This window comes from Myxocyprinus asiaticus, chromosome 29, assembly GCF_019703515.2.
Source record: "Myxocyprinus asiaticus isolate MX2 ecotype Aquarium Trade chromosome 29, UBuf_Myxa_2, whole genome shotgun sequence".
NCBI classification, from domain to species: Eukaryota; Metazoa; Chordata; class Actinopteri; order Cypriniformes; family Catostomidae; genus Myxocyprinus; species Myxocyprinus asiaticus.
This window is the reverse complement of record NC_059372.1, coordinates 15628638-15772816: the sequence shown is the minus strand read 5'-3', so window position 1 is coordinate 15772816 and position 144179 is coordinate 15628638. Positions and strand designations below refer to the sequence as shown.

Here is a 144179-nt window from a genome sequence, read left to right as displayed (position 1 = left end):
CAGCACAAGTTACATGTGCCCTCATATTAATGGATTTAGTGCATGCACAACCCTGAAGCGTGTAAATGGCTTAACAGACAATGCAATATTTTCTGACCCAGAGGAGGTGCAAATAAACTCAGACACACTCAAACACACAAAGGAACACCTATACTTGCCATGACTTGTTTAGTTTGTATCTCTGTTTAATCTTTCTCTCACTCTTTAATCCCCCCCATCACACTCCTTTTCCTTTTTCTGTGTGAGTGTCTGATGAATCTGATGAAATTGTGGGGGGGGTAGGGTTTGGGTTAGGGTTGGTCAAGAATAATTCTAATTAGCTTTATGTAAAAACAATAGAAGTCTATGGAATGTCCTCATTTAGATGGCCAAGTAAACATGGGTGGGTGTGTATAATGCTGCATACACATGTCAGAATAACCATAATTAAGAGATTCCGTCTTGTAAAAATCTTCGGAGAACTTGTAATTACAAGTTTTAAACTTGAAATTCTATAAAAGCTCCAACTTGACAGTTGTGATGTCATGTAAAAAGAACCAATATGGCAGCAACATCAACAGTTAAAGGTAGTGAACACATATTTTTGTTTGATATGCCATTTTATTATGCAATTGTTATCTGGAGCGCTTTCTTTGTTCTTAAACATATAGAGGTGATTTCATTAATTAATGTTTTGATAAATATTTTGCTGTTATCAACAACAAAGCCGTTTTGGCATTATTAGTGTTGCCATAGAAGCGAATAACGTCCGAGGTCCCAGGACATGAACAGGTCAGAATAGAATCTCTGAGTTGCCATCTCGTAATTACAGTAATGCCGACACAACGTGAATGCAGCAGAATTCTAGAATTATGTTAATGAAATATTCTAGAATCAATACTCGGGCAGTGCAACAGTGGCAATGATCTCTCCTGAGCAGCTGGAATGTGTATGTGAGTGTGTGTCTGTAAATTCCATCTGAGGGTCAAATGTCAAATGTCAGGCTCTTACACATATGTCTTCTCAACAGGAGCCTCTCAACATCTCTCAGTTGATCACACACATGCACACAAACAGTCTATTTTCTGTTGGTGAGAGATTTGGTGACAAGGCTAATATGAATTTGAAAATGAACATTTGTATTAGTGATTCATTGGCAGTGTGATTCACATGAATCTTTGTTTAAAGCTGAAGAGTGTAAATGTTTTTATTGTTAAAATACTTTATCCTATCCCAATTTAATGTGCAGAGACAGCTAAAGTAAGCCATAAGTAGGTTGATTTCTTCAAAATGTGTAAACACTGTGGCGCTATAAAAACATTGCTCTCTTTGTCTGAGCATCCCAAAATGCCCAACATAGCAACATTGTCTCAACCAATGGCATGAGTTTGGGGGTGGGACTGTCTATTTTGACTGACCAGTGTTCAGGAAACCTGTTAGAAACAGTCATTATTTTTGCAATTCACACTTCAACTTTAACTTTAGATAGTATTTTATGTGTAACTGAGGTTCAGATGGAGCATGCATGGCAAGCCCTCAGGTGCATTTGTCCTCCTGAAACTTTAATTGGCTGTACGCTCACTGGTTCACACAGACACTGACATTGTGATCTTTCAACCCCTGCAGTACAGAGAAAGGGATCCAAGAAGCATGCAGTGGGTGTGTGTGTGTGTGTGTGTGTTTCTAGGTAGTTATGCGGGTGGTTAGCGGCAAATTGAAATTCCATCCATCCCCTTTACCCCCAGCCCAGTCCAGCACAGCTGAAAGTCAAAATGTGCCCCTCTCTCTCTCTCTCCTTCTTCACTCTTCTTAAAAAGTTTCTTATCCAAACAGGAAGTTGCCTCCTGACCTGCGGGATGTAAGAGAACACCAGTGGAAATTTCATTAGACTGCACTGATCGCTTGTGGACGAATTAACACACCTATTACCTGCCTCACTGCACCTGTAAAACTTTACTATGTGACACTCTGACCAAGCCCGGCCACACCGGCTCTACATGTGAGTGCATGTGTGTTTGTTAGGGACTGCGAGTTGGTGCTCATGTCTGGATGATTAATTTCTGTCAGCATATTTTTGGTTTCTGTAATGTATGCATAAAGTACTTACAACAACAGCTTGAGAATGCATGTTTTTGCATGGTGTGCTTGTGTAAGTGTGAAACTTTTATTAATTATTCATACATGTTTGTAGTGAAATCTAAAATAAGATGAGTGCTCAAGAGAATAATGCCTGAGTAAAGCTAAGGCTGCACTAGATTAACAAGTAACATATAGGCCGCTCTAGAATAATGCTTGAGTAAAGAATAGGACATTGCAGAATAATGCCAGAGTAAAGCATGGTACACTCCAGAATAATGCCAGAGTAAAGCACAGGCTGCTCTAGATTAATGCCTTAATATAAAGCATGGGCCACTCTAGAATAATGCCTCAGTAAAGCACAGGCTGCTCTAGTCTATAATAATGCCTGAGAAAAACATGGGATACTCCAGAATAATGCTACAATATTGCCCAATTAAAGCACGGACCACTCTTGAAAATTGCCAGAGTAAATCATGGGCTGCTCTATATTAATCTTTGAGAAAAGTATGAGCTGCTGTAATAATAATAATGCCAGAGTAAATCATGGTACCCTCATAAACGATGGGCTGCTCTAGATTAATACACAAGAAAAGTGTGAGCTGCTCTAGAATAATGCCTGAGTAAAGCATGAGATGCTCTAGAATAATGCCTGATTAAAGCATGAGCTGCTCTAGAAAAATGTCTGATTAAAGTGTGAGCTGCTCTAGGATAATGTCTGAGTAAAAAGTGAGCCACTCTAGAATAATGCCTGAGTAAAGAGTGAGCTGCTCAAAAAATAATAATGCCTGAGAAAAGCGTTAGCTGCTCTAGAACAATGCCTGATTAAAGCGTGAGCTGCTTTAGAATAATATCCTAGTCAAGCATGAGCCGCTCAAAAATAATGCCTGAGTAAAGCATGGGCTGCTCTAGAATAATGCCTGTGTTAAGCATAGGTTGCGCTAGAATAATTCCTGAGAAAAGCCAGAGCTGCTCTAGGAATAAAAATGCCTGAGCAAAGCTTGAGTTGCTCTAGAATAATACCAGAGTAAAGTGTAAGCTGCTCTAGAATAATGTCTGATTAAAGTGTGAACTGCTCTAGAACAATGCCTGGTTAAAGCATGGGCTGCTCTAGAATAATGCCCAAGAAAAGAGTGAGCTTCTGTAGAATAATACCCGAGTAAATCATGAGCTGCTCTAGAATAATGCATGAGTAAAGCAAGGGGCTGCTCTAGAATAATTCCTGAGTTAAGCATAGGCTGCACTAGAATAATTCCTGAGAAAAGCACAAGCTGCTCTAGGAATAAAAATGCCTGAGCAAAACATGAGCTGTTCTAGAATATTGCCTGATTAAAGCATGAGCTGCTCTAGAAAAATGTCTGAGTAAAGAGTGAGCCACTCTAGAATAATGCCTAAGTAAAGAGTGAGCTGCTCAAAAAATAATAATGCCTGAGAAAAGTGTTAGCTGCTCTAGAACAATGCCTGATTAAAGCATGAGCCGCTCAAGAATAATGCCTGAGTAAAGCATGGGCTGCTCTAAAATAATGCCTGTGTTAAGCATAGGTTGCACTAGAATAATTCCTGAGAAAAGCCAGAGCTGCACTAGGAATAAAAATGTCTGAGCAAAGCTTGAGTTGCTCTAGAATAATACCAGAGTAAAGCATAAGCTGCTCTAGAATAATGTCTGATTAAAGTGTGAACTGCTCTAGAACAATGGCTGGTTAAAGCATGGGCTGCTCTAGAATAATGCCCAAGAAAAGAGTGAGCTGCTATAGAATAATACCCGAGTAAACCATGAGCTGCTCTAGAATAATGCATGAGTAAAGCAAGGGGCTGCTCTAGAATAATTCCTGAGTTAAGTATTGGCTGCAGTAGAATAATTCCTGAGAAAAGCACAAGCTGCTCTAGGAATAAAAATGCCTGAACAAAGTGTGAGCTGCTCTTGAATAATAATAGAGTAAAGCATGAGCTGTCCTAGAACAATGCCTGAGTAAAGCGTGAGCTGAATAGAACAATGCCTAATTAAAGAGTGAGCCTCTCTAGAATAATGCTTAAGTAAAACAAGGGTTGCTTTAGAATACTTTTCAAGGGTATTGATCTGTCCTCAGATCTTGCTGCTTGAGTATATGTTATGTTAAGAGTGTGTGTTTTGTATATATGTGTGTGTGTGTCTGCACTGAAAATAAGCATAGCCTCACTAACTGACTGTTTTGGTCCATTGCCTCTCAAGGTCAGCTAACCATGACAATCATTTAACACTAGCCAGCACAGCACACACATACATACAAACACATACATACACACACACAACTGATTGACAAATATGCTGATTACATCACAAATTTCAGCAAAAAAAAAAAAAAAATCAAATTAAATATTTTAAGGCTTACCTTCAAACTCAGTGCCTCTTTGATTGACATCATGGTAAAATCAAAAGAAATCAGCCAAGACCTCAGAAATAAAATTGTGGACCTCCACATGTCTGGTTCATCCTTGGGAGCAATTTCCAAATGCCTGAAGGTAACACATTCATCTGTACAAACAATAGTACGCAAGTATAATCACCAAGGGACCACACAGCCATCATAATTTATATATATATATATATATATATATATATATATATATATATATATATAAAATACATGACTAAACAGCCCATTTACAAAGCCAAACTTTGGGCATAACACTGGCAGTGGTGACCGCTCAGAATAGAATAAAATCTACTTAGTCTAACAGTATGAAGGATTCACATCATGTCAAAATTAAAAAAATTATGAGTTTCTAATACTTAAAACCCATTCATGTCTTTGACGAACTCTACATAATTACAATAAACATAACATAAACATAAATTTATGAAAGCTCTAAATTCTCCCCCTTTTTGTTACATCATTAACACTTAGTTCAACAGGTAGTTAAGTACCTCTACACATATTTATTTTTGATATGCCATTTTACTTCAGCCAGTTTTACTGGCTGCACTTTCTGTTCTTAAACCTTTTGGATATAGAGGTGAATTTATGTTTATTGTCATAAACAACAAATCCACACATTGTTCCATTAGGGCATTTTGATAGTTGTGCCACAGAAACAAATAATTTCACAGCACAAAGTCATGAACAGCCATGAGTATAATAGAGGAATCTTCGAATTACAGCAATTAGAATTACACCATCTCATAATTACAGCCATTCCAAAACAATATGAGCACAGCATAAATCCACTTAGAGTAAAACCTGCATTCAGCACAATACTGTCCTGAATTGGATAAGAGTTGCATTCAGCAGGTCTGTGATGAATGGCATTGAGTCAGAGGTGAAGTAAAGTGTTGTTCTGTTACACTGCTGGGTCAGCGCTCTCTCTGTGTATGCTTCTTTTCATCTGAACTGTTCCTTTGAAGCTGACTTACTTTACCCAGTTGAAAAGGGCTGATGTGCAAATGGAGACTGATCAGAGGGCCCAAAACTTTAATATTGTTATTGTAGGAGTCCATCAAGGTTTTCAGAATTTCTCACCATTTCTTTCTCATTCTCTTCCTGACTCCATGGAACACACAATTACAAATACACACTAGCACACAAACACAGCACTATTTTTCTCCAAATCTTTTCACTTTGTGGTGATTGTATATAAAATTGAGGTTTGTGTGTGTTCAGCACTCTGGGAGTGTGAATTTGTAATATATTTGTGTTGGTGAAGTGTAGCGTTGTTGTGAAATTACTATAAATACACTCGGGCCATTAGAACCTGCCTCTCTTTAGCGGCTTAGGGCCACAGCCTGTTGGCCAAACAGAAGCGTTGCCCGGGGAGTGAAATCCAAGTCGGAACGAAAGGACTTGCTTATGCTTTTATCCCACCAATGCTCGGAAGTCCAGCAGGAATGTCCCGGAATCCTGCAGTGATTAAATAATCTCAGCATCCTGCTGAGAAACCGCAGATTGCCCATGTGTGCATGTGTGTATAAAACTGAGAGAGAGTGAACATGGCCTAACCCCTCACACTCACTGCTGTTAGTTTCTCATTTGTCTTATCTGTTAGCATGTAGGAATTTTAACATTAGCAATACTAGCATGTTAACAATTAAAAAGTTATGATATATTACAAAAAACTTTGCTAACAATTAGGAATGTGTAATACTACAGTGTATCCGGAAAGTATTCACAGCGCTTCACTTTTTCCACATTTTGTTATGTTACAGCCTTATTCCAAAATGGATTCAATTCATTATTTTCCTCAAAATTCTACAAACAATACCCCATAATGCCAACGTGAAAGAAGCTTGTTTGAAATCTTTGCAAATTTATTAAAAATAAAAAACGAAAAAAAATCACATGTACATAAGTATTCACAGTCTTTGCTCAATACTTTGTTGAAGCACCTTTGGCACCAATTACAGCCTCAAGTCTTTTGGAGTATGATGCTACAAGCTTGGCACACCTATTTTTGGGCAGTTTCTCCCATTCTTCTTTGCAGGACCTCTCAAGCTCCATCAGGTTGGATGGGGAGCGTCGGTGCACAGCCATTTTCAGATCTCTCCAGAGATGTTCAATCGGGTTCAAGTCTGGGCTCTGGCTGGGCCACTCAAGGACATTCACAGAGTTGTCCCGGAGCCACTCCTTTGTTATCTTGGCTGTGTGCTTAGGGTCGTTGTCCTGTTGGAAGATGAACCTTCGCCCCAATCTGAGGTCCAGAACGCTCTGGAGCAGGTTTTCATCAAGGATGTCTCTGTACATTGCTGCATTCATCTTTCCCTTGATCCTGACTAGTCTCCCAGTTCCTGCCGCTGAAAAACATCCCCACAGCGTGATGCTGCCACCACCATGCTTCACTGTAGGGATGGTATTGGCCAGGTGATGAGCGGTGCCTGGTTTCCTCCAGACATGATGCTTGCCATTCAGGCCAAAAAGAGTTCAATCTTTGTTTCTCATGGTCTGAGAGTCCTTCAGGTGCCTTTTGGCAATTTCCAGGCGGGCTGTCATGTGCCTTTTACTGAGGAGTGGCTTCCGTCTGGCCACTCTGCCATACAGGCCTGATTGGTGGAGCGCTGCAGAGATGGTTGCTCTTCTGGAAGGTTCTCCTCTCTCCACAGAGAAACGCTGGAGCTCTGTCAGAGTGACCATCGGGTTCTTGGTCACCTCCCTGACTAAGGCCCTTCTCCCCCGATCGCTCAGTTTGGCCGGGCGGCCAGCTCTAGGAAGAGTCCTGGTGGTTCCAAACTTCTTCCATTTACGGATGATGGAGGCCACTGTGCTCATTGGGACCTCCAATGCTGCAGAAATTTTTTTGTACCCTTCCCCTGATCTGTGCCTCGATACGATCCTGTCTCGGAGGTCTACAGACAATTCCTTGGACTTCATGGCTTGGTTTGTGCTCTGACATGCACTGTTAACTGTGGGACCTTATATAGACAGGTGTGTTCTTTTCCAAATCATGTCCAATCAACTGAATTTATCACAGGTGGACTCCAATTAAGTTGTAGAAACATCTCAAGGATGATCAGTGGAAACAGGATGCACCTGAGCTCAATTTTGAGTGTCATGGCAAAGGCTGTGAATACTTATGTACATGTGATTCTTTTTCATTTTTTATTTTTAATAAATTTGCAAAGATTTCAAACAAACTTCTTTCACGTTGGCATTATGGGGTATTGTTTGTAGAATTTTGAGGAAAATAATGAATTTAATCCATTTTGGAATAAGGCTGTAACATAACAAAATGTGGAAAAAGTGAAGCGCTGTGAATAGTTTCCGGATGCACTGTACATATTTTCAAAATTGACTAGTCAATGGGTTGGCTCAATGACAAGTTGACTAATTGTCTTAAGGAAGCCCTGTATAATTGGGCTGGCTTTGGGTTCACCTGACATAAGATGGAGTGGAACAGAACATAAAAGAATGCAGAACACGTTTTTTGAAAGTGTAACTATTTTTAACATGAAATGGTGTTTTAAAAGCACAACACTTGTCATGAGACACGATGCAACAGCTCAAGACACAACTTTTCGAACAGAATTTAACATTTTAAATGTCTAAAAGCTGAAGCACAGCATGGTGTCATGATAACTAAAGCAGCACTACTACAAAAATTCAGCACTGCAGATTAGTCAAGATACCAGATTCTGTCAGAAAAGTCAGAAATTTAAATACTAATTCATTTCTCATGAAATTCCCTAAGACCAAATTATCTGAGCTATGATATCCACATTAATAACTGTATGCCAACAATGGTTACAATTGTTTGTTTTTACATCTCCTAAGGACTCCTTTTAAGAGAAATGTACATGATGTAAATCTGAGACAAAGGTGATGCTCAAATGAAACATACCTTAGAACTCTATTATGTCTCTTGACCTATAAAAGAGCAACCTCTAAAAAATTGTTTTCCTCTAGGTACTCTCAGGAGTTTTTCCCCTGTAGTGTATTTTAGGCCATGCCCCCACTGGACACCCATATTTTTTCTTCTTTTTTTTCCCACTTATTTTTAAATCAATCAAAAGTTAAAAGTTCAAGTTAAAGTTCTTTTATTTATATAGCACATTTAAAAACAGCATCATCAAAGGTACATGTATTTTATCATTCAATTGGTATGAAGACATAAATTAATCAAAGTATCTGACAGTTTTAGAATGCAATTTTAGAGTGTTTTAAAATGATTCTTGTACAGTTGTTAAAGAGGTTTTGTGTGATGTGAGAGCCAGCAGAGGTCTACCCTGCCCTGAGGAGAGGGTTCCACTCACACATTTTATTTCACATTTTTCCTTATTTTCAACTTCCCTCAATTTCCTCCATATGTCTGAGAGCAGTAACTGCCGCTGGAGGGGTATGAGCAGGGTGGAAGAAAAGAAACAAGGACATAATGTCTGTTAGAAAGAGCAAGAGAAAAGAGTCTAACACAAAGCCTGTCTGAGCCAAATACGGCCCATCAACACTTATCTGGATCTATGCAAAACTGGAGCTTGTGTGAAAAAGTAATTTATTTTTTTGAAAATGTGAAACGCATTAAAGAGCTTGATGCTGAGATGCAGATAAAAGATTACTAGGGTCTGAAAGAAATGGGAAAGTGTAAGATGGGCTCTTTAGAATTTGATTTAAAGGTATGTAATTACTTTGATGTTAAAATACTTTTCTTTAAATCACAGTTTAATATGCAGAGACAATTGTAAGAAAGACATTCAAAGGCTGATTCCCCTAAACATGTAAACATGTGGTGCTATCAAAACATTTTTCAGTTTGTTTGAGAATCTCGACCAGCCTGAAATTGCAACATTGGCTCAACCAATAGCATGAGTTTGGGGGCGGGGCTATCCGTTTATCTGACCAATTGTAGATGAGAGAACAGTTCAAGAAACCTGTTTGATTATTTTTGCTATTCCGTTTGGTGCCACTAGTGGTGCAGAAATGACTTCACATTTAAATGAATACATTATTCACGAAGTGGTTTAAAAGCATACATATTTCCATCAATACTATTTATAGCATTCTGTGTAACAAGTCTTTATTCTCGTAAAAATACTACATTGAATGTCTCGTTCTCATCCCCAGTGCTTTTCATCCATTACTTTCCTCTTCACTCTCTCCTCTGTGTACTTTCCTACAATTTGGTCTGCTGTTCCCACACTCTGTATAGTGAAACTGTCAGTAAGTCTCTCTCTCATAAACTCGTTGGGTATAGGGTGAGTATGTGTGGATTTTGTGTGTTCAGTGGACCATGGCAAACCCTGCACCAGCCAGCCGCTTAATCATCAGGGTGTGCCATACAGTACTCCAAGCCTACTTCTCTTTCGCTCTCTCTCTCTCTCTCCCCCTCTCCAGGTGTTTTAATGGGATTTGATTTTATATCTGTAGCAGCCGTAAACCCATAAAACGGGACCCGCTCTGTCTCTATGACAATCACATGCACACACTGAGGCCACATGTGAAGTTGAAAGAGTGTGCGAGTGTGCACGTGTGCGTGTGCATGTATGTGCATGTGTCCTGCTGTTCTCCGTCTCCATGAAGACAGCGAGGCCCTCTTCTGGCGGGACGTCAAAGCAGACTATCACCACGGGAGCCGTGGGTATGTTTACAGGGAAGTGAGTGAGAGCTCTAAAAACATCCAACAGAATCAGATCAGAGTCGGACTATGAGTGAGTGTGAGTGTGTGTATGTATGTGTGTGTGTGTGTTTGTGAACACTAAGCTTGACTTTACCTCCCTCCGATTTCCCTGGTATAATATATCAAAGCCTCCCTTTATGTGTGTCTGTATGTTCCTCTTTCTCTTCAGATCGGCATTCTCTCTTACACACCTGCCACCGTGTGCACTGAAATATAACTACATGAAACTCAGACTCTCAGCAAAGTCTGAGCAAAGACTGGACACAATACCAAATGTAAGCACATAATTTCAAATATCAAAATCGCCTTAATATCTTAATTGCTACTCCAAGACACTAATGAGATTAAATGAAGAGCAAATAGAAATTTTTGCTTATGACTCCTGCTTCTCAGATCTTTCCCAAGTAATTGCACATGTGTCTCCAGGTTCAGAAGAGCTCTGAACTAAATACGAACTTACATTCTAAACATTTCTCATCAAATTTCCTTCAGTGTCCTTTGTGACAAACTTCAAATGAAACATAACTGAGAACTCCATTACATTTTAAATGTCTAGGGCTAAGAAAGCAATAAAAAGTTCTTCTGGGATATTACGATTGTCCTTATCAATGTCTTCTGCCAAATTATTATAATATATATATATATATATATATATATATATATATATATATATATATTTGAAGTATTTTATAAAATATAATTTTTCAAGAGAGAGTCTGTGTGTGTCCAATTATTGAGACCTCCAGTATACTAGCACCAAATGGTGTGGATGGCTAAGGTCATAGGTCGTCCAAAAGGACCTTGAGGGCACAAAGAAACAAATGGCAGCTCTAGTGGCAAACTATTGAAGAGTGTGTGCCAGTAATGAAACCTTCCTCCTCAGATGCTTTGATGCTTGTTAAATAAGATGTCTGAAGTTATTATGGTTGTTCAACATGGTGCCTTTGAAGTATCTTTTGTTGAAGTATCTTATTTTTTCACAACTGATCCCGATTTAATTTAATACCTTTGGTTGTCCATAAAGCAATATTATTTCTATTGTGTGCCGATTCTCACAGGAAGTGTGTAAGACCTCATTAATGCATGTGTTTGAGTAAGGTTCAGTGTGAAGAGGTGTAATGTGGTGAAAATCAAGAGTGACAGGGCAAGAGGAACCAGGGGGTGAGTCCACTTCCTACACACAATGACAGAACCAATCACCATCTCAGGCCACACACAAACATACAAACAGACAGAAGCCCAAAGACATTGAGAATCCCAATATAGATATATTGTAATTATGTTTTGTAAAGAAAGATTGAGAAATACACATAACTTACTATGACTTAGTGTTTCTAAATGAAACCGATTATAAATTAGTCAACAAGAAAAAAAGGTCTCCAATTTTTCACTACTGTTCACCATCATTTATGAAATACAGTTGGAGACTTAATGTCCTCATTTCTTTCAGTTGACCAGTCTCACTGAGAGAAGCTGAAGGAAACAGATGATTTGAAGCTCAATGTTGAAAACTTGAGTGAGGTGGACCGTAACGAGAAACAGATGCTCGAGTCTCAAAAACTCAGTTTCTCTCTCTTTCCTACTCTACTTTCTCTCTCTGGCTGCACTACATATTCAAATTTATTTTTATCTCAGTGTCTTATTTAACATCTGTAAAGACCGAAATCTTTTATCTGGCTGGACAACTGCTTTAGGTCTCAGAGTAAATTAGAGAGAATAATGGCAGTTGGACATCAGCTAAAATCAGTTATGAGTATTGTATTGAGTGTTGTATCCAAGGACGCAACCAAATATTTCAGATAGGGGAGGACCAAATGTAAAAGTTTAAGAATTAGTCACTGAAAACCCAAGTTGATCAACATCTATTCTGAATATTGGGTACTCCTCATGGTTAAGGCTCTTGTTGTAGCTAACTACTTCTTCCTCTATTAGAAGTACTGATGATTAAGTCTGTCAAATTAAAATTCAAAATTCAAATATTTGTTGAATTGAAGATAAAAATGCACATTCAAATGCAAAAACGATGTATTCTAATTTTAGATGTGTGCCAAGCACTGACGTTGACTTTAGTGGAGGTCTCCGAGTCATCGGTCTTGCTCTCAAGCCGCAAATGCCGCTTCACAACAGAGTTCAAATTAATACCACCACTGTCTGGAAATAATACTACCATGCCTACAACTATAAATAATGAAAAACACTTATGAACACTTGTATTTTGAAGCTAGAGTCCCACAATAGTACCTTGGTACCAGTATATCGTGCAACACTAAATTAAGGAAATAGTTCAACCAAAAATAAAAAGTTTCTCATCATTTACTCATCCTCATGCTACCCCAGATGTTTTTGACTTTCTTTCTTCTGCTGAACACAAATGAAGATTTTTAGAAGAATATCTCAGCTCTGTAGGTCCTCACAATGCCAGTGAATGATGACCAAAATGTTTAAGCTCCGAAAGGACATAAAGGCAGTTTAAAAGTAATCCATGTCTTCTGAACCGAAATGATAGGTGTGGGTGAGAAACAGATCAATATTTAAGACATTTTTAACTATCAATCTCCATTTTCACTTTCACATTCTTTTTATTTTGTACAGTACTTGGCAATTTGCATTCTTCATGCATATCGCCCCCTACTGGGCAGGGAGGAGAGTTTATAGGAAAAAAGGACTTAAATAATGATGTTTCTGGATTACTTTTATGCTGCCTTACTGTGCTTTTTGGAGCTTAAAAATGTAGGTATCCATTCACTTGCGTTGTTTGGACCTACAAAATATTCTTCTAAAAATCTTTGTTTATGTTCACCAGAAGAAAGTCATGCACATTTGATTTGAGAATATGAACTGGTTAAATGTTCTGATTATATAATTCTATGCACTTTAGTTTAAAATGTAAAGCACGTTTGTTAACAGCCAGGTATGTTCTTTGCAGTAAACAATATGAAATACAAATTATTTTTATTTGATGTGCTAATAAATGTGGACTTAAAAATCTGGTTATCACTGATGTCTTGTAGCTTTTGTCCTATAACTGAAACAATTTCTTTAAAATTACAACCTTTTAAAGTTTGAATATAATTTGATTTTTGGTCATATTTAAGTGAAAAAATGTGAAATTAGTTTCTCAGCCTGTTGACAGCCCTACTGCTGATAGTCAGACTTTGTCCCACAGTTTGATGCTTTGCTGGTGCAGCCTAAAACAAGGTGCTATGCAAAAACCTGGTGTATATTCCCTGATATGTAACCAAAGTATACAACGCAGACACAGATGGTACTACTAAGCTTGGACATATCTGCCAAATACTTATCAAATAAAACCAAACTAACAAAATAACAGCACCCATGTCTTGCACACATAATTTCAAACTGCCCTGAGAATTCCACAAATGCTTTTAAAATAAACCTTTGACAAACCAAACACACACGTCCATCTAAGTGAAGGATGTGTTCTGTCAGTAAGGAGTCATGCGGAATATTGTATTAAGACAACCGGAGAAGAAATTGAAAATTGACACAATACTGTCATGAAAGTGACCAAGAGAATGAGTAAGAAAGCAAGGAGACGGACCCCAGGTCTAATCGATTCCATGCTCCCTTGTTAAGACACGCTGCTTTTCTTTTGCTGACACATAAAATAAAGAGAGCTGGTAATGCTATCTCTGAAAACTGAAAAACCAAAATCTCTGTAAAACAGGCACAGCTGTTAAAAGGATTTTCCTCTTAATGTAAAGCCAAAGTAAGACATCACTATAAAAAGAGAGAGAGAAGGAGAGATGATATCATCCATCTTTCAGCCCCATCCCCTTCTTTCCTTCTTCTATCCCTCGTTCGGCTAATTTAATTGTCAAGGTGAAAACGGGAAGTTCTATCGTTTCGCTTCATAAACGTCAACCAGTCATCAGGTGGTGTGTATTAGCACAGGCTTATCTCCGGTGTATTGTGTATGATGATGAATGTGTGTCTCCCTGAGGTCCTGTAGAGAATATGTGTGACAGAGGTGAGAAAAGAGGGGTTAGAGAGAGCGTGTATGTTTTTGTGTATGACGGATGGTGTAACGAGTGTTTATGGAGCATATCGTGTGGTCTTCAGTATTAGGAAAAGATTTTGCAGGAGGTAAGGTCTTCTCCAGAGGGCGATCACCCAGAGGGGGAGAGAGTAGAGCCAGTAAACTGTGTCTGTTCTGGGTACAGAAACTCATGTAAGAAGGTTCACTGGAGAAACAGAACAGACTCAGAGAACAAAGTCTAGAATAGTGATTCACAGCTGGTTTTGCTTCAGGAGGACCAAGATTTTACATATTAAGTGGCGACCCAACAGAGTACCATTGTTTACTTAACAAAAGTAGACAAAAAAGTTTTTAAAGTCAAACACTGAAGTCTATTAATTTTAATAATTTTAATATATTATTAAAGGAATATTCTGAGTTCAATACAAGTTACGCACAATCAACAGCACTTGTGGTGTAATGTTGATTTATCAAAAAACAAAAACAAAAACAAAAATAGCGGTGACAGTAAAGCACAATGGAATTTAATGGGGCCAGTCTATAAATGCTAAAATACACTTCAATTAATTTAAATTAATTTCATTCATTTAAAAGTACAGCCACAAGTCAAAATGATAAGTGATTTTATCACGCTAAAATCATGCTACTAACCTTATCTGTGTAGTTTTATCCAATTAATTTACAATCCAATTGATTACAAACTTTCATTGTCAACAAAATTTTAATATTGGATATAACTTTACACAGAAAAGGTTAGTAAGCGATTTTATCACACTTAAATCATGTTGACATGTATACTGTTTAAATCTTGTGGCTATACTTGACAAACAGTATGTATTTTAGTGTTTAAGGACTGGCCCTATTTACTTCCATTGCCTTCATGTAACCACGATTTTTGCTTTTTTGCTTTTATTTTTTTTTAAATAAAGGAGGGTCGAGTCGAAATTATATTTTGTTGAAATCAGCATTATGCCACAATTGCTGTTAATTGAACTTAACTTGTACTGAACCTGGAATATTCCTTTAAATAAAATTCAATTAAATAACAAAAATATATTTTAATCTCTGCAGCCAATAACGTTTCATGTTTGAACCATGTTTATCCTCATTGTAAGTGAACCCAAACAATATAGGAAGCATTTTCTCCTTCCTTATAAAAGTTGATAAGCCTACTTATTTTGCTATCCTATCTATGCTTGATTATATGGTTGGTTGCATTTTCTTTTTTGTATTTATCATTGGTTTCCCCTGCTTTCCGTATCCCTTTCAGAACTGACCTGCAACCCATATCTGGGGTCTCGAGTTGGAGAACCTCTAGAATATGACTTCACTGTTTAAGAGAGACACATAATTTCAAAGCAATGTAGATTGTTTCAGTGGTAATTAGAAACAACCTAAGACCAGAACACATGACGCCAAAGGCATGACTGTGTAGTTAAGTAATTCATTCTCACTGTGTTTTATGAAAGCAAAGTCCAATTTGAGCATTGTAAAGAGCTGAGGTCTTTAATATGCCAGCCACAGGTGTAATCACACAGTAAAATGTTCAGATAAAACACACAGGGCCTTCTGCAGTCACTTAAAGGGTTTGCAAAGAGGGAACATGTGAAATGTTTTGGTGAGCAGTGCTATTTTTTTCTGTGTTAAAATGCTTTCTCTGGTGCCTGGGTAGCGTGAGTTCAAATCCAAGGCATGCTGAGTGACTCGAGCCAGCTCTCCCAAGCAACCGAATTGGCCTGGTTGCTAGGGAGGGTAGAGTAGGTGGGGCACGTGGTGAGTTGTGCGTGGATGCCGCAGAGAATAGCGTGAAGCCTCCACACGTGCTTAGTCTCCGCGGTAACGCACTCAACAAGCCACATGATAAGATGCGTGGACTGATGGTCTCAGACACAGAGGTAACTGAGATTTCTCCTCTGCCACCTGGATTGAGGCGAGTCACTACACCACCACGAGGACTTAGAGTGCATTGGGAATTCCAAATTGGGGAGAAAAAGGGGAGAGAAAATAAATAAATAAATAAAAAACTTTCTCCAATTCCAGCTTAATACGCAGATACAATTATTAGTAAGCCATTCATAGGTTGATTCCAGCGAAAAGTGTAAAAACTGTGGCACTATTAAAACATTGCATTGTTTGTTTGAGAATCCCTACCGCTTGACAAGGCAACCAATGGCATCAGTTTGGGGGCAGGACTACCTGTTTACCCAACCAATAGCAGAAATGGGGGAGATGAGGAAACCTGTTTGAAAAATCATAATTTTTTCTAATTTTTTTGGTGAGGCTAGTGGTAAAGAAATTGCCCACTTCACCAATAAAAATTACAAAGTCATATCCATCAAATGTTTTAAAACAGTCTATAACATTGTTTGTTCCTCCCTTTGCTGTATTTCATCTTAAAACAGAGATCAAGAGACTGGTTTTGGTACCTTTGATCTACGTTTGTTACTTTACTGTCAATAATAAGGTCTTAAACCACTTGGTTTGTGGTGAAATCTAAACAAAAAGCCATAGTTGACCATGTTTTTTTCCCCTCTTTCTTCTCTTCCCTCTTATTGTTGCTGTAAATCTGAGGGGCCATTTTGCAGTTTTACTGGAACAGAGAGTCATTAAATGGTTGATTTCAGATGGCAGAGTGTGAATGTTTTAAATTAACTTTATTGATCCACTAGTCCGCCAGTCAGCCAAGGAAATACTGACACCCGCTTGACGCATGGGCAGTAGATTTGCACCTCAGCCGTTTAAAACGGCTGCTTAGCAAGCCTGGCCTTGTTCCACAAACTCAAACATTTGAGGATCTCAGATTACATTATTAGATTGCCATCAAATAAAAAAATAAGGTATAGATGTTGTCTTTTCAGGAAACAATGGGTTAAACTGTATTTGCTGATTACTGTCTGATAGCTGAAAAATTGTGTCACCAATTGTGTCACTGTATCACCTATCAAACGTCAATGGTGTGATGTGTAATTCCTGTACCACTAGTGTCACCAAAAAGAGTTTGAAAAATAATGACTGTTTTCAAATAGGTTTCCAGAACACTCCCTTTGTCTGTCATTGCTCACGAAAACAAATAGCCCTACCCCAAACTTGCTTGTTTGTCAGCCCGACAACAGTTAAATACATTTAAATATTGTTTACCATAGTGTCCCTTTTTCAGGATATCTCGCTCTTCCTTTCTGTAAGTTCTGCAACTGCTTTTAATTCAGTCCCAGCATCTAACTGCCAATCATTCTTTTGAGAGGTGGCTTCCAGTCGAGGTCAGCTGATACATTTGGTTTCAAAGCCTGTTGGGCTTACACATAAGGGTTTTAATGGGTAGAGTATTAGGTGTGTATTGGGGGAGAGGGCATTTCAGTCAACACCTGATTCTGTCAACACCCCCACAGTTTATTCAACCTCTCTCTCATACATATTTACATACATTACTTTGCACATGTAAACAGATTCATATATTTTACATACCTCCATGTCTTCAGTACACTTTTACCATCCAGAAACCAACCTGAATACCTCAGCCAACCTCTGTTTAAAATACACCACACACTCACTGCAACCTCACCAGTCAAAAAGTACAAACACTCACACACACACAAGGCCATTTTCCTGTCTACTCGGTCTCCTGTGCATCCTGGATGTGAATTGGTACTTCATTAATTTCATCTGTTCGTTGCTAAAGCCCGGCATACTTGTATGGAGCACTGAGTCCATCATTACACCAATAACTCCACACATTAATCTCTCTCCTAGACTCTGTTATTATACACCACTGCCACGATTTAACCAAACACACACTCCCATTCACCTCCCTTTCAATCTGTGGGCAGAAATATCATGGCTCATCCTCTATATTTCGCCCAAATCCATTACAAAGTACTAGGCCTGTTTAAATGAGACCCCAGTAGAGTCTCGTTTCGACTGCAGGGGCGCCATCTTGGCTTGGGGAGTCTGGCGTAAATCCTAAACTTTTCCCAGTGAGCACCGTGTAGGCTCGGCTCTGCTGTGGCAGTAGAAAGCTGTTCGTGGTGGTCTAGGTTTTAGAAAAGGCATTTGCTGCCCTGCAGATTTAATTGCTCACTCAGGCTAAAGCCCAAGGCATTTAAATGAGATTAAGAGGAGAAGTGCCAGCCGTTTTGGCTGTGCTGAGTTGAGGGAAGGATATTTGGTTGTAAAATGAATGTTAGCATGTGAATGAGCACAGAGGTCATTCTGGAGGGTTTTGCATTCATAATTTTACCTGTGTATGTTTATAGCTAAAAGTCTGGAAACACCACTGGTGTTACTCAGCTAGATACCACCTAAAAATAAACAGAATTCTAAATAGAATGTAGTTTTTGAAAAATGTTGTGAACTTAGATGGCAAGTTTAGGAAAAGTCCTAACCAGACGTGACATAGCAACAAGCAAAAATCAATCTATTCCATTAAAATCTGAGTTTTGTCCAACATAGCCTCACAACAACTTATAATTTGTAGTTAACTTTGAATTTTTTGGGGGGGGGGGGAATATAGCAGAAAAGATCAAGTACATTCTACATAAGTTAAAGCATGAACTTGTAAAGTAAATTCTACATTTCTACTTAAATCAAATGTAAAAATGAATGCTCTAGCTTAAAAAGTAAATATTATTTATGATTGTTTATTATCTTTACAATGTGTCATCATGTATCAGTCCTAAGGTAGAAAACCTTGTCAAATTTATTTGCTAATTGAGTACATTTTACAGGTAAATTAAATTAGTACATTTTACTTAACGTTTTGAAGCTGTTGTTCCCAGCCTGCATCGGGCTTGAAGAATAATGAGCTTTAATTGTTTTACTGTTTGCAAGTTGATTTACACCATTTTTATTGTTGATTTTGTTGTTACGTTTGGTAACTTCTTGTTTTGTGAAGTCTCAAGTTAATTTTCAACTCAAAATTACCCACTCATGATAAAAAGAAAAAGAAAAATCTGTTGATTGTTACCGTCATCGTGTCTTATGTTGAGATCTGTGTGCTCAGCTCTGGATCTTGTTTCTATCACCATTAAAGCAAGGGGATGTTTTCTAATAGACTACATAGCATGTTTTAAGCTTTCCTGTGGAAGGCTTTTGTGTGTCATGTAGTACATGACTTAGGTATGTTAAAAAAAGAAATGAAATGCTAAGCATGGCTTATTTCAGAGCTACATTGCTTGAGTTAAATCAAATGTACAAACAGGGAGTAAAATTAAATTGAAACAGAGTATTGCAAAGAAAATGTTACTTGAGAATTTCTAATTTAAGCCACCAAGAATTGTGTTTCCCTTTACTTGGAAATACTGTCTGTTAAAATTACTAGAAATTTCTATGTGGAAATTGTTTCCTAGTTTTTTTTTTTAAAGTGAAACCCACTCCAAATATTTTTCTGTGTTGTACGAGATGCCGAAATTGTAAGATATTGTGGAACAGAATTCCAAATGAATACAATACAGGCATTACATTTTAGATAGCCTCCTATACAACACTTTATTTTAAAAGAAAACCTGTGCAAATAAATTTGGTTACTCAGTAATTCCATATTTATTTATGCAATAAATATGACTGATGTATGTCAGTAATCTGTACATCTTTTTCTTCAGTGGTACACAAGTTATTTTCCCTGGATAAGAGTTTAGACTTTAAGGTTAGGTTTAGGTTTGTGTTAGAGGTTAAACATTGGAAAAATCGTAATAACATTGTTCGTTGGTTTGTAAATATTTCTCTGTAAAAGTCAAACATTTTTTGTACGAGCCATCTCTTAAGATTTCACGTGCTCTAAGAAAGAGAAAAATTACTGGAGAAAAATAGAGTATAAGAAAAGCATTAGGAGGTCTAAATCAGTATAACCTTTACTGGATCTTTTGCTAGAGTAAAAGTGTACCAAACTCTCCCTATTGGTTTAGGTTTCTTCCTAAAGAGAAGTCCAGAAGACCATTCCTTTCAGCCCAGATGACCTCACGTGTGTTGTATTTTCCTCTCTAACATGTTATTTTTATACTTAATAATCATATAAAAAAGCTTAGTGTGGTGAACCAGTCTTATGAGTTTATGGGGCCGAAGAATCTCGAACCGGCCTCTTTAATTCTATTCCTCACTCAGCGGGACACGCTCAGTTTTTCCTTTTAGAATCATGGCCAGCAAGATCACACGGTTCTCATCATATCTTCCAAGACTGCTGCCAAATAATCAAAGGCCAATTCAAAATGTATTTGTTTGTGACATTTTGGAGATCAGAAGAAGAATCCTCAAAAGACTCAGCAAACAATACTTCACATTCATTATAAATGGGTACTAGAATAATATACTGTAAAAGTATTAATGAAAGTCCTACCACAACACACACTGGATTCTTTCTGTGTTTAAAAAGCATCAAGGGTTTAAATGACAATAAAAGGGTTTCAGAATAAGAGAGACAGGGGAAAGAAAGAGAAGTCCTGCAGAGATTTTCCATTATCACATCGATTTACAGCTTCAGCCTATCAGTAGAACAGAAAAAGGGAGACAATTTAAAGAATGGACGTGATGCAAGTGAAAAAAATAAATGCTTACGAACTATAAAACCTTTTCCTTTATCCACACAATAATGCATCAAAACAGATTCATATACAGAGGGTGTCACAGGCCACGGGGCAGTGGGGAAGGAGGGGTGCAGTTGGCTCTCTCTCATTAGCTGAGTGTTTGGATCAGGAGTAGCTCTTGTTACAGCAGTAAACTGCAGCTTTTAACTTTTAATAGAGCTCTGAAATCCAACAAATACACATAATACACATTTCTGCATAACAGAGCTAGATTGAAAGCAAGACATTGAGAGAGACAGAGAGAGGGAGATTAAGAGAGAGGTGAAGAAAGCATGAGGGAGAACTAAATGTATGAGGAACAGAAAGCTGAGAGCTAACTAAACTAGATTTCGTAGAACTTAAACATCTCAAATACCCAACAGGCAAAAGACCCAACAGCACATAATTGTGCATCAGCGGTCTGACCAGATGTGACTCAGCAGTGGCCCTGACTGTGGGTCAGAACCAAAGGCGAGGCATTAATAAACCAGTCCTAATGAGGAAGAACTGGATAAACAATCATATTTATCATGATTGACAGGTTGACATGATTGACATAATATTGGAAAAGATGCCACAGTATTATGTTTCTTTTGTTTTACATATAATTAAACTGAATGGGATTTTTTTATTATTATTATTTATTATTGCATCCATATGCACTTTTGTGCTATATGCGCACGTGAAACATTTAGAAAGCCACAGATGAGTTTTTATATATATATATATATATATATATATATTCCAGCTTTAGTATTAGCCATGTTACACAAACAGAGTTGAATAGCAAGAATAGCAGTCAAAAACCATGCTTATTTGCTGGGTTTTACACAGGATGGTATAAGGGTAAACAACTGCAAGTGAAACATATTTTTAAGCTTACTGAAGCAAGTTAGCGCATGCTTTTCTATAATTGTGGTGTCTAAACCAACATTATTTTAATGACTTCAGCATTTACACCCTTTATTACAAAACTAACAAATGCTACAGTGTGCGCAGCAAAGTATGACTCTTATCTGAATTTGATATCCTGATCTATTTATGTCTATGGCAATGCTTTAATGTATATTCAGACTTTCATTGACATTTCTCAAGATATAAACAAAAACTGGGGTAATCATGAAATCACATTTAAGTGAAAATTGAGATTTTGTGTATAGAGCTTGACCGAATGACATGCTTCACTGAGCAGAGTGAGAGTTTGTTTATTTTAGTGAATATGTATTTACCGGCCCTGACTCTTATGAGAAAGCCAGACAGTTAAAAAAAATATCATTAGCTCCAAATGTTGGTATCTGCAACCAAGACTTTTAAAAAGTTACCATTTTATTAAAAAGTTACTACTTTGAATTACTAAATCACTTTCACTTGTTTTGAAACGGTCTAAACAAGTTGGATTTTAAGACTCTTCCAATGTCACTGTGACATCTGAGTTAAACTAGAGTGCCGCAGGGCTAACACATGGGAAAATACATATACATTCATGCCCTCAGGCAGACTCAGCACCCCCTCTCCCCTGCTGAAATCTGTAATCATGTCCAGGAACACTACAGAGAAGTCAAAACGCATTTTCTCAGGGTTCACAGCAAGCGGGCACTATTGAGAGCAACCACTGCCAATCAATGAGAGAGAGGTCAGGTGGACAGAGGTATCAGGTGACATCACAGACAGGTGGACTGTGCAGGTGATCTCTGATGAATATTAAATTACTAAAACCATTTATTGGTGATTTTGTGTGGCTTAGTAATCAAAACAATGTATTAAATCTTTCACCAAAAGATAAGCAATGTAATACTACGACATAAAATAAATCTGTTATTAAAAATCCTAAAGGATTCACACAAAAATGAAAATTCTCTCATCATTTACAGATGTGTATGACTTTCTTTCTTCTGCAGAACACAAATGAAGATATTCTTTTAGAAGAATAACTCAGCTCTGAAAGTCCTCAAAATGCAAGTGAATGGATACCAACATTTTGAAGCTCCAAAAGCAAATAAAGGCAGCATAAAAGCAATAAATAAGACTACAGTTGTTAAATACATGTGTTCTGAAGTGATATGATAGGTGTGGGTGAGAAACAGATCAATATTTAAGTCTTTTTTACTATTAGTTCTCCTCCCTGCCCAATAGGTGGCGATATGCACTAAGAATTTGAATTGCCAAAAACAAAAGAATGTGAAAGCGAAAGTGGAGATTGATAGTAAAAAAGGACTTAAATATTAATCTGTTTCTCACCCACACCTATCATTTCACTTCTGAAAATATGATTTATTCACTGGAGTCATATTGATTACTTTTATGCTGCCTTTATGTGCTTTTGGAGTTTTAAAGATCTGGCCACCATTCACTTGCATTGTAAGGACCTACAGAGCTGAGATATCCTTCTAAAATCTTTGTGTTCAGCAGAAGAAAGTAAGTCATACACATCTGGGATGGAATGAGGGTGAGTAAATGATGAGAGAATTTTCATTTTTGGGTGATCTATTCCTTTAAGAATAAAACTGTAAAATAATAATAATAATAATAATAATAATAATAATAATAAAGCAGTTATTAAAAAGGTTACGATTACATCCATGCCCTCTGCCTTCAAAATGGTTATTTTGTAGCTGGGTCATTCCACCAAATCGGTCAAATTTCAGCTTTGAAACGTTTGACAAATGAAACTTATTTTTATAAGTATCTTTATGTTTCATCATAAAAGAAACATGTTTTAGACGTCTCTTTAAAGATTTTATAAAGTCATACCGGTCAAGCTAAATGGGGTGAATGTAGAAATCCAATAATTTTGCAAAAATATTGGTCTAAGATGTTTGACCTGCAGTTCTGGCGACATGATGTAACAGTATAAATAGTCTTTATTCTTTTTACCAAGACTATTAAAATTGTAATAGGGTGAAATTAAACAGTATAAATACCACAACATGAGTTTATCCCCTGGGAGATATTATCAGGAACCATGGAATAAGTTTCCACTGTTATGGCGACAATACCCAACTTTATATTTCTTCTCAACCCAATGAAAATTCACAATTCTCCAAATTAGCAGAGTGTCTCGATGAAATCAAAGATTGTATGGCCAGAAATGTCCTTCTACTCAATTCCAACAAAACAGAGGTGCTAATTATTGGACCAAAAACCTCTAAAAATAAGCTGCTAAAATATAATTTGACTCTCGATGGATGTACTGTTACGTCGTCTTCAACAGCGAAGAACTTAGGTGTTATATTTGATACCAATCTGTCCTTTGAAAATCAAATTACCAATGTTTGTAGAACAGCATTCTTCCACCTCAGAAATATTGCTAAGTTACAATACATGCTCTCTGTTGCTGATACCGAAAAACTAATTCATGCATTCATGACCTCTAGATTATTGTAATACATTACTGGGAGGATGTCCAGCAAGTTCAATAAATAAACTTCAACTGGTTCAAAATACAGCTGCCAGAGTGCTGATTAGAACCAAGAAATATGATGGTATTAGCCCCATTTTATCATCATTACATTGGCTACCTGTTAACTACGTACAAAGCTTTGAATGGTCTAGCTCCTTCTAGTGACCTTCTGACACGCTATATTCCATCACGTTCGTTACGATCATGAAACTCTGGCCTGTTAATAGTTCCTAGAATATCTAAATCCACAAAATTAGGTAGATCCTTTTCCTATTTGGCTCCTAAACTATGGAAAAGTCTCCCTAACACTGTTTGAGATGCAGACACACTCACTCAATTTAAGTCTAGACTAAAGACTCATCTATTTAGCCAGTCATACACCTAATTTATCCATCAACTCACAATTAGGCTGCTTTAGTTAGGTCCGCCGGAACCAGAAACATCTATCATGATCTATAACTCTGAAAACAATTGAATGGCATCTACAATAATATTTTTCTTTTGTTTCCATGGATTCATATCCCGAGGTTACCAGAACCAGCCAGAACCAGCTCCGTTCCTGCTTGGTGTCGGACTCCACTGCTACGTGTCACTGAGTGATGATGACAAACTACAGCCAGTGCTAGCCAGACATCGCTTCAGTCTTTTACTATGGACTTCAGAGGATGAACTGATGACAACTCCAACTGTAAGACATCGGATACTTCATATGCCACTGCCTGAACCTTGGACTTATGATGGACCCCACCGAACCTCAACAAAATGACCTGCCGGTTGAACTGCGATGCACCTCGTTGATCTCTACCTGTTCACCTTTGTCTATTGATGTACTACACTCTTGAAATGGAATACATAGACTATCATTTAATTGCCAACAAAAGCCTTCATCAGCCAACTAACAAAGGACAATGCATCAATGTGAACTTCTGCAGTTAATCCAGGTTGGACTTCAAAGACATCAGTCATTAATCTTACAGTTCATAAAAAATCTGTTTGTTTGTTTTTTTTTACACTGGACCTTAACGCTTACTTAATTTACAAATTTTAAAACATTACTTGAACTGCACACAAATAACTAATATTGGCATAATATTCATGATGTTAGCCAGAGGGGAACTGGCCCCCACAGTGAGTCTGGTTTCCCCCCAAGGTTATTTTTCTCCATTAACCAACATCTTCTGGAGTTTTGTTTTCCTTGCCACAGTCGCCTTCAGCTTGCTCACAGGGGTTCTAAATACAATTATTATATAATTATTTAATTTTTATACACAATTTACAATCATATTTAATCAATCTACACAATGATCACTCAAAGACTTTATAGATATTAGTTTTTGTTTTTTGTTTTTTATGCATGATTTCCTGTAAAGCTGCTTTGAAACGATGTGATGTGAAAAGCGCTATACAAATAAAAATGACGACTTGACAACATGTAGGCCTATTGGGGAATTAAAAGGCACCGATCTGCAGGAATGACCCAGCTACTGATCAGTGCTGGCTGAGGAGGGGATTTATATTAAGGCCTATTTACACTGGCGGCCAAAAGTTTGGAATAATGTACAGATTTTGCTCTTATGGAAAGAAATTGGTACTTTTATTCACCAAAGTGGCATTCAACTGATCACAATGTATAGCACAGGACATTAATAACATGCAAAATTACTATTTATGCATCAAAAAATCCTCCATGTGCAGCAATGACAGTTTTGCAGATCCTTGGCATTCTAGCTGTCAGTTTGTCCAGATACTCAGGTGACATTTCTTGTCGGGCACTTCTCACGCACCTTACAGTCTAGCTGATCCCACAAAAGCTCAATGGGGTTAAGATCCATAACACTCTTTTCCAATTATCTGTTGTCCAATGTCTGTGTTTCTTTGCCCACTCTAACCTTTTCTTTTTGTTTTTCTGTTCCAAAAGTGGCTTTTTCTTTGCAATTCTTCCCATAAGGCCTGCACCCCTGAGTCTTCTCTTTACTGTTGTACATGAAACTGGTGTTGAGCGGGTAGAATTCAGTGAAGCTGTCAGCTGAGGACATGTGAGGTGTCTATTTCTCAAACTAGAGACTCTGATGTACTTATCCTCTTGTTTAGTTGTACATCTGGCCTTCCACATCTATTTCTGTCCTTGTTAGAGCCAGTTGTCATTTGTCTTTGAAGACTGTAGTGTACACCTTTGTATGAAATCTTCAGGTTTTTTATTTTTTATTTTATTTTTTTATTTGTTTTTGCAATTTCAAGTATTGTATAGCCTTCATTCCTCAAAACAATGACTGACTGAAGAGTTTCTAGAGAAAGCTGTTTCTTTTTTGCCATTTTGTTAACCTAATATTGACCTTAAGACATGCCAGTCTATTACATACTGTGGCAACTCAAAAACAAAGATAATGTTATGCTTCATTTAATGGACCAAACAGCTTTCAGCTGTGTTTGATATAATGTCAAGTGACTTTCTAGTACCAAATTAGCAATTTAGCATGATTACTCAAGGATAAGGTGGTGGAGTGATGGCTGCTGGAAATGAGATTTGATCAAAAATGACTTTTTTCAAATAGTGATGGTGCTGTTTTTTACATCAGTAATGTCCTGACTATATTTTATGATCAGTTGAATGCCAATTTGGTGAATTAAAGTACCAATTTCCTTCCGAAACAGCAAAATCTGAACATTATTCCAAACTTTTGGCCACCAGTGTATATAAGCTTTAGCTATAGAAATATTTTGACATTTTGTAGTAGCCTAACTGGACACGAAATGCATGTTTGAATTTTTTTCTCTACAATGACATGGCATTAATGAGGCCTATAGACTCTGCGTTACATAGCGGTAATTTTTTTTTTTATTTATATGTGGGCCATAGTGAGAGAGTGACCAAGTTTCTGTTGTTCTTTATTTCCTGGGAATTGGCATGTGCGCCTTGTTTCCTCAGCTCGACTGCTGTGCTTCCGTACGCAACTTATCGGATCGCTTATCAGTTCAGTTTGTTTGAAAAGATCACACAGTGTCTCCAAATCCCACATCTGCACCCACAATCCCAGCTTGAACATTAAATATTCCTTCCTTCAACAGAATGGCGGAGGTCCAGAGTTAAAGCCAACACGGCTAAGCAAATAAAAGGACCCAGTGCATGTATCTTGGCGAAGACAAGTCATCAGATAAACAGTTTCAAAAAGCCAACATGGAAATATGTGCAACCCGAGACAATATCAACAAATATGTCCTACGCATGTTCACAGTGAGATTACAAAGAGGGCTTCACAGTTTAATGCAAACAAACAGAGATGCCTTCAGTGGCCCTGGACGTTGAGTCTGCCTTTTACTTTCCCTAAAATGTATAACAATCATGATATATGTTATAATAATCACCAAAATAATAGGCCTATTGTGTAATAAATAAAACCACATTTACATCACTCCCAGCAAATTCTGTTATAGCAACTTCGTAGTAAATACTTCTACACAAGGTAACAATATGCGCAAAAATTTATAAAATATGGTGTCAACATTGCGTAATAATACAAACATTTCTTAAATAGCACGTTTTAGATTATTTGGATGAACATTTTAATAAATAGTTTCATAACCTATCTATAGACAGATCGTGCAACCAATTTTAATATTTTAAAATATAACGTGAATGTGAGTCCACTTAAGTAGCAAGCCTAAAACTGAAAATTTAAAAATTAAAATGAAAATTAAATATTTAATAAGTAATAAACAATTATTGTAGGCTATATATATATATATATATATATATATATATATATATATATATATATATATATATATATTAAAGGATTCCTACAGTTTAGGGTGGCAAGAGTTTTATTAAACTTTTTTATTTTATTTATTTATTTTTTCAATGTTGTTAACTTGTTATAACTAACCATGAGGGATGTTTATTTATTAATTTTTTTTACAAATATTTGTGTGCACTAACTGGCCAGTCTACATAATCAAAATACCTTTACCTGAACACTAACGTGACCCTCTTTAAGTTAGATTTTCATTATTGTTTGTTTTTACTATCCTAACACCGACGTCAGTGTTCAACATAATTTATGGTTATTTCTCTGATGTCAGTCAGACCCACTAAGGGTTTTTAAATACTTTTTTGCAGGTTTGTGTTTGTTTTACGTGTCGGACCACCGCTTTAAGATCTGGGCTACTTTTCATTTTTAATCCGTAATTATGTAGATATTATTTTCTGATAATAATCTAATTATTGTCGTATGCTATAATGTAATTACTGACGTAGTCAGAAGCTCAGTGTTCTGGAAAATATGTCCATCTTTGCGGCCCTTGACTCTTTAAACCAGTTTGTTGATCTCTGCTGCCCTCTTCTGTCACGAAGAAATAATTTGGTTTGAATCAAATCAGCTGCCCAAATGGAACTCTGTTTAAAAACAGTTTGATTGGATGTCACCTCACAAATTCTGCCAAAGTCTCTCTAGCAAGTCAGTCCACTGTCGGCCATCACGGGAGACTATATCCAGTCATGCCAGTGCAGCTCCTACTTGAAACTCGAAATCTCAAAAACGGTTGGTCAAGACTACGATCAAAGAACGTATATTAAATCAGCAGTAAAATCTGACTAAACTGGTATCATAAATTGTGCTTCTTTACCTCTTATTACACAACAACAAAAAAACGCAACTTTCCAGGCTTGTATAGCTAATGCGCATGCACGTTCTCGAGTTGATTGACAGGCAATGTCTGTATTTCAAAGATGATTGGCTCTTTTAACTGTAAGGCGGGACTTCCTTTGTACAGCTGTTGACCGTTGGGCGCTAGAGCTTCTTGGTTGGGCGTTCAAATTTCTCCCATTCATTTCAATAGAAGTGGCCCGTCTCTGCTGCATTACGATTAAAGTGAAGGTGGTTTCATTGTCCATCGAGTATACCCGGTTATGACACTTGTGGTGCAGCGTTTTAAAGTTAGTATGGAAGAGAATAGTTTTTTTTATAAAAGTGCCTCTGAGACTATTAATCATTTATTTTGGGAGTGTTCTAATGTGCAAGTCTTTTGAAGAGAGTTAAAAAATTAGATTGCGGTTACATAGGAAAAATGCCTTAATTGAGAAAAAAAATAAATAAATAAATAAATACATTTTTATAATGGTTTAAGTACCAGAAGTATATAAGGTCATTAGAGACCCTAGGTTTATTATTGTGTCAAGGTTTTTATTTTATTGTATTTTTTTTTCGCACTTCCATAAATTCTATTTTTATGATTATTTCATATCTATATAAGTTTACTATCACAGGATATCTATTTCTTTGTTTATTAAAAGAGAAATTAGTACTATATTCATACAAATAAATACTATATCACATAGATTTTCTGTGCAAAAATGGTGAATTGTCTGTATCACATATGCATGTACACATACAAAATATGCATGTTATTTCTTACTCAAGGTGGCGCTGATGTTTCAGTGATTGACTTGATTTACATTTGACATTGCTATTTGATGAAGAAACATCATGGAAGTAAACTATAGCAAGTGTAACACATGAACAGCTATTGTCATTTGGGTGTACTATTGAAATTATGTAAATTATGCATCTATTTAGACTCAATAAGTGCCTGTGAAAATACTTGTGTATCCTATGTGTAGATTAAGTGTTATGTGAAGCTCAATGTGTGTTTGACAGTCAGTTGCGTCTCGTGAAATTTCAGTGTGATTAATCCTATTCTAGATTTTTCCTGATTTGTTGCATTATCTCTTTGATATATAAAAAATAAACATATTTGATTTTATTACTTTCTAATTAAATATTTTCAAAATGTTACACTATCTGGGCATTTTGTAGATCAATTTTTGATAGATATACATCCTGGTATCTGAAGACCCGAATATGTCAGAGTGTTTGATGAAATTCCCATGAATATATGGGTTAAACAAAAATACGCAAAATAAAAAAATAAATTAAAAAAAATTACAAATATTGCTTCTGTCGTTCTGTGACGTATCAAAGGCGGCTACAACAACATTTCCCGACATGCGCTGAACTCGTTGCCATAGCGCCTCTGGTTTACCAACATGGCGCTTAGCCCGTCTCGTGTCTTTGCTACACTTCTACCGACTGCTGCTGATGTTTACGGAGAGGAAAACGAATCAGTATTTAATCGGGTCGCCAAACAGACGTCTTTTCATCCTCAAAGCAACAAAAGAGTGGTTCAGGTCACGGGCTGTGCCGAGTTATCGTGTCCTCCTGATCGGGCCACCGTTACAATCAGCGTCAAAAACAGTAAAGAAAATGTTAACGACGTGACTAATAGCGTGACGCGAAGACTGGAGTACATACTGCAGACTGTGAGACAGCATGATGTCAAGGTGCTCATTACCGTTGTTTGTTCTTTCTCTATTTTTTTTTTATTTAACGGTTTTATAACTTTTCTGCATGACAACATGGCCTTTCTGTCGCAGTTTAGTCCTCTGATGGAACCTTCAGTAAATGTGTGTTGATAAAAATGCATTCGTCAGTGAGAATACACAAATCAAATATTTTTCTTCCAAACAGGTAGACAACATCACTGTAGCCAAACATTTACAAAGAGAGGAGGAGCTCTTCCACATGCAGGCAGAGGTGAAGATGAATGGATCAGACAGGGGGAAAACTTTGTATCATGCTCACTTAAATGGATAGTTCACACAAATATGAAAATTCTCTCATCATTTACTCTCCCTCATGCCATCCCAGATGTGTATGACTTTCTTTCTTCTGAAGAACACAAACAAAGATTTTTAGAAGAATATCTCAGCTCTGTAGGTCCATACAATGCAAGTGAATGTGATCAGACCTTTGAAGCTCCAAAAGCACATAAAAGCAGCATAAAAGTAATCCAGTAGACTCCAGTGGTCAAATCCATATCTTCAGAAGTGATATGATAGGTGTGGGTGAGAAACAGATCAATATTTAAGTCCTTTTTTTAATATGGCTGTGTCCAAAACCAGGAAAATTCTGCCTCTGGACTTCAGAGGCTGTATAGAGGTAGGAAGGGATCAAGGCATGCCCGAATCCAATGTGCGTGTCACATCCTGTCTAGTGACATACCTTCATCTGATAGATTTTTAAAGGCAGCATAGATCCTTCGCTGCCTATGAAATCCCACAATCCTGTGCGCGCAGATCCACAGCGGTTGAGCTGAAGAAAAAAATGGTGGCTGAAGAGTCAGTTGATAGCCAATTTGGTTATAAATTAACTTTTTCCAACTTTTCCATTTCTAGCGAGAAACTTGTAGTTATTAAATATACACTTGGTTATTGCCAAAACTCAATTATTTTGTTCTAGATTATTTGACCATTGTGGTTCAGTTGGACTGAATGAAGCAGATGTGTTACCTTTAGTGGACACCAGATGGCGTTAATCAGATGCTGGTATCCTAGCAACAATGTGATGTTATGCTGCCTCAGTAGCCTGTTCAAAACCAGTTTCTGGAGGTACCTTAGTACGCAAAACGCTGTCTGTTGAGTCATTAACTGATGGGGCAGTGAGGCAACAAGATAGTAACCTTTGGTTTCGGATGCAGCCTATCATTCTTCACTTTCCCATTCTTTTTTTTTTTTTTTTTTTGCAGTTTACCATTATTCATGCATATCGCCACCTACTGGACAGGGAGGAGAATGTATCTGTTTTTCAATCACATCTAAGTCCTTTTTTACTATAAATTCTCCTTTGAACGACATGAAGATGAAAGTATTCAAATTTTTGGGCAAACTATCTCTTTAATATTTATTAGGCACTGTGTCCTATAATTTAACAGGTTATTGAATAATCTGTTTATTTATTTTATTTTTTTGTTTTTCAATATCTGTGTAGGTACAAGTGGTGTTTTTAGACTTTGAAAAGATGCAGCATGTGCGTTCAGTTTTGATTGAGAAACTTGACAAAAGTGTGTGTGTTGGTGACCCCCATTACACTCACAGTGCTGAAAGCCTCAATTTGTTAAGGTAAGCCTTAAACACTTCTTCCCAATCGCCTGCAGCACACACTTTAAATTAATAGCAATATAGCTCTTGTTTCTTCCAGTGTCTCCACTATTTTCTCAAATCAAATGTTTCTGCATAGGTTGAACGATGTTTGTTTTGATGTAGGGCTTCACTTGAATTTAGTCTGAACATAGCTTTGTATACAAGCAAGTTTATAGGCCTGTTTGTAATGATGTTGAGACTTATTTTTGTGGTGTATCCTGCAGACGGCGTGTATGTTTGGTAGCTGTGGACAATGCCCGGCTCAAAGCCAGCGAGGCGTGTGGCATTCTGGGGCAAGCTCTGGGACGCCCCCTGCTTGTACGTGAGGAAGAGTCACGAGAGTGGACAAGCAGCCAAGATGAAGTCACTGGCACTGCTCTAACACTGCATCAGAGGGCTGGGGTTACATTAGTCTCTGCCTCTTCACGAGTATTTGTGACCTTTGAATTACGACCAAAGGACAGAAATAGGAAATTGTGATGTTTTTGTTTATAAATAATAAATTAAAATTACATGTTGACACTTTCATGTGTTTTTTGATTGTTGCTGAAGTAGCCAGCATGTAGGACCAATAAAGTTAATGAGATGTAAAAAAAATTCCATAGATACCACTGTTTTAACTTAATTTCCAATCTAGACCATTCTGAACAGCACAGTAAGTAATGCTAAAAACATGCTCCAAAGCAATCAATCAGTACTCACACATGCTGGTAAATCATCTCTGTTTTTGCATGTTGGTAATAAGAAAATATTCTGCAGTCAAATGAATTTGTTAGGTGAACCTGTATTTGGAATATAATGGAATACAATGCATTTTAACATGATGAATGAAATAATTGTCAGATTGCTACTAGAGCTCACTTAGTTGTGCCATTTATAATGTAATTTCTGGCAGCAACAGCAGATGGCAGAATTGCTAAGAGAACGGCAATAGCTGAACAGCATTTCATTATACATCCATACAGTGACTCAAAACATGGTCATTTGTTTCTTTTGATAAACAGCAAACATTGAGCGCGGCTCAGTCCCGCTTTATGGGGTGTTCAGTCTATGCTAAATTCAGGTTTTCTAAGCATATACTCTAAAAAAAACTATAATGTCAAATAGCCTTTGGTTTCAGAATACATTTCAAGTAAACTTGTGTCTGTAACAGCACAAATCTGCCTTGTTGGGATGCTATACAGCATTTCCCTTTTGGCTGGGAAATAGAAAGATCACATTCACTGCCCCAAACATAATTTGTCTCTAAAGTAACTTGTGCTGGATGTTTAGGGGGGGAAAGAAGGGCTTTAAAGGAATAGTTCGACCAAAAATTAGTTTTACTTGCCCTCATGCCATCCCAGATGTGTATGACTTTCTTTCTTCTGCAGAACACAAATGAAGATTTTTAGAAGAATATCTCAGCTCTGTAGGTCCATACAATGCAAGTGAATGGAGGCCAAAACTTTGAAGCTCCAAAAAGCACATAATGGCAGCATAAAAGTAATCCATACGACTCCAGTTGTTTAATCGATGTCTTCTAAATCGATACAATGGGTTTTCAGTGAGAACAGACCAAAATGTATCTAATTTTTCTATACATATTGACATCAGCAGTATCCTCTGTGATCATGATTTCAAGCTCGATTTCAGGTACTAGGAAGTGTAATGTGCATGAAATCATGATTGTGTCTAGAGGCGTGATACTTTTTCCCCCAAACCACTTAAGCGCAAACCACCCCCACTGTCATGACTAAACCCTCAGAAATGTTTTCATTGGTCATCTCAATCATGCAGTCACCTGTGAATAGTTCAGACTCCAGAAAGATTGTGAATGGATCCGATGCTGACCAACAGTAAGATAAGCCTGCCGGTAGTTTTTAATAAGGGCGTGGCTTGCACTTAAGTGGTTTGTGAGGGGAAGGAATCACACTGCCTAGAGACTGCAATGGCAAAATGTACAGTGAAAAAGGAGTTACATTTTGGTCTGTTCTCACCCAAAACCGATTGGATCGCTTCAATAATCTTGAACATTTTGGATTGCTTGAATAATCTAAAGACCCTCCCCTGAAAATAAAGCAATAAAAAAAAAAAAAAAAGTGAAAAACATGGGCACAGAATCAGCATATCAAGAAGCAAGCAAAAAGTATAACAACACAACAGGCTTGGGTACTCCAAAAGAAAAACTCAAAGACTAAGCAACATGAAGGACAACAAATTCAAGCGGTTTAAATACAACCTAACAAGCCACATGTGAACTCATGTTATTACTTCAAACCAGACAGCTGCTGAAGAAAATTTCTTAAAGGAATAATCCGACTTCAATACAAGTTAAGCTTAATCAATAGCACCCGTGGCATAATATTGATAACCACAAAAATAAATGTTGACTTGCCCCTCCTTTTCTTTATAAAAAAGCAAAAATCTGAGTTCCAGTGAGGCACTTAATGGAAGTGAATGGAGCCAATCTGTAAACGTTAAAATACTCACTATTTCAAAAGTATAGCCACAAGACTTAAACAATATGCATGTTAACATGATTTCAGTGTGATAAAGTCACTTACTAACCTTTTCTGAGTAAAGTTAGAGCCAATTTTACAACTTCTTTGCTATGGTGATGTAATGTCAACAAACCCTAAAACGACTGTAAAAATTGTGATTTCAAAAACTTTACAGCTCAAATAATACACAAGTTTTAACAGGAGAATTAATGTAATGCTTTTATAAAATGATAAGCTTCACGTTTCCACCATTAAACCCTCAAAAAATTGGCCCCATTCACTTCCATTGTAAGTGCCTCACTGGAACCTCGATTTTTGCTTTTTTTTTTTTTTTTTAAACAAAGGAAGGGACGAGTCAAAAAATATTTTTGTGGCAATCAACATTATGCCACAAATGCTGTCGATTGAGCTTAACTTGTATTGAACACAAAATATTCCTTTAAGAGGGAAGTAACAACAGAATCCCAACAGATTCTAACTTCAACATTTTCTAATACTCAGTGACTTTAAAAAGTGCACAATCAAAATCAGATTTTATGGGTCGTCAAAAAAGTGACATATTTCCAAAGGGTTTTATGATGACAAGCCTTTAGGCTAATCTTCAGTAAAAATACGTTTTTAATAATAATAATGTCAGCGTTCTGGGCAATAATTGAACCGGAATATTCTCGCTTTGAATAAAAGCGTCTGCCAAATGAATAAATGTAAAATGTAAATGTTAAATATTCTCAAACACCTGCAGGGTTTGAAAAGTTTGAATGGATGTTGCTGCCAGAGCACATTAACTAACAAACATACCTGCGTCAGAACACTTGACAATCGCATTCGCAATTTACCTGGATCCCATCTTCTTTACATGCGTCCGTATGTTTCACCATATCCGTTACTTTAATGTTCAATGTTGTATTTTATGTGGGAAAACATTTCGGTTACTGTTTTAGCAGTCATGGCTAACCCCACTCTTCTCAATGGCATTTCAATTATCAACCCAACTCAGGCATTATGGGAATGGCACAAGGAAACAGACGCCATTTTTGAGAAATTAAAATAAACTTTAACAGATCATGTTTGTATTCATGGAACACTGTTTATTTCATAGCCTTCTCAATAATGTTGTTTTACAACATAAACACAAACACATAACTCTCAATAAAATTAACTAATTCTGTAAACATTCCTTCATTAATTTACGTCAGGTCAATTAGTCGTTAGTGTTCCCAGCATGCACTGGGCTTGAATAATTAATGAGCTTGCGTGGTTTCACTGTTTGACAGTTTATTTAGACAGTTTTTATTGTTGATTTTGCTGTTAAGTTTGGTAACTTTTTATTTTGTGTAGTCTTAAGTTTATTTTCTACTCAAAATTACCCTTTCATGATAAAAAAAAAAGTAAAAAAAAATATCTTTGAGTCCTACTGTCGTCGTGTTTTGCCCATCAAGTGTTGAGGTCTGTGTGCACAGCCCTTTCCTCTGTTTCTATCACCATTAAAGCAAGGTTATGTTGACTAATAGACTACAAAGCATGCATTAAGCTTTGCTTATGCTTTCGCCTGGCACAGCAGCGCGCGCACCTCCTCACAATCTAAAGCCGTTTATACTTGACGCGCCCGCCGTTGTACTATTTAGTGAAACGATAGGGGGCAGCCCAGAGAAAATATCATCTGAATCAGCAGGAAGTAGTAGTGAGAAGTAGTTTGTCAGTCTGACACAACTACTTCAAACCTTTACAAGAATCTTTGTAATAAAAGCATCAAACTTCAATCTGGTTTTGTTTTTATTCTGTATTAAGGCACTGGACAAATAATTGTACCATGCCTTAAAAATGCTAATAAAATATTTATTGACCTTACTCCTATAAATGTATACATGCATATAGATATGCTACGATATTAAACATTTTTCACACAAACTATTCAAAACAATTTAAATCTAGAGCAATGCTACAGTCTCTACGACATTCAATGTGTAGAAGGCACCTCTAATATTTATTATGCTTATAAAATGTACATTGAAATACTTACATTCATGCTTACATTCACGTAAACTCTTACAGAAATGCTAACATGCAGTGTAGTGATTGAGCAGTAAATTTGCCTAATTCATGAAACATGAGCAAAACAAATGTGTGTAAATGCATGCTTATGTAAAGTGTCCCATGTAAATAAATGCCACAATTTACACAATAATTGTTTTACTAACAATTTGCACACAATTTTGTTCTGCTCGTGTTTCATTAATAAGGCAAATGTACTTAATTTTCATTAACCTGCGTTATTATTATTATTTTATTTTATTATTATTATTATTTTTATGCCCTCAATGTTTTTTGGCAATGTAAATGTCTTAAGATCCTTTGTAATAAAAAGCAACAAACATCTATTTCTATTTATGGAAGATTTGTGATCCATAATTTGAATGTATTTCTGATAGAAGGGCAATGTTATTATAAGATGGTAAAGCTTTGTAAAAAATAATAAAGCAAAAAGGTTTGTTAAAATGTTTGATTTATCTAACTTAACAGATTAATTATCTTTTTCTTTTAAAACCCCTCTTTTATTTATTTTATTACTATTATTAACCTACTTTTATTGTGTTTTTGTCATTGTTGGTTTGTTTTTGTATGTTTGCATTGTATCTAAACATGTTTAACACTATATCCAATGTTGCCTCACACAAGTCGTTAATTTTTAATGCAGTGCCGTGCGCACTGTTTGCTCAGTTACAAAAAATGGTATGCACACCGCCGCACGAATTGGGTTCTAGCGAAGTCAAAGCGCACTTCCGCCAACGCCGTGATGACATCATTTTCATGCAACCTCGCAAACTTGCAGACGCAGCGAATATAAACCAGGGTATATGTCGAACGTCACATGACCAAACCGGAAAACTGGTCTCACTACATCCGCTTGCCGGAAAAGTAACAGGAATCCGCTAACCCTAGCTAGTTCTTACTATTGTTATTATTAAACCAGGCTTCACGCTTTCCTGTGTGGAAGGCATGGAACCATGGAGCTGTAAAATGCCTGGAGAGAGCTATCCATTAGCCTTCCCATTTATCTCTATGACTGTGCTCAGCTAGCGCAGGGTTCCCAGAAAGCTCTCTGTCCTTTTCTGCATATTGCCCACTGGGAAAAGTCCCGGTTCTCCCCATGGCCAGTCCGCCCATGGCTTCCATATCTCATGTGGTACATGACTAAAGGTGTTTATAGGAAAGTTCAAACTGTGAAATGTAAAAACATTTCATTTTAATTTTACAAAATGTACATCAGATTTGTAAGTAAAAGTAATTTTTAACTACATTTAAGTTAAATTTACTCAATATTGTTAAAGTTAGAGAAATTAAGTAGATTTTACTTAATTTTATGCAGTTAAAATTTACTTAAAAAAACTGTGTGTAAAAACGTACAAAATAAAATTAAGCAAATCTTCCTAGTCATTTTTTTCCAGTGTAGGGTACAACGGGGCTAAAGGCACACCTTAAGAAAAATGTGCTTTTTTCTGGTTACAAAATGTATCAAGATCGAAAAAAAATTATTCCTTTTTATTGAATATTGATGAAGCAATATAATTAGTGTGAAAAGAAATAGTACCGAGTTGTTTTAATAATGGTTGTTTTGATTAAAATTTTGATTTTAAAAAAAGGTGAAGGAGCCTTTTTACCCCACACTTGGGGTAAAAGGCCCCCAGGGGTGTTATAGTGATATTGTGTAGACATAGGGGAAACAGTTATAGTGTAAAATTTGTCAACTAATGCAAATCATTTTGAGACAGCAACATGCTTTTTTGAGTAACAAATTAAGATAATGCTTAAAGTAACTACTTCAGAAAAGGGTTATCCATTTCCTGTTAATTTCAAACACATTTGGCATGTTATAACATCTCAAGTATTCTATAAACAAATTAATTTCCCATAGTGATTGGATGAGTCAGTGTGAGCCTTCTTTGAAATTTTTTCATTGAACAAATCTATTCCAACCCTTTTAAGAAAAAGAATGTGTTTTATGGGGGCCTTTAGCAGCTGCAACAGGGGAGCTTTTTACCCCAATTACTATCCTTTCACTTATCGGACAGTTATTAAAAAACATTTGATTAAATGACCTTGAACAAAACTGAAAATTATAAATAAGTATTTTGTCTCAAAATAAACGTTAATTTCAGGGATTCTCATTAGCTACACAGATTTGCAACACTTTATAAATATTAAAAATTAGATCAAATTGCCTCAAAATTAACCTTTAGACACCACACGCAAAGATCTCATGGATCAGGAAAATGTTGCAGTGTATAGTGACAAACAGGTGTTTAGGAAAGTGCTGTAGTAGTTTTTGTTGCTATTTAGTGTTTTTGGAGAAAATCAAATCAAAGGAGCCTTTTACCCAGCGGGGCCTTTAGACCTGTTGTACCCTCTATAAAGTATACTACCAGTAAAAAGTTTGGAGCTGACACAATTTGTATTTCTCATGATCTTAAAAACCTTTAGGTTTAAATGTTTTAGTTTCATAAACAAATATCAGTTGTGCTTACGTATGAATTTGATCATATGAACTATTTGAAAAAATTTCCTTTGTTCCCCTATAAATGGATGAGTTGGACCTTATAGTAAGGAAAAGCCCACAATACATGGGATCTCCTTCAGTGTTGATTAGAGTAAAAAAAAGCATCCCAGGAGGAAACCTCATTAAGTTCAAGGGAATGCCTGGAGTGTGGAGAGCTCTATCTACAGTATAGGCTAAGTGTGGCAATTGTGAAGAAGCTTAAATATAAGAAATCCAACTTGAATTTTGTTTAACGTTTGATGGTCACTAAATAATTGATTTATTAATGATTAATAATTTCAGATTTGATGACTGTACTATTATTCAAAATTGTTGAAACTATTAGCCTTATAATAAAGAATGAGTTGGTGTGTCCAAACATTTGACTGTTAATGTATTTGCACATCACATGACCATTTAAGTGAACTTTGCAGCTAAAAGGTGATTAAAATTAAAATAGTAATAATAAAAAAAAAATAAAAAAAAAAAAAAAGAAAAGAAATAGTGACCAGTTACAGAACCTTAAAATATAGGCCTTTGTAAACTTTAATTTCATATCCTGATGTTGAAAGAAAGTTCATGGACATGTTATTTGTAAACGGCTAATATATGGAGAGTATTTGGATGGCTGAAAGGAACGCCTTGTATATGAGTTTATTAACTCTTCTTGTGTGTGTCTGTGTAGTGATGTGACGTTGTGCTGCCGTCCCACTTGTCCATTTGGAATGAGATATTGCGCAGGTAGAGCTGACAGAAGGAGTCTCAGCTGAATAATGACATCTGAAGTGATTTGAGACATCACTTCATCTAGAAATTTTAAATGACAGAGATTTCACAATGGCAGTATTTGTAGGGAAAAGTTAGGCTTAGTTTTATCCCGCATTTCCAGTGTTAATTCTTAAAGTTTGCGTTTGTTATCATAATTACACGCAGACTTGTAGCCCATACATACTGTACAATGCTACTTATTTTATGTATTAAAAAAAGCTAAAGAATCAATATGCTGTTTCTTTAAGATCGTATATTTCCTTAACTCTAACAAATTAGAAGGGTAAATGTCTGCCAAACATGTTGAGGTCCAAACATCATCTGCAGCCTGAAACTGAACTTTAGGTCGGATGTTAGGAGAGAATGCACTTGGAAAGATATAGGATGCTCCCTTGCTCCCTATTTAATGAATGACTTAACCTCCAGTGTGCTGTCTGTCTGCACTGGTCTCAAAGCAGTTCGAAATGCACCTTATTTTCATCATAACTTCATATAAAGCCTCTGAAAGCATAATTTTTATTTTTCAATGTGATAATGCACAGTAAATATAGGATTTCTTAGGGAAAAATAGCGCTATAGTCCACTATAGTGTACATTGTTTATCAGCGTGGCATTTTGCAATAAATTGCTCAAATTTTAAAAATCGTATATCGGATGAAACTACAGACTCTAATCTTTTGACTCATACAGGTTTCAATGTAAAAACTTAATTAGGTTTCTTACCAGATGTAGTTATGTTGGCGTTTCTCCCAAAGACAAACTACGCTGTGATCGGCGGCATGTTGTATTGTCACATGACTTCTTGCATCAAATGTTTTACCCTTTACTGACAGCACAGTGTGTCCTGAACTGAGATCAGTCAGTTTAAATGAAATGAAATTATGGGTTGTGTATAGCAAAGCCAAAATACAACATCCACGCATGTGGACAAGGTTAATTCATGTGAAGTTCCGCGCAAAAAGAGTGCATTGTTCCCCACAAGAAAGTTTCCTAAAATTAAATAGAGAAAAAGGATAAGGCAGAATGTGGAAAAACAAATGTTTATTTCCTTAAAATATCAGTATGAACTAATGTGACAGCAGGACACCCTAAACAAACATTCTATTTAACGTTTTTTTATTTACAATCTTTCCTTTATAAAAGTATACAAACTAACATAGAAAGAACTCTCAGTCAAAAGATATAAGACCAGAGAGGAAAAAGACCCTGACCCCACAACATGACTGTACCTTCAGAGTTAAATACCCGAGAATATACTAACATGCATCCATCTTTGATCTCCACTCCAAAATCTGTCAATGTCTGTGAGATGTCACTTCCTGTGCAGTATGGTGGTAACAGAGGGGTCAAAAATCAGATATAACACAGTTTTCATGAAGCAACAGATTATAAACACCAGCTCAATAAAACATGGGGCACGTACATAAGGACACAGTCACACACACTCACAGACATGCATTAACTGCATATACAACAGCAACATACACACAAACCCACTATACAGTCTCATATAAACGCCCACACACACACATTCAATAGGCTTTGGTTCATCAAACCAGTTTTAAAGCTTTGGGCAGGATTAGCTCTGTAAACTATCACTATGGATGACCCAGACCACAACTGAAGAGACAATGTAAGAAACTAGAAAATTACATGGCAACAAACCAGGCTTAATGTCATCCAGGCTGACTTCATTTTTTATGTCCAGATTTCAATATCTTTGCTCCCATACATGCACATACACAAAGTCAAGGCACATTCAAAACAGAATACGACATACACACTGCCTCTTGTGTCATTCGCTGCCCTGTGGTATCTACTAAGCCAATGCATCCGATGGAGAATGCAAAATAACCAACAGTGTTTCAATGTGATCAGGCAAAAGCAAAGCTCTCTCTCTACTAATCAAATGTACAGTTCTATAGTAATGATTTGGCCAAAAACAGAGAAATATCTCTCAGTGCAAGAAGAAACTACAGGTAGAGTACTGAAACCACAAGGTAATAAAATTCACTACACGCACACATTAATAACTCTATCAATAGTGTTTTTTATGAGTATACAGTGGCCTCAACAAGTACAGTGCATTCAGAAAGTATTCAGACCCCTTCATTTTTTCACATTTTGTTATGCTGCAGCCTTATGCTAAAATGCTTTAAATTATTTATTTTTATACACTCCATACCCCATAATGACAAAACAAAAAACAGATTTTTGATAACTTAGCAAATTTATTAAAAAGAAAAAACTGAAATATCACATTGACATAAGTATTCAGTCCCTTTGCTATGACACTTGAAATGTAGCTCAGGTGCATCCCATTTCTCTGGATCATCTTTGAGATGTTTCTACACTTTGTCTGGAGTCCACCTGTGGCAAATTCAATTGATTGGACATGATTTGGAAAGACACACCTGTCTAAATAAGGTCTTACAGCTGAAAATGCATATCGGAGCAAAAGCCAAGCCATGAGGTCAAAGGAACTGCCTACAGAGCTCAGAGACAGGAATGTGTCGAGGCACAGATCTGGGGAAGACTACAAAAAAATGTTGGCTGCATTGAAGGTTCCCAAGAGCACAGTGGCCTCCATAATTCTTAAATGGAAGAAGCTTGGAACAACCAGGACTTCCTAGAGCTGGCCGCTTGGCCAAACTGAGCAATCGGGGGAAAAGGGCCTTGGTAAGAGAGGTGACATAGAATCCGATGTTCACTCTGGTTGAGCTCCAGAGATCATGTGTGGAGATGGGAGAAACTTGCAGAAGCTCCAGAGTGGCCAGACGGAAGCCTCTCCTCAGTGCAAGACACATGAAAGCCCACTTGGAATTTGCAAAAAAGCACCTAAATGACTTTCAGACTGTGAGAAACAAGATTATTTGGTCTGATGAAATGAAGATTGAACTGTTTGGCCTGGAGGAAACCAGGCACCGCTCATCACCTGCGCAATACCATCCCAACGGTGAAGCATTGTGGTGGTAGCATCATGCTGTGGGGGTGTTTTTTCAGCGGCAGGGATTGGGGGACTGGTCAAGGTTAAAGGAAAGCTGAATGCAGCAAAATAGAGATATCCTTAATGAAAACCTGGTCATGAGTGCTCAGGATCTCAGACTGGGCCGAAGGTTCACCTTCCAACAGGACAATGACCCTAAGCACACAGCCAAGACAATGCAAGAGTGACTTAGGGACAACTCTGTGAATGCCAGAGCCCGGATTTGAACCCAATCGAACATCTCTGGAGAGACCTAAAAATGGCTATCCACCGACGGTCCGTATCCAACCTGACAGAGACTGAGAGGATCTGCAGGGAGGAATGGCAGAAAATCCCCAAATCCAGGTGTGAAAAGCTTGTCGCATCATACCCAAAAAGACTTGAAGCTGTAATCGCTGCCAAAGGTGATTCAACTAAGTACTGAGTTAAGGGTCTTAAAGGAATAGTTCACCCAAAAATGAAAATTTGCTGATAATTTACTCACCCTCAGGCCATCCAAGATGTATCTGAGTTTCTTTCTTCATCAAAACAGAATTGAAGACTTTTAGGATTTCATTTCAGGCCTCCTCCTTTAAACAATGCAAGTGAATGTACTCCATTTTTTGATTGTCCATAATGCATCAAAATAATCCACACGATTCTAGTCGACAAATAAAGTTCTTCTGAATGCAAACGATTGATTATTTTTAGAAACAAAACAATACTTATATACGTTTTAACTACAAATGTTCGCTTCCATTCATCTCTGTGACCTGTGCTCATGAGAGGGATGATGTAAGCTCGTTGGTAAGATTACGCCAGAGCCATGAGTCACGCGTCACATAGAGGAGTCAGGAAGCGCGTCATTGTTTACAAGAGAACTTGTGCCGTTCACAAACCAAAACAGTCCAAAACAATTTAAAAACTATATATATATATATATATATATATATATAAATCCAAATAATAATAATTAAAAAAACTATGTAAAAAATAACGTGTGACCTTACCAACGAGCTTACGTCATCCCTCTCATGAGAACAGGTCACAGAGATGAACAGAAGCGAACATTTGTAGTTAAAACGTATATAAGTATTGTATTGTTTCTAAAAATAATCAATCGTTTGCATTCAGAAGAACTTTATTTGTCGACTGGAGTCGTGTGGATTATTTTGATTCATTTTGGACAATCAAAAAATGGAGTACATTCACTTGCATTGTTTAAAGGAGGAGGCCTGAAATGAAATCCTAAAAGTCTTCAATTCTGTTTTGATGAAGAAAGAAACTCAGATACATCTTGGATGGCCTGAGGGTGAGTAAATTATCAGCAAATTTTCATTTTTCGGTGAACTATTCCTTTAATACTTATGTCAATGTGATATTTCAGTTTTTTCTTTTTAATAAATTTGCAAAGTTATCAAAAATCTGCTTTTTGCTTCTCCTTTATGGGGTATGAAGTGTAGATTGATGTAAAAAAAAAAATAATAATTATAATTGAGAGCATTTTAGCATAAGGCTGCAACATAACAAAATGTGAAAAAAATGAAGGGGTCTGAAAACTTTCTGAATGCACTGTTTATGGAAACTTGCGATGCAATTAAAATATATGAATTTCACTGCATTAGATAAAAGAAGTGATAACTTTACATTCTTAGGCATTCTTAAGCACCTTTCAACCAGTTAGACTTTTAGTGGATGCAAGTCATAACCACAGTTCATCACATTATCTATGGACATGTTCAAGATTGACAATCAGAAAGTATCTAAATTTGTTTTACAGTATATCTAATCAGAGTTCCCACACCTTTTGACCAATTAATTTCCATTACTTTTCCATGAGTTTTGTGTGATTTTTTTTTATTTTTATACTATTCTAGTTGTTTGTAAATACTTGGTATTTATTTATTTTTTTATAATTTTATAAAGATTACTCACAAAGAGTAATTTCTAAACTAAGAAATATTTTATAGCATAAGTAGAGCATAACTACAAAATGTAAAAACTCATAGAAATTTCCATGAGGTTTTACAATTTTATTAATTTCTTTTAATTTAAATTTGACTTTTAATAAAAATTCCCTGATACAGAGTTTTCAAGTTGTTTGTCATTCCTGTAAGCTTTTTTTTAAAGGGTTTTTATTTATTTATTTTTTTTTTTATAATTGTGGTTCAGACTGATTCTCTAATGAATGAATCACTTTGTGAACCCTGCTGATACTTCCAGGTTTCCATGACTATTTTTTTTATTTTTTATGTTTTTGTGGTATTTTACTTGAAAAGTGTGCTTGTGCTGTTTCTCCACTAAGGTTGATATTTTGCTACCTATGTAGTGACATACAAATATTTTTAAGTGTCTTAAGTGTCCAAAAACTTTGTTGGGCCACTGTATTTGTATGCAGTGATTGTGGATATTCTCTTAGTGGGATCACAGTGCATTCTGAGAGACAAATACATTAAAAATAATGTACTGTCTGCATACTGAGGCGCAGAGTGCCATTATATCATCAATAATAATAATAATCATGAATAATTACACACCTCAAAAACTGCATGAACTCAACTCACAAACAAACACACATGAACACACACACACACACACACACTGGTCATGTAGAGATATACTGCTCACTAATCTCTATCCCAGCAACAGATCAATGACACATGTTTATACTGAATAAATCGATCCAGTAAAGCATCAAAAACACACACATATACACATAATGGGGAGTACAAATGAACCATGATGTATTGAAAGTATGAAAAGGCACAAGGTATTGCTAATTATATAAAAACATGCAAATTACCACTGCTACTGATCTTTTTTGACTTGTAGAGAAAGACATTAAAAGACAAAACTGAAGAAAAAAAATCATGTGGTCCTTCTCTGCACTTGCTCCACTATAGCTTAAAAGCCACCAACACTCTGAATGTTAAAAATAGATTTTTTTTTTTTTAAAGAAGTGTCTGATTTGTTGCCATTAGCAACAACTGTGTAAAAACAATGCATAAAATTAACAGTTAAAGAGAGACAACACAGAGTAAAACTTGCTATTTTCCACACATAAGTGCGTTCGTGAGAGATGAAATCAGATATTTGGATTTTTATAAGACTAAGTAGGCAGGTACCTTTCTTCACTGGCTTTCAAATAGTGCATATGAAATCAATATTAAACTGCATTTGTGATTTTTCTGGGGAAGAAATGTTTAAGATGGGGGCTTTCATAAGGGGCAGTGACTTTTCATGAGACTGCCTTGTTAAATCACCAAAAAAAGTATATTAAAAAAGTGAGAATCAATTTAGAGAGTCAGAATCAAAGATTCATGTGATCGTGACAGTTTGATAGCAGCAGGAATGGTTCCCCTCCCCAGTGTAGTGGGGATAAGGGGTTTTGTCACAGAGGACATGCAAAGTTGGCATCGTTACCAGCCAATGAGGTTGGCTTTGGCCTTTTCAGTGAGCTTGCGGACTCTACCCTTGCTCGACGTGCCAAAAGTGATCGAGGCATCTTCAAACAAAAGTTGTCTTTGCTCTTCCTCAGAGTCTTCCTCATTATAAAAGGCTGTCCTTCGGCCCTGGTTGCGCGTTCTCATTTGCCCTTTAGAGGTCCCGTCCTCGCTCATATACGTTTCTGGCTCCTCCCTCAGGGTGGGGCCTGGATCAGGGGGCGTGGTCTCTTCAATGCCACGTCGACTGCTCCTTCTTAGAGTTTTGGGGCTTGAAAGAGCTGGAGTATGTGCGGTTTGATCTGTTGTCCTGATCTGTCGTGGTCTACCTCGTCTTGGATGTTCTGGAGTCAAGACAGAATCTGAAAGGCTACTGTCCTGGGCTGTAGAAGAAGCCCCGCCCTCATCACTAGTAGACAGAACAAGCTCCTCCTCATGGGTGGAGTTTCTTTGTAGGGCCTCCAGCTCTTTCTTGCTTTTCCTCCCTCTCTTTCTGCTAGAGGGCTGGGGTGAGGGGGTTGGCTCTACTATGGGCGTCCTTATTTGTACGTCTAATCTGGGTCTACCCCGCCCTCTTCTTCCTACTCCCACAGTCGCTTGACTTGTATGGCCATTCAGATGCACACTGTTCTGAGGAGAAGAGTGGTTAACTGGACCTGAGAGAGAAAGACAAAAATATATAACATATTCTATATTTACTGAAGGAAATATGAGTGGTTCTTGGCTGTGCAAAAACTCGTCACCATGATGCTTAGGTGTTCTGGGAGACTGCCAAGTTATTGCTATGCAGTTGCTAAGATGTTCTGTAGGCCTGTCGCCATTATTAAATAATCGTCTGATCGTGGTTATTTGAGATAATTGTGCACTTCAAATTCCAATCACATTTTAATGCCCAAATAAGAGAATTTTAAGCGAATATATAAATGGCATGTTTGTGTATAATTCAGTTGAACTCCGAAAGTCACTGATCCGCGCCACGAAGTCGCACCGCGGATGTCAACCGGGGGTGCATTTCCCAAAAGCATCGTTAGCCAACTATGGTCACAAGTTCCATTGTTACCTACATAGTTCAACGATTTGGTGTTTCCCGAAACCGTAGTTCCAACGAACATATGCAAACAGCATTGCAAAGTTGTGTGGTTGGAACTACCGCTTTTGTTCTTGTAGTTAGAAGCAAAGTTCTTTGTTTGCTGTGTGGACATCATTTGCAATCGCTGAGGATTCTATATCTTTTATTCCATATATATCTTTCATTCTGTCAAGACTTTGAGCACTTTTACATGCATTTAAGAAAACGATTTATTCCAGGGTTTGCAGAAAGCGGCATTCTAAAACGTCACATAAATGCGAGTGCAGCCTTTTAAGGGATTAAAGGCTGTTTTTTTTTTCGTTTTTTTTAATTAACATTTTTATTGATGAAACATATAACAAACATTACTCCTCCCCAATCACCAAAACCACCCTAACCCCCAACGAACACCCCTGTGGTCACAAATAGATACACACACACAAAAAAAAGAAAAAAACAAACATAATAATCATATATAATTAAAACTAAACATCTCTCTCCCCAGCCCCTCCCCGAGAGTCCCCCAAAAACACCAAGTAATTGCCCCACTTTCTATCAAACAAATCTCGAACCCCCAGCCTTTTGCTTGACATCCCTTCAAAAGCAGCCACCCTCCCCATCTCCGCACACCACACCGGAAATGATGGCGCTCCGTCCGACTTCCATCCCCTTAAAATAATTAAGACTGCCAACCATAATGCTGGTCAGAACCCAATTTTTTGATGTGCCTAGATATGGCCTGGATCCCTCTTTCAGTGCAAGTCTATGTTTTTTTTTATTTTTTATTATCCACCAGCTGAAAATCAGTGCATGATCTGGGATATAATTCATGTTCCAAGTTAAAGGAATGTTCCAGGTTCAGTACAAGTTAAGCTCAATCGAAAGCATTTGTGGTATAATGTTGATTACCACAAAAATTTATTTAGGCTCGTTCCTCCTTTTCTTTAAAAAAAGCAAAAATCGAGGTTACAGTGAGGCACTTACAATGGAAGTGAATGGGGGGCAATTTTTTAATCTTAAAATACTCACTGTTTCAAAAGTACTGCCACAAGACAAAAAGGACATGTGTGTAAACATGATTTTAGTGTGATAAAATCACTTATAAACCTTTTCTGTTTAAAGTAATAGCCAATTTTACAACTTTGCTACCATGACAATGTAGTCAACAAACACTAAAACCCTAAAATGACTTTAAAAATGACAATTAAAACATCTTTACAGCTCAAATATTACACAAGAAGAATTAATGCAAGTGCTTTTATAAAATTATTAGCTTCACTTTATTAGTTTAAACCATCCAAAAATTGGCCACGTTCACTTTTATTGTCCCCATTCACTTCCTTTGTAAGGACCTCACTGTAACCTTGATTTTTGCTTTTTTTTTTTTTTTTTTTTGCGATTAACATTTTTTATTGATTCAACCATTAAATATAAATAGCAGAACACGCATATACAGAATCAATATCCAACCCCCACTATAACCCCACCCCAATCACACACATAAAACCCCTACACCTCTCTCTCCACTGTCCCTCCCCGAGAGCCCTCCAAAAAAGACAGATATCTGCCCCACTTCTTCACAAACATGTCTAAACTCCTCAAGAGCTGCCACTCTGGCCATCTCTGAACACCACTCCTGAAACGGGGGCGCTCCAGCCAACTTCCTCAAAGTGATCTGTCTGGCGATCATAATACTAGTTAGGACCCAGTTTTTCATGTGCTTATTCTCCAAATTAATGACTGCCCCATCTCCTAAGATACAGAGTCTGGGGCAAAATAAAATTTGAGAGGCCAAAACCTCGCACATAAAACTCTGAATCCTCATCCAAATGGACATGGGCCGTGTCTCCATCTTCTGATTGACATCACCAACAGGTGGGTGTGTCTTTAAGACCAAGCCTATGCAATCTAGAGGGGGTCCAATAGACTCTTTGTAAAATCTTAAATTGCATGAGGTGAACCCTTGCGTCTCTAGATGAAGATTTGACGTTTTTTAGAATCCCAGCCCACTCTCCCTCCTCCAATACCAAATTTAGATTAAGAGAAGTTGAAGTTCCATCCCCCAAACACTGAATTAGTAGGGAGTAATACACCGATGCCTCATGACCTTTTCCAAAAGCAGTAATCACCACTCCCAGAGTATCTGCCGCTTTAGGGGGGTGTAAACCACTCCCAAAAACAGTACAGAGCAGGTGGCGCAGATGTAAATACTTACAGAACTGAGATCTAGGAATCTCAAAAAGTTGAACCAAATCTTCAAAGGATCTCAACACTCCGCTCTCATATAGGTCACCGAGTGTAGTAACCCCCCTCCCAATCCACTCTGACCAGCAAAAAAGGGGACTTGTTGATGCATAATTTGGGGTTCAGCCATATGCTAGAGGCAACATTTAAAAAAATTTCTGAATTAAACAGTCTGGACACTTTTGTTCATACCGAGTTCAAGTGCGAGATAACGGGATGTAACTTAGCTTCTCTGATTAATTTGATAGAAAGGCTCTGCAGTGGCGAAATGGGGCAAGAACTTCCTGTTCTATACAGAACCAGGGAGGGGCTCTCTCAGGTGGAAGCGACCAATGAGCCAAATGTCTGAAACCGAATGCATAATAATAAAATAAAATCTTGGGTAGGCCTAGCCCACCTTTGTCAATCGGCCTATGTAACTTACTGAAATGTAATTTGGGACGCTTACCATTCCAAATGAAGGACTTCGCTATGCTATCAAATTGCTTGAAATAAGAGAGGGGGACATCTACAGGGCGAGACAGCAGCAAGTAATTGAATTTTGGAATACAATTCATTTTAATAACATTAACCTTCACAATCATAGATAAATGTAATGAAGCCCACCTGCACATATCGCTCGAAAACCGTTTTAATAAGGGGTCAAAATTAACTCTAACTAAATCACACAAATTTGCTGGAAATAAAATACCCAAATACTTAATGCCCTGTTTGGGCCACTGGAAAGCGCCCGGCTGGAAAGCCGTTTCTGGGCAGTATGCTGTCAGAGCCAAAGCTTCGGATTTAGACCAATTGACTCTATATCCTGAAAACGTAGAAAAGGAATTAATAATTCTGTGGAGGCTAGGCATAGATCTAGTGGGGTCAGAAACAAATAATAAAATATCATCTGCATAAAGCATGAGTTTATGCGCCATACCTCCCGCCACCACCCCTGGAAAATCATCCTCCTTTCTTATCGTGGCTGCTAATGGTTCCAGGGCAAGACAGAACAATAATGGGGAAAGAAGGCAACCCTGCCGGGTGCCCCTATCCAGAGTAAAATAATCTGAAATGAATCCATTTGTTTGTACCGCCGCTACTGGGTGTCTATAAAGTAACTTAATCCATCCAATAAACGTACTCCCGAACCCGTATACTTCCAAAACCTTAAAAAGATAATCCCATTCTACCAAATCAAACACCTTTTTGGCATCAAGTGAGATGGCAGTGACCAGAGTCTGATCATTCACCACTGACCACATGATATTGATGAAACGCCTAATGTTATCAGAAGAGCTACGGCCTCGAATAAACCCCATCTGATCTATATGTATAAGTGATGTCATAACTTTACTTAATTGGTTAGCCAAAATTTTTGATACAATTTTTACATCTAGCTGGATCAGGGAAATTGTACGGTAACTTTTACACTCACTTGGATCTTTGTCCTTTTTAAGGATCAGACTGATCCGGGCTTGTGTCATGGTTGGTGGAACTATAGAGATCAAGATAGAATTCTTTAAAAGCATTATTAATATCAATGGCCGAGGTAAATATTTCACCACCAGCAGATTTCACTTAAGGAATGGTAGAAAGACTCTCTCTGCTTTATATATCTAGCCAAAAGCTTCCCTTCTTTGTCCCCCGACTCAAAGTATGACTGTCTTACCCTGAATAACCAAAACTCCACTTTCTGCGACAAAATAGTATTATATCTGTATTTCAGATGAGTCAATTCTCTGAGGCCATCAGATGACATTCGGTGCTTCAACTCTGCCTCGGCACTTTTAATATTCTCTTCCAACTCCACGAGTTCTCGTGCTTTGGATTTTTTGGTGAATGAGGCATACTGTATGATCCGACCCACTAAGAACTGTTTTAAGTGCCTCCCAAGCCACGCCCACAGAGGATACTGAGGACCAGTTGGTCTCCATATAAACACTGATTTCAGTCTTTAACATTTGTTGAAAATCAGAATTTTGCAAAAGGGATACATTAAAGCGCCAACTATATGATTTATTTTTCTCTGTATGTGGCAACATCTCTAAACTCACCAGAGCATGACCTGAGACTAAGATATTTCCAATTGAGCAATCCACAACAGATGAAATGAGGGACTTAGATATAAAAAAAAAAATCTATTCTAGAAGAAATTTTATGAACTGATGAAAAACATCTATAGACCCTACCAGATGGGTTCAAAAGTCACAAGATATTTGCAAGACCAAGATTTTTACACATCCTGTGAAGTGTCACTGTTGCTCTAGGGGGCTTACACCCTTTTGCTTCACTATAATCAAGGACTGAGTCCATCAAAAGATTAAAGTCTCCTCCCAATATTATATCATGAGGGGTGCCAGCGGCTTGCAACATCCCCCCACAAATTTGTGAGGCAAAATTACATAACAGAAAATACTTTGTAAAATAAACCCAGCCAACAGGAAGAATGAACACAAAGAATGTGTACATTCATTCACAAAACTGTCTCAAAGGTGTGATCTTCCACAAAACAAATTCCAGCTGATATAAAACCGTTCAGATTCCTCGGACAGACAAACGAATATTCAGTGAGCTGGCTGTTATGAGTTCAGCGGATGACGTAATCATTCCAATGTCCCGTAAAAATACTCAACAAAACAAACTACAGCCAGCAGGAGGAATAAGCACGAAGAACAAACAGATTAATCCACAGCTGTTCCAAAGGAGTGTTATTCAATAGAACAAGCTCCAGCCGCCAGGCGGAACCAACACAAAAAGAAACAAAACCGGCATCCCGGTTCCCCGGATGGTCGAGTCAATTCACTCGGAGGCCGCATTAAAGTATATACCATGACTTACTCAAACTGTCAACTTTATAAAAGACACCCTTTGTGTGAGCATGTAGATATTTTGCGGTCATCCATAGTGTCCACTCTCAAACTGGCCGGTAACTTCAATTCAAAAGTAATCTTCCGTCAATGCAAAAGTTTCTTTAAGGAAAAGTGTTATTCACACTTAATTCCCTCTCCGAAGACTCCAGACAATCGATGCGTCTCTCAACATCAATCACTCTTGTAACTAACTCTTGTAACTAAGAATTTTATTTCCATCGCCGTAATCGATCGACGTATTACAGCGAGAACCTCCAAGTCAGCAAAAATCTTCGTCAGCATCACCGACATGTTGGACAACTGACGCTGGATCTCCTCTCCCGCCGCGCCATCCAAATCGAGTCTCCAGGCTGTAGGCCTGTCGGGGCTTTCATCCTGAACACGTAAGTGTCTTTTAATGTCTCCAGAACCCGAGGATTTTGACTTCTTTGCCATGTTTTGCCTCAAAGAGCAAATGTGTAACTGGGTGTATCAAATTTCACCAGATTATAACATGAAAATAATAAAAAAATTTAGCAAAATGCACAGAGCTCGTCGCTCACACATCTGCTTCTTGCATGGCGTCATGTGACTTTCTTTTTTTTAAAGAAAAGGATAAAAGAGGCAAAATTCATTTTTGTGGTAATCAACATTATACCACAAATGATGTCGATTTAGCTTAACTTGTATTGAACCCGGAACATTCCTTTAAATACCCTCAAAATGAGCAATAGTAATGATTTGATTAATTTACTTTAGCAAACACCACTAACAACAGATCAAAACAGAATGTGTTTGTAGAATGAAAGTATTTCCAGGAAATATAAAAAATGCGCTTACATGCAATAACATTAACTTTTGACAACAAAATAAAAATCGGGTTTGATCATGTTACTCACCTGGTGTGAGTTTAACAGGTGTTCGAAGCTTCCTACGAGACTCTCTGGCCCCGCCGTTATTGCTTTGGGGGACCGCAGAGCTCTCGGTTTCCCTGGAGATGCCAGTGGAGTGAGAATTCTGAGTGCGTAGAACTCTAGAAGAGGGCTCCGCTGTTTTACTGTTGGTGGGGGGAGGGGGAGGTGGTGACTGAGCAGTAGGCGGATTTGTGGGTTGGGTTCCGAAGCGGGCAGAGCTACGCGTCCGTCCTGGGGCAACATTAGGCTCAGCCTTTCCGTTGATTTGTGGAAGTGTGTGTCGTAAAGAAAGGGTCCGGGAGGGTCCAGCAGGAGTGGGTGGAACTGCATTGTCAGATCGTGGAAGAGCGCGAGAAGAGACCCGCCTTTTCCTTTCTGGACTAAAAATCAGAAAAGAAAGCAAATGTTTAGATTTTTTCCCCCTCCATAGGGCTGTCACAATTATGAAATTTGGCTGACGATTAATTGTCAAACAAATAATTGTGATTACGACAATTAATTGTCTGTTTTAGGGCTGTGACGATTAATTGTCATATAAATTGTCATTTTTTAAGGCGTGCTTTTTTTCTGCATGTGTGCTTCATACACCTTAAGAAGTCATTTTTACATATTTAACTTCAAATAAATCAAATAATAAAATAGGAATAAACTATGATTTCCTTTTAAGGCTTTAAAAACTTATAAATTACATGAAAAATAATTCCTAAATACTTAAAATATGTCTCTCTTTTTCGTCATCTTTAATTTTGGTAAATTTTACATATACACTTGTTTTTTGAACTCATGTATTTCATAATTTAAAAAATAAAAAATAAAATATAATTTTCATCTACATTTTATTATATTTTTATTATATGCAATAGTAAAATATTTATTTCCTAATTTCTTCAATTTCACAAATTATTTTAATGCTTTGATTAAACCCACAAGCCCTTATTTGTCATGAAGCAAAACCTTCATTTCATCATTTTATCACTCCACAGAAATAGAGTAAGCGTGAGTCTCCTCTGTGTCACCGCGTGTATGAACCAAGAACATTTGCCATTACATGATCGTTTAAAGTGAAACCGGAGCGCTTTGCATTCACTATCAAAGTTTATACTTGTTTGTTTATATTTTTGCGGGATTTTGGCGTGAGCCTCTGCTGACAGCGCGCGCATCAGGGCACTTCACGCGCTCTTCAGGACAGGAGCTGGTTGACGTCCGTGGTGCGGCTCAGTGACGCTCGGACTCGGAGTTCAACTGAATGACACACAAACATGTTCATGGCATTTATACAGTATATTAGATTAAAATTCCCTTATTTGAGCATTAAAATGTGATTAGAATTAGAATGCCCAAAAATCGCAGTTGTCTCAAATAAGCGTAGTTAGATCAAATACCCGCGATCAGACGGTTATTTAATAATCACGACAGGCCTACCCCTCCATATTTGGCAACTATCGAATCACTTTATTCTCCTATCAACATTTTTTATTGATTGAGACTCTCAATGTGTGTCATCATGACTTGCTACTGATATACACTACCGGTCAAAAGTTTTGAAACACTTATTCTTTATTATAATTTTTTTTTTTCACATTTTAGAATAATAGTAAAGTCATCAAAACTATGGAATAACATAAATGGAACTATGGGAATTATGTTGTGACTAAACAAAATCCAAAATAAATCAAAACTGTGTTATATTTTAGCACCTTCAATGTAGTCACCCTTTACCTAGATTTTGCAGACATGTACTCTTGACATTTTCTCAACCAACTTCTTGAGGTATCACCCTGGGATGCTTTTTAAACAGAGTTCCCATCTATGCTGGGCATTTATTGGCTGCTTTTCTTTATTATTTGGTCCAAGTCATCAATTTCAAAAACTTTTTTTTTTTAATTAAATTTTAGTTTTATAATGAAATAAATTAATATGGTGGCACAATTATATTTTTGTCTACAAAACTAATTTCAAACATTTAAGCATACGCCTTCAGATCAAAAGATTTTTAAGATCATGGGAAACATTTCAGTCAAGCATTTCAAAACTTTTGACCGGTAGTGTAATTAACAAAATACTGAACTTAGGCACATTATTTGACTAAACTTTGTTTAATGTAATGCTAAAGAAACTTCAACATTAATTTTATTTTTAAAGGGACAATTCACCCAAAAATCTAAATTTTTTCATCATTTACTCACTCTCATGCTAACCCAGATTTGTATAACTTTTTTAGTTATGCTGAACATAAATGAAGATTTTTAGAAGAATATCTCAGCTCTGTAGGTCCATACAATGCAAGTGAATGGTGGCCAGAAATTTGAAGGTCCAAAAAGCATATAAAAGCATGGATTTAACCACTGGAGTCATGTGGATTACTTTTATGCTGCCTTTATATGCTTTTTGGACCTTTAAAGTTCTGGCCACCATTCACTTGCATTGAAAGGACCTACAGAGCTGAGATATTCTTCTAAAAATCTTTGCTTGTGTTCAGCAGAAGAAAGAAAGTCATACACATCTGAGATGACACGAGGGTGAGTTGATGGCAGAATTTGCAGTTTTGGGAGAAATATGCCTTTAAATGTTTGTTTTTCATCTGAATATTAGCCAATTTGCATGTCCACATTTATTACCATTGCATTTTAATGGGTTATATATATATTTAAAAAAAATAATAATTCTATCTAAAAAAAAATATTTTTAAGATTTTTGCTTTCATTGAAAGAACTGGGTTCTTTGGGCCTTTGGGAAAGTTCAGCAGTAACCCTTTCAAATAAAATGATGGTACTTTTTTGTGAGAATGACGCACACACTATTTCTAGAGTCTGATATCTAAGGTCTTAGCAATGTTGTTTCCACTGCGAAAGGGTAGGTTTTTGGGAATGTGCATGTGTTACTCATTTAAAAAAAGATCTAGAGCTGTCAAAACTAACGTATTAATGCATGCAATTTAATTAAAAAAGTTTAACGTGGTAATTTTTCTTAATTGCGTAAGCATAAACACTGGTTGGAAGTGCAATGATTCAGTGTCTGTGATAAAGTGATGGTGAAAGGAGCTCTTATATTGATTATAATTTCTTATATTCTATGTACAAAAAAGCCTAGGTGGAAAATCAAGTATTTTTCAGACCAAGTAAGGCGCATTTTAATTACCACAGAAGCACACCAAATGAGACGTTTTTGTCTGCAAGTGCTTTTCATGTGGAGTTCAAAGTGGCGATTGATGCTGGCACTGATGCTCTGACACAAATCATGAACGCAGCTTCACGATTACTGTAACAAAGAGGATAGCCAAACAGTCTGCCGGCTGATTAATGTTGTGAAGGATGAGCGTTTGGAGATTTAATGCCCACTGCAATGACTATGCAACCTATGTGGGGACTAGTTATTTAAATTAGTCAACCTCCCAATTAGACTTTGGGAAATGTTTAATGTTACTTGAACTGGTGCTATTTTATTGCGTTTCTATCTTTACTTGTTTGGAAAATGTTAATAAGGCATTATATTGTTACATATTGTTTTCTTTCCTGAGAAGGAAATAAATACATTTTGACAGTAAAATAAGTATATTTAGAGTCAAATTTAAGGACTTTCAAAATCTGCGATTTATCATGATTAACTACGAAAAATTATGCAATTAATCACAATTTTAAAAAAATAATCGACTGACGGCACTAAAAAGATCACATGCAAAGGTCAGGAACAGTGACCTATAGCATAATACACTGCAATGAACAATGATATGCTCTCTGTACCTAGAGGCGGTGCTTGAAGGGGAAGAGCTCCTCCTCCTCTTCACAGACTGTCTGGTCAAGCGTTCCGTGTGCAGGCGCTGTCGAGTGAATCGCTCACTGTGCAGACTTTGAGCAGCTTTAAAATCAGTCAGGATCGAACTGATATGCTCTTCAAACAGAGCGGACAATCGTAGACTCATGCTATAGATCTGTGTACACATGCACACACACACAAACATAAAAGCAAACAAAAACAAACAATGATAAATAAGCTAGATAAACTCATTTGACAATGTAGATTACAATGCAACATAACTGCTATTAGTTCATCCTATTTACTAAATTTTATGTCGTTCAAAATCTGTATGACTTTATTTTTTGGAACAGAAGATGTTAGGCAGAATGACAGCCTCAGTCACCATTTACTTTCATTGCATGGAAAAAAGATGCAATTAAAGTCAATGGTGACTGAGGCTAAAAAAATCTCATTTTGTGTCCCTTGGAACAAAGAAAGTCAAACGGATTTTGAATGACATGAGGATGAATAAATGAATACAGAATCTTCATTTTTGGTTGAACTATCCCTTAAACAGATGTCAAATTAAAGCATAACAACAAAACAGACATGATCTCGTACCCTTGACTTTTTGCTGGGTGTGTAGGCTTTGGAGTTGCTGAAGATTAGTCGTACATCTTTACAAAGATCCATGGGAGTGTCATACTCTCCTGCTAACAGGCGGTTCAAGACAGTACCAAAGTCCATAGGAGTGTCCACAATGTCCAGGTAGTCCTGAAAGAGGTATTTTACGAATATTAATCGCAACATGTTATCAACTTGATCTACATGTTTTCATCATACTGAGCTACTTTCTTTATGTGTCTGTGAATTACCGGATACTCCTCCAGATCCACAGGTTGTCTGAAAGGCTCTGAATCTTCACATTGAAAGATGAGCTTCAGCAGCCCTCTGCAGTGCCCCTTCCAGGCCTCGGGGTCTGACGACGGTTTACTGCGCAGACTCCTCAAGATGGGCTGTTGCTGCCGGCCCTGAAACAAAACTCTCCATTAGCCAGATATGATGCTGTTAGACTTTGATACATCCTTATGACATTACCAGAAACAATTTTGCATGCATAATCAAACCTGATGTCTCTGGGCCTGTTTACACTTTGTATTAACATCCATCTGGGATGATCCAATCACAAGTGGGAAGCCAAGACAGATGCTGTTTACAAATGTGTCTCTCGTGATCATTTGTGATTGGATTAGGGACAGTCTCTGATTTTATACATACATCACTGCATGATTTGTGACATACTGAAAATGTTATGTGAAGCCTTGTGAATGTACAGTAATGTGCAAAAGTCTTAGGCACTTAAGATGTTTCACAAAAACATTTGTCTTAAGATGGTTATTTACTGTAGATCTTCAGCTTTAGTGTGTAAATAGGAAATATACATTTTTAGACTCCTAAACATTCCTTTTGCAAATAAAATAGAATAGAAGAACAGGGAGTGCTGCAACAAATGGCATGGCCCCCTCACTATGCAACATTTTTCACAAGTGCCAAAACGTTTGCACAGTAATGCATAATTTTGCGATTAGACGGGTGTTTTCTTTTAAAGCTGTACCTACATCGTAGTTTAAAAACACTTGTCGTTTTGAGTGATCGGATCACAAGAGATATTGAAAACCATTTAAACCTGTATTTAGTTCTATCCAAATGGGACTGGATAACCTGTGGTCAAAGGGATAATTCAACTAAAAATGAAAATTCATAAATGTTGTTCCAAACACGATCAATCAACATTCACTTTCACTGTATGGGAAAAGATGCAATGAAAGTAAATGGTGACTTCTTCTATGGAAGAAAGGAAGTCATACGGGTTTGGAACAACATTCATGAATAACATTCTGCCTTACATCTCCTTTTGTGTTCCATAGAAGAAAGTCATTCGGGTTTGGAACAACATGAGGGTGAGTAAATAACATAATGTTCAATTTTGAGTGAACTGTCCTTTTAAAACCTACTGTAGGGTATACTGCCAGTTAAAGTCATACCTTCTTATTGCGGGTAGATGTACAAGGTGCTTCATGCTCCTCATCCTCTTCTTCATCCTCATCCTGAGTTGCCATAAAAAAGTGTCAATCAAGGTATATCAAGCACTGCTAAATAACACTGTGTAAGGATATACATCTACTTCATAATCTAACAAATAGTGCGTTTATGATTGTATGTCTGTGTTTGGGTGTGTATCAATGACACTTACATCACTTGAATCTGAGAAAGCTGCTTTCTTCATACTGTTATATAATGGGAAAATATCTGTACAACTTTGGTCCCTGAACAACATAGAGAAAAGTATTTAAACATTAGTCTCATGCATGGTTCCACACATAAAAACCAATGTATCCCATGTAAACAGTTTTTTTTTGTGATCTTTAGACACTCCAGACTTACTTGATAAATTGCAGCATGAGGTCAGATACAAATTTGGCAGTTGTGACAATGAATGCGCCTGGTTCATTAAAGGTTTGAGCATTGTGTTCGATGTAGCGTATCTCCCACATCAATGACGACATTCGCCTGACAACAGACCACCAGCAAAGACCAGATATAAACACATGATCTTGATCATACACCGATCAGCCACAACATTAAAACCTGACACTGCTACACACACACACACAGAGAGAGAGAGAGACAAAATCACATACTATCTCACTATTGGTTATTAAAACAATGGCAGCTGATCTTCAGAACAATTGACACTCTCAGTCTGATGGTTTCCACGACAACTACCATGTTTTGGCACCATTCGGAGTAAATTCTAGAGACTGTTGTGTGTGAAAATCCCAGGAGATCAGCAGTTACAGAAATACTCAAACCAGCACGTCTGGCACCAACAATCATGCCATGCTCCAAATCGCTGAGATCACATTTTTCCCCATTCTGATGATTGATGTGAACATAAACTGAAGCTCCTGACCTATATCTTCATGATTTTATGCACTGCACTGCTGCCACACGATTGGCTGATTAGATCAAGGCATGGATGTTTGTTGGTGGTGACAGTTCGGACTGCTGAGAGGATTATTGGTTGCCCCCTGCCCACCCTTCAAGAACTGTACACTTCCAGAGTGAGGAAAAAGGCTGGAAAAATCACTCTGGACCCCACTCACCCTGCCCACTATCTTTTTGAACTGTTGCCTTCTGGCCGACGCCACAGAGCTCTGAGCACCAGAACCGTCAGGCACAGGAACAGTTTTTTCCCTCAGGCTATCCATCTCATGAACAGTTAAAACTTCCCCACTGAGCAATAATTAATGTACAATACACAGTTTAGTCTTATATATATTTATCCAACACATCCTACCTCTTCTGCCATTACATTCCCTTGCACTGTATATAACAGATTTGTATTTGCACTGCATATCTTTCTATATATATATATATATAGTGCATCCGAAAAGTATTCACAGCACTTCACTTTTTCCACATTTTGTTATGTTACAACCTTATTCCAAAATGGATTAAATTCATTATTTTCCTCAAAATTCTACAAACAATACCCCATAATGACAACGTGAAAGAAGTTTGTTTGAAATCTTTGCAAATTTATAAAAATAAAAAAAAACACATGTACATAAGTATTCACAGCCTTTGCTCAATACTTTGTTGAAGCACCTTTGGCACCAATTACAGCCTCAAGTCTTTTGGAGTATGATGCTACAAGCTTGGCACACCTATTTTTGGGCAGTGTCTCCCATTCTTCTTTGCAGGACCTCTCAAGATCCACCAGGTTAGATGGGGAGCGTCGGTGCACAGCCATTTTCAGATCTCTCCAGAGATGTTCAATCGGGTTCAAGTCTGGGCCACTCAAGGACATTCACAGAGTTGTCCCGTAGCCACTCCTTTGTTATCTTGGCTGTGTGCTTAGGGTCGTTGTCCTGTTGGAAGATGAACCTTCGCCCCAGTCTGAGGTCCAGAGCGCTCTGGAGCAGGTTTTCATCAAGGATGTCTCTGTACATTGCTGCATTCATCTTTCCCTCAATCCTGACTAGTCTCCCAGTTCCTTCCGCTGAAAAACATCCCCACAGCATGATGCTGCCACCACCATGCTTCACAGTAAGGATGGTATTGGCCAGGTGATGAGCGGTGCCTGGTTTCCTCCAGACATGACGCTTGCCATTCAGGCCAAAGAGTTCAATCTTTGTTTCTCATGGTCTGAGAGTCCTTCAGGTGCCTTTTGGCAAACTCCAGGCGGGCTGTCATGTGCCTTTTATGGAGGAGTGGCTTCCGTCTGGCCACTCTACCATACAGGCCTGATTAGTGGAGTGCTGCAGAGATGGTTGTTCTTCTGGAAGGTCCTCCTCTCTCCACAGAGAAATGCTGGAGCTCTGTCAGAGTGACCATCAGGTTCTTGGTCACCTCCCTGACTAAGGCCCTTCTCCCCCGATCACTCAGTTTGGCCAGGCGATCAGCTCTAGGAAAAGTCCTGGTGGTTCCAAACTTCTTCCATTTACGGATGATGGAGGCCACTGTGCACATTGGGACCTTCAATGCTGTACCCTTCCCCAGATCTGTGCCTCGATGCAATCCTGTCTCGGAGGTCTACAGACAATTCCTTGGACTTCATGGCTTGGTTTGTGCTCTGACATGCACTGTTAACTGTGGGACCTTATATAGACAGGTGTGTGCCTTTCCAAATCATGTCCAATCAACTGAATTTACCACAGGTGGACTCCAATCAAGTTGTAGAAACATCTCAAGGATGATCAGTGGAAACAGGATGCACCTGAGCTCAATTTTGAGTGTCATGGCAAAGGCTGTGAATACTTATGTACATGTGATTCTTTTTCATTTTTTATTTTTAATAAATTTGCAAAGATTTCAAACAAACTTCTTTGACGTTGTCATTATAGGGTATTGTTTGTAGAATTTTGAGGAAAATAATGAATTTAATCCATTTTGGAATAAGGCTGTAACATAACAAAATGTGGAAAAAGTGAAGCGCTGTGAATACTTTCCAGATGCACTGTGTATATATATATATATTTTTATATATGTGTATATGTATTGTATTGTTGTGCACTGGAAGCTCCTGTCACCAAGACAAATTCCTTGTATGTGTAAACATAACTGGCAATAAAGCTGATTCTGGTGCCGGACGGGCTAGTTTGTGTATTTCTTTAACTGCTGATCTCCTGGGATTTTCACACACAACAGTCTCTAGAATTTACTCAGAATGGTGCCAAAACAAAAACATCCAGTGAGCGGCAGTTCAGTGGACAGAAATGCCTTGTTGATGAGAGAGGTCAACAGAGAATGGCCAGACTGGCTTGAACTGACAAAGTCTACGGTAACTCAGATAACTGCTCTGTACAATTGTGGTGAGAAGAATAGCATCTCAGAAGGCTATTCTGAGATGCGGGTTGGCGCTGTTTTGGCAGCACAAGGGGGACCTACACAATATTAGGCAGGTGGTTTTAATGTTGTGGCTGATCAGTGTATATGAACAGACTGTTTATACATATACTGTATGCAAAGAAAATACACATTGATGCCCTGGTATAATGTTTGGGTGTGTCTGCTGACCTATAGAAACGGTTCTCTAGTCTGTGACGTATGGTACTCAGATCTGTGACATAAGCAACCACAGTGCAGTATGTTGGATATGCTTGCAAGTCCACTGGCAGCGCAAATGGCACAGCCACATCTGGAGGAGACAGAGTGAATGTTTGTGAGAAGTAAACCATCAAGTCTGCACTAACATTATATTGATGGGTTGATGTAAGTAATGTACTGTATAATATCATACCCAAAGTACAAAGCTGGTCAATGCCCCTGATGATACGATCACACTCTTCGTCACGTGTGCATGAGCCCCACTCTCCTTCTAGAGGCTTGTACAATAATGCCTTCTGCTCTTCTTCAGTTAGAGGCACGCTCATGCCTAACTCATCAGGAAACACTGCTACACACACACACACACACACACACATACACACACACACACACACACACATACACACACACAGAGAGAGAGAGACAAAATCACATACTATCTCACTATTGGTTATTAAAACAATGCCAGCTGATCTTCAGAACAGTTGACACTCTCAGTCTGATGGTTTCCACGACAACTACCATGTTTCTGTGTTTCGCCTAAATGAAATCAGAGCTGTATTTGTATAGCTTGACATGTTCTTATGTAGATAACCTGTGTTTATTAGAGCTGCCAAAATTAGCATGTTAATTTATAAAATTAATCAAACTTTGTTTAATTTAAAACATTTAATGCATTTAGCTAATTTGACCTGTCATGACTGTTTCATTCTGTTCTTATTTTCACTATTAGTAAAGACTGTTCAGAAAAAGAGCACCAGTAAATGATGGAAAAAGAGCTTAATTTATACATTTTTGTTGCATATGATTTTGTTTTCTTTCTTTAAAGATGAGAGAGTGAGAGAGTCATACCCTCATTGGGAATCTCCTCCATATCCCATGGGCTCATCTTTTCCGAGTCTCCATTATCCCAGCTGCATTCACACACAAACACACAAGTCAACATATCATTTACTATTAACCCAAAGAATGATAAACACTACAATGAGCTCAAAAGACAGTCATCTCATACACATAAAGATTCATTGCCAAGCCTCCATGTATATGTTTAATTAACAATTATGATGGCGCAATTGTAGCACTGGGGGTTATTAAATTCAATATTTATTAATGAAGTTGAGAAACCTTAATTAAAACCTACATTAGAGGTTGATATTGAACCAACAAGCATGGATGCTGTATAATAATCATTTAACTACTCCGTAACACTGTAAAACTGTGTCATTGACACTTGAGAACTGACCAGACGTTGTAACACTGGAATAGAGAGTCTGGATATTCAGCTTGGTAAGGCTCCTGACTCTCAATCGTACCAAACCACCAGGCGTCATCTATCACCGTGCGGAAACGATCACCTGACATAACAAAATATATTTCCAAACAGGCACAATTACACACACTCATCAACTCTGTATCAGGACAAACAGTAAAAAGAAGGCAATACACTCATACACAAAAAAATTCACAAACTAACCTATCATCCAGTTCCGTTGTCTTGCATTATCGAACTGTTGCCGAAGTACTAGGAAGTCGATGACATCAGGCATGTCGTGGTACCTAAGACAACAAAATATGTATTGTTGTGAGTTGCAGGTTGAAAGCAAATGAGTGAAGATCGTCATGAATACGTCATAGTGTCTCATGCTGACTCCACTTACTTCATAGAGAAAGAGCCACCCGTCAGTTTGCCAGTGTCTGGGTCCAGGAAGGCCAGCTTCAGACAGCACAGAGTAGGCAAGCCAACCTCATACTTAATGCCCACAATCTTCAATAGTTCCTGCTCCTGTAGACACACAAATTATGTTCTTTATGAAGGGCCGATTCATTGAACTATCACCACTGTGACTTTGAGCAAGACACTTAATCCAATAAATACATTTATTATAAGGACAGTTGTCCTGAAGCAATCTGGGATTAAGTCCCTTGCTCATGGGCACAATGACGATAATTCTCGGATCAACACTGGCTGGGTTTTGAACCTCCAACCTTTGGGTTACAAGCCCAGAACTTTAACTTAATATATATATATATATATATATATATATATATATATATATATATATATATATATATATATATATTCTTAATCAGTACTTTCCCAGAAAAAAACATCTAAACAACTTGAGAAGCAAAACTGCATAAGATACAGTATAAAGGCCTATTCACACCAAGACCGAATTTACGGTGCAAATGTACATTCCAAACTAGCTTTTGAATAGAAACAATGGATTTTCATGGTGCTATTAAAACTGGGTCCGACTAATCGTCCACTGACAAGCCGAAGGTTTTTTTTTACAGAGAGTAGTCCGATTTAACTGTGATGAAAACTGACTGACCAATGAGATAAGATCTTTTGGTCGCTGCTGCTGCACAATCCAGCTCGTTGGTGGTGCTAATCAACTGGCAAACACAGGTGCTGTGCTCTTTTACTCTGAATTCAATACAAATATACAGTAAATAAATAATATAGAAGCTGTAAACAAATTTTTTCTTCTTGTAAGAAAGATGTATTCTTGCTGATACATATTTTATTTTATACAGTACCTGGTGTTTTGTCTTTATGTACATTATTTAAAATGTATATTACTGTGCCTGTTGAATTTTTCTGGCATTAAAAATAGCAGTGAAGTTCAGCAATTCGTTTGGACAAAGCTCATAGTAAAATATAAAAAGACTCTTTACATGTAATAATTTACTATGAGTGTAGACAAACGAATTGCCGAACCTTACAGCTATTTTTATTGCAAGGATAAAACAACACATAAAGTATTCCTGTAACGGTGCTCTTTTTCTCACCACACACAGGAAACCCTGAGTCCAATACAAATATGCAATAATTAAATAAAGAAAAGACCATGAGGCTGTGTCTTCTTTTATATAATTTTTTAATGTTATGCATAAAATTTTATGCTACACTCATTTTATTTAATGTACATTTTTCCACATGTAGTTATATCACTGTACCTTGTGTTATAATATCCAGGCATAAAAAAAGAGAAGCTGGGTTCAAGAGTTAGTGTAGAATATACTCGTAGCAAAATATGTGCATAAATATGAAGACAGAAGACATGGGACGAATGCAACAGCGCTCTTTACTCACTTCACTCGCACAAAAAAAATTCTATATCCCTCATAATGCATCAAAAACATGGAAAGAAAAGAATGAAATGGTTATGCCAAATTAGGTAAATAAATACCTTAGCTAAGATAAATATATTAATCTCATGCATTGACAGCTGAATGCTTAAAGATCCATGCACCAGAATAAATGCTTGTAGAACTGCGCCGCCTACTGTACAAGGGTGAAATAGTTTTTCATTTTATTCGCTTCAGTCTCGGTGTGAATAGACCTTTTTGTCGACAGTTCGTCTCACAAATTAAGACTTGTTGTCAGAGAGTACATCTGAAATAAAGTAAATGGTAACACTTTATTTTGATGGTCCCAAATAGATATTTAACTGGCTATAAGTGACTTATCAACTGGCTTGATATAGCTAGTAAACAGTGTTTCAACAAACATTCAGTAGACTTTCAGTAACCTGTATATAGATCTCTATTAATGACCTACTTACATTTATCAACTGACTTGTTATAGCTAGTAAACAGTGTTTCAACAAACATTCAGTAGACTATCAATAGCCTGTATAACAGCAGCAAAATAATAGCTTATCGACTGACTTGCTATAGCTAGTAAACAGTGTTTCAGCAAACATTCAGTAGACTTTCAGTAGCCTGTATATAGATCTTTATTAATGACCTTTTAATGAACTGATGTTCTCAACAATAATGTAAGTAGGTCATTAATAGAGATCTATATACATGCTACTGAAAGTCTACTGAATGTTTGTTGAAACACTGTTTACTAGCTATATCAAGCCAGTTGATAAGTCACTTATAGTCAGTTAAATATCTATTTGGGACCATCAAAATAAAGTGTTACCAAGTAAATTTTTCTAACCCCATTGTTTTTTATAAGCAACTTACAAATCTAACCAAATTTTATGCGATTAATGCTTAAAAATATATTTGCCAATGGTGTAAGAAAAATAAACTTTTTTCAATATATATTCTGTAAAAACAAGTCTTCTTATCTTACACAATTTTGCTTCAAGTAATTGTATCTTGTTTAAAGGATGTTTAGATATTTACTGGAAAACGACAATATTACTGACTATGAAATTATAATATTATTATAAAATGTTTTGCTGTGTAGGCTACATCAGTCCTGTTACAAGTGATATGATCCTCTTTTTGAAAAACAATATAACACAAAATCACAGCAAAGAAAAAGGACAACATTTTGATTGAAGATCAGCCTTACCCTGAGCTCCAACTTGTGCCAGGGCTGTTTTTTAGGATTTATGCTGAAGATCTTGTTTTTCTTGGCCATCTCCACATATGCTTCATGGCCTTGACGGAAATAATATACCTTTTCACACACACAACAAGCAGTTTAATATTAGCATGCTTCTTATTCCACACTACAGGAATAAAAATGTTACATTTTAAAATGTAATATTACATTGTGCTTAAACATTTTTTTTTTTTTACCTCATCGCCCATCTGTGGGGTGAAGGGGCATCTCCGTGGCATGGTGTCAGTAATCCAGGGAGATGGTAACCATTCCTCTAATGTCAAACCTTGGTTCTGGATTTCAGGTATCCTCTGAACACAAACACGAATTATAAGCCAAGCTCTGACTCAATTTTAAAACAGAGTAGTAATAAAGCACAAATCTAGAACAAAGTATGTGAGCGGTGCAGAGCAGGGAACGGAGTTGCGTTTTTTTTTTTAAAGGTCAGAGCATTGTGTTTTTTCTCACTCCAAGATTGCCAAGATATCACTCCATCATGAGCATAACATGTTAACTGGCTAATATTAGTGTCAATAAAGCATGAAACTTGTATCCAAGTATTGTTTATTTATGATATTAAAAAAACATATTGAAAGAACTTTACAGTAAACAGGTAACTGGGTTCAAAGTTTGCTTAAAATTTGATATGCATCATAAGGACCACTGACCTTCCGTTTCTCCTTTGGCTTCTTTTTCTTTGGTAGTGCTCCTTCTTTGTCTTGCTTTTCTTTCCTCCTCTCCTTCTTGGACTCTTTTTTCTTCTCTCCATCTTCTTCCGAACTGCTGGCATTCTTCTTCTTTTGCTTCACAATGGTCTTCTTGGGTGGTTCTAGGTTTATGCCAGCATCTGCCATCCAGTCTGAGTAATCGCTAGAGTAATCACTGTGGATGTATGCACCCAAATGTGAGACTCAGCATATATGTGGAAATGCTTAAAGAATGTATATTAGGAGTGAGTCAGATATACAGCACTTTTTTTTATATCTGGTTGAGTGTAATGAACATTTACCTGGAGCTGCTGTTATCATCAGGCCAGGGTTCTTTGTCCTCTCTCTCCTCATCTGATGATTCTCTGCTCTCTGGAGGTCTTACGTCTGCCTCTCCCTAAAAACCAATCAGTGACACTGAGGATAACTGCACACTTTTAACATAATTCAGAGAACAGATGCTGTATGTCATGTGTACTTTCTGCACTACTAGCGGCACCCAACGGAATTACAAAAATAATCTTTGTGGCTCAAGCAACCTCATGCAATTGGTTTTGCCAATGTTGCCATGTCGGGGTGCTGAAATAAATAAACAGATTGCAATTCTGCAGTTACACACTGCACCTTTAAAGCTAAAGTGTGTAATTTCTGGACCACTTGAATCACCAAACAGAATTGGAAAACACCTTTTTGAACACTCCCCTGTCTGCTGTTGATTGAACAAACATATAGTCTAACCCCCAACTCAAGGCATTCGTCGAGGTTATATTGCTGTGTCGGGGTGGATGTGTTACCTAAAGCAAACAGCAATTTTTATAACGGCAAAGAGACAATAGGGCTGTCAAATTAAGATTCAAAATTAATTCGGTGTGAACAGCCTCTTACAGTTGGTGGAGGCCTTTTTTAACAGCCAGGAATGTTCTTTGCAATAATACAATGGTGCTGTATGGTTTATGTATTTATTGCGCCCTCTTGTGGACTAAGGAAACACTGTCAGTTTAAGAATCGGCTGATTTTATTTTGAAAATATTTAAGGTAAAAATTCAAATTTAGTTTCTCTGCTTAATTGACAGCCCTAAGAGACAGTGTTTACAGTTAAAGGAAATCAACCTATGATTGCCTTACTTAGGAGGAAGTTCTTTAACCCTGCAAAAGTTACAGACATGTTCACACCATCCAATGCAACTAAACAAGCGAAAGTATAAACTAAGTATAAACAATGAATTGCTTGGCAACAAATAAATATCAACATGACCTCAGAGCAAAAACAACAGTCGATCGCAGTACAATATTTCTGGCTCAGTGTTAAGAGGTTCATTGAGATGCATTGTTCCACTTATTGTTTTTATACTGCAGTTGACAGTATTCACATTCACACTATAGATGACACTTATAATGGAACACTCATGCTATGGATGCAAAATGTACTCGACAAATGGGTTACTAACACTCCTAACAGAGATTTTAACACTATAGATGGAACACTAACTCTTCAGACACAATGGTGATAAAAAACTACCACAGCTACATATGAAAGTGCCCCCCGCCTTGAAGGGACACACCATCCTCATTCAGTACCTCAGAGGCGCTGTGCTCTTCCTCATTGGGTTCACTCTGCCGACTCGTCTCCTCCACTGCCAAACGTGTATGGTAGTTGTGCTGGTTGCCCTGGTGACGCCGCCCCTCCTCCACTACACTTTCTATAGCGTGCTGATATAAGAAATGCACATTTCAGTACACAAACTTTCAAAGTAAATTCAAAGTTTGGCAGTGTATGCTGTTGTGTTGTATGTGTGCATGTATATGCATGCATAAATGTTCATTTGTTTGTTCAAGCAGCTATAGACTAAGGCAGAATGGACATATTTTAATGCATGGTGGGAATTTAAAATAATACATACATTTCCCTGACAAAGAGATTAAGAGCTAAACTGCATTGTGGAAGTATACAATAACACAACTCTACTACATTCTCTTGAAATTATGGAAATCTTGTTAATTATTACATTGTTAATCAATACAGGTCAGAGGTATGCTGCACTTTAAATATACATCCCCTTTTTTATAAGACTTTTTAAAAAGATTTAAACCTAATGACTACCACAAAAGTAAAAGAACTGATTTAGATTCTGTGTTAGTCTGTGTGTTACCCGGTTTTCTCTGTGGTACTGGCTGTGTATACTGCGTCTCCTCCTTTCTGATCTGTAGATGTTGATCTCCTCCTCTCCTTTAGCTGTACGCCACATTTCCTGCTTACTGCATTCACAAACAGACACATAGGAGTGTGAGCAACAACACTGGACTAAACAGCATTACATTGCAAGAAACAATAGTAAGTCAGCCTGAAACCATGAAGTTTCTGCCTAAGTGGCAGGTATTAATAAGAACCTGTGTGTATCAAGGTGTAAAATGTGTATATGTATTATCCTGTGGGCCAGAGAGATAATCAACATTTGGGTGTGTATTTTACCAGGCTATGGCTGGTGATAGTTCAGGTACAAGGACCCGTCGGCTCCAGGCCACCAGGTCTCTCTCTGTGGCGATTTGACTGCGTGGCGCATTACTGTGCATCTGCCGAACACCTTCAATCTGTCCGCTCCGCCTCAGCCCCACGTTAGGAGGAGAAGTGACCTCTGTGGGGGAACTGACGGATCCTACACACATATACACAAATCAGACATGCCACGTGCATACTGTTTCATAACCAATTACAAATTAAGCGTATGTGAATTTGTCAAGTATTATAATATAATACAATATACAGGTTTCCCACACAATTTGACCAATGAATTTCACATTTTGACCAATGAACAGTTCATATTACTGGATAAGGGTTTTTAAAAATAATTTTCAAAATATCCAACTCACATAGAGCAATTTCAAGCCAATGAAATATACAGCATAAGAAAAACATTTATTCACTATAGAAATGTCCATGTCTTTTCATGACTAAGAAGATTTAACTAATTTCCATAACTTTTCCAGGTCTGGAAATCTATATTTAAACATTCACTGATATATATATATATATATATATATATATATATATATATATATATATAATAACTAATAATATTTCACAATTAATAGCCATTGCATTTATTTATTTTTTATTTTTATATCTGAATGTTTACTGGAATATTTACTTAAAAAGGAAATGTTTAAATAATTGAGAATACTTATAGGCTACTTTCCATTCTTTAAATTCAATTTGTTAGTATTTATATTAGTATTTAAAGAGGTCATGTTGTCATGTGTTTTTGTTTATTATTTTCCTTGAGGTTCACATATAAAATTTGCAAAAAATTGATGATGTAGTATTACATAACCTTTTTTCCACCCTCTCTCTAGCGTTCTAGTCTCAGCCTCAGACGGCATGTCAACGGACAGCCCACAGTCCATGCTCTACATCTGATCCACATAGCACACAAAACTGAAAAATGCTTTCTCAATCAACTCAAATCTGGAATAGCTGGTACGACGGAACTTCCGCTAGTAGGCGCACACAGGACATTTTATCAGTCTGCCAGGAAGTCGAGTTGTGTGATCAGAAGTGATCATCCCTATGCACTAAGCCCTTCAAAGTGCCCTGCGAACAGAGCTGGGTAGAGTAGCCAAAAACTTTACTCAAGTAAAAGTACAATTACTACTTTTACTACTTTAAAAAAAATAATTACTCAAGTAGAAGTAAAAGTAATAATGTTATAAATTACTCGAATAAGAGTAAGAAAGTATCCAATAAAAATAATGCTCAAGTAGTAACTAGTTACTTTCACATATAACGTATTGGATGTTTACTCTCCTATATTCCAACACATGATACACACTTAACATGCATTACAGAATGAATAATAAAAAAATTATAATAATAATAATATTAATATTATTGTTATTAATGGAAATTGTCATCATTCACCACCATGTTGTTCCAAACCCATGTGACTTATTTCTTCCATGCATCAAATTAAAGGGTTAGTTCACCAAAAAATTAAAATGCTCTGCTCTTATTTTCTCACCCTCATGACATCCCAGATGTGTATGACTTTCTTTCTTCTGCAGAACACAAATTAAGATTTTTAGAAGAATATTTCAGCTCTGTTGGTCCATACAATGCAAGTGAATGGTTACCAGAACTTTGAAGCTCCAAAAAGCAAATAGAGGCAGCATAAAAGTAATTCATATGACTCCAGTGATTTTTGGAAGCAATATGATAGGTGTGGGTGAGAAACAGATAAATATATATAACTTTATAATATATAAAGTCCTTTTTTTTTTTACTATTAATTCTCCTCCCTGCCCAGTAGGTGGCGATATGCACAAAGAATTGAATCACCAAAAACACAAGAAGAAGAATGTGAAAGTGGAGATTTAATAGTAAAAAAGGATTTAAATATTGATCTGTTTCTCACCCACACTTATATCTATTCTGAAGACATAGACTGAACCTGTGTCATTTGAATTCATTTAATGCTACCTTTACGTGCTTTCTAAGCTTCAAAGTTTTGGTACCCATTCCCTTCCATTCTAGTATAAACTAACAGAGCTGAGAAATTCTTCTAAAAAATCTTTGTGTTCAGCAGAAGGAAAAAAAAAAAACATCTGGGATGGCATAAGGGTGAGTAAATGAAGCAGGAATTTTCAATTTTGGAAAAATTGTTCCTATAAGCATCATTTACTTTCACTGCATGTTTTTTTTACCCCCTCCATATTTTGAAAGGGAATGGTGACTGAGACTGTCAGTCTCTAACATTCTGTCTAACATCTTTTTATTCCACAGAATACAGAAAATTTCACAGGGTTGGAAGAACATGAGGGCAGGGAAATGATGATATAATATTAATTAAATGCTGAACTATCACTTTATGGATGCTTCTCAGAATTGGACAAATCTGTCAATTAGAAGAGAAGTTTGGAAACCTTTTTCTAGTAATTATTACGGTGAAAAACGTGAACAATGTCACACAGTCCCAAGTTATATATAATGTTTAATTATACACTGAAGCAAGATCATGTTTTATTCATGCCTTCTGCCATTATTTCACAGCTTTTTACTTCCTGTGTGAATTTAGTTGTGACAGTTCAGCATTGTCAGTGTCGAATGAATTTAGATAATTAGCTCTGTACACTAAGGGGGTAAATTGCACCTTTTCTCTTGTGTTTGGAAGCTTGTTTTCCATAAGACAAAGCCACCTGCATCTATCAAACACTGTTCAGGCACCAATCTTGCATGTGCAGAAATGCTCACAATCGTGTCTTTTTACCCAGAAGAGAGAGACTGCAGATTTTAAATGCTTATATCTTCTAAAAAAACAAATTTTGTTAATGTTTATAAGTACACTAGCATATAGATGACCTTAAAGCAAACAGATATGGACTAAAAGCAGCAAAACTTTAATTTTGATTTCACGGGTCATAAAATAATTTAATCGCAAATCAATATTTTGTGAATAATTATGTATTTATTTGGTAAGCAACCGTGTAAGAAGTGCGATACACTCTGCGTTTGAGTCCTGGTCATGGTTTATTTTGCGATAAAAACAGCTGACTATACCATCCCTACATATCAAACAAACACAGATGAAACAGAATTTAAATTTTTACTCAACGGCATTAATGTCATTTCCAGTATAGCTAGCACTGCTCCATCTTTCAAAATATGTTTCTTTGCAAAACCATATCGGTTCTCAAAAGAATCCATAGTAAAATTTGCCGAGTCAATGTATAGTCGTTCAGGAACTTAATTTAAATAAATGTAAGCCACTCATTCCTAACGCTGGGATCCTTAATCATTGGTTAAAGGCAAACTACATATTAATAACTAATAATAGTACAACTTTTAGTGTTGGAGTACCTTAGCCATGACGATAGCGTATGTTGTGGAGGCAAAGCTATTTAAATGACACTGCACTGAGACGTCACAATGCAGCCGATTTCAAAACAAGTCGGAGTGTAAACAATAAATGTTCTTTTTGGACTGGAGAGGAAGATTTGAGTTCTGAAACTTACAGTATGTTTTTATAATACAAAGACCCCTTTTGTCAAAATATCAAGGAAAATTTGATTCCTCATGATATGACCTCTTTAACTTTAAAAGTATATTTTTGCATGGTCTTGAATGTTGTATCATGTGTGGCAGTGCTGATAATCGCACTCGCACAATTACCAACACCTGTCTTTAATTATCTTCATGCGGAGACCGCAAGAGTGGAAGAGGATAAAAGGTGGCAGATTGTTAAGATCAGCGGAGAGAAAAGGAGGAAAATGGAGAAGATCAAGGAGCTCGTTGAAACGAGATGAGTTTGGAGTGTTTGCGGCGTAGGGGCGAATGTTGAATTGAACGAGGCAATGGAAGCATGTGAGAATGTCTGGACCATGCATTGCCTTTACACATTAGAGGCCGATGTCGCTGATCAGTGAGGGAGGTGTTCAGTTGATCACGCTGCAATGCAAAGACGAGTAGGTGATTGGAGTCTCCACTCGAAGAGCCAACAGCCAAGACGGGAATGTCGAGGATGTGTGTAGTGCAGAGGATCTCGGTATCTGTTCTCTGTTCCCTTTGGGATTTCCCACTTGTCCTCTGGATGTTTCGCTATCAACTCCCCCACCACCCCCCACTTTTCTCCCCAATTTTCCCAATTCCCAATGCCCTCTAAGTCCTCGTGGTGGCATAGTGACTCGCCTCAATCCAGTGGCGGAGGACAAATCTCAGTTGCCTCGATGTCTGAGACCGTCAATCTGCGCATCTTAACAAGTGGCTTGTTGAGCGCGTTACTGCGGAGACCTAGAGCGTGTGGAAGCTTCAGGCTATTCTCCGCACATCCACGCACAACTCACCATGTGCCCCACTGAGAGCGAGAACCAAATTACAGTGACCATGAGGAGGTTAACCCAACGTGACTCTACCCACCCTAGCAACCGGGCCAATTGGTTGCTTAGGAAGCCTGACTGGAATCACTCAGCACGCCCTGGATTCAAACTTGCAACTCCAGGTGTGGTAGTCAGCGTCTTTACTTGCTGCGCTACACAGGCCCTTGATTTCTTTCTTTTTTTAATACAGTTACATTTAATTTAATTGAAGAATTTTTTGGTTGGGTGCGCTAACATTAGACAAGAACCGTGAAATTACACTGGTTTTCCTATCAACTACTGACATTTTCATACTGTGATAACCTGAGGTACTTGTGGCATTTTATAGAACTGGAAAACAATACTTCCTATGTAGAACACTTTCTGAATGTGCATTACCTCTATTGGCTCTGGTGTCAGACCCCAGTCTATGGTCCTGCTCTTGCTGTAGTCTCTGGATCATACTATCAAGAGGACTAGAGCCTTCTGCAGCCTGCTGACTAACCACCTGATTCAGCCCTGAGAGAAAAAATGACATTTAAACACTTTATCTGTGTTCAGTGACAGATTTTATGTGTGTGTTTGTGAAAGTTGTGAGTGTAAAGGGCAGTTATTAATGTAAGTGATAAAAACACAAAAAGGGAACAAAGAGAAACTGTCTGTTTAATTGTGTGTTCTTACCTGAAGATGTGAGGCCCATCTGTGGAATGAGCTGTTCCTCCCTGCAGTTCTCTCTACCAGGAACTAGTCGCTGGTAACGTGGGGGGTGAGGGTTCCCATCCACGTCCACCAGGAATGGTGGGGGCATGAGATGAGGAGCCTGCTGTGTCTGTTCGTCCAGCACAAAGTTATGGGCATCACGGATCAGCGGCCGATAATCAGTGTGGAAGAACATTTGATCAGCTATCTGGAGAACAGATCAATAAATATATTTAGAACTAAAAAATACAGACTAAAAAAATAAAGGATAGAATTGAACAATTTTAAAGATATTCACACTTTTCTACTTAATCTGTTATGGGTTCTTTTATATTGGGTCTACCGATAAATGCCATCATTTGACTGGTCTCTTCTAGCATCCACTTTTTCATTTAATGTATTGTTTGCTTGTAAATTATCAACTGATTATTTTCACGTGAGAACAAACATAGGCTATTAGTACCTTGTCATATCTGCTGCTAGACCCAAAGCCGAAGATAAGCAGGTGACCATGCGAGTCCGTGCAAGCAAAGTTTTGCCCGTCTGGAGAACACTTACAGTCAAACACTGCGCCGTGGCCCTGACCCTCAATCTACACACACACACACAACAATGTAGAGAGAGGAAGTATGTGAGGCACATTAAACACCAATTAATCAATAACAGAGGCAACTACAGTAACACATTTCAGTAAAGCCTGGGCCTACTAAAACAAACACAGGAAATCAAACATAAAGCAATTACAAAGAGCCTCTTGACAAGTACAAAGATGCAAGAAAGATATGGGGGCATAGAAATGTTAATGTCATGGGGTAGACAGTTTTGCATAGATTTGTTTTTGTAAAACCTGTGATATGGTGTGACAAAAAGAGTAGCTGGTTAGTTTACCATGTTGAAGTAAGAACGTATTTTGACTCCTCTCGCCAGATCCCAGACAACTGCATTACCATCATGCCCAGCAGAGAAGAGCACTCTGGAATCAAATGGATGTGGCTCCAACACAAACACCTCATCCTCATGCCCCTGTTAGGGCACACATACCCACATGATCACAAATAGTCATGATTAGGGATGTCAAAAATACTGGCACTTCGGCACCACTCACTACACTTGGCTGGATTACTTTTGTATTCATGTATTATGTCTAATATGTTAATATTTATACTAATATTTAACTTTTTAAATAAAGGAGCGTTCAGTGTATTCGTGGTATAAAAATTAGTATCGAGAATCATCAAATTTCACTGCAATTTTGGAATTGTGACAACACTAGCCATGATGACAACATAATGCATCTGTTACTGCCTCCTTTCATTCGTTCTAGTGAGATCTGCACGCGCTTACCATTAATACATGAATGAGGTGCCCTGTGTAGGAGTTCCATACTTTCAGTGTCAGGTTGTTGGCAGCGGTGATGACTGTGTTGTCATGGCAATCCCAGGCCACCATGGTGACCTTCAGTTTTGTAACTTTGTCCTCTAAAGGTGGAGGGTTGTACTTGCTGTATGACACAGATAAAGAAGGACAGAAAGAGAGTATGTTTGTGTAAATAAAGAGTGACATTTCTATCTTTTTTTTTTTGCAGCTGGCGTACTTTTAAAGAGCAACACAGGAGGGGGAAAGACACAACAAATCTATAACAGACTTGAAAAAACTAGCCAGTCTTTCAATAACTTTTGTTATCAGTTATTTGTTCTTCATCTTCTCTCTCTAGATTCTATTTACTCTTAATATTTTCTTTCTGACCACAATACTGACCACTACTACAGAACAAACCTTTTTTCACTGAATATAATATGTTATGACACTACAAAAACAAAATCTGAGTGAAGTTTCAGTTTGAATGGAACAATCCCAGGTAAAGGTGAATTCCATCTAAACTCTGCCATTTAAGAAAAAAATAATAATAAATCATGTAAAATAAATAATAGTAATAATAATGTTCAGATAGAAATGTTGGCACAATATAACGTATGAAAATAGTTCAATGGGAAATAAGAAAAATAGGAAAATAGGTTTTATCAATCATACGATTTTTGCCATTTAACTACTAAGGTTACATTCAGTTCAACATACATAAATACTGTGCTGAGTCAATCTATATTTGCTGAGCAGTAGTGCACATGATGAATCTAATAAGGTGATATTACAGTGATACAATGTTCCTGACACTCAACTGGTAAAGCATGGAACTAGCAACATCAAGGTCATAAGTGTGATTCCCAAGTAACACAAATACTGATAAAATCTTGAATGCAAGTTTCTTTGGACAAAAGTGTCTAGCAAATGGATAAATGTAAACATTACACTGCTGTTCCACCTCCAATTTATTTATTTTTTAAAGATGTACAGAACTTTTATTAAGCCAACTAGAAATGCTAGATGCAAAGTGCAGTTTTTGTGCAGTGAAGAAATACAATTCACTAACTTTGTTTGGTTATGATTTTGAATTGGCTTTATTTTCTGAAGCTTAAAAAAAACAGCTTACCAAATTGAATCTATTGGTGATTCTATTATTAGCTATACAGTGGTGCACTTCAGTGGCTCCTGTGTGGTCAGGATCATTTTACCCTATGAGACTCCAACGTAATTATGTTGCTAATGATCAATTCTTTAGTAATCAAAATCTAACATTAATGCAAAATTAATTGAGCCACACTATTAAACGCTGTGAATTGTCTTTTTTTTCATACCCGGGTAGTTTAGTGGCCATGTCCAGCAGTATGCTCCGCCAATCTTGTTGCTGCAGCTGCCATATCCGCGCTGTGCCATCTCTACTGCCACTCACAAACCTACACATACACATTTTATGTACTTAGGTTTGTGTTTGAAAATGTCATAATCACACTCAGGAGCTTAAGTAAAAGGAATGTATAAGACAGAGGTACACTGTATAAAAACATCAACCCACTATTTAAATGTATTGCTGGCTAATGAACTTATCTGTTCATTGCTGCCATATGTTTTAAATAAAAATCTTAAGTGGTACCAAAGTGATAAATTCATTGCACTTTTTCAACCAGTTTAAATTTACTTATTGAAGGAGGAAGGAAAAACTAATAAAATTGTGTAGAAATGACAAAAAATATTGTGACAAGTTAAATAAATAATGGAGTTTGTTTTTTACCCAGTGTACTGAATGTGGCTGTTTTAGTGCTGTGTTTTAGTGCTGTGTAGTGCTTGTTTAGACTGAAAAAAAAGTTAACCTAAAAAAGATTTCTGAATCAACCTGAATACATTAGGTTACACCAATAAAACAAATTTTAAGGATTAGATAAAATAGCTCCTTCGGTTAACAACTGCAGGTTACCAATTTTAAAAGTGCATAAAGCAGAGAGGTTAAATTAAAAGGGTCTTATCATATGTTTTTATCATTAAATTTAGTTAGGCCTGCAGTAATTATTTGATCCAATTGCGATCAATCGAGCTGTGATTATTGTGCACCTAAAATTCCAATCACATACTGCCATCTAAATAATGGAATAAATTGCCATGAAACATGCATTTTCTGTCTCCCTTTTCAGTGCAGAACTGCACTGAATGTGTCTTGGAGTGCACACGCACCACCTGACAAAACATTATTATTTTAACTGAGATTGTTTTAATGTGTATGTATATTACTCTATAAATCAGTGAGATAGTATTAATGTGTGTTACTTTGTAGTAGTGAGGTTGGTGTAACTGGGTGTAATTTTCTGTGAACCTACACTGCAAAAAGATAATGTACAGGTAACCTAAAAAATCTGCTTCATGTGGTAACATCTAAATTAACAAGTTTTATGCATATTAAAAATATTATTTAACATGACTAGATTAGGTTACACCAGTGCTACTCAACATGCGGCCAGCGTTATGTTGACATCATCAAAAATATATTTATCAGTATCAAATGTATGATTTGCGAGGTACCCATTTTCAAGAATATTTATGGTAATTTTCTGTATCCCTGAATCGCAGAACAGTTAGAGCGCGGAAAAAAACTGCCAATAAAGTAACGAATGAATTAAACAACAAAGAATATTTGAGTATAGCTGATGTTACATGAAAGCGGCATTCAGTATGTGCCCAGCTGCGCATTCATGTGTTCTGTCATTCAAACATGCGTGTGCTCGAGAGTCACTTATTACAGTGCAAATCTATGTCAACCCCATTTGAACAGCAGACCATATGTGCATGATCATCACGATCATCAGTAATAACAGAAAATATAATAGTTTATCCTGCAATAATGGCATTGAGACAGGAAATATATCTCTTGTTTTTGAATGTATCTCAGGTTTGTGTGATGCTGAACACTCTTTGTCTATTGGTTGACAATGTCTTTGACAGTTCTGTGGGAAAATTTTAAACATTGTTTTTGTAGTTAAACCATAGTAACCGCAAAATTAACCATGGCTACTACAGCCATGATTACTACAATACTACAATAGTAAAACCATAATTATTAAATGAATGCAATATAACTGTAGTAAAACTATGGTTCATTTTTGTAAGAACGGATCATGTCGGTTTTCTTTATTGCAATGAATGTAGTAGAAAGTGGCTCTTTGAAAAATGTAAAACTAAACCATTAGAAAATGTAACTGTTACACCCCTAATGTATATTTTATACTTTAAAAATTAATAATCACTATAAAAGTCTTACTATAAAATTAATCAATAAATCTTATATATATGAATTATTAAAATTAACAGTGCAGCCCTCAAGGCTTTAGGAGTCCTGCTTTGTGGCCCCTGAGCTTTCCAAAGTTGAGTAACCCTGGGTTACACCATCAAAATTCATTTTGGTAACACTTTACACTTCAGTTAACTACATTAGTCAGCATGAACAAAAAATGAACAATCCTTAAAAAGCAATCTATACATTTTAACATAAAAGTTATGTACACTAACATTACTTACTTGTTAGTTTATGATACCTAACCTTATAGTAAAGTGTTACCGTAATTTGTAAAGGTTAGACCAAGCAAGATAGATCCTTTTTTTTTTAAGACTGATTAAATTAAGAGAGCTCTGTGATATAGCTTTATTTATTTGTGCAAGTCTTTATCAATGACAATATTACACTGTCAGGTAAAATCTGTTATCTACTCATTGTGGAAGTTTTTTTTCTTTTTTCTTTATGACAGTATACTCTATTGATCACCAATCTAAGGTTCTATTGATTGGAGACATTTCTTTACTTCTTATATGTATAATACTGAATACCATCGCCTCTGGTAAAAAGCATCTGTTCATGCATCTCTTGAATTCCTTGGGGACCTGTTACTGACTTCTCCATCTTATTGCTCTTCTCCCTCTTCTCCTGTCTCAAACACTCTCTATCTCTCCCCTTCCCCCAATACTGAAACATTTGCTCATTAGAGTAGAGCACTGAGGAACATAAATGAGCTTGCGTTGACTGAATATAGACCAGCTCTTTATTCAGTCAATGCAAGCTCATTTATGTGTGTTCTGTGGAACTGCCATGTGCCTCTTGTCTAAGTAGAAAGGGATTTCATGCATCAGGATTCTGGTATAATGTCTTTAAATGTGTATTGTAGGCATCTGCATGTTTGTGTTCACTTATGGGATCAAGGTCTATTTTCTGCTGACAACATCAGCTCATTATAATTATATGAAGCCCCAAGTTCCATTAATCCAACAAACCTAGCACTAAAAAATACACAGACTCATACACACACACCCTCTAACACATGCTCACCTATCTCCACCATGGGAGAACTGGATGCTGTCGACTTTATCCTGAGGAAAAAAGATGAAGTCATGAAAAAACATGAGGAGAACCTAAAAAACATTTACTAAAATTGGAAAGCCAGTAAAGAGAATAAAAATGAGATCCTTTAACAGAAAACATCAATATATACACACTTGTGAATCTCATTTTCTCCACAGAATAAAAAACAAAAGGTTTTTAAAACTTTGCAACAATGTGATCTCTTTAGTATTTATATGTATTCACTTAACAGCACACATATATTTTTGTACTATTGGATAGGCACTGAAACATACAATATTAACTTATTGACAGCACCTTATATGTAGACCCTTTTAATTATGAACAACTTTATGTACAAAAATAATGAATCCTTTAAGGTTTGTAGAATATTGAATTCATGGAATTTATAGGTTAATTTAATTGTATTTATAATAACTCATATTGATTCAATATGTTTAATGCCACCACATTTATTTAATGCAGTTAACACATTTTCATTATATTCTGTGTGATTTCTAAAGACTGGTCAGAACTAATGTGATATCAAACACATACAGTAAATAAGTGAAATGCATGTTAAAGTTTCACCGTGACATAAACAGTGTTTTACTTACATTTCATACTTGCTGAGCTTTGATGATAATTACATTAAAATTGTTTGAGTGCAAATGACTTTAGAAATAAATTTGCCATTAAAAAGGTGTTTCTCTGACAAATCTCTTCATAATTACTGCTAAATGAGAGACCCGCAATGAGACTGCGTCTAAGTAACTCCTATGCCTGTAGCCTCACAAACTTTCCAGCCTTTTTAGCTCTGATCAATGTCAAAGATTTGGGTAACAATTTACAATAAGGTTCCATTTGTTAACATTAGTTAACAACATTAGTTAACATGAACTAACAATGAACAATACTTTTACAGCATTTATTAATCATGGTTAATGTTAATTTCAACATTTACTAACACATTTTTAAAATTAAAATTTTTATTAGTTTACATTAGTTAATGCACTATGAACTAACAATGGACAATTGTATTTTTATTAACTAACATTAAGAAAGATTAATAAATGCTGTAAAAATAAATTGTTAATTGTTTGTTCATGACACCTAATGCATTTACTAATGTTAATGAATGGAACCTTATTGTAAAGGGTTACAAAGATTTGTATGTCTCTAAAGTTGTACATATGTAATAGGGTTTCCTTTTTAGATGCTACCAATACATTGATTGTACGTTTCAGAATTTATTTACCCAAAGTACAAATTCCATGTGAACATCTATACGAATGATATTAACCTGGATGCAAATACTCATACAAACATAAATAAACAATATTTATATTTTTGTCTCATCCCTGGATGTATATAATTAGATTTTTGTTTTGTTTTTATTATTACAGAATGAACAAAAAATAAAACAGAAAAAAACAAACATATATCCTGTACACAAATGCAAACATGCAGGCATTACGTACAGTGTGAGATTCCAGCTCAGATATCTTCTCTGGTTGTCCACCTCCAAAGTAATAAACCCTAATGATGTGATCAGTGCTGCCCGTCGCCAAAAACATTCCACCTGAAATACCATAGGTCATCATTTAAAAAATCATTTACAGTACATCACAATTGATACAGAACTCATGCACACACAAATTATTACTAAATCCACCATTACCGAATGTTTCATCATTACTTTCACACAAACACAATCTAGCAGATTTCAGCATTAATCACGCATTTGTGAGTAATGGGAATAATCACTTTATATAAAGCTTCAATGGGAGTGCACAGAGTTATTATTATGGATTGATACATAACTATGGATTTTATCATTCATATGTGTTTACTCTGTTATACGCCAGGGGTCGGCAAACTATGGCATGTGTGCCAGCATTGGCACGCGGAGGGGTAATCACTGGCACGCTAGCGATGGCGAGAGAGGAGTAGACTATATTATCTATATAAATTCCGCACCTACATTCCAATCAACATCTTGATGTAATCCTTCCTTCGTGAGCTGAATGGGAGGCTATACAAAAAGTTAAAATGTAACGAGACTTCAGTATACCCAACAGACTCATGCAGCACGCGTAAATCATTCGCGCATTACAAGAGCCGGCAGCACTTCACTTTTGGTTAATCACGCGAGTAAACGCACCTGCTTTGCTTCGGTCAGGCTGCGTGGATGACAGCCTACATTCCATGTTTCATTTGTTTCTTTTTGCATTCAGAACAACACGTGATGTAATAAGGAAAACGTCTTGGTTACTGTCATAACCTCCGTTCCCTGATGGAGGGAACGAGACGTTGTGTCGATGTAGTGACACTAGGGGTCGCTCTTAGGAACCCCAAACACCTCTGATCTTTGAGAAAAGGCCAATGGGAATTGGCGAGTGGAATTTGCATGTCACTCCCCCGGACATATGGGTATAAAAGGATCTGGCTCGCAACCACTCGCTGAGAATCCGAGACAGGGTCCCGGCCATTTCAGCGGGTAGTTCAGTGTTGTGGCAAGAGGGACACAATGTCTCGTTCCCTCCATCAGAGAATGGAGGTTACAACAGTAACCAAGACGTTCCCTATCTGTCACTCACTTGACGTTGTGTCGGTGTGGTGACACTAGGTTCCCTATACGAAACGCCACAACTAGCTGAACTGTGTTACGTGGATTGGCGGTGCAGGTGCGGGTAAGCCACTCCGTGCCTTGTAGCAAGCACACCCGGCCCTCACGTAACCTCCCCCAACGCTCCACGAGCATCGTACGGTCCCCCGCACCTCGGGGACAAGCCAACTGGCCAAAATGGGGACGGGCCGCACCAGCCATGGCCTCTTCTCTTCTTTTTTCTCCCCAAAAAGTGGAAATCGTTCAGCTGGGGCTATAAGCGTCCGCGTTCAGTTGGGGAGGCAATTGGGAGGAAATACGTCACATGGACTTACTGACCGGCAGTATCACATGTGGAGGAAGTCCCCGTGGTAGGTCCTACCCAGAGGGGATGGAGCTCTATAAACACGGCAACCGGTGGCAGAGGAACTCTGCCTAAGGTAGACACGGGTTTACCAACGGGGAAACCATACTGCGGAAGATACATCACACGGGGTTACTGACGGGCAACCAGCGCATGTGGAGCACCTAGCCCACTACAGGGCCTACTGGCACACGTACTGGGCCAGCATCAAATTTCTCTGCCAAATTCACCTGCCACAGGGCTAAGGAGGAAGGACATCCAGGGTCCAAAGTCTCGTGAACTTGGCTGGGGGGAAAAAAGCACATGTCTTCCCCTCCAGGAGGGTAAAGGCACTGTACGCAAGCGGTACACCTGGCCAGTTGCCCCACATACTTACATGTTCGTACCTGACAACACACGGGATGAAACCGGCTCAACCTGGAGATTGTAGAATCTCGCGAAGGTACTGGGTGTTGCCCAGCCCGCTGCTCTACAGATGTCTGCTAAAGAGGCGCCATTTTTCATGGCCCAGGTGGCCGCCACACTCCTGGTGGAGTGTGCTCGATGCCCCAAGGGGGGCCGCACGTCCTGGGCCTGGTATGCCAAAGCGATGGCATCAACGACCCAGTGGGTGATCCACTGTTTGGAGACAGCCCTCCCATTCCGCTGTCCTCCGAAGCAGACAAAGAGCTGCTCAGAGAGCCTAAAGCTCTGCGTGCAATCCAAGTATATGCGCAAAGCACACACCGGACACAGCAACGACAAGGCTGGGTCTGCCTCCTCCCGGGGTAGCGCTTGCAGGCTCACCACCTGATCCCTAAAAGGGGTTGTGGGAACCTTGGGCACATAGCCCGGTTGGGGTCTCAAGACCACGTGAGAGTATTCCAGACCGAAATCCAGGTAGGTGTCGCTGACAGAGAACTCCTGCAGGTCCCAACCCTCTTGATGGACGTGAGCGCAGTCAGGAGGGCAATCTTCAACGAGACAGCCTTTACCTCAACTGACTCTAGGGGCTCAAACAGGGCGTTCTCTGCAGGCCCAGCAGGAACACGGAGAGATCCCACTAGGGAATGAGGTGCAGCCTAGGAGGATTCAGCCTCCTCACGCCTCTAAGGAACCTGATGATCAGGTCGTGCTTCCCAAAGAACTTACCATCCACCGCGTTGTGGTGCGCCGCTATAGCGGCCACATACACCTTCAAGGTTGAGGGGGACAGCCGCCCCTCCAACCTCTCCTGCAGGAAGGAAAGCACTGACCTGACTGCGCATCTCTGGAGGTCTTCACCTCGGGAAGAACACCAATTTGCGACAAACGCCACTTCAAGGCATACAGGTGCCTCCTAGAGGGAGCCCTGGCCTGTGTGATCATGTCTACCACCGCCGGTGATAGGCCACTTAGGTCTTCCACGTCCCGTCCAAGGGCCAGACATGGAGATTTCAGAGATCTGGTCGCGGGTGCCATATGGTGCCCCGTCCCTGAGAGAGGAGGTTCTCCCTCAGGGGAACTCGCCAGGGAGGGGCTGTCGTGAGGAGTGTGAGCTCTGAGAACCAAGTCTGGGTGGGCCAGTAGAGTGCCTCCAGGACGACCTGCTCCTCGTCCTCCCTGACCTTGCACAAGGTCTGTGCAAGCAGACTCACTGGGGGAAACGTATACTTGCGCAACCCCTGGGGCCAGCTGTGTGCTAGCATGTCTGTGCCGTGAGGAGCCTCGGTCAGGGCGTACCATAGCGGGCAGTGGGAGGATTCCCGGGAAGCGAACAGGTCTACCTGCACTTGGCCGAATCGACTCCAAATCAGCTGGACCACCTGGGGGTGGAGTCTCCACTCTCCCCTGAGCGTGACCTTCCACAACAGCGTGTCCCCTGCGCCGTTGAGGTCGCCCGGGATGTGAGTGGCTCGCAACGACTTGAGTCGCTGCTGACTCCAGAGGAGGAGACAGCGGGCAAGTTGCGACATGCAACACGAGCATAAGCCGCCTTGGCAATTTATATACGCTACCGTCGCCATTGTCCGTCCGGACCAACACGTGCTTGCCCTGGATCAACGGCCGAGGCCTCTGCAGGGCGAGCAATACCACCAGAAACTCGAGGCAGTTGATATGCCAACGCAGTCGCAGTCCTGTCCAGGAGCCAGTGGCTGCGTACCCGTTGCACATGGCGCCCCAGCCTCGCTTGGAGGCGTCTGTCGTAACAATGACGTGCCTGGACACTTGCACTAAGGGGACCCCTGCCCGCAGAAATGCAAGGTCCATCCAAGGGCTGAACACGTGATGGCCACACGATGTGTGCCACGGCACCATGCCCATCTCGGGACTCAAATCTGAAGCCACTGCTGGAGCGGTCTCATATGCATCGACCCAAGTGGCGTGACCGCCGCTGAGGACGCCATATGCCCCAGGAGCCTCTGAAAATGTTTCAGTGGGACAGCCGTTCTCCGCCTGAATGACTTCAGGCAGTTCAGCACCAACTGCGCGCACTTGTTCGTGAGGCGTGCTATCATAGAGACTGAGTCTAACTCCATCCCGTGAAAAGAGATGCTCTGAAGCGGGGAGAGCTTGCTCTTTTCCCAGTTGACCCGAAGCCCCAACCGGCTGAGGTGCCTGAGCACCAGGTCCCTGTGCGCACACAACAGGTCTCGAGAATAGGCTAGAATCAGCCAGTCGTCGAGATAATTGAGGATGCAGATGCCCAATTCCCTTAGCGGGGCAAGGGCTGCCTCTGCGACTTTTGTGAAGACGCGAGGCGACAGAGACAGACCGAAGGGGAGGACCTTATACTGGTACACCCGGCCCTTGAAGGCGAACTGCAGAAAGGGCCTGTGCTGAGGTAAATCTGAGACGCGGAAGTACGCATCCTTCAGGTCTACCGCCGTGAACCAATCTTTATGCTGGACGCACAACAGAATGCGCTTCTGTGTCAGCATCTTGAACGGGAGTCTGTGAAAGGCCTGGTTCAGCACTCGCAGGTCCGAGATTGGCCGCAACCCACCACCTTCCTTTGGCACAATGCAGTAGGGGCTGTAGAACCCCTTCTTCATCTCGGCTGGAGGGACAGGCGTTCTCGCCCCTCACTAAGGTGAAGCGGATACCGCTGAACCCGGGCAGGCGCCTGGCAAACTGAATCGCATAGCCGAGTCAGATCGTCCTGGCCAGCCAGCGCAACGGTTTGGAGAGCGCTAGCCACGCCTCCAAGCTCTGAGCGAGGGGCACCAAGGGGACAATCGCATCTGACGTACCTGCGGGTGGGGCCTCCCGGCGCGGCGGAGCAGGATTCCGTAGCGCCGTGCCTGCTGTGAACGTTCGGTGTCCAGCTGTCGTGATAACGATGCCCGTAAACACCGGCTGTGTGACCAAGGAAATGAGGAAACCGCTCTTTCATTGAAAATGTGGGTGCCGCAGCCCCTCGGGCGTGCGCCGAAATCAAATTCAAAGGAAACAAAAGATTCTTCTCCCGGCACTCCACCGGGGGACGGAGTGGTCTGTATAACAGCTCCGGGATTCCAGCGGGCCTCTTCCTCCCTGGGTTGTCTGTCTCAGGGGTGCTTGGAGTCCTTCCTGGGGCTCTTATCTGTGGCGGAGCCAGTGTCGTCACCGCAGGGGGACACCCTTGGCGACGAGCAGATGGGCTAAAGGATGTGTTGGATAGCCTCCGTCTGCTTCTTGACCGCTGCTGGGCAAAGTCCTCGACGGTGTTGCCGAACAGGCCAGCCTGGGAGATGGGGGCGTCAAGGAAGCGTACCTTGTCGGTATCCTTCACCTCGACCAGGTTAAGCCACAGGTGGCGCTCCTGAACCACCAAGGTGGACATTGCCTGTCCGAGAGCCCGCGCAGCTCCTGCATCACTCCCGGGTCGGGACTACCCTCGTGCAGCTCTTTCAGCGGAAGCAGCCTGTCCACTGTAAGCCTTGGTCGCCAGGTACAATGTGAGCTTACAGGCCCTGGATGGGAGTCTCGGACGACTCTGCCAGGTGGCGGCATTTTGCGGGCACATGTGCACCGCAACCGCCTTGTCCACCTGGGAAATCGCCGTGTACCTCCTGGCCATCCTACCATCGAGCGTAGTGAGAGCGGAAGAGCTCAGAGATTGGGTCCGGGCAGTAAAAGGTGCCTGCCATGATTTCGTGAGCTCCTTGTGCACCTCCGGGAAGAATAGGACCGGGGCGGGGCACGGCCGTGAGCACCGCTCTGAGCCCAGGAACCAATCGCCAAGCTGCGAGGGTTCAGGGCAGGGTGGAGGGTTCCACTCCAGCCCGACGCTCGCGGCCGCCCAGGCAAGCATGGCTGCCAGCTCCGCGTCGGCCTCAGACTGGGCGAACACACACGAAGGAGGGAGCCCAGTCAAGTCCTCTGTGTCTGACTGGATCAGCCCGCTCTCCGATGCTGTGATCGAGAGCTCATCCTGCTCTCGAGCCCCGATTGAGACATCAAACTCACGCTGGAGTGAGCCGCCTGTTTCATCCCAGAACTCGACTGGGGCAAACGAGCGTATTGGGGAATGGGAGGTCTGTGGGGGATTACCCAGCGGAACCACTCCCATTGGGATCCCCAAATCACCCCCAGCGCTAACCGACACGGCCTCGTACCCATAGGTAAAAGGACCTGTGACACAGACATGTGACTTTAAGAAGGAAAGCTGCGACCACAAAGTTTCCTTGGTCACGCTCTCGCAGTGAGAGCATGAGCCATCCGCGAACGCTGTCTCAGCGTGGCTGTAGCCCAGACACGTGAGGCAGCGATTGTGGCCGTCAGAGGCGAAGAAGTAATGACCACAACCAGGAAATATACACAGACGGCAAGGTGTCTTTAAAAAGATGCTCTCCGTCAGTGCCAAAAACCAGTCAAAAATACTTTACAGTCATCGGTTTGAATCATTTTAATGAATCATTTACTGAATCCATCAGAGCAGTTACTTAAATAACATCCAATTCACTTAGTGAACCACAAGTCATTTACGTCCTATTTCTGCATTACCTGAATCATAACCCTCAGTAGACTACATTATAAAATGAGGCCTGTGAGACATACATTTGCATAATTAGTGACTGGCTGTTCATTTAACAATTTTGTTATTTAACGAAGTTAAAGTTACACATTCACAACAGAGTTAAAAAATAAAATGAAAACAAAAACAGCATCAGAGTTCCCGCACCTTTTGAAAGTCCATGACATTTTTATGATTTTCCTAAAACTTTTCAAGTTGTTCATGATTACTGGATAAGGACTTTTAAATACATTTAATACAGATTTCATTCACAAAGTGTGATTTCTAGCCAATGAATTAGCTGAGCATGACTAAAAAATGCATATTCAATAAATACATTTCTAGGGATGCACAGATATAGAATTTCTGTGCCGATAACGATAACTGATCATTCACAGGTCACTGTGGCCAATACCGATAACCAATATTTGAGTTTTAATTTTTAATTTAATTTTTTTTTCCTTTTTCTCCCAATTTGGAATGCCCAATTCCCAATGAGCTTTTAAGTCCTTGTGGTCGCATAGTGATTCGCCTCAGTCCGGGTGGCGGAGGACGAATCTCAGTTGCTTCTGCGTCTGAGACCGCCAACCCGCGCATCTTATCACGTGGCTTGTTGAGCGCGTTGCCACGGAGACATAGCGCATGTGGAGGCTTCACACCATCCACCGCAGAAACCACGCTCAACTCACCACGTGCCCCACCAAGAACGAACCACATTATAGTGACCATGAGGAGGTTACCCCATGTGACTCTACCCTCCCTAGCAACCGGGCCAATTTGGCTGCTTAGGAGACCTGGCTGGAGTCACTCAGCACACCCTGGGATTTGAACTAGTGAACTCCAGGGGTGGTAGCCAGTGTATTTTACCACTGAGCTACCCAGGCCCCCTTAAGTTTTAATTTTTAATCCTTTAACCTGAAACTGCTAGCTAATTCATTAAAAGCTTTTCATTTGACAAATGTGTCATTCAAAAGCTTGGAATTTGGACTTGCTGCTATATACGGACTGGCAGATGTAATAAAATCAGAAATGTGCCTATATTACAGATGAATGTTGATTTGAATGAGAAATAAATGACAATACACTTACAGAAATTGTATGGCACCCATTTATATGAGTGTTTACGGTAATCCTGATGACTCGCTGACAGAGAGAGAATATTAAAATTCTAACAGCTGTAATAATGCATTAAACCAAAATGAGGCGATAAACAGCATGTAATGAACATTAAACAACAAAACACACAAAACAAACCCTAATCTCTGTATACATGGCATAATATTTATGCAAGCAGCCAGACTGTTTGTGCAGCAGTGGTTTGTGTGTGTTAGCAGTAAGCAAATAAACCGTAACAAATTACCGGTAAAAATATTTAATATTTAAATATTTAATTCCATTATTGACGTGATAATATATTTTTACAGTTATCGGCCAATAATATATCGGTCGCAGATATATTGTGCATCCCTAGAAATTTCTATGACTTACTAGTTGGGCAAGCAGGTAGATACCAGATACCTCTAAACTCTAGGAAAACTATTAAAAGTATATTCTGTCCCAGTCCTGAAAAACACATCAAGTTTAACTACAAGCACAATGTTGGAACAAAGTCACTCTGTCACAGGGCTCCTGCCAGTACAGGCTGTGAATGATAAAGGACACCTGAAAAAATGGTACAGGCGGAGGTGAGAAAAGAGGTTTGACACTTCTGGCCTACCTGCACTGAAAGAGGAACAGATCATCTGGACGCCAGGTCTAGGTCGCTCTGTGAATTTGCTGGGCCGCTGCCTGCACATACATACACACAAACAGAAACATGATGAGTTAAAGAATATTTGCTCTTAGTGGTCTTTTTCTTGTTAAAAGTTAAGTAAACTGAAGCTTAATTTCTCATTGTGCTTCCCGGTGAACCTTCATTATGGATTTAGAACTTTCTGGGTAAACAGTTGATGGTTCAAGTACTGCTGGCATTTCATCAGATTTAAAGAAAAAATGTAATCAATAAAGAGAGTTGTAACACAGACTGCTCAGGACGGCCTCACCCAATTGATTCCTTCCCTTAAAGGTGGAGTAAGTAATTTATTACAATACGCTTTTTGTCAAATTTGTGAATATCTCTTCACGGTCCGCTAGCTGTCCTTTCTGTGTGTGAGCTGAAAAAAAAAGCAGGTGTTTGTACACAGCCTTGGCTCTGTAAATGGGAAAATAAACAAAGTGGATCGGACCGATCCACACAACACTATTGCGCATGCATGAATTTGTGGGGCGGAGCTTCTGAAGGAGCACTGAAAGGAGGGGCGTGTTTGTTTGGCTGTTCAGTTCAAATATCCACAGTCTTTCTCAGGAATCACTTACTCCACCTTTAATTATAAACATAATATTATAATATTAATCGCATACACAATTCTTGTCAGATGACCTTCTGTAAAGCAAACATCCGGACAGTACACAATCCCACCTCAGTGATAACCTAGTTCCAGTCCTCTTCGAATCAGTTCATGAAGTTACAAACATCTATTTTAATATTTGGAACTCAAACATTGTATTAAAAACGTATCCTTTTTAAATGCTATAAAAGCGCTATATAAATTAGCTGTCTCTGCATATTAAAGGAATAGTTCACCCAATGAAATTCTGTTATTTTTTACTTACCCTTGTGTTTTTACAAACCCATATTACTTTTATTTGTTCCGTGGAACATAAAAGGAGATGTTAGGCAGAATGATAGTCTCAGTCAGCATTCACTTTCATTGCATCTTTTTTTCCATACAGCGCAAGTCAGTGGTGTCCTTGGCTGTCATTCTGCCATTTTATGTTCCATGGAAGAAAGAAAGTCATATGGGTTTCGAACAAGAGGGAGAGTAAATGATGACATCATTTAATTTGGGGCAACTATCCCTTTAAGCAGGGATAAGAGAAAGTATTTTAACACTGATAAAATGACAAACTTCACCTTTAATGTTGGGTTTAAAAGAAAGGTACTTGTTTCTCCTTTTCATTAATCCAACGAAACATGAAGAGCTTCATGTACTTGCTCAGAAATACAGAGACAACACTCTAACACTCTTAAATCCCCACAGATGTGAATGAGAATGAAGGAAACTCACCCAAATTTTAGTGTGCGTGCATCCCACTGCCAGAAACAGATGGTGCCATCAGCACCAGTAGAGGATAGGAATCTCTTATTGCCACTACACAAAGGAGAGAACTACACACACACACGTAGAAACATCAGAAACAAGATAAAAACACATGAGATATTTACATGAGTTGGAATGTAGACTATCTGTCTTTCCATCTACCTGTAATTTTCCCCTGCATGTCTGTGTATGTCTCTATTGTGAGTCCAAAACTGTGTTACATACCTGTAATGATGTGATGGATGCCGCGTGGCCTTCCAGGACTGCCAACGGGGCACAGGTCTGCAGGCACCACACTCTGATCATTTTATCACAGCTGCCGGCTGCCAGCAGGGTGTTTTCATAATTCACAGCCATGTCTGAAATCTCCGCTGCATGACCTCGCAGTGTCGCCAGCAAACGCCCATTGTCCGTCGACCAGATCTTCACCAAACAGTCGTCCGAACCCTGAGGACACACCACACATGAGGTAATCCCTTAGGCCCTGCCAAAGTCATATTTAAAAATGAGTTGCTTTTAAAACTTAGCCAAGTTCTCTTTGAAAACTTCTGTGTAGCCAAATAAAATCTTGAAGTATTTAGTCAAGTATTTAGAAATGAATTAACTTAAGCAGAGAGTCCAGCAAAATGTCTCAAGCTAAAACAATGCCCATGGGCCTCTAAGGATGAGCATAAAAGTCTTTTAAAATGTATTAATACAGGATTAATGCCAGCCCCAAGTTGGAGAGAGAAACTCTGAGAGCTGAGAAAAGGCCCAGACAGAACCTGCAGAAGGGTTTGTTATTTTGACATTTCCTGCACTGATTTTGAGGGGGAATCGCAGGAATTCTGCAGAATGAATTTGAACATAGAAAATGGTGTTGAACAGAGCTGAGATTTATACTAATTTCTACTTATTGGTAGCCGAATGAATAATTAAATTGCCAAAATATTTAATAAACATTTACGACTGCGGAGTTTTCTGTAGAATTCTGTGGTTGCAGATCCTGAGTGAGCTTGCTTATGAGAAAGTGAATAGCCAGAAAAGAAAACTGACTTCACCCTAAACCAAACTGTAGTTTTATGCATCCAAAACCACTTTGGAAACTCACCTCATAGAACTCTGATTAACAATGATTAATGATTAGTCATAAAACAATGATTACTAAGGATACATATAGGACAAGTTGTTGGTAGTAAATCTAGTCCCTCCATAGTAAAATGTGCTATCTGGAAAAATGCACCATATTGTTGCATAATTGTATTTTTTCATTCATTCACAAAATGAATCTCTTCTTCCCATGAAAGAAATATGAGTAGTGTCTAATGTTGCAGTGATAGAGTGTACCTAACGTAACTTACAGCTTGGCTAATTGTCGAATTTAAATGTGAACAGATCAATCTTACATAAATGCTATTTTATTTTAAAAAAAATTCAATTTGCGCATCTTATCACGTGGCTTGTTGAGCACGTTACTTTGGAGACATAGCATGTGTGGAGGCCCACGCTATTCTCCGCGGCATCCACACATAACTCACCACGTGCCCCACCGAGAGCGAGAACCACACATTATAGCAACCACAAGGAGGTTACCCCATGTGACTCTACCCTCCCTAGCAACCGGGCCAATTTGGTTGCTTAGGAGACCTGGCTAGAGTCACTCAGCACGCCCTGGATTTGAACTCGCGACTCCAGGTGTGGTAGTCAGCGTCAATACTAGCTGAGCTACCCAGGCCCCCCTATACACTTTTTTATAAGATGCTTTCCTTTATTATAAAACATATCTAATAATATTTACACTTTATTTCATTTTATATAGGCTATACAGAGGGATCCAAAAGTTTGACACCACTAGGGTCGCTCCGATACCAACATTTTGGCTTCGGTACAATACCAGCCCTGGTACCTCGGTATCGATACTAAATCGATACTATAATCAACAAATAAAAAGCCTCAGATTTTTGATGAAAATAAACAGAAAATGACTTGATTAAAAGAACTGCATAAAGTCTTACAGATTCAAATTATGCATTTTCCGTTTTAATTTTTCTGAATTCCATGTTAAATGTTTTAATTAAAAGTTATGATCAAATGGTGTTTAATAAAATTGATACATACAGCTTTAATCAAATAAAAATAATTTTGTTATTTTTTTTTAAACCAAAAAATTGCAGTATTATTTTTGGTCAAATAAAATGCTGCACAACAGAGCTTCACAGTATTAATGAAAACATTAATGAAAAAAATGGCTGAATCACAACATGCTGATAAAACACTTGCATTTGTGATATTGCTTACAGATAATAATAATAACAAAACAACCACTTAATATTATAGAATTGTTATTATGAGTATTATTGCTATTTTTGGAATATTACATTTTTATACAGTAGTTAAATTGTTCTGTCTTCAATTTCACGCATCCAGTTGAATAGAGCTTTCATTTAAGTAGGACTTTTATTTTGACAGACTTTTGAGTTGACTTTTTTGACGGGTTAGTTATATCATGCTTCCCATTAATGCTGGGATAATCCCGTCGAGACTCTCAAGCTGAAATCTCCGAGCTGTACCCAAGGAGTTTATTTAAGTGTTAACAGCTGTTTATACTCTAAACACACTGCATGAAAATTAAGCATCAGCAGTGTATGTTGAGTTTGTGTGTGCGCGCATGCATGCACACGTGTGTGCGTACGTGTGAAGCAGATGACAGAGCAGAGCGGCACCTCTTGTTCATTCTGTAGTGTGCAGCACATGTGACTGTATAATATTTAATTAAATTACAACCTTCTGCTGTTTAATGATCACACTTGGCCATATCCAGAGCTTTTTTATTTCCAAATTGTCATTGATTTCATCTCAAAACTGTCACATCTCATCATTTTGCTAATTACAGCATACTGTAATATGGTACCGAAATTAGCAAGAAGATGATATCACACCATTTTTTTTTTTTCCTTTTTCACCCAATTTGGAATGCCCAATTCCCAATGCGCTTTTAAGTCCTCGTGGTCACGTAGTGATTTGCCTCAATCCGGGTGACGGAGGACGAATCCCAGCTGCCTCTGCGTCTGAGACCATCAACCTGCGCATCTTATCACACGGCTTGTTGAGCGCGTTGCCACGGAGACATAGCACGTGTGGAGGCTTCACACCATCCACGCTCAACTCACCACGCGCCCCCCCCCCCGAGAACGAACCATCTTATAGCGACCACGAGGAGGATACCCCATGTTACTCTACCCTCCCTAACAACCGGGCCAATTTGGTTTCTTAGGAGACCTGGCTGGAGTCACTCAGCACGCCCTGGGATTCGAACTAGCGAACTCCAGGGGTGGTAGCCAGCATCATTTACCACTGAGCTACCCAGGCCACCGATATCGCACCATTTTCATTTTTTTTGGTATCGCGATACTTCGTTAGTACCGGTAAACCGTGCAACCCTAGACACCACTAGTGAAAATGCTTCTGTTTTGCATTTTTCTAATTTAATAAAGAAATTATGACAAATTATATTACCAACATAACAATTTCAATTTAAAGTTGAACTGGAAAATGTACAGGCATTTCAGAATTCCTTAGAATTTGGTGTGTCCTTCTTTTGTTTTAAAACCTGATGATCCATGTTATCCAGCATGATTTGAGAATGTCCCAAAGAACATCTTGTGTGCTTCAATGGAAACAAAAAAATCTGACCTTTTGTCCAAATGAGTTAACGTGATCAATGTCACAAATTACCTTATTTGATCAAATAAGCAAAATTTTGGATGGCCGAGGCAAATTCTATGATTCTCGAATTAGGCGCTTTATACATGCTAAATATGCTTCTATTCTGCAATGCGATATTATCAAGATTGAAGCCTGGTTTTTGTGGGAGTTTGGCACGAGCCATCACAGAACTACTTGTGCCAATGATCTGCTTTGCTCTGTATCTCTGGAGCACACATATCAGGCCTGCGGGCTTCCCTCGATATCGATTTTACAGTAGTAACAGTAAATGTGATATTTTTAAAAAAAATTATGGTTTCATATTAAATAATCTATTACGTAGAATCTACAGTATTAGACCTCATTTTTATTACAACTGTGGCAGATGTAGTTTAGGTTTCTAAATATGTTTAGGCTAGAATTTTTTATTTTTTTTTTACAAATATTATAAATTATTATTATTATTATTTTAGAAAGACTAGCTACAATGACCTAAACAGTAATGAGGAGCCATCTATGGTGTTACCGGTGCTTACAAACAGGGGTTAAATATAGTGCAAGCAATTTTTTGTTTAGAGGCATTTCATTATTTGACAGTTATTACTACAGCTATCTGGGCTTCCAGAGCCCTTCAAGTGGCAAAAGCTCCCAGTAAATAAACACAGACATGACAAGGTGAACATGGATAATCCATCTATAATGTTTCTAAGGTCGTTGTAAGCTATTTCTTCCACTGGCGCGTGTAATTATGGGTCTGGCATTTCGGGCAAGTGGATACAAAAAAAAATCCTAGGGTAAACACTGAGAGTGATGTTGTTTTAAAATGATTGATGTATTTTACTTGATTCAACTGGGATATTTATTAATTAATTAGAAAGCATATTTTTATTTTTCTATTAACTTCACACTGTTTTACTTTGCTGAACACTAATAATAAATCCAGCGAGTCTGATGTGAATTTATTCCAAGCCATGCTGCCATTTCTAAATAAAAAATGCTTTTAACCTAAAAATGAATGTGGCATTGTATTTCCATGACAACAGGCGTAAAACCATTTTATATATATATATATATATATATATATATATATATATATATATATATATATATATATATATATATATATATATATATATGCTACCCACAGCAACTACAGAACCCCATCTTTCACTTTCATCTTTTCACTGCTTGATTGAAACATTCTTTTTTCCAGAAACCTCAGATAATCAGCTTGCCATTTTCTTCTCCTTGTTTTGTCATTTTTAATACATCAAGATGGAAATATCCAAGTTGGTTCTAGAAACACTGTAATTACTATGATGACATTAACTTTAGCAGGCCACATATGCATATAGAATTGTGCAAAGAAATATGATCACCAAGCCAGCCACACATGGAGACGAAAATTCTGGAAGATCTGTTAAACACAGATAGAATGCCAATGACACACTGGCTAATAGCTCAGGAATATGAAAGAGAGTATTTTAATCTTGGCTTGCAGCCAGATCTATAAAAGAATCACTTTTTTCAGCATGCGCGGACAGACACACCCACCAACGCCAGGAGAAAAAGACCTAAAGAAGGAGAGAGGAGAAAAACAGAGATCAAGATCGAAAGAGGAAAAGACAAACAGAATAACAGTGGGAGAGAGAGATTGAGAAAAAGGGAGGGAGAGGTAGAAAGAGGGGGAGTAATCCTTGCTGTTCAGCCATTTTTGGAGCATTTAAAACTTGCAGAGTAAAATGGAACCCAGGAGTGCAAACTCAAAAACAGACATCAGCAAAGCACGCTTAAAACTGGAGATCTGACAATCCACAACAAATTTTACAAAAGCATACGCCACAGGCTGATGGTGAGCTAATGTCAGGGAAATGCCAGAATCCAAACACGTGCACCCACACACTCAGAATCCATTAGACGTTTGTGGACGGGAGGATGTCACACATCAACAGTATGCATGCCCAGACTGAACATGTGAATAACCTTTAACCTCTAAACTTATACCACACTCAAAACAATAGCCTATCTGTTTCTGTAAGAAGTTCAAAATGCTCTCTGTCTAAAAATATCCGTTTTCCTACGAGAAAAAAAGACAGCATTTCTAGAACTCATTGAAAATCCACAGAAGGGCCATAGAGCTGGGTCAGATTTACTGAGTACATTCAAAATGCAATTTCTGTTACATGATCAATAACACATCAAGACAGGCCAACAATAAGACACATCAACATATGACAACAGCACAACACATTAGGATTGCACGATTATGACGAAAATCATAATTGCCGATCATTTCCTTAGATATTGTAATAGCGATTATTTATTTCGATTAATACAGTTTACATTAAAATACTTACTTTGTGTGGGGCAGTTGCATGCCATGTTCTTTATGCATCAAAACAAATTTGTGTTCCTGAATTGCTTTAATATTTTAATTGCATGAAAAACCAAAAGTGTTATTCACATTTTGAATAAATTGTACAGAGTATAATGTAGATGGTGTGCATTACTGATTCGCCTTTAGACTAATTTAAATGCGTCAGATTTTCCTTTGCATTCATGCACACAACGGCCCAAAAAATATGCTGTAAATAGAAGTTTGCCACAACAGAAGTACACCAAAATGGAATGCTGTAATCGACACATTTCACAGTTTTTTTTTTCTTCGATTAATTGTGCAGCCCTACAACAAATTCATGTGTATTTTTTTGTATATTAAATTGATTCATTGGCCTTGTTAATTGTACTGCCCATGAAACACTACAGAACTGCAGCACTTGAAATGCAGTAAACTACATACAGAATAACTGTGAGCATTTAGCCTACTCATCTCACAGGCAGGTCCCTCAATTCATAAAACCACAGCTGCTTTCTGAATCCTTTAAACCCCAAACCCACTCAAACATTATGACCAAACAGTGATCAGTTCTGTCCACTAAACAGGTTATTTGAGACCATAATATACATTGGGGGATTTTATCATTTTAAAGCACTTGACCCCAAATATTCCATTATTATGGCATATTTAACACCATATAAAGTATTGTAATATCCATTTGATCCCACTTTATATTAAGTGTCTTTAACTACTTTGTACTAACTTTAAAATACAAGACAATGCACTTATTGTGCAAATACATGTTGTTCTGCAAAATTCTCATAAGATTCACATTTGCTGCTACTGAGGTTGGCGTACGGGTAACTTTAAGGGTAGGATTAGGATAAGGATCGGGGTTAAGGTTATGGAATTTTGGTTTGTTCATGTTCAGTTCTTGTTCTATGATCTGTGTGTGTGCGTGTGTCTATGGTTCTATTTGAATGGTTGAATGGACAATTTAGAAAGATGTTTTTATTAGGAATTTCCAGGGTGGTCGACTAATCGACTAGTTGTCCAACACCTGACTAGTCGATTAGTGGGGTCAACCACTTACATTAATATTTAAAAAATAATAATAGTGGTGGTTTTAAAAGGAGATGCATTTCTCAAATTAAATAAGAAACACAACTTCTTGGAGAGTGTTTTTGCGTAATGAATACTTGCTGTGATCGGCATGATTCTCCATAATTAATTATTAATATCTTCTAAAATATTTAATAGCCATTAAAATTGACAGACCCACTCTATATTAGGTGTCTTTAACTACTATGTACTTAAGCATTTGATATAATGTAGCTACTTATTATGTACATACACGTTGATACGTTGTACTCACATTTAAAATACCTGCATTTAATTACATCTGTAGTTACACTGTTAACCTTACCCCTAATCCTAACCTAGTTTAGTGTAATATGACATTCCTACACTGTACTGAAAAGCAGCATTAATTAAGGGAGGGCACACAATGCAAATTATTATAATTACATGTGTTTTGAAATGACACAAAATTATGATAAAAAAAAGTTTTGTCTAAAAAAAGTATCAGCAGTTTTGCGACAGTTTTATAGTATATTTCACATACTCTCCATATCTTTAATTTTAGAAGAAAGGGAAACAAAAAAGGACATAGAAATTTAAATACATTATCTACCTGTTACACACCAGATGTATGTACAAAACCAGATGTCTTACTGTGAAGATGCGGCGACCAGTTCGGTCGAAGGTAACGCAGTACACAGATGACAGATGTCCCAGAATTCTCTTGTGCATCTTCATGTGTTGGTAAACAGCTGTAGGGACCAGCTGACCCAGCCGATATGAGCCGTTCAGCCTCCGACTGTATGTTGTCTCCACTAAAGCACACAAAAAGAATCCAGTAGAGCAACATCAAATTGATTTTAAAACTAAATTGATTAAAAAAACTCTGTGTTTACAAATGAACACATTTCTATGAATGGTCCATATGTCCTGAACGTCAAACACATATGCACAAACAAAGTGTGCATAAATAAAAAAAAATCTAATTATACATATTATTTCAACCATCAGGTCTATAAAAATATTATTATTTTTTTACTATAAGGATTTTGATGCATTTTGTCCCTTTCACTGGAATGCATTACTAACAGGACCAAAAAGAGGTGTCTTACCAATATTGGGCGGGCTTCCATAGATGACTGGCGGCTCGGGTGGCCTGCCACAGTGCAGGGCTGCGAGGGCGGATCCCTTCCATACCACGTGCTTACAACCTGGCAACAAACACGTGGAGCTGTCACTAACTATACACAAGTGATGGAATCCTTAGTCACACATACTGTAGACACAATGATGGAAGTAATAATCCATATACAAAAACACATCCACAGCAAAGCAATAATTTACTGTAATTACTGTAACTGTCCTTCCACTAAACAAAATAGAACATTTATTCTTGATAATTTAAGGGATGCACTGAATTTTTAATCTTTAATGACATTTTGGAGGCAGAATTATGGAGGTGTTCATTTTAACATTCCTCTTTTTTTACCCACTGCCACAGGCATCTACCCAAAGAATAGTCAAATAAAAGTCAATCCATCATCCACATATAGTACCATTTTAATATAACTGACCAAAACGGTGGAATCAAATTCTTCTAAATGTACAAATTTTTCCCTACTTTCACCTCCAAAAAAATAATAGCACTTGAAATACCGATAAGATATTTCCAATCCTCCGTTAGAGCAGTTATGGTGCAATTATAGTTAATCATTTTAGTGGTACTCATGGTCACTGCACATTCATTTGCCCACTCTTGTAGTAAGAAAGGCATTCAAAATAGATGTTTTGCTGAACTGCTTCAGGATGGCCTTCAACTTCTGGTAAACCAGCTTATTATAAACGTAACAACACAAAGTTTATATTTAATTGGCCACAACTGAAAACGCAGGTTATCAGACAGAGAAAGTGGGGATGGAGGCAGGGAGAGACACTCACTCTTGTTGGAACGTAGCACTGACTGACGTCCGGCTCCCAGCAGTGAGTTGACTCCAGGTACGCTGGCTGGCACTTCCCTCTCCAAAAGAGGACTAACTCTCTCACATACCCGCAACAGGTGATCAGGAGAAATGTGCCTGTACAATTTCACCTTCACACACAAACACAAAAATAACAAACATGACATCTTTAGGGCAAAAGGATATTTTCTAATATACCCTGTGCTAAAGAGTGCTGTAAGTGCTAAATAGTTTTGTTGTAATCGCATATGCACAGAAAGTAAAATAAACAAAAATTAGAAGACGCAAAAGCAAGAATATATGCATTTGTGAGTGCAATGCAAATATTTAATGTTCTATTTATTTTAAATACCTATTTAAATACAGAAATTGAATGATGTATTTTTCTACTATGCCAATCAACTCTACTCAAAACATGCATAATGTGCAGGTGTTAATTAAAAATTACTTCACCCGTTAAAGGAATATTCGGGGTTCAACACAAGTTAACCTTAATCGACAGCATTTGTGGCATACTATTATTTACCACAAAAATACATTTGACTTGCCCCTCCTTTTCTTAAAAAAAAAAAAAAAAAGTATAAAGATGCTGACTACCACCCCTGGAGTCACGAGTTCAAATCCAGGGCGTGCTGAGTGACTCCAGCCAGGTCTCCTAAGCAACCAAATTGGCCCAGTTGCTAGGGAGGGTAGAGTCACATGGGGTAACCTCCTTGTGGTCACTATAATGTGGTTCTCGCTCTCGGTGGGGCGCATGGTGAGTTGTGCGTGGATGCTGCGGAGAACAGCGCGAAGCCTCCACACGCGCTGTCTCCGCGGTAACACGCTCAACAAGCCACATGATAAGATGCGCGGACTGATGGTCTCAGACGCAGAGGTAACTGAGATTTGTCCCCCACCACCCGGATTGAGGCGAGTCACTACGCCACCACGAGGACTTAGAGCGCATTGGGAATTCCAATTTGGGGAGAAAATCAAAAAGAAAAAGAAAGAAAAAATCTGGGTTACATTGAGGCACTTACAATGGAAGTGAATGGGGCCAATCTGTAAACGTTAAAATACTCACTGTTTCAGAAGTATAGCCACAAGACATAAACAATTTGCGTGTTAACATGATTTTAGTGTGATAAAATCACTTATCAACCTTTTCTGTGAAAAGTTATAGCCGATTTTACATTGTTGTTGCCATGCCGATGTAATTTCAACAAACCCTAAAACCTTAAAATAACTGTAAAAATTACGATTTAAACAACTTTACAGCTCAAATAACACATGCGTTTTAACAGAAGAATTAATGTAAATGCTTTTACAAAATTATAAGCTTCACATTTCTGCATTTTAAACCCTACAAAAATTTTCCCCATTCACTTCCATTGTAAGTGTCTTACTGGAACCTCGATTTCTGCTTTTCTTAAAAAAAAAGAGGGATGAGTCGAAATTGTTTTTTTTTTTTTTTTGTGATAATCAACATTATGCCACAAATGCTATCGATTAAGCTTAACTTGTATTGAACCCAGTACATTCCTTTAATTATCATGTAATAAAAGCGGATTACACTACACTAGGATAAAACAATATATTCTAATGCCATTTAACACACATTTGACATTCACTAGACATCTGACACTGTAGGCCAATACATAAAATAATTCAATACGTAGTGCTACGCTTTCTGATTATATACGAGATTTTATTTTAAATTAATAAAGCGTTACTGGCGTTTTATCTTTCCATTTGTAACCCTAGAGATAAATCTAATCTACACATTAAATAAGCATGTAAATTGTTCATTCCCCTGTGCAACGCGTCTGTCTGGGCATCTCTTTTATCAAGCTCAGATCCAGCTTCCAACGCCCCGGCCAGTAATTAATGGTTTTAATTGCATTTAGCGTCATCCTAACACACACACACACACACACACACACACACACACACACACACACACACACACACGCGTCGCTTAGCTAGCGATTTTATAATTTATGCATAAATATGCATGAGTATATGCATTAAAAATATGCATTATAAAACTAAAATCTGTATCTACATATAGAGAGCTTTGTTAATGGATCATGATATCTAAACTACTACTACCCCGTGTTTCCTACTTTCATTAAAATTGTGAAAATGTTTTGTTAAATACAGCAAATGTCAATTGTTACAAGGTATTATTCTTAATAAACATGCTTTCATTTAGATTTTTGTTTATTATTAATACTATTGTTTGCATCATAATTATTTAATTACACTTCTGAATAATGATAATTAATGCAGATTGCATTGGTCATTAACATAATGAATCGCTTGACGCAAGACCTGACAGAAAAATACATTGACAGCGCCAACAACAGGCTGCTGCGCGTTATTTGTACCCCACTATCTGCAGGCACGGACGGGCTTTAAACATCTTCACATGGCGGTGGAATAATCCACGAACAGCATGTTCACACACACACAAGCTCATTCACTCACTGTATTAAACGGGGAAACAGACGCCGTGAACGTGCGACCTAGCGGCGCGCGAGATCATCCGCGAGACACTCGCGGATAAAACGTAACAGATTATCGCTACAAATCTGTCTGAATTTCGCCGCGTGGAACGACGTGCCTGTGTCCGTAACAGCCTGTGTGTTTAACAGACAGTTGACTCTTTTAGTTACGCAAGAGATATAAAGGGGGGTGGCCATAACAGGGGCTGGATCAAAAGCACACAAAGTTTAAAAATAACGACATTTCAGAATCTCTCGCTTCAAATGCGCATTCGAATTATCTTTGAATGACATTCGCACGTGGAATGGCGAGCTAGTAAAAAGAATGCAAGTAGTTTGATTCATTCATTGTTTGTTTACCTTTCTGGATATTGTAATTAATAAATTAATCAATACGTACTCATTTCGATGAACCTCTCCATTTGTACTATCAGCCTGTCTCCTCAAGTCTCTCAACGTGTTGTCTCTCCCAAAATAAAAACAATTCTCAGGACAACTATCGCCACGTGAAAAAGTCGTATTACCCTTCTTAGCTCCTCTTCGTTCGCCGGCTGTGCTGGTTCTGCTCCAAAACCTTGGTTTAAGCGTAATAAACTAAGTAACTGGAGTATTTTACCCTGACCATGGTTGTATTACAGGAGCAGAGCGCCTCCATCCCGCCCCGCTTTCACTCTCTGGCGCACTGGTCCCTCCTCCCTCCGCTCCCTTACCCTTGTACAGCACCACATTCATGACGTCTCTTTATTTCTACATCAATTTTAACATCAATTCCAACCTTATTGTACACCACCGTGACCAAACTCACATCCCTGAGGCCAAGCAAGGCTCTGGGTTTACACATTGACACTCATTTCTAACCCGGAGTTTGTCTTTTCCCCGCGTGCTCGGATTAAGTTTTTTTTTTCCTGATTTAAAAATTGCGGGAAATTCAATTTCTTATTTTGCTCTCTGAAAAGTTTTCTCTCGGTTATAGGGATCCCTTACCAAATTTTCGTAACTCCCTGGGTGTTCTTTGCCAGTCCAGTCAATCCTTTTGGGTAACAGCTGTAATGGAAAAATAATGTTTTCTAGGTTTGGGTCCATTTTAGGGGGTCAAGTTTGTATTTTCAAACAATAAATGTGAAATCTGCGTTATATTAACTGCCTAAAGTACAGCGCAGTGAGATGTGACGCTAGCAGGGCTTGTGCTGCTTACCTCCTTCTCCTGAACCTCCCGTATCAAGGTCTGAAAAAAGCATAAAAATACCAAATTACGACACCATCTTTCCCAGAAATGTCCTTTATAGTCCTAAATTACAAAATCACCCACCTCTGCCGCGTCCTGACAAGGTCCAGCTTCTAAAAATCGGGCTATTAGGAAGTACAGTTCTGCGAGATGGGGGAGAATACATGAGCTACATTAGCTTAGAAGAAGGACGTGGTGGGAACGGCAGATGTATATAAAAATACTTCAGCGCCACCTTTCTAAACCCTTTTACTCACCGGATTTCAACTGCGCGACGTGTTTACGGTCAGCAGCCATGTTTAGGGCTTGTTTTGGGGGTGAAGGAGAAGGTGTGTGGCCGTTCTGGGAAGCGGGTATCGCTGAGGCTGCCCTGTAGTTGTCAGTGTTTGTTCACCAGGAAGAGCTGCGCCTCCATTCACCCAACACACAGAAAGTAGATCCGGCGCGTCGTTCCAGCCTTCCGCGCACTCGCAAAATAGTCCCCTTTCAGACGCAACATGTCACGCGTCGATTCGGACAAACATCCCGCGCCCCAGGCGTTTGGAGATTACAAGAAGCGGTATTTCTAAAGTATACAATTTTATGTACCTTACGAATGTTCGTGAATGTTTTGGGTTTCAGTTTACGCTTCACACACCCCCTCCTCCCTCCAAAAAGCGCAAGCCCTCTGCGCAGGAATACACAAAGCACGGACGGTCTGAGAGACTGCGTTGCTGATACTGAGGGGAAGCGAAAGCATGCTTTAAAGCAGCTTTGGCTAGTTTTATGCTATCATTTAACTACTTAATTGGGCTACATTGATTTGTTTGTTAAATCCAGGACTCTGAGCTTTACTGGCGCCTCTAGCTCCTCGAATAGTCTCTCGACCTTGCAGCGAAGCTCGGATCTCGCACAACTGCCATGTTTCCCTTACAACAGAAGCGCACTATCAAGCATAAAAACCTCACAAACCCCCCCAAAATGATCAGTAAATCAATCGGATTTATTGGAATCTTAAGGCAGACTGATCCTAAGGAACCCACCCCCTTTCTCGTTTGTTATTTGGATTGGGAAGTCGTCCATTTCTTACCCAAAAGCGAATGGGCAGTAAAATGGGGGAAGGGTAGTAAACAGAGGGAATGTAATGAATTAAACCTTGTAAGTTACAGGAATCCAATGACTAATGGCGACATCAGACGAACAAAACAGAATAGAGATCAGAGATGTGATTTATATATTTATATGTTGACACATTGTGGATTAAATTAACAATAACAGCGTAGTTACAGCGTATGTAAAACACATATTAATTGGACAAAATATGTTCCTGGCTTTGCCCACAATAGTGTATTAATAAAAAACAGTATCATACAGATTTTTTTCCCTTTTTTTTTTATTATTCTTAATTGTAGACAACCATATTTGATGGGCAAAAAGTGTGATTACCAGTGAGCAAATTGAAGTTTTTCCTTGTGTAGTTTCTCTTCATAGGGCCTAACATTAACATAGGGGTTTTATTTCAGATTGACTATATTAATGGGTCAGTGGTGTGTATGTAGATAACATTTATGATATGACTCTTAAAGACCTGCTGAGTTTTTACTTTCTGCATATTGCAATTGAAATGCTGGAGTGTGGTGGACCTCTAATTGAAGGTCTAACTAATCTGAAATAATCAAAATCATTGATGAATTATCCATTCTAGACAAATAAAAACACTACCTCTTTTTTATTCAATGCATGTGCAGCTTGAAAGGATAAACCTGCTTTTCACTCAGATAACTGAAGTCATGCAATATAGCGTCTTATTGGAAATGTACACTCTCTAAGCACTTTATTAGAAACACCACACCTACTTATTTATTGGATTATCTGATCAGCCAATCGTGTGGCAGCAGTGCAATGCATAAAATCATGCAGACAGGGGTCTGGAGATTCAGTTAATATTCACATCAACCATCAGAATGGGGAAAAAATGTGTTCTTAGTGATTTCGACCATGGCAGGATTGTTGGTGCCAGATGGGCTGGTTTGAGTATTTCTGTAACTGCTGATCTCCTGGGATATTCACGCACAACAGTCTCTAGAGCAGGGGTTGGCAACCTATGGCATGTGTGCCAGCATTAGCACGCAGAGGGGTAATCACTGGCACACCAGCGAAGACGAGAGAGGAGTAGACTATATTATCTATATAAATTCCTTAAACCATGGTCACATTAAAAAATACATTTACGATTAAAAGAGAAAACATAAAACCCACATCGTGGTGTTCAAAAATCTTTTCAAGTCTATTCAAAATATTCAATAAACCTGGAAATAAAGTTTTAGGATTTTGCAGGTGCGATTCACCGAAAAGGGTTAAATAGTTGATCGGCTTGTGATGCGCGAATGGCTTGCACACGCAGCGTGAGTCTCATCAGACATTAATAGTGTTTAGACTCCCATTCAGCTGATGAAAACACGCTGCGTGATCATGAGGAAGGATTACATCAAGATGCAAATTGGAATGCAGGTGCGAAAAACTTCTTATAAATAAAATAGTCTGCTCCTCTCTTGCTGTTGCTTGCGTACTAGTGATTAAACGATTAAAATGACATAATATAAGAAATATTTAAGAATCCACACAATTTTGTGATCAGTAATCAAATAAGCAAATTTGTAACATTAACTGTGTTAACACATTTTGTACAAAAGGACAGATTTTTTTTTCATTAAGGCACTTAAGATGCTCTGTGAAAATTCATATGCAGTATCATGATTATATTATAATCATCAGGTTTTGCACAGCCATTGACCAGGAAAAAAAAAAAAAAAAAAATGGCACTTCATGTCAAAAAGGTTGTCGACCCGTGCTCTAGAGTTTACTCAAAATGGTGCCAAAAACAAAAAAACATTTAATAAGCGGAAGTTCTCCGGACTGAAAGGCCCTGTTGATGAGAGAGGTCAATGGAGTATGGTCAGACTGGTTCGAGCTGACAGAAAGGCTACAGTAACTCAGATAACCACTCTGTACAATTGTAGTGAGCAGAACAGCATCTCAGAATGTACAACATGTTGAACCTTGAGGCAGAAAGGCTACAACAGCAGGAGACCATGTCGAGCACTTTATTATGACCATAGTGTTCCTAATAAAGTGCTCAGTGAGTGTACCTCTAAACTCATAATTTGATCAAAATCCGAGTGTAACATCATTTGGATTAAGTTTGCACAATACTGGGTTTCATCGAACAATAAATTCAGATATCCTTTTTTGGTCGACCAACATGGGGTTTGGTCCCACTTTAAATTGGGTGTCTTCAACAACTATGTACTAACATTAAAATGCATGAAATACAATGTACTTATTGTGTAACTACATGTTGTTCTGCAAAATTCACATTTGCTGCTACTGAGGTTAAGGCACCGGTAGGGTTAGGTTAGGGTTTAGATTAGGGTTAGGGTGTAGGGTAAAAATTGGGTTAGGGTTAGGCTTAGAGGACAGATGTAATTAAGTGCAGATACTTTAAATGTAAGTAAAATGCAACAACACATATATACATAATAAGTACATTGTATCCAGGGGTGTAGAAGTACAATGTTACATTTTCCCCCAATATTTATACCATGATCAATGGAAACACTGTAACCTGACACCTAATATAAAGTGGGTCCTGGGTTTCTAAATGCCAGATACAGATAGCAATATCCAGAGAGCAAGGTGGCTAATATATAAATACAATCTAATGATAGCAGGTTGTACACTAATAGGTTGTAGAATAAATTGCTGAATTGAAAGGAAACACTTGTTCACTTTACAGTGTTTACTCAAAATTCACAGAAAATGTGCATCTATTGACAAGGCTGTTGTTATCTCAAAATATTGTCTAATTAATCTGTCTTTCATTCATTCTTCTTATGTCATCTGTTCGTTTTTTTATGCACATATCTATCAAATACAAAATGTGCGTATGTATTTGAATGTCTGCAAATCCATTTGCATTAACACTGAGAAGGTTTAAAAAAAACAAAAATAACAGACCCATTCATTAAATATATTGTCATAAGTGGTGTATCAAAGTGAGAAACTTTAGAAAATGGAAGTATGTTTGGTTTTGCTTTCCATTCTTTTCTCTAAGATAACAATGTGACTTTGATGCTATCTGGTCTTTTTGTATTTAAAGCTAAGACAAAGTGCTTCCCTTACTGGGAAGTCCTCAGTTTAACAGTTACGTTTCTGCATGCAGTCTTAACTTAATTTGCTGATGTAACCCTTGATAAACTACTGACACTGAGGGTGTATGTGGAAGAAAAGAGAAGTAAGATACCCAAGAACTTTGTGAATATACTTGCTTTGGTTTTAAGGCTACTTAAGCACAACTGATGCAACATAACACCCTCTTAAGAAACAGTGGCGATCTGGGCTGAGTAGGCACACAATTTTGTAGGTAGACAAAAGCCAAATTACACTAAATTTGATTCAGAATAATAAAATGAAAATTTAAAAACATTCTTAAAATGTATTGGATGAAAAATTATGAAAGGGCAGAACAAGTGGCTACATTTAGTGACTAGTAAGTGCAGTTAATTTTCCCTACCACTGGATGTCAGGAGTATCATATGAGATGGGTGAAAGGGCCAAACATGGGTCAAAGGTTATAAGGGTAAATACTGTATATCAAGTTGGAGATTTTTGGTCAACTTTAGGACTAGGACCAATCTAGAGTCTGAACCTTCCAGTTTGTTAATTGTTCCATATATTGAAAAGTAGAAACAAAGACTTAAATATTTAAAAAGAGTAATAATTGCAACAAAATAAAGGTCAGATTTATGTACAAATGGTTTTCAATGCAGTTTTTACATTGAGGATTTTGTCTATCTATCTGTCTGTCTGTCTATCTATCAGTGTATATTTAGGCATCTTTATCCCAATAAGCAACAGTTTAACTATAACAAAAACTATCAAGTCAACAGTGTTCCCAACAGGTATATAGACTGTCTAAAATCATTTTTAAATTGGGAAGCAATTTTCTAACCACACCTGTGACAGGAATCATAATTATATGGGCCTTTTGATCTATTTGCTGGGCCAGGCCAACATGTATTGTCAGTTAATTTCCTATTCTCTGTTCCTGCCTCCCGGTAGCATTGCTGACCTTTCCCTTTCTGACATCAGCAGTTGTATTTGTGCGTGTGTAGTCACATGCTTCTGTGTATAAAGAACTACACTGAAAGGCTTTTGTAGCTTTAGACTGAACACCTCAGACCCTCAAGAGCTTTCTACAAAGTTAAAAATACAAACTCTACCATAACTAAGGCAATACAAAAACTTTTGTTTCTGTGAGAATAATAGCACAGTTCAATCCAGTAAATATGAAGCTTTTGAAGCAACTAGTATAAACAAGCACAAAAGATGAGCCTATCTTATTTGTCTTTTATTTGAAAACATTTTACAGAGAATATCTCAAACCAGTTAAGTGTACATTTACATGTGTCTAAAATTTTGTTGTAGAGTTTTTCTAACTATGTAGCACAAAGCACCTCTTGTTTATTGCTAAGGATGTCTGTTAAGAATGTTTAATTCAGCCATTTTAATCAGAACACATTTGAATCTCAAAATGCTACATAGTAGATAAAAAAAGCAGAAAATTGGGGGTAAATCTCCCATTCTCTCTATGTATCCCTTTCTTTTAAAGAATTCAACCAATAAAACGGCAAGATACAATGACAACACACACCAACGACATACAGGTTAGTAACCACATAGTATGTGGAACTAAAGGTATGCACTCTGGTGGCAAAAGATGAATCAGTTGTTTTTACATCATAGGATGTGACATATTCCAAGTGGCTCCATTTGACAGGCGAGCTGCTGGTGAAACATTCAAGAATAACTGTTGCCTTTCCTTGAAATGAATCTATCTTTCTGACAGATGAGAGAGAAGGAGACTGGTGCTTCATCAGGGAGTGTGAGTTAATATTTAGCTAAGGAAATCTAGTATGATAAATCTAAAAATAAGTTTGCATTTTACAAAATACTCAATAGGAATAAAAAATGTTCTTTGTTATTCCGGAAAACAAACTTTAATCACTCTTTTGGCTCAGCCTCAGCCTTGGATGTCTCAGTTTCCTATAAAGAGAAAAAGGCACAAGAAAGGCAGAAATAAAGAATATGATTCCTTAATGCATAGGACTTGGTTTAGATATGATTTTGCAGTTTTTCCAAGCTGATACTGTTAAGTCAGACAGGCAGAACCAAAGCCACACTGTTAGTAAGAGGAAATCAACATACATACAGTACATACTATGTTGATCAAAACTTACCTCAAGTAGAAAATCAAGATTCGATATTAACAGTGTGCATTTATATTCAACGATTACTTTTCAAACGACAGAGATGATCAATTTAAACTTCCTTCCTTAAAATTCCTTTCTAGACTTAAAGCTGAAGTGCGTAATTTTTACAATGTTAAAATGCTTTCCAAGTTTAATAACATACTGTAAGCCATTAGTAGGTTGATTTCCCAAAAAGTGTAAACACTAGTTTTTTGGCGCTTTCAAAACTTTGTTCTGTTTGTTTGAGCATCCCGACAAGCCCAACACAGCAAAACTGGCTCAATCAATGGCATGAGTTTGAGGTGGGACTATGTATTTGACCGGTCAATGACAGACGGGGGAAGTGCTCTGGAAACGTTTAGAAAAAAAGATTTATTTGAAATGCCGTTTGGTGACGCTAATGGCACTGAAAAAACACACTTCAGCTTAAAATTTTAAAAACAAAATTGTGATCCATAATTTCAGAGTTCAGTGTCCTTTGCATTATGCTTTCGGGTAACTTTGGGTTTTCAGTAAGAGAAAAGGTAATTAATTCTGCCTTTGTAAAGCTGTTTGTATTGCATATATAATACACAGAGATGGTCAAATAAATCTACAGCAGTGAGCACACACAAACACACACTGCATTCTTCAAACTATCGTACCCTTTACTCTAACTGTCTCACACTTCCCTCGGATGGACAGGAAGGAGGGGGCGGAACTTCTCCATGATGATACACTGACAGATGAGCGTGAGACACAGATCTATGTGTGTGTGTGTGTGTGTGTGTGTGTGTGTGTGTGTGTGTGTGAGTGTGAGTGATGGTTCATGCACATGCAGGTGTTGAGAAATCATGGGGAGGGATATAGGACAAGGTAATTAGATATTGATCACTTAAATGTAATTTATGTTGCCACAGAATTTTGAATAGCAAAGAATTGCAATGTTACTTTTTCCTTTTATCATAAGCAGAAAAAGAGACAAAAAGTAAGTAGAAAAAAAGACAGATCATATAATTAAGATGGACATAAACTGATAGATGTATGTCTACTCAGTGTAACTGACCATTTTCTACAGGTCAAAGATTCATGATTAAGTCAAAAGTTGCATCCCAGATGTGTATGACTTTCTTTCTTCTGCTGAACACAAACAAAGATTTTTAGAAGAATATTTTAGCTCTGTTGGTCCATACAATACAAGTGAATGGTGACCAAAATGTTGAAGCTCCAAAAAGCACATAAAGGCAGCATAAACTTAATCCATATGACTCCAGTGGTTTAATATATGTCTTTAGAAGTGATATGATAAGTGTTGGTGAGAAACAGATCAACATTTAAGCCCTTTTTTAATAATAATCTCCACTTTCACATTCTTCTTCTTTTGTTTTTGGTCATTCGCATTCTTTGCCACCTACTGAGCAGGGAGGAGAATTTACAGAAAAAAGGAGTTAAATATTGATCTGTTTCTCACCCATACCTACCACACAATATAGATTTAACCACTGGAGTTGTATGGATTACTTTTATGCTGCCTTTATTTGCTTTTTGTAGCTTCAAAATTTTGGTCACCATTAAAATACTGAAATATTCTTCCTTTGTGTTAAGCAGAAGAAAGAAAGTCATACATATCTGGGATGCATGAGGGTGAGTAAATGATGAGAAAATTTTCATTTTTGGGTGAACTATCCCTTTAAGTTTATATTTTAACCAGAGTTGGATTTAATCTGATTATAAATTAATTACTTACTGTTAACACATTACATTTTAATTCTTGTAATCAGATTATAGTTACTGACTTTCAATTAAGTGAATTACTTTTAAGTATACAACCTGTTACACATATTTCTAAAATAATATTTTTAATGTAAAATACATTTAAAACATGAATTATGTACAGTATATATGAAGGTCTGTTGGCATTTCTGTGACATCTGAAGGGCGTGTGCCCCCTGAATGTGTCTTTGTAAAGGAAAAATGTGTGGTGCTGAGTGTATGACTAGCGTACTGCAATTAACGAGGAGGAAATATAAAGTAAACATTATTTGGAATTTGTTGAGCAGAAAAACAAAACTTTTAAGTGAAAAGTGTTTTAGAAAGTAACTTAAAAGTAATTAGTAATGTGATTACTTTCTTCTATGGAGTAAGATCAGTAATCAGATTACAATTTAAGATAAATAATTAGAGTTTTTGTAGTTTTTTAATTGTAGTTTTTGAAAAACTTATCCAACACTGATTATAACATACTGTATTTTTAAAACAATATTTTACCCCAAAAATCACAACTGCTGTTGTTAAAGTTAGCCCATCAGTATGCCACCAATTCCCACACAGTTTTTTCAGAGCCTTGTAGAATGCACTTTACCAGAACATGACTGTAACTAGGTCAATCTTTCCCACCCCACATCTCTGCTCTTTTACTCTTGCTCAGGGCAAAATCATCTATAAAATATTTGCGATGTAATGGATGTATATTCAAGTAATCTCAGAGCATTTCTGGAGGTATGAGCTTCATTTAGCTGCTTAATATTAGATATTAAACAGCCAATGATAAGCTGATTGTAGACACTACTCACTGTAAGTATATTTGTTTTCTTTCGCAGAGACTATTGTGAGCATGCCTTATAACTGCTCTTAAACACAGCTGCATTAGCAACCTAACAGGATTACCCCACCTCGTCTGGCTTGGTCTCTCCATTTGCGGTGAGCGCAGACCCTTTCTCCTCTTTCTTTCCTTTGGCTCCGCCCTTCTTCTCCTTTACCGCTTTGTCATTGGATGGCTTCTGTGCAGAAAACACAAATAGGATCACTTGGGCTAATACTTGTTAAATAATTCTGCACTGAACCAATTTAACTGCTCCAAAACACATTGGCCAGCACCAGATTACACTAGTTCTCTGAACTGCTACTGTAAAATGGTTCATGCTTTCTATAGAATACACAAACACCACCAACTGTACAATATACTTTCATATGTGCAGGAAAGGACTCGATGCAAAGCACATGCAAAAACATGTTAAAAATGTTCTCTGTGGTTGATGTCATACAGAAAGAAGTAGAAATTATGAAAGAGAGAGCTGTTACCTTGGCAGCTGGCTTTTTGGGTTTTGGTTCAGGTTTAGGAGGAGCTGGCTTCTGAATATTGAAAGAAGACAACAGGATGAAAGAAGTTACAAATAGTGTAAGGCTCTCACAACAAACAATGCAAAGGCCACAAATGGTAAACTGCATGGTGCCCATGGTATGGACGTGTTGGCCTAGATTTATCTTCCCTCTCATTAATCTGGCAGAACTTTGACATTTTCAAAAGGAAAGAACATAACGATGGGGAAGAGAAAAGATATTTTAACAATAATTATGGCTTCAAATATAAAAAGAAATTTTGAGGACACACAACTGGACAATTTCAATTACATTTAAAACCAAACACATAAACTTAACACATGTGTTCTCAAACTGTTTCACTGAATAATGCATATACAGTACAGGTGTATCGTTCAGGATACCTAGAGGACATCTGATAGCAATACATTGCCCAAGTTCTTAAAACTGGTTTCCTCCACTTCAAAACAACTCTAGGTAATATGAAAGTAAAAAAATATGCCACCTGGCTAAAATAAAAATGAAATATGCAAATGACGCCTAGGCATATATAAAGAGAGCAAAGGCACACTTACTGAAGAAAGACGCTCTGATCTGCGAGTGCCCTACCAGACAGAAAAAGATTGAGAGGGTGTAGAAAGTTAATAAAAGTGTTAAACCACTTAAATGTGTGGTATTTCATTCAATGTTTGGAACAAGGCTTGTACTATGTTAGCTAATTTTATTGCATTCTAAATAAGTATAACGTTTATCGGTACCTGTTATTGTAGCCTAGTTAACTATTAACATCATAAAATAAATGTATTCAATTGTTCAACAGTTTATTTTTCCTATTTTTGTAAATAAATTGAATAAGGAAAATGTGAGAATGTTAAAAGAGGTTTACCTCCTGCTTTGTAACTTTAGTGGTGTCTTTAGCCTCAGCTCCCTCAGGTGACTGTATAGACACAACAAATATTGGAAAATGTTACATATGGACATTTATTTACACAAATAATTTGAATGTTTGATGTATGACTGGTAAAGATCGAAAGAAATGTGACTGACAAAAAAACCCGTGAACATAAGCCAAAGTCTACTACAAGGAAATGGGACCTTTAGATGGGTGATGCCATACAATTTTATATACATCTATCTGAGAATGACACAAAGATAATGACAAATTATATATTCAAACACAACGTTCATTATATGTAACCACTAGCTTGTAAAACTTCCTCTTTATAATCAAAGGTACACTACTTTCTTGGACCACATGTGACTGTTACATATAGGCCTATGGTGTTTATATTAACAATAGAATAAATACAAAATTGCCCTGTTTTATTATACACAGGGCAAAATTTAACATGCAAAATAAAATGGCACATTTCAACTCTCAAATAAATCAGTTGTCATAAAATTCTATGTATCTGTAGTACATGTGTGAATTATAAAAGCTTTTTTTTATTTATCATTTTAAATCATTATCATTACTTACTATAATCATTATAATTTAGTCTTATAGTAGTTTTGCTCAATCGCAATAATTTCATTCACTTCATTTGAACGATCCCGATATCAATTCTTAAAAAAAATCATAATAATTTTATCCCTTTTTCTCCCAATTTGGAATGCCCAATTCCCACTACTTAGTAGGTCCTCATGGTGGCGCGGTTACTCGCCTCAATCTGGGTGGTGGAGGACAAGTCTCAGCTGCCTCTGCTTCTGAGACCGTCAATCTGCGCATCTTATCACGTGGCTCATTGTGCATGACACCGCGGAGACTCCCAGCATGTGGAGGCTCATGCTACTCTCCGCAATCCACGCACAACTTACCACACGCCCCACTGAGAGCGAGAACCACTAATCGCGACCACGAGGAGGTTACAACATGTGACTCTACCCTCCCTAGCAACTGGGCCAATTTGGTTGCTTAGGAGGCCTAGCTGGAGTCACTCAGCACACCCTGGATTCAAACTCATGACTCCAGGGGTGGTAGGCAGCATCAATACTCGCAGAGCTACCCAGGCCCCCTGATATCGATTCTTAAAATTACAAGATCGATTTTTGTTTTTACTTTAAAGTTTACTCCATTTTTGGGTTGTGTTGATTACTAGGCTTTATCTGTTAAATAAATAGCAATTGAACTGCATAGTTTGGACTAGAGGTAGACAAATATATCGGTTTTACCGATTAATTGCTGCTGATAGTCACTTTTTGGAACTATTGGTTATCGGCAAAAATCTATGTCAATAGTTGCCGGTGTGTTTTGGGACTGTTTGTACTTAAAAGTCCCACGTTATGCAACAAATCTTCATTTTTTCCTTGTTATTACTGGGATTTTGGTTTAAAAAAAAAAGAAAGAAAAAAAAGGCACCTGGGATGTTTTTCTTTTCTCTCCCCAATTTGGCATGCCCAATTCCCAATGTGCTAGGTCCTCGTGGTGTGTAGTGACTTGCCTCAATCCAAGTGACGGAGGATGAATCTCAGTTGCCTCCGCATCTGAGACTGTAAAACTTATCACGTGGCTTGTTGAGTGGGTTACCGCAGAGACCTAGCGTGTGTGGAAGCTTCACATTATTCTCCGTGGCATCCACACACAACTCACCACATGCCCCACTGAGAGCGAGAACCACATTATAGTGACCACGAGGACGTTAACCCAATGTGACCCTACCCACCCTAGCAACCAGGTCAGTTGGTTGCTTAGGAAGCCTGACTGGAGTCACTCAGCATGCCCTGGATTCAAACTTGCAACTCCAGGGGTGGAAGTCAGCATCTTTACTTGCTGAGCTACCCAGGCCCCCATCTGGGATGTTATTAATTTTGGACTCTGTGTCTATTCCCGCCATAATAAATATATATATATATAATAAAATAATAATTTAAAAAAAATTATATATATATATTTGTTTTTGACATTCTATAAATCAATTTTAAAAACTACTGGAGGATTAATCCTTTATCAGACTTTCCCACAATCTTAGTTATTGGTATCGGCAAAATCCACTATTGGTTGACCTCTAGTTTGAACCCTGTTGTTAATATTTTTTAATTAATATTTTCGTAATGTACCAAGTTAGAAGGATTCCTGTATAACTTACAGAATTAGTTGAGATAATTTATTTAATATATGTAAGCAACATTGACATACACTTAAAATATACCTAAAATGAAACCGAAAAGTATTGTATCGAAATCCGAATCGAATCAAAAAATCTGTATACACAGTCCTTCTGCTTTCAGTAAATGAAGTGACACTCCCCCTAGTGAAGCTAGACTTCAGTGCATCGCCCAAGAGCTCATCTGGCGGAGAGAACAGGAGTCTCATAATTTGCACGTTTTGGTTACAATAATTAAAAAAAGTTTAGACGCCAAGTTTAGTCAAAGCCACCCTAATGGTTTTGGATGGTGAATAGAGCTTGTTATACTGTGGATCGTTAGAGATAGAACATAATTTGACCTGTATAACATGTATTTATTTTTTAAAATCGTGTTCCAATTCTATTTTTTTGGCTGCAACCGTCATTCTTTTAATGAAGTTGGTAGTTCAGCAGTCTTCTGCATTGTCTCACCTTCACAATCCCTCTGTGCTAGATAGTGTTAAATGTGACTGACAAACCGGTCTTCAACATACGGGTCTGCTGCTCTGCAATGGGGGTGGAGGAAGAGCAAGTCGGTTTAAACATGGCTATACAAAAATAATGGGGACCTCTATCGATCGACGAAAGAGAGCTAATTAAAAGACGAGCATCTGAAAATGGACGTCACAGAAAATCAGACGCAATTATATACGCATTTAAGAGCAGAGCGCTCGGTTTTGATTCTAGCCGAGAGCCGCTGAAGCATCACCGCAAACTGACATTCAGCACAAGTGCGCACGAAGTGGCGACTTTTTCGCGAAAGATACATCGGGTTATTAACCCGCCAACTATCATGGAGGATCGAATAGAAAGATGTTCGAATCGAAGCCTTTTGCAGGATTCCATAATAACGGTGGATTAAGGATAGAACGCAGCGCGAATATGACGGTTTAAAAACTTGATCCTCGTCTTACCTGCTCGACGCTGCATACGTACTCATCGTTGAAACGCGAGCCGCTATCTCTTTAAAATGGTTTCAAAAATCAAAGATAGATGAGAATAACAACGTGTAAACTAGCTTACCTTCCTCTTGGGCATTTTTCAATTTTTCTTTTCGTTTGTGTTTATTAAATTAGAAAGCCAGGTATGGACCTGTAAGGTGCGGGGGAGAGTTTAACTACCACCGAATACAGGATCAATATCTAAAACACCTCTGGTAATAACATGTTAATAATATGCAGACCTCAGATTCTACCCTCGTCTTTGACCATTGGTCAATCCGCTGCACACTTAGTCGTCACTCCGCTTGTGATTGGTTTGCAGCTCCAATATGTTAATATGACGCGCTCATGCATTGGTTCGAATTTTGGAAGGCTTTTCAGCACCTCGCCCTCATTGGTTACGCGCTTTCTGTATGCAAATGAGAGCACTGTGTATTGGACGGGTTTAAAGGTCCGCGTGAGAGGCGGGGGTGACAGAGTGACGACAAACCAATCCACGCCTGACACCACACGCTCGGCTATATGGGAAACATATGCTTAGTTTGTACTGCCATTTTGGCCTATAAAAATAAAAAACTCAAACAAATTCAATTGTATTCTCTAAAAGAAAAATGGTTTGCAACCCTGTGCAAAATAAACCAATAAATAAAGTAATAATCCTGCAACATTGTCAAAACATCTATGCTTTTGTATGATTATCAAATAACAGATCCCTAAATATTAGGGAATAAATGTTGCTAATATCATGAAGTTGCATTATGATATAACTAAAATGTATTCATGTGTGACAGTCATGTGATTTCAAGGCAAAATGCACAAAAAACATTCGACCACAAGCTCACAATAGCATCCCTCCACAATGACCTCACAATGGCCACATCTCTGCCATGACCTTACAATGGATGACCTTCTATAGTAACTTCACAATGGTTAACATTCTACCATGCTTCACAACACACATGTACTCTGGAACCTTGTTGCCACTCAAGAGCAGACAATCAGAGATTTCCTGTTAATGAGAGAGGGTGTTTATGCAACCTGTGTCAATTTCTGGGCCAAACACAACCATGGATCTGATTCTGGAGATCGTTCCACATACAGTACAATGTCAAAAAGAGATTGTTTTATGAACACATGGCCTCGCATGTTCCAGTGTTTATGATGTTTCTGAATGACATCTCTCTTTGAAAAGCCCATGGAATGATAAAACAAGGACACAAAAACCATACAAACTGTATTGAAATGATGAATGATGATCACTTATATTCTACAATACAATACAAAGTCAGATAACATAAATACATATAAACCATAAAAAAAAAGCAACGCAATCAAACTCAAGTCATAATTATATCACAAATAATGAAATTTGCTGTCACAATGAAACCATTGAGTGCTACAGTTGTGGTGCACAGTAAAACAGTGCTTTTTAACTTTGAATATCCTCGGTCAAAAGCCTGGGATCAACACTTAATATATCAAGGATATCTTACAATTCACAGTGAGAATTCTGGGACAGTTCAAAAAGATAAAAACTCACCTACATTAAACATGTTCAAGTTAAAAATGAAACATGTTCAACCTATTAAATGAAAAACGTTTTTTGTTTTTTAGTAAATATGGCCCTGAAATTAAAACTTTGGAAGTACTTTGAAATTTTTAACAGTTTTAAAAATATTACATTATTTTTGATGTGTTTGTTTATATGCAAATCTCTGTAAATTAAAGGGATAGTTCACCCTCAGAAATGAAAATTCTCTCATCATTTACTCACCGTCATGTCGTCCCAGATGTGTTTGACTTTCTTTCTCCTGCTGAACTCAAACAAAGATTTTTAGAAGAACATCTCTGCTCTGTATGTCCATACAATGCAAGTGAACAGTGACCAGTCCTTTGAAGCTCCAAAAATAATATAAAGGCAGCATAAAAGTAAATCACAAGACTCCAGAGGTTAAATCTGTGTTTTCAAAAGCAATATGATAGGTGTGGGTGAGAAACAGATCAATATTTAAGTCATTTATTTTTTATTTTTTTTTACTATACATCACCACTTTCACATTCTGAAAGTGAAAGTGGACATTTATAGTAAAAAAGGATTGAAATATTGATACGTTTCTCACACAAAGTGATTGCATCGCTTCAGAAGACATATAATATAACAGTGGAGTTGTATGGATTATGTTTATGCTGGCTTTATGTGATTTTTGTAGCTTCAAAGGTCTGGTCCCCATTTACTTGCATTGAAAGGACCTACATAGCTGAGATATTCTTCTCAGCTTTTGTGTTCAGCAGAAGAAATAAAAGTCATACCCATCTGGGATGGTGTGAAATTAAGTAAATGATGAGATAATTTATAAATAAAAGAACTATCCCTTTAGGTCTTGGCTTTAATTCCATTTATAAATTCCCTCATACAAGGTCACAATGAGCTACAATATCAAGCACATTGCTACTAAAGTTTTACACAAGATGTCTATGAGTTGATTGAACATACCCCTGAGACACTGTATTAATACAGACCAAACACTACAATAGTATAAACCTAGAAAACTATATTTGTTGGTTGCACACGTCCAACTCAATTACTTTGAGAACACCTGATAAAAATCGCTCAGTGTTTTTTACATTCATGAGCCTGGGCTTTAAAAAACATTCAAAATATCCAAATAAAATTTCATATTTCTTCAAATTTAATGCATCAAACAATTAAATTAGACACTACATCTGCTGAGAATTCTATTTTACTCAAGAATTTTCTCTGTGGTTTACTTCATATTTTAACGAAAATGTGATCACAGTGTACATAAACAGAAAAAACAACAGAAAGGACTGTCTCTGAGTATTTGGCGCATTATTTAATCTAAAAATTACAAACTGTATCTCAGACACCCTCCTTTGTCACATGAAATAATTGACACTGACATTCATCATTCATGCAAGATGTGAAGGAGAACAAAGTAATAAAGTGCTGTGTGGAAGGACTGGTTCACGCAGCCTAAACCTGAGTCAGCCAAGCCACAGAGTGGTTTTCAGAGACGACAGAGTTTTGCCACAGTTATATCAGTACTGAAAGTGCAGAGCTTTTTCTATCACAGACAAAGACATAAACGGAAACTTACATATGATGATCAGATAATGCACACCACCCTCTATCATTACTTATCAAGTTCTTTTGGTAAATGTTTCTAAAGAAAATCCCAAAAAACAATATTAACTATATTACTTTCTATGTGGTATTAAAAAAAAAATTACACTGACAGGTTCCAAAATTAATCTGCAAATGGTGGGTAAATAAAGAAAAATGTACTGGCCATAACTACTTCTTACCACCCATTAAAATTTATTTTGCATTATCTTTCTTATATATACTGTGTGTGTATATATATATATATATATATATATATATATATATATATATATATATATATATATATACACACACACACACACACATAGACTAACTGAGCACTTTATTAGGAACACTATGGGACCATTCTGTGTAAACTCGAGTGACTGTTGATGAAAATCCCAGGAGATCAGCAGTAACAGAAATACTCACACCAGCCCGTCTGGCACCAACAATCATGCCATGGTTGAAATCACTGAGATCAAATATTTTCCCCATTCTGATGTTTGATATGAACATTAACTGAAGCTCCTGACCCGTATCTGCGTGATTTTATGCATTGCACTGCTACCACACGATTGGCTGATTAGATAATCACATGAATAAGTAGATGTACAGGTGTTCCTAATAAAGTGAACGTATATATCATATGTATATACCATATATATATATATATACACAGTATATACGTATATATATATGTATATATACCATATATATACACACAGTATATACATATATATATATATATATATATATATATATATATATATATATATATATATACACACAGTATATACACACATATATATATATATATATATATATATATATATATATATATATATATATATATATATATATACACACACACACACACACACACACACACACACACACCGATCAGCCACAACATTAAAACCACCTGCCTAACATTGAGTAGGTCCCCCTCGCACCGCGAAAACAGCGCCAACCCGCAAGAGATGCTATACTTTTCACCACAATTGTACAGAGCGGATATCTGAGTTACCGTAGACTTTGTCAGTTCAAACCAGTCTGGCCATTCTCTGTTGACCTCTCTCATCAACAAGGCATTTCCGTCCACAGAACTGCCCCTCACTGGATGTTTTTTGTTTTTGGCACCATTCTGAGTAAACTCTAGAGACTGTTGTGCGTGAAAATCCCAGGAGATCAGCAGTTACAGAAATACTCAAACCAGTGATTATCTAATCAGCCAATTGTGTGGCAGCAGTGCAGTGCATGAAATCATGCAGATACGGGTCAGGAGCTTCAGTTAATGTTCACATCAATCATCAAAATGGAGAAAAATGTGATCTCAGTGATTTTGACCGTGGCATGATTGTTGGTGCCAGACGGGCTAGTTTGAGTATTACTGTAACTGCTGATCTCCTGGGATTTTCCCACACAACAGTCTCTAGAGTTTTCTCAGAATGGTGCCAAAAACGGCAGATGGAAACAGCTCTGGTAACTCCACGATAACCACTTGACATATTTGTAGTGAGCAGAATAGCATCTCAGAATCCACAACACGTCGAACCTCGAGGCAGATGGGCTACAACAGCAGAAGACCATGGTGGGCCCTTTATTAGGACCATAGTGTTCCTAATAAATTGCTCAGTGAGTGTATGAGATAATCCAGGCTACAGAAAAACTGCACATATTGACTTTGTTGGTCATATTTTTGTTTTGGTGTAATGGAATGTAAGGAATATTCCACATTTGTATCGCCACATGGAGTTCAAGAGGATAAAACCCTTTAGGCATCCTAGGTAAATCTCTGATTTTTCACTGAGGTAAAAAGTTGTTTAAAAGACATGCCCATGTCCTGTCAGATGTTTACTTTGATAGGCATTTTTTTATGACTTTGATTTGAAACACTTAGATTAGTGAGGGTCAGATGTATGACTTCAGATTTGACTTCAGATTTGAGTCGTGGAGCATCATACACTGCAAAATTTCCTCTACAGTCACCTCTAAAATATCTAAAACACATCTGATATACAACTAGATGTGAGCATAGTTTAAGGGTCAGACATTGGAGTCTATACCCATCATTTACTCCAAGATATTCTGTAAAATCTGTCAACTCCAACTGGCCCAAAATGTGCTGTCTGGAGCCGATGAGTAACAAATAAGCCTGATGGTAAACTGGTGCTAAAATCGTTGATAAAGTTGGGTAGTGTAATCCAGTCTTAAAACCATGTTGTGGTTCCTATCAGTGTTACCAACCAACTGGTAAAGACTCACATTTGGTGCTTGGCAAGTGTAAATTTTGGACACTGCAGATGGGCAAGAAAAATGCTTTTCCTTTGCATACCTAACTAAAAAAAAAAAAAAGAGTGAAAGAGAAGACTCAGAATATCATCCTCTATGATTTCGTCCAGAGCATTAAAGGTAAAAAAAAAAAAAGAGGCATGGTAGCAAACTAACCATTTTTTAATCAGAGATAACTTCATAAGGGAGCACAAAACCAAGTATCAGGTGTTTTTGGATGTTCTCCTCCTGTTTTCAAGAAACTGTTTCTTCCATGTACAATGTTTATACAAGCATCACAATCAGAGTGTGACTTCCTCTATGTCGTCATCAAATGATGTAATGGCCCCAACTGCTGGTCGGCTCTCAGAGACTTGGAAAGTGCTTCTATTTTTGGGGAGAGAATTGAAGTTTAGTCTAGTTGGTGTGTCAGTGTCCCTGCTGCGTCCACTCACTGGTCCTGATGAGAGCTGGGCAGTAAGAGGGGGGCTTAGGATCTCCATCTTGCTGGGAAGGTCAGAAGGAGGTGAAGTGGAAGTGGACCCGAAAAGCTGCTGCATGAGGTTGGCCTTCCTCTCTTTCACAATACCATCCAGATCCATCCTTCCATCCAGTTCTCGTGGAGGCTGTGGGTTTGAGTTCTGATTTGCATTCCGGGAGCCCAAACCTCCCCGGGGAGCAGACTTACCAAAAGATGGGGCATAGCTGCCAAAAGCAAGATCAAGATTCTCGCTAGGTCGCTGTGCTCGGAGACCAGCCCCCCTTCTCCCACTTCCAAATGTGTTTAGGTTCTCGTCTTGGTCTGCGAATTTAAAAATACCGCTTTGGTTTCGCTGCTCGGACAACCGTGGTGGAGAGCGGACACTTCCCGTCTCGTCTGAGAAGAAGTCCGAATCCTGGCCTTGAGTCTGCATGTCAATCTCTCGTATCTTTTCCAATATTTGCTCCTTGCATTGACGTTCCTCTTCAGAACGCTCTTGATTGACCACATGGATCTCCTGATTTCTCACTTTAAGTTCTTCCTCTTCCAGTTCATGCTGCTTCCTGATCTCTTCCTCCTTCGGAGATATAGATAGGCAAATCCTCCAATCCTCTTCCTCTCTGTGTAGGCCTATTGCAAAAGTAATAGAAAGAGCTAAGCATTTCAACTAATACATGAAATATTTAACAAACATCTACCTTCTGAGTATCATTGAAAAATTCAGTTATTGAAGCTTCTGTGTTCAGCTATATTAGCTGTACTTCTCCAAGCCTTTTACTGTATATAATTAAGGTTTATCTTTGTATTATTATTATTAATTTGCGCTTTATGCATTTATTAACTCTTGCTCAAGGCTGTTCCTCAAGATCTATTGGTGATGTAGGAGCTTCACATATTTGTTTTATTTCCATGGCAGTACCAATATGCTTATCAGCTAATCAAAGTACCTCATTACCCTGAATCATCATCTCTTAAGACATCTAGAGCTGTAGCTTTAAAAAATGTCCCTATGGTGTGGGTGGAAGCCTACAAATCAGCTTTTAGTAACATGTCCAATTAAAGGACTTGTTTCTAAATTAACTGTACCAAAAAATGTCATCATACTTGGCATATCCTACCAACAACAAAAAAGTACACTAATAATTTTCAGTCATGACCAAAATGTTTGCAAACAGCATACATAATTTTACCTTACATAAACTGTTGGTACTTCGGATGTATTTGTAAAAAAAGAAAAATAATTTGCAGACACATTTTTTTGTCCTCAGAGAAATTACAGGCTATATTAACACTTGTCAAAAAATCTGTATTTCATATCATTTTAACTATGGATCTACAACAGATATATGTCTGTATTTCTTGAACAGAGAGAATAATACGACATATCAAATATCAAATGTCTACAATAATTAGCAGTCAAACCAGCATTATTAGACCAAATAAACTGTTCCTACCATTTCTGTGTTCGTTTGAGTTCTTCTCATGTAAGTTGAGCTGTTGATCTAGTCTTTGCCTCTCCCTGTCTTTCAGTAGCTCCATTTCTCTTTCTCTGTCTTGCAATATCTCTTTTGTTTTTTCCTTCTCTTTTATCTGTCCCACTGCTGATTCCCTCTCTCTTTCTTTCTCCCTCTCTCTCCAAAAATCTTGTATCATCCAGTCCTTTGCTTCTCTCTGTTTCTGCTTTCGGTCTTGCTGATCCTGCTGATATTTTATAGAAAAAGAAAGAGAAGGAAAATTAATGATAAAAAGGACTGAAAGAGAAGAACATAAATCAAATATAAAACAACAGAAAGGTGCAGAGAAAGAAATAATACAATTATACAAATATAACACAAGATTTGCTCACTGAAATGTTACACATGCATTTAATGTTGTCCTTCTTGTCATTCACACTTATTATAAAACATCTACTCATTTATAAATCATTATTACACAGCCGTGCGGAATACTCTATTCTGATTGGTGGATTGCAGAATTCTGTGGTTAAATATTACACAGCTGTACTTTACATGGCTCATGTTGTATCTTGTTGTCTCTTTCTTCTCACATAATAAAATAATTTCAACTCAAATTTCATTTCATGTCCATTTATTTATTTATTTGGTAAGTAGCCATGCAAGCATGATAATATACAGTCAGTCCATCATTATCACAAATTAAACATCTTAATACAAGATCCTGATCACCCTGTCTGGCTTTAATGTTTTTGCGATAATGACATACTGACTGCCTTATTCCTTACTTACAAAACATAATAAATAAATCAGTTCAGCTGCACTCAAAACCTAATCTTTAAGACCCATGGACCCTCATGCAGTAAAAATAAACATACCCTAATGAGCAAAAGCAATCCATCAACAAAAGAACAACTGCAATTATTAAAGTATCAAATGAAAGGAGATGACTGACTCTGAAACATGAATGAAGACAATTTATTCGGGAAGACAATATGCAGCATTTAATGCAAATATTGGGCTACTTTAAGACATAAACTGCAACTGTGTGATTTCATAAGCTTAAGTACTCTTGTGTTTAATACATAAACCAGTGTACTGTTTTAGAAAATGCACTAGTCTTAAAATAAAAATGTACCTACACACAGTTATCTCAAGATTTTATTAAATAAATTGTACGTGCCTTCAGAGTGAGGTAATCATCAGTTCGGTCATCAGGTGGGAGCTCATTGGTAAGAGATGGATGAGGCGAGGGGAAATCCAGTGAGGACATCCTCTGCTCAGTCTGTACAGCTATAGTACTGGTTGTGCTAGGGCCTTCGAAAAATAAAAATACAAAACACTGCAAAGTATTTTACTTGCACAGACGTGTAAAAACTGCATGCATATACAGTGGGTTGCAAAAGTCTGGGATCACAATGAAATCCAGGACTTTTCCCCCCATTTAAATCTGTAAATAAAAGTTTTAGGATTTTAGATAATTATACACACACTGAGCACTTTATTAGGAACAAAATGGTCCTAATAATGTGCCAGACGTGGTCTTCTTCTGTTGTAGCCCATCCGCCTCAAGGTTCAACATGTTGTACATTCTGAGATGCTATTCTGCTCACTACAATTGTACAGAGTGGTTATCTGAGTTACCGTAGCCTTTCTGTGAGCTCGAACAAATCTGGCCATTCTCCGTTGACCTCCCTCATCAACAAGGCATTTCCGTTCGCAGAACTACCACTCACTGGATGTGTTTTGTTTTTGGCACCATTCTGAGTAAACTCAAGAGACTGTTGTGCGTGAAAATCCCAGGAGATCAGCAGTTACAGAATTACTCAAACCAGCCCGTCTGGCACCAACAATCATGCCACGTCAAAATTACTGAAATCAAATTTTTTCCCCATTCTGATGGTTGATGTGAACATTAACTAAAGCTCCTGACCCGTATCTGCCTGATTTTATGAATTACACTGCTGCCACACAATTGGCTGATTACATGATCACACGAGTAAGTAGGTGTACAGGTGATCCTAATAAAGTGCTCAGTAAGTGTATATATATAAAAAAGTTATTACGCAAAACGAAGAAGAAATATTTACGATTCTGCACTATTTATAGGTGACTATATGCAAAATTGTGGCATTGACCAAATTAACTTATTTGTACAAAAAGTCAGATTTCCTAGCTTACATTGAAGCACACAAGATATTTTTTGAAACATTATCAAATTATGCTGCAATAACATTTTTGCAGAAACATGGTGTCCATGTCAGCTCAAGCATATGCTGTCATTAAAGCAAAAAAAAAAAAAAAAGAAATTTTTTTTTTTTTACTTTTCTCTGAAATCGTTATGCTTGTAATAAAATTTGTAATTTAAACATTTGTTTTAAAGGTGCTGAAAGCACTGAAAATGTTCCTTCCCCCTGAAAGATATTACTTAAATAAGTGTCCCGGTCTCTGTGACAGTACTAGACAGTGTAAACAGCAAATAAAAATGTGACCACATTCTTTGATAAGCCAATCAGAAGACTTTGATGTGTTTCTGCCCATCAATCATTTTTCATGTTCTCATGGTGTATTTAGATGAAACGGATCATTCAAGTTCAATGTCATATTCAGATTCATAACAATTGTCAGCTGAGGGCGCTATTTTGCTACTGTTGAGTTTGACAACTGTCTAATTTAACAGCTCAGTCTTGTGGAAGTCCCAGAATGGCTAAAATCGCTCACAGCTCCTTTAAATTAAAAAAATTCTAAATAGATTTTTTGACCCCACTGTACATTATACACACATAAGAAATACTACTCAAAATTTGATACAATGTAATTTAATGCAAACTTCTATGTCCATATAAAACTTGAACTACTGTAATTGCCTTTGAAAACATAGGGTTAAAGTCCCCACTGAAGCACATGGGAATATATCACCATTGGAAGATGTTTGTTATGGAGTCATTATCTAACTGCTAGTAGTAATTATGGACTTAATGTTTAAGTATCGAAGAGGGCCCTGGGAGCAAGGTACATTGGCACAGATGTGTTTTGGGACTTCAACCTACATTATCAACAAAGACTGGTTTACCTTTCCTCTTGGTGCAATTATATACTTCTTTCTTAGAAGAAGCTTTCCCCATCCTGTTAGAGTAGATGTTCCTAGCATCCAGCTCCCTTTCTTTCTCCTGAAAACAGATTCAACAAATTGAAAACTGAGTAAAGGTTCTGATTAACTGGATGACATTAACACCCAAAACTGCATATGGCTTGTGTTGTAACTTGTCTATTGTATGTGTTTGGTACCTTTAGTTTAGTGCAAAGTCTCTCCACTTCCTCCTGTAGTGCTTTAACTTCCAGTTGGGTATCATGAGTTCTTCTCATCTCATTAGCTAGCTGCCTCTGAAAGCTCCCACTACTCAGCTCCATGTTCTTTTCCAATTCCTGAGGACACAAGATACACATACAGTCAAAAAGACATGAACACATATTATAACCTTTTTTATTTTGGAATAAAGCACTTTAATGTCAAAATATCATTGCAGACAATCAATGCACCTAAAAAGAAGTTACTTCCTCTGGTAACAGTTATTAAAAGTGAAGTGTGTATTTTTTTCCAAGTCCATTTGGTGATGCTAGTGGCACAGAAATTACACACTTCACCTTTAACAATTTACAAAAACCTTTTTAATTGAAGGATGTCTGGTTTGTCTACACAAGTATCCAAGCAAATGTGTTTTTTGTGTGTGTCTACCTTCACTTTGCGTTCACTCTCTTGCAATTTTGCTTGTGTGTGCATCAGTTTGCGCGAGAGCTCCTCCCTCTCTCCAAGATTCTGGTCGTCTGCGAGTCGCTGCAGTTTCTGGAGCTGGCTGCGACAGCGCTGGAGCTGGGCATCCATCTCCCTTAGGCTGCTCTCAGCTGCGCGCTGGTTCTCCTGACTGCGTCGTAGCCTCTCGCGCAGAACATGAGTCTCATTGTTGTGGCGAGACAGCAGCTGTGAAATCTCACTCTCTGTGTCGTTGTAGCGATGCAGTGCTTTCTCCTGCCGCAGCTGCAGCTGCCGCAATAAACGGTTCTCACGTTGCAGCTCATCCGCATGTAAACGTAGCTCAGACAGTCCGTTCTTTAGCTCGTTGATCTTAAGCAGACGTGCAGACAGCATGCGCTTAGTGACCTTGTCGACCTCTTTAGATGGAGCATCTTTACTCAAGATATGAGATTGTATGCCTCCTGACCGCTGCTGAGGATGATGGGAGTGGGGAGGGGGACGCCGTGTTACACCTTTACGAACACCTGAAAAGAACAGAAAATGTTAATAGTGATAGACATATATATTGTCCAGGGCTGCATTTCCCTAAATCATCGTAATCTTAAATTGATCGTAGAGAACATTTACGGCAGTGGTTTCTACAATCTACTTAGACTTGCGTGCAAAGAGTTGTCAATTGTAAATGACAGTGCAGACTGTCTTGATTTCATGTGAATATTTTTACATGAGTGGTGCAAATAGTCACATGACCAGATTCATTTAATTCCACTGTGCTCCTCTAAAGATTATGTCTCTGTCAAAACTCCATAAAGGAAGCAAACAAAACCAGTCATTATACTCTTACATCTACCACATTTTGTTCATCCAGTATAATGTTTAAAGGGTCTTTTATTGATTTATTAACAAGATTGTTCAGCCTCATATAAATCATGCACACAGGACAAGTAAACATGTAAGTGGTCATAATTATGACTGATGGGAAGAGACCCATTTTTGAATAGGCAACTAACTGACTCCCATTATAAAATTGCAGATTTTAAAGTATTATTTCAATTCAAATGTATATGATTATTTCAAAGTAAAAATAAATATGCAGTTATTATTGGTTTGTCATCCCTTTTCACCCACAACTGCGTGATAGTAAAAAAAAAAAAAAATTAAATTATGTTACTTTATTGTTTGCTATTTCTATTGGGTCCTTTTGAGCAACTGAGCAAAATGAATGTATCACACTTTTTCTGTATTTTCCCACCGAAGAATAAATCTCATGTTTTCACTAACTTTTTATTTTATTTTTTTGAAAAGGCATACAGTTTCTTTCATTGAGCTATCCAAGGAGTAAAATACATGTGCCCACTCAGCGGGGAAAAAATTGGGATTAAACGGGTGAATAATGCACATTTTCTGTGTTCAAATATTTTTTTTTTTGTGAATTTTGAGTACTTGTTGTGTAAAGCAAATAATTTGCTGAATGTTTATTTATTTGTTATTTTACCACATACTCTCACTGAGCACTTTATTAGGAACACCTGTACATCTACTTATTCATGCGATTATCTAATCAGCCAATTGTGTGGCAGCAGTGTAATGCAAAAAAATCATGCAGATAGGGGTCAGGAGCTTCAGTTAATGTTCACATAAACACTAGGATGTGATCTCAGTGATTTCGACCGTGGCATGATCAGGCGCGGACTGGCCATTGGGAGAACCCGGACTTTTCCCGATGGGCCGGCCGCTAAATGGGGCCGCCACATTATGCAGAACGCGCCACAAAACAGTGCCACGATATGTGGAAGGGGGCAGTGATATGCAGAAAAGGACAGCAACCCCCCCCCACCCAACAACTTTTGGGCCAGTTTCTATGTAAAATCCCAGGCCGAATTTTCTTCCCAGTCTGACCCTGGGCATGATTGTTGGTGCCAGACGGGCTGTTTGAGTATTTCTGTAACTGCTGATCTCCTGGGATTTTTACACACAGTCTGGTCATATTTCACCCCAAATTTAAAACAAAAATAGTAAATCCTATTTTAGGAACGTTAGGTTTTTTTTAATTTATTTTTTTATTGTGACATTATTTTTACCATAATGCATCCGAATGTTTTTTGTTTTTGTTTGTTTGTTTGTTTTGTAATTCTCATTATTGTCAATGATGATTCTCTTTAGATCTGTTTTTTACAGTGTATAACAGTAAAAATCTTACCCTACTGTAATATGAGTTTTTTAAGCAGTAAAAATTAAAATATTATGGTATGCTATGTTTTTTTCTCTCCCCTTTTCTCCCCAATTTGGAATGCCCAATTCCCAATGCGCTCTAAGTCATCGTGGTGGCGTAGTGACTCGCCTCAATCTGGGTGGCGGAGGACTAATCTCAGTTGCCTCCGCATCCGAGACCGTCAGTCCACGCATCTTCTAACGTGGCTTGAGTGCGTTACTGCGGAGACATAGCGCATGTGGAGGCCCACGCTATTCTCTGTGGCATCCACGCACAACTCACCACGCGCCCCACCCACATTATAGCAACCACGAGGAGGTTAACCCAACGTGACTCTACCCACCCTAGCCAACTGGTTGCTTAGGAAGCCTGACTGGAGTCACTCAGCATGCCCTGGATTCGAACTTGTGACTCCAGGGATGGTAGTCAGCATCTTTACTTGCTGAGCTACCCAGGCCCCCAAGTTAAATCAGTATTAATTAAAGACATTGCAATATATACCGAAAGCATAAATACTTTTTACAATTTATATAATATATCATTCTTTTTTGCATTGCCGTAATAAGAATGAGATTTTTCTTAATGTTAATAATGGGAATTTTGGGGGAAATGTGCTTAATTGTCATGAAATAAATGTCAGAGTCACAATGAAAAAGAAATAGCTATGATTACGAAAAAAAGGCTTCAGTTTCTTTAAGCAAAATATAATGCATTTATTTATTTTGAATTTGGGGTGAAATATGACCCAGACATTTATGTTCTTGAAAACATTTGTGAGATTCATCCTCAGAGTGTTTTGTTCATTTGTAAGACTGAACAATTGGGTATCTGTTAGTGGGAAAACATACAGCCTGCATTCATCCAGATCCTGCGGTTTTCATCTTACCAATCAGTGTCTCAAGAAACTTTATTGTCCATAAATAATAACATGTACAATCACCACAGGATTAAAATGCTGATGGTCTTAACCATGTTACAGAAACCAACTGTAATAGGTGGGTAAGAGAAGGCATTGAACTGATTTCATCTGCTTAAGGTGATGCATACAAATTATTCGACCTTCTGGCTTGTTGATGAATTTTTAATATTATGAGGACTTACCATTCTAAGTATGATATAATGGAGAAAAGGAAAGGTAAGCAAAATACTTGAATAATCTTCATGAATAATAATAGGGTGTTTTTTTATTTGGGTTATGCCTATATACATTGGGGTCCAAACATCTGAGACTACACTGAAAATCTGTAATTTAAAAAAAATTTAAATAAAGAAAATTAATGACATAAAATGAAGAATAAATATTTAACATTCTGCACTATGTCTAGTTAAGTCCTTTGTACAAATGGTCCAATTTCTTTGCTTCCATTGAAGCACAGAAGATGCTCTTTGGAACATTCTCAAATCATGCTGTAATAACTTGGATCATCAGGTTTTGCTTGTGGAGTCTATGCCAGCTCGAGTGCATGCTATCATTAAACCAAAAAAGGGACAAACCTAACACCAAGAAATTCCTACATTTGTGAAAATGTTACTTTTCACTCAAATTTTTATGCTGATAATATAATTTGTAATAAACACAAACTGTATTAAATCATATAAATTCATAAGACAAGCATTTTCACATGTGTACTAAGATTTTCGAATCCCACTCTATATGTTTTTGTGTTTAATGTGTGTACGTGTACCTGCTCGAATTAAGGGGCTGCTGGACACCTTTCTAGATCTCCCTCTTCGCTGTGCTGATGGAGACGCTGACCGTGGCGACAGAGACCGATCAGAGTGTGAGACATTTTCATAATCATCTGAGAAGAAAGAGGCACTACTGCGCTCTCCATCTGAACAACGATCACGGTCTGGGTCTCTGACTGGCTCTCGTGTTTTACTTTGTGCTCGATCCCCAGCTGAGCTCTCTATGTCCTTTCGATATTTCTCCTTTTTCCCAGATTGGAGAGAAAATTCAGAGACCTTGCCATTGCTACGATGGGACAATCGGCTGTGCTCTGATTCCTGATTATCTTCATTTGAGTCCATGTCTTTCCAAAGTCTACAGAGATGGAAACAAAATGTTTTACATTAGGCTGAGACTGGACTGAATATGCCACTGATACAGGTGCTTGACTCTCAGTTAATAAGCAGCACACATATACACAAACACAGAAATCAGAATAAGCCACTCAATGTTTGCAAATTAGTGCTTTCAAAGCAGGGTGGTTGAGATGCAATAGTGGGAAGTAACACAATTAGAATACATAATATACTGTACGTAATATTGTTGAGAGGTTGTGCACATGCAAGCGTGAGTGTTTAAGAGTGTGGTTGGTGCTGCTAAGGAGCCTTGAGTGAATCGTGACAAAAAACAAAACAAAGACAAAAAACACTCACTCACGCTGTCTGAGAGGTTATCTAATAAGATTTGCATCAAGCCACTGTCATAGTTGTTGCACTCATTTATGACAGTTACGTCACATGCCTTTAATTTTCAGCTTCCAGCCAGTGGAGCCCAGACACACTCACAAATACTGCAAATGTATTCAGACATTACTTACTCATAATTAAGTAAAACAATTAAGATGGCTTCATTTAGAATAAGATGATGTCTTATAGTGCAAGCTAAAATCACACTGAAGTGTACTTGACAAACACTTTCTTACCAAATTCAACTTAAAAGAAAAGGCATACTGTATGTATATTGTGTTTGTGAAGTTCAGTAGTTCACTGCAAACCCTAATAAGTTAGCAGAACTCAAACAATTTGAGGAAATCAGTTACATCCATTTTTTTTTAAGTTAATAAATTCCCAAGTTTAAGTTAATAGAACTTTCAGATTTTAAAAATTTTGTAATACACGTGCATGTTAATTGCTCTCAACTTACCAGTACTGAGTAAGCTAACTTATACATTTTGATGGCACTTTTAATTTATCTCTTTGGCTGAACTTTAAATACTTCAATAAGAGAAAACCTTACTAGCTAGTATAGTGAATGCTAGCATGCTGAATGCATGCTAATTGGTAACACTATGCTTTAATTGCATAGCAATTGCTCAATAAGTAAATCAAAAAACAGTTTCAATTTGTAACTGTCCTCAACCTAAGCTCAAGCTCCACTATTCACCATAATAGTAACCCCCCCAAACATATCAGAAACTCTTCTAAATAACACAACATAACATTAAACAATAATAAGTCTCACCCTTTACATTCATCTTGCACAAAGACACTTAATTTTAACATTTACTCTCCCTGTCGAGTGCCATGCAAAGCATACTGGGAAATAGAAATCCCTTGCCCAGTTTCAGTTAAATTTAAGTTCCTGTCAATTTAAAGAGATGAGTTCATTAAACTCAAAACAATAAAATAATTCAGGTTACTTAAAAGGTGTCAGTTTCATGGTACAGACTATATACTCATCAAGGTTAATTTATTTGAACTCATTTGTATGATTTCATTTTTCCCTTCTCAAAACAATGAATGATTTTGAGCATTAGAGTTTACAGTGTTGATGAAGTGCATAAATTGAGTACAAATAAGAAATCTCCAAGTTTCAAAAAGAACAAAATGCCACTATAACTGCAGTGCTATTAAGAAAAAACTAAATAAAGCCACAGCAGAACTGTTGTAATTATGACCATTTGGTAAGGCCACTAACAAGTCCTTCCTCTTTTAGTCACTGAACCTCTCTGTGTTACCGCTCCATCACCATGGAGATTTAGGCGAGACAGCCCCTTTGTAAGCTGCCAATAATATCATTCACTCCTTAATGATATGCAAAACACATTCAATTACTGCCTCACACTCCACCTCGCTTGTTATTCTCAAATGTTTATCATCCATTGAGATGTTTCAAATGGTTTTCACAGAATAAGTATTGTGACCCAAGACATATGCAGGCCTGCTTAAAATTTTAATGTACAGATATGCAATAAGCAAGCCCTGATAATTTTGTCCTGAATTAATTGATAATCTGTATTACTGGGTAAAATCATTTATACAAAACAAACAAGTCATGACTCAGATTGCATGTTAGACCTGTAAATTTAGAACTGTTAAGACCACATGTTGTGAGATCTCAGATAACATGTTAGCAAACAGAAGAGAAGAAACTGGGTCATTCCTACAGTTCGGTGACTTTTCGGCTTTGAAACTTTGGAAAAATTAAGCATACTTTTATAGGAATCTTTATGTTTCATCATTAAAGGGACATGTTATAGATTTTATAAATTATACAGGTCAAGCTAAATATACTTAACAAATGTAGATGTCCATTGGGTTAGGTGGGCAGAGTCAGGGTAGAAAATAATAGGGTGTACATTCAGTGGGTAAAATTAGCCACTACTTGTTTATTATAATTATGATTTTATTTCTGTTAACATAAAAATATATTGAACTTTAAAATTAAAGTCCCCCCCCCCAATATCTTTCCATAACAGGGTGGACATGTTATTCTTGACAACAAATGGCTAACATCACAAAATAAAGAAAAAACATAAATAAAACAGAAGAGTTCTGTTTCAAAATCGCTTCAAATAACTCCAACCTTAGCCACTTTTCCACCATTGGGCCGAATGTTTCTGAACACGATGAGGAACGGTTCCAGTTGCATTTCCACTTGAGCATGGCTCGGCACGGCACAATTACAAACCATTCACTGCAAAGATTTCTCAGCTTGGTTAGCTTACAGTGATTAAAAAAGCTCAACCATGCTGGTGAAATTGCTTAAGTACATTCCAATGCCAAGATAACTCTTTTATTTTTAGGTAGCTGGCAAAGATCGCTATGGTGAGGTTTAGGGATGTGCCACGGTGGTTGACTAATAGACTAATCATCCAAAGCCTAAGCCGATTAGTGGATTCGACTCCTAACATTAATATTTTTTAGTGGTGGTGGTTTTAATGGTAGACGCATTTCTCAAATTATTTAAGAGACCTAACTTCTGTGTTTTTGCGTGATGATACTTGCTGTGCTCATCAGTAAATAACAGTCAGTACAGTAAAACCCTCTAAGTTTCATCTCTTTAATGCTTTATGTTTAGTCCTTCTATGAGCTGCTGTTACAGCAATCAAATTCCGAATCAACAACACATTACAAGATGGTAACTGTTAGACTTTAAATACTCTGCTGTGAGTATTGTTACCATATTTGTGAGGTGTTGTGGAGAGATTACAGTTATTCTCAGTCGCTTTGGCTCAATTCTCGAATGAAAATTATTTTTCCCAAAACAAAATTCAGAGTTCAAATCTCTGAACAGTTAGTTTCTTGTTCACACCATTTTTGAATTTCTTATCCATTTAAGCAAATTGCACGTGTTTTGGCACATGTGTGCAAAAGAGTAAGTACAATTGTCTACAATTTGCACAATAACTAAATGCACATGGCTTGCTGATCAAAACTGGTGAGTTGATTCTTAGTGAAACTGTCATACTCTTCACAACTTCTAAATATTCTTTCATCGTGTGAGCCATCACATGCAAAATGATCCATTCAATAATCAAAATCTGTCAGACATACATGTATATAATTATTATAATTATAAAATATTCCATAAATATCTATGACATGGAATGTTTTTTCATTGTTGCATTTTTTTAATGTTTTTTTTTTTTCACTATATATGACTTTACATGTAAGAAATGTGTAAAAATGGACATGCAAATGTGAATTTTCTGTTTACATGTAACACATTGCTACAAAAATAAATGTACTATATACATACAAATGTGCATATCCTTTTTCTGTGTACTACAGTATTGTTCAGTATTGACTTTTCCCAATAAACTTTTATCTACTGTTGAAATCGGTTTCTAAAAAGCTCAGTGTGATACACAATAGCATTCAGCAAGACAAAACTGACATTTTTGTATAGTACAGTAAGCAGTCAGTGTCAATAAAAAAAAAAGTAGAACAAAAATGAAATTTGTATATAACAAACAGTTCCAGGGATGACTGCCATGGTGAAAAAACATCTAAACATTTTGACCAGTACGGCTCACAAGATGACAAAAAAGAATTCCATTTTGGTGGCACTGGCCAATTTACTGACACAATAACTAGGTTTGTGATGGTTTGTGATGTCCCATAAAACAGTTGTGACAATTGCACTTACAGTTTAGAGACTGTTAAGACTGTTTCAAATAATGAGCCAAAGCAATTGAGAAAAACTGTAAAGTCTTTTGCTGATTCAGTCTGACACTGCTTAAATAAATAGTTGCAGCAAAAAAAAAAATTAATCTGCTTGTTGTCATGAACTACAGTAGATAAGTACCTGCAATATTATCTTGCAGTTCTGCACTTTTGAATGCACAGCAAGGATCGCCCTGAAGCACTGGCTACATTGCAGTCATTCTGCGTTCAGGATGTGCATAAGTCGTTTTTTGCCGCTGTATTGGAACCTTTCTTATTTATTACTTTTCTTACTTTAATAGTTTTTTGTAATAATATGTTGTAGTTATTTAGCCTATTTATTTGTTGAATATCCATTAGTCACCATGTTGAAGTGCTGCACTTAGCGTACGTATATTCCTCTGAAACTATACGATTGGGGTCACGTGAAAACAACGGAGCCTAATTATACATTATTATCTTTAACACCAACTAGTCGACTAGTCGTTCAAACAACCGACCGACAAGTTGATTATGAAATTGTTAGTTCTGGATATCCCTAGGTTAATAAAATGTAATTAAAAAAAATGGTGTATGTTTGGTGTATTTTCATGATTTTATGATGGTTTAACTCCAGTATACATTTTTCAACATTTCACAACATTTCATCAGAGAGTTATATTAAGTTATAGCTCATTAAAGCTCATATAATATATCATTTTATTACTTGTATAATATGTTGTCAATGAATGTCCTTCTTAGCTAATCTAGGAACTTTTACCATTCTGTGTGTTCGTGTCCGGTGGCATGCACACCTCTCGCCTTTTTCTCTTTGCTTTCCCTTTTGTGACATGGGACATGTCTTTCCTGTGTTTTACAGTATTAGCGTAAAAAACGGGGAAATGCAGTCCTGAAAACTGGAATATATGATCATCCTACAGTGCACTCGCTCTAATGTTTAACTGTCATGCCTTCGCCAACTCACATAGGCTATTTGTTACGTTCTTTCAAGCACCACAGTGAAAAAAGAAACCGTAACCGTGCCAACTGTATGGAGAGGCATGGTTTCACAATGAGAACCGTTCTTCCCGAGGGTGGAAAAGCGGCAATTTTTTTTAAATGGCTGATGTCACTTCCAGTGACAGTGTCGTCACATCATAACAGTTAAAGGTCACAATATGATGACATGACGGGGTGGACAATCAAAACAAGGGGCAAACAAAAAACCTCTACTATCAGTGTTAAAATGACATATTTACAACGAAAGAATATGTGCAATTGGGAGAATATAATACTAAACACTTCATTGTATGGGAATTTTTTTAAGAAATGTGATTGCTGAGCACTTATTTTTGTCAAAAATGTTTAAAGGGTTAGTTTACCCAAACATGAAAACACTTTCATCATTTATTCACCCTCATGCCACTAATGATTTTCTTTCTTCTGCAGAACACAAATGAAGATGTTTAGAAGAATATCTCAGCTCTGTAGGTCCATAATATACAAGTGAATGGTGACCAGACCTCCAAAAGCTCTTAAAAGGAGATAATGTCGAACAGACCAAAATATAACTTCTTTTTCACTGTACATATTGACAGCAGTCTCCATGGCGATTATTATTTCAAGCTCAATTACACTTCCTATAGCGCTGTCTAGCACTCTGCGCATGCGTCAATCACTAGGAAGTGTAATCGAGCTTGAAATCATGATAATGATCAAGTCTTATGGACCCCGTTTCCACCTGGTATTAAGATGTGTTTCGAGTGATCTGATCACCAAAACCACATATGAATGTGGTCAAAAACGCATGTGACCACATCGCATTTGAGGTGTAAATGCTAATCCTTCCTGTATGCATCCTGGCAAAAGTGAAGCGCCACCCTCACCTGAGTTTAAACTTTGCAGATTATGAGCGACTTTAAAAGGAAATAAAGTCGCTCTTTTGTTGCCTAAGGATAACAAAAAGCGGATAAATACACAATCATGAGAGCTTCACGGATCTTCTTTCGTGTGTCTGATAGTAACACAGAAGAGAAGCACGAACACCTGAAGCTCCTTTAATACAGATAAGACACAAAAATAATGGATAATTCTGCTTGACATGTTGCGTTTGTGCTTAGGTTAAATTTCAACTGCATCTGAGAGAAACAGCGCACCATTTTTTGTGCACTTTTTCTGAGTTTGTTGCACTTTATTATCATGCAGTAACAAACTGGCATAGTGATTAATGTATGTCGTCATGAAATAGAGACCCTCCACTCCAAATCTGAACACAAGTGGTCACAGGAGACACATATAGTGACTAGGTGTAAACAGCGATGTGTCTCACATGGCCACATGTGATCGGATCACCCGAGACACATCGTAATACCAGGTGGAAACGGGGTCATGGATTAATTCTATGCTGACTTTATCTCCTTTTTGGAGCTTTTAGAGGTCTGGTCACCATTCACTTATATTGTATGGACCTACAGAGCTCAAATATTCTTCTAAAAATATTTGTTTGTGTTCTGCAGAAGAAAGAAAGTCATACACATCTGGGATGGGATTAGGGTAAGTAAATGTAAACTATCCCTTTAGGGCTGCAACTAACGATTATTTTGATAATCGATTAATCTAACGATGATTAGTACGATTATTCGTCTATTCAGCGATTATTGCAACAATTAATCATTAGCTCTTAACCGATTATTCATCTTGTGCCCGACTTAAAAGGTTGTATTAAACGTGCTTACTAACAATAAAGAGGACAAAATCATCTTTTAAAAATACCTCTAAATGACATTCACTGAATTAAAGGAAACAAATATACTTTTTAAGTTTAATTCAGTAAAGAAATTCACTGCAAAAAATCCTATTGTTATCAAGTGTTTTTATCTTGTTTTCCATTTAAAATGGTCTAAAAATCCTTAAAACAAGATACATTTACTTGAAAAGCAACATATAAGATATTTAGACTTGCTTTAAGAGAATGTAAAATAAATAGTGTATTTTGTATATAATGTATTTTTTCACTTGGTTATATTTCTGCGAGTGCAGTAAAGACAAAATATACTTATATTCAAGATTTTTTCTCTAAAAGCAAGTCTAAATATCTTATATGCTGCTTCTCAGGTGAATGCATCTTTTTTTTTTTAAAGGATTTTTAGATTTTAAAATATTTGTATTTTTAATATTATATTCAACATTCTCAGATAAAAAGATGTTTCTTCTGAAGTATAGCTTCTAAAGAAAATGTACATTGTTTTAAACGCGTTTTAGATATTTATATTGGAAAACAAGCCAAAACAAAAACAAATCAAAAACGTATTTTGTTGTAGTGTATAATGGGGCGAAGAATACCCTCTCTCACCTTTCTGTTCACTTCAATCCATCTTTAACTGTCTCTAACTGATAAAGTTGCGTATTGCCAATTTTCTTCACAATAAGAAATGCTCAGTGTCACATATATTATGATTCAATAAGTCATGAGCCATCACGTTATAATCTAGCTGCATTAAGCATGTGCGCGCTCGAGGGACGAGCGTCCCCATGACAGAGTGTGCATCAGCCAAGTGCAGTTTAAATCTCTCCCCCTTAGATCGGGACATTCGCGCAACTTATAGAAGAGGCACAGAACGCACAGAGAAATGCCAGTTTCAGAGTTTGTAGTTATTTACATGATCTGCTTCTATATTATTTGAACTTTAATAAAGTTATAACGCATTAAGTATAACTGCATTTAAATGTAATGCCGGGGTGTTTCCTTTAAAGACACTCGACACGCAAGTTTTGCTTCAGTGGAGCGGCAACTCCACTTATTCCACAACAAGAGTGCTTCTGTATTTACTTATTTTATATTTTTGCATTATAATTTCCTCATATGTTGCAATCACCTGAAGCTGTTTGGAAAGTTTGGAGTGCATCTGGACTGTGAGCTGTGTTTTCTTCCTCTCCTCAGTCAGGTACGAACTGCAGTGCTGCTCTCACACGTCATCATTAGAGTTTAATGTGATCTCATGTTACATTAAATGAGATCAAACGACTATTCGACAATGAAAATTTTTGTCGACCATTTTTCTTTTTTCTTTTCGTTTCAGCCATATATCCCTTTAAGATGTAGAGTAGCTCTGGGGAAATGCAACTAGTGCAGTCATTTAAAATGATTTCAGTTATTTAAAATGGGACTTTTAGGCCCACAGCAGTGTGTAACATTACAAAGAGTATTTTATTATTTTTATCAAGCATATTAAAATTTCATAGATTGAAATTAAACATTATAATACCATGACATGTTCTGGGAACTTAAAAGTCACCAAATTGTAGAAATGACTCAAATACTTGATTCTTCAGATCAAAGTAGGAGCCCAGAGCCCATTATATAATGCCAGTTCAAGAAAGCTGGAGAATTTTCAATATCATTGAGTCCGTCTAATGACAGCAACCTCTTGTATTGCCAATGAGGAGCACCTCATATAGACAGACTTGAGTTGTGTGAGCAAATGTGAGACTTCAAGCACTGAGGTCATCTGTACTTGACAGGCCAAGAATATGCAGTGACATTAGTAACCATCACAACACAATAGCTGAGAGGGTCCTCATAGCAGACTGTATGGATCGTAGTGACGTAGTGGATCTAATCATCTGCGTAGTGGATATTAGTGACGTGGTGGGTGTTTTGGTTTTTATGCGTTACACTGAGTACAGTATTACGTATTATTAAAGTATTACACTGAGGCATTTGTTTAATATAGCTTAGGTTTTAAAAATGGTCATAACCATGGATTTCGTAAAATACTTTTCCTTATTTTTCCTCCACCCACAGAAAACAAATATATAAACTAAGCAATATACTCCTCACGTCACTAAAATCCAATACGCATGGGATTACGTCCACTACGTCATCACGCTACAGTCTGCAGCGAGGAGTACTTGGAGAAACTGCCCGCCAGTTTTGTTGATAATCCAAAACAGTGGAGTAAAACCAGGGTAAAAATAATTCATTTGATGCCACAAAAATCGGCATTATTCAAACATATCATATATAATATATACATTGTAAAAAAATTTTTTACAAAAAAATTACAAATAAAAATACTTACATTAATGAAGCCATTATCATTACAATCGTTCAATATGACAACACAAAGCTTTATGAGGGCAGAACTAAAACAGTTATCAGATTAGTAAAACTACAGGTGTTTAAAAACAACAGGAATCTTCATGAGCATGTCTTAATTTTTAAAACAAAAGTTTTCAGGCTACATGTATAAACGTCAACATATGAACTGCTTCATGTATCTATCTTTACCATGGCGTCGTGTATTGTAAACACAGATCTTTGTATCAGGAAAAAAACTGCGGATGTTTCTTATTTACTACCAGTTACTTAGTGTACTAAGAGAGAGAACAAAAACAAATCCATAGCAAACGTGAGTGAAACTATCTTACGAAGTGCTTACCAGTTTCTTGTCCTTTTAAGTCTCCATATCTTTTTTGTCAGTTTCTTCAGTAGAAATATAATATGCCTCGATTAACGGCTCACAAACTCGCTAGCCAGCTACACGACGAGCTAGCTGGGATTATATCGTGCAACTAGAACAACACAAAACACTCAACTGTAGAGACGACGCAAAACGTTCTCTAGTTCAGTAAAAGAGATGCAGAGTGCGGTTGTTGTTTGGTTGTCTCCCTTTGATGAAGCGACATCTGAGGTCAATTATGGCGGAGATTGTGGTTTTTGTAGAGAATATGTGCTTTACTGAAGGAGAAGGTGAAATCTATGAATCCACGCCTAGCCTTCTGCTACCGGTGTCATAGTGACGCTTCACCATGGCAACGTGCGCCGCCCCTGTCGGTCAGCACTTGTTGAGTACGGCTGATGTTACACTGCAGCGGGAACTATGCTTAAAAATAGAGCAAAACCTTTCAGAGAGATGTGCAAAAAAAAAAAAAAAAAAAAAGTAAAGTCTAGAGTCAGACTGACCTTTTATATTATTGTGAAATAAGACATAAAGACATCTAAGGAGGAGACAGACAGACAGATAGACAGATAGATAGATAGATAGATAGATAGAAGGCAGCACAAAAGTAATCCATATGACTCCAGTGGTTTAATACATTTCCTTTTTTACTAAAAATCTTCAGAGTGTGAAAGTGAAAGTAGACATTTTATAGTAAAAAAAAAGACTTAAATATTGATCTGTTTCTCACCCACACTTATCATATGGCTTCTAAAGACATAGATTTGACCACTGGAGTCATATGGATTACATTCATGTTGCCTTTATGTGATTTTTTGAGCTTGAAAGGTCTGGCCACCATTCACTTGCATTGCATGGACCTACAGAGCTGAAATATTCTCCTAAAAATCTTTGTTTGTGTTCTGCAGAAGAAAGAAAAGTCATACACATCTGGGATGGCATGAGGGTGAGTAAATGATGAGAGAGTTTTCATTTTTGGGTGAACTATTCCTTTAATTTTGTTACACAGTTTACACAATTAAATTTGATGGAATTTTGTTAAGAAACTGAAATGTTTAAATCTTAAA

The 144179-nt window shown here is 37.8% G+C and overlaps 4 protein-coding genes across 8 annotated transcripts; 1 reads left to right on the top strand and 3 right to left on the bottom strand.

Moving 5' to 3' along the window:
* The first annotated feature begins 30100 nt into the window (after window positions 1-30100).
* irak1bp1 (interleukin-1 receptor-associated kinase 1 binding protein 1) lies at window positions 30101-32577 on the top strand. The gene is made up of 4 exons (XM_051662954.1): window positions 30101-30419; window positions 30607-30672; window positions 31906-32036; window positions 32282-32577. Exons 1-4 carry the CDS (start codon window positions 30126-30128, stop codon window positions 32535-32537), a joined length of 747 nt encoding a protein of 248 aa, XP_051518914.1. The 5' UTR covers window positions 30101-30125; the 3' UTR covers window positions 32538-32577.
* Window positions 32578-45531: 12954 nt separating this feature from the next.
* Window positions 45532-105229, bottom strand: LOC127420559 (PH-interacting protein-like). Of its 2 annotated transcripts, none has more exons than XM_051662932.1 (39): window positions 105076-105229; window positions 104903-104961; window positions 104789-104818; window positions 104578-104637; window positions 101085-101235; window positions 100259-100357; window positions 99801-99961; window positions 92270-92491; window positions 92012-92112; window positions 90622-90692; window positions 82457-82557; window positions 80964-81004; window positions 77953-78051; window positions 76604-76760; window positions 76148-76282; window positions 75723-75851; window positions 75242-75467; window positions 74960-75079; window positions 70185-70368; window positions 69865-69970; window positions 69293-69424; window positions 68017-68111; window positions 67676-67889; window positions 67205-67318; window positions 66975-67082; window positions 64312-64436; window positions 64128-64210; window positions 63897-64008; window positions 63506-63567; window positions 62847-63002; window positions 62624-62744; window positions 59486-59611; window positions 59295-59367; window positions 59086-59148; window positions 57916-58071; window positions 57662-57814; window positions 57046-57233; window positions 53291-53685; window positions 45532-46903 (listed from the first exon to the last, which is right to left on the bottom strand). In XM_051662932.1, exons 1-39 carry the CDS (start codon window positions 105113-105115, stop codon window positions 46224-46226), a joined length of 5448 nt encoding a protein of 1815 aa, XP_051518892.1. In that variant the 5' UTR covers window positions 105116-105229; the 3' UTR covers window positions 45532-46223. The 2 variants fall into 2 exon arrangements, with proteins under 2 accessions (XP_051518892.1, XP_051518893.1); XM_051662933.1 differs by having other exon boundaries at window positions 62847-62999.
* Window positions 105230-110191: 4962 nt separating this feature from the next.
* Window positions 110192-118502, bottom strand: LOC127420570 (high mobility group nucleosome-binding domain-containing protein 3-like). 4 transcript variants are annotated; one of them, XM_051662963.1, is made up of 7 exons: window positions 118335-118502; window positions 115073-115123; window positions 114762-114791; window positions 114169-114219; window positions 113760-113864; window positions 111753-111852; window positions 110192-110902 (listed from the first exon to the last, which is right to left on the bottom strand). In XM_051662963.1, the coding sequence occupies exons 1-7, from the start codon at window positions 118347-118349 to the stop codon at window positions 110895-110897; spliced, it is 360 nt and encodes a 119-aa protein (XP_051518923.1). In that variant the 5' UTR covers window positions 118350-118502; the 3' UTR covers window positions 110192-110894. The 4 variants fall into 4 exon arrangements, with proteins under 4 accessions (XP_051518923.1, XP_051518922.1, XP_051518925.1 ...); XM_051662962.1 differs by having other exon boundaries at window positions 113760-113867; window positions 118335-118501; XM_051662965.1 differs by lacking the exon at window positions 111753-111852.
* Window positions 118503-123850: 5348 nt separating this feature from the next.
* On the bottom strand, window positions 123851-143320 carry LOC127420573 (lebercilin-like). Its single transcript, XM_051662968.1, has 8 exons — window positions 143092-143320; window positions 133240-133598; window positions 129325-129866; window positions 128877-129014; window positions 128662-128758; window positions 126768-126905; window positions 125589-125885; window positions 123851-124764 (listed from the first exon to the last, which is right to left on the bottom strand). Exons 2-8 carry the CDS (start codon window positions 133583-133585, stop codon window positions 123956-123958), a joined length of 2367 nt encoding a protein of 788 aa, XP_051518928.1. The 5' UTR covers window positions 133586-133598; window positions 143092-143320; the 3' UTR covers window positions 123851-123955.
* Window positions 143321-144179: the final 859 nt, after the last annotated feature.

What these genes read in the sequence shown, in the direction of transcription:
- irak1bp1 (XM_051662954.1), top strand. Translation starts at nt 30,126, where the DNA reads ATGGCGCTTAGCCCGTCTCGTGTCTTTGCTACACTTCTACCGACTGCT. An exon ending in TCTTCCACATGCAGGCAGAG is followed by an intron (nt 30,673 to 31,905) that starts GTGAAGATGAAT and finishes ATATCTGTGTAG; the next exon opens with GTACAAGTGGTGTTTTTAGA. An exon ending in GAAAGCCTCAATTTGTTAAG is followed by an intron (nt 32,037 to 32,281) that starts GTAAGCCTTAAA and finishes TGTATCCTGCAG; the next exon opens with ACGGCGTGTATGTTTGGTAG.
- LOC127420559 (XM_051662932.1), bottom strand. Translation starts at nt 105,115, where the DNA reads ATGGCTGCTGACCGTAAACACGTCGCGCAGTTGAAATCCG. An exon ending in CTGAGCTGGAATCTCACACT is followed by an intron (nt 81,005 to 82,456) that starts GTACGTAATGCC and finishes TTTTTTCCTCAG; the next exon opens with GATAAAGTCGACAGCATCCA. An exon ending in ACCTGTTAAACTCACACCAG is followed by an intron (nt 46,904 to 53,290) that starts GTGAGTAACATG and finishes TTTCTCTCTCAG; the next exon opens with GTCCAGTTAACCACTCTTCT.
- LOC127420570 (XM_051662962.1), bottom strand. An exon ending in CTAAAGTTACAAAGCAGGAG is followed by an intron (nt 114,792 to 115,072) that starts GTAAACCTCTTT and finishes TCTGTCTGGTAG; the next exon opens with GGCACTCGCAGATCAGAGCG. An exon ending in GAGAGACCAAGCCAGACGAG is followed by an intron (nt 111,853 to 113,759) that starts GTGGGGTAATCC and finishes ACACACACATAG; the next exon opens with ATCTGTGTCTCACGCTCATC.
- LOC127420573 (XM_051662968.1), bottom strand. Translation starts at nt 133,585, where the DNA reads ATGGACTCAAATGAAGATAATCAGGAATCAGAGCACAGCCGATTGTCC. An exon ending in GACTTTGCACTAAACTAAAG is followed by an intron (nt 128,759 to 128,876) that starts GTACCAAACACA and finishes ATCTGTTTTCAG; the next exon opens with GAGAAAGAAAGGGAGCTGGA. An exon ending in CTCAAACGAACACAGAAATG is followed by an intron (nt 124,765 to 125,588) that starts GTAGGAACAGTT and finishes CTTTTGCAATAG; the next exon opens with GCCTACACAGAGAGGAAGAG.